The sequence below is a fragment of the Mustela erminea genome, chromosome 6, assembly GCF_009829155.1.
Source record: "Mustela erminea isolate mMusErm1 chromosome 6, mMusErm1.Pri, whole genome shotgun sequence".
Taxonomy (NCBI): Eukaryota; Metazoa; Chordata; class Mammalia; order Carnivora; family Mustelidae; genus Mustela; species Mustela erminea.
This window is the reverse complement of record NC_045619.1, coordinates 28,697,249-28,841,427: the sequence shown is the minus strand read 5'-3', so window position 1 is coordinate 28,841,427 and position 144,179 is coordinate 28,697,249. Positions and strand designations below refer to the sequence as shown.

General features: G+C 38.1%; 2 protein-coding genes, 1 long non-coding RNA gene and 1 pseudogene across 8 annotated transcripts; 1 reads left to right on the top strand and 3 right to left on the bottom strand.

Moving 5' to 3' along the window:
- Positions 1 to 34,084: 34,084 nt before the first annotated feature.
- Positions 34,085 to 115,665, top strand: LOC116593033. Of its 4 annotated transcripts, none has more exons than XR_004286713.1 (4): positions 34,085 to 34,211; positions 36,154 to 36,294; positions 114,898 to 115,028; positions 115,251 to 115,665. It is a non-coding gene; the product is annotated as an uncharacterized LOC116593033 (long non-coding RNA). The 4 variants fall into 4 exon arrangements; XR_004286715.1 differs by having other exon boundaries at positions 34,109 to 34,211; positions 36,157 to 36,294; XR_004286714.1 differs by lacking the exons at positions 114,898 to 115,028; positions 115,251 to 115,665 and adding an exon at positions 55,598 to 57,249.
- Positions 87,598 to 90,831, bottom strand: CCER1 (coiled-coil glutamate rich protein 1). Of its 2 annotated transcripts, XM_032346791.1 has the most exons (3): positions 88,902 to 90,831; positions 88,252 to 88,393; positions 87,598 to 87,614 (listed from the first exon to the last, which is right to left on the bottom strand). In XM_032346791.1, exon 1 carries the CDS (start codon positions 90,304 to 90,306, stop codon positions 88,984 to 88,986), a length of 1,323 nt encoding a protein of 440 aa, XP_032202682.1. In that variant the 5' UTR covers positions 90,307 to 90,831; the 3' UTR covers positions 87,598 to 87,614; positions 88,252 to 88,393; positions 88,902 to 88,983. The 2 variants fall into 2 exon arrangements, with proteins under 2 accessions (XP_032202682.1, XP_032202681.1); XM_032346790.1 differs by lacking the exon at positions 87,598 to 87,614 and having other exon boundaries at positions 87,696 to 88,393.
- EPYC (epiphycan) lies at positions 93,945 to 132,947 on the bottom strand. Of its 2 annotated transcripts, XM_032346792.1 has the most exons (7): positions 132,874 to 132,947; positions 130,246 to 130,423; positions 108,973 to 109,144; positions 103,435 to 103,593; positions 102,399 to 102,601; positions 101,026 to 101,121; positions 93,945 to 96,417 (listed from the first exon to the last, which is right to left on the bottom strand). In XM_032346792.1, the coding sequence occupies exons 2-7, from the start codon at positions 130,408 to 130,410 to the stop codon at positions 96,247 to 96,249; spliced, it is 966 nt and encodes a 321-aa protein (XP_032202683.1). In that variant the 5' UTR covers positions 130,411 to 130,423; positions 132,874 to 132,947; the 3' UTR covers positions 93,945 to 96,246. The 2 variants fall into 2 exon arrangements, with proteins under 2 accessions (XP_032202683.1, XP_032202684.1); XM_032346793.1 differs by lacking the exons at positions 130,246 to 130,423; positions 132,874 to 132,947 and adding an exon at positions 116,364 to 116,482.
- On the bottom strand, positions 94,490 to 94,716 carry LOC116594662 (annotated as a pseudogene).
- Positions 132,948 to 144,179: the final 11,232 nt, after the last annotated feature.

Genomic DNA, 144,179 nt, shown 5'->3' with positions numbered 1-144,179 from the left:
CAGTGTTCACAGGTCTGACTCAATCTGGGACCCATTCGTATGGGTCCGGTGGATAGGATGGGAAAAGGGGGGGTTCAATTCAGTAAGTGACATAAAATATCAGATTCGGGTATGAGCAACATGGATCTGTGGTGATCAACATGTATATAGGTTAGAGTATCATCAGTAGGGAAAATGTTTACCTCTATGGTAGCCTTCTTTCTCCAAATTATAAATATAATCTTCCAGAACTAAAGTATCAATAACTTCTGAAGACTAGAATGGTTATCTTGGATCTTCTGAATTTGGGTGAAACATAATCATCTACTAGGATAAGGCTGATTCTTTAAAATGAAACTTGCTTTCTTCACTGACTTTCTTCAGCATCCGGGTCTAGTCTCACCAGTGATCATTCAGCAGACAACACCACCACTGGAATCCATTTGCTTTTTATCAGCAGTTTTCAACATCTTACAGCAGAAAGGATTTGTTTCCAAGTCACCTGAGTTCCTATTGACAGGCTCTGAGCCCAGTAAATACTCAAGCCATCTGTACTTCCCCTACTTTCTCTGCATATTTCTCAAGGTTTCCACCGATGACTAAGACCATTGTCATTTCCCCCTCTTAGCCGTCACCATCAAAGTGACCTTGTGAAGTATTCTAGCAACTCTTTAATAACAGAAAAATATTCTGCAAATACCAAAACAATCCTATAAGTACATATCCGCTGATGCAAAGAGCTGTTGGCTCAAATGTCTCACAGAACCTTGGGAATGTGGTTGCATGGAAAGTCTGGACTCCTGGTTCTTAACCTTTCAGGTGACTCGGAATAGGTCTTGGTTCCCTAGAGTCACTGCTCACTCATCATGAAGGACACAGGAAGTAGGCTGCACTCTTTCTCTTTTTTTTCTGGCTTGCCTTTTGTTTGTTTGCTTGTTTTGTTTGTTTTGTTTTGTTGTTTTTATTAATTAATTAATTAATTAATTTTTTATTTTCTGGCTTTTTGCTGGGGCCAAGAATAATCATGGAGCTTTCTTCTTACTCTGTAACCCCAGAATTGGCCATTTTTAAAAAATCCAGGGGGTTTTTCTGTCAAAATAAAAGATAAATAAAAAGGAGGTTAAAGGCCCCTCCCTGCGCTTTTTTTTCTCATTTTTTTCTACTTAAACCATATAGAAGAAAAGATGAAGGCATATATAGGAAATAGAAATGACACTTAGGGCTTACAAAGAACAAATTAAAATGTGCCTTCTTTATTTCAGAAGAAATCCAGATTTAAGGAAATGATTACGCTAGAAAGACATTTGTTTTTGCTTATTTGCCATACTGTGTTCTCCGTCCACAAAACATAAGTTAATATATTGGTAATAAAAGCCAATTCATATGATACTTTAGTGCTTGAAAGTGATTTCGCACCAATTTTTATTCTTGCAGAACCCTCGAGAAGTGTTCAAGGTGGGTACAGGCAGCTTCGTTTAACAGATGAGAAACCCAGAAGCTTACTGATGGAATGAAGACCAAACCCAGGCCTCTGAACATTAAATTAGCATAACTGTTATAACCCATGCACAATTTTATGTCATTTGGCAATTTTATAATTTTCCTCTGTTTCCATTATAATATTGACTCCTCATCGATCGCCACTGGTTAGTAAAAATATTTCAGTTATCTTTAATGAAGGGCTCAACACTCACTTAAGTAAAGATATAGAAAGATATGAATTATGATTCATCTAAACCAACACAGAAATCCTGTAATCCAATTTCCAGATTTTCTTGCAGCAGAAGTGGCCGTGAAATCCAGTCCTGGCTAGAGCTGAAAGGAAATTCGGGAAATAATTTTGCTGGGTTTTCTCCACATACTTTGTTAGAAATCTAGCCCTGACTTGTTTCAGCAGGAAGGAAGCAATCAGTTGTAGTAAAGATGACATAGGTATTAAGTAAGAAGAGAATGGAATAGTACTTGTAGATTTGGCAACTTGCAGAGTTGGGATCTTAACAGGAGCAATGTTAGTGATGTGGTAGACCAGTAATTAGTGTTTTGAACTTTTGTCCAGGGTGTAAATTGTGGAAGGTTTTTTTTTTTGTTTTTGTTTTTTTTTTTGGTAGAGACATTTACTGATGTCTGTCAAATATAAAAAGCATATATCCTTTAAAGCCAGCAATTCTACTTCTAGGACTTTATTTTTTACAACATTAAAATCATGAAAATTGAAAATGACTTAAATTGGTTAGAAGTGGAAGTGTTTATCTCTGCTATGAAACCAGGCGGTCAAAAAAACACTAGTAGATTTAAAGGTATTGACATGGATAGTTGTCCAAAACATACTGTTAAGAAAACAAATACAAAGGAAATGATAACAGTAGTAAAACAAGAAGTAAAATATGTGTAGTATATACATAATCCAAAGACATATTAGAAAATATATATGTATTGAAGAGAAACTGGAAGAAGGCATTAGAGGATACTTCAACACTGTATCTTTCTATACTGTCTGCATCTTTTACAATGGAAAAACAGCTATATATTATTTGTTTTATTAAAAAGGAAAGAAAACAAGATGAAATAAAGAATGAATGGTAATGGAGAAAGTGAATATAGCCTTGGTGATATTACTTCTGAAAAAAATTATCAATAGAGGTGATAAAAAATTGGCTAATAAGTGAAGGAGATAGAAGTTCAGGTTTATTATTTTTTAAGGTGAAGGGCACTCAATATGTTTTTATGTTAATTGGGTATGATTTTAATATACACATTCCGAATAAATATAAATACCACATTTCTTTAATTCTAAAATACAGGTTTTTATCATAGTTTGATAATTTGGATCACTATCCATTGTAAGTCCATTATATGTTCATTATAAAATGGATTAAAACATCTTATAATCCATTAATTAAAGTATAAAGGATTTGCATTAACATCTATAAGTTACCTTGAGACAATTATGACCAAAATCTTCTTTAGCCTAAAATTTTCCACTTGTGGTCTTTGACTTTCACTGGCAGCTTGAATCCAGACTGGTAACCTTCTTGAGGACTGGCTTGTGTTCAGTTCTTAAGTTAGTGTTTTGTTTTATTGTTTGTCTCCTTCTTGCCATTCTGTGTCAAGGTGGAGATAGGTTCATGCCATTACTGTCTTTTCTACCTAGTGGGCTTTTTTTCTCACTTGTCCATACTTTGAAGATAAAGGCCTTTGATGTCTCAGTATTTGGAGGTTTTCTAATTAGATTTCCTGTCATGGGATATATATTTTTTTCTTTTAAAAAATTACACACAGGCAGTTATTATTTTTTTTTTAAAGAAGAAAACAGCAAGTGTTGGCAAGGATATAGAGAGATTTGAATATCATATATTAGTAGATTTGTAAAATGATGCAGCTAAGGTGGAAAGTGGCATGATGTTTCCTGAAAAAAATTAAACATAAAATTACTATATGGTTTAGTAATTCCACTTCTGGGTATGTTCCCAAAAGAATTGAAAGCAGAGACTTGAAAAGGTATTTGCATATCCATATTCTAGCAGAATTACTTATAGTAATCAGAGGGGGAATCAACCCAAGAATCCTTCAAAAATGAATGGCTAAACAAAATGTGGTCCATACTTGCGATGAAATATTATTCAGTCTTTGAAAAGGAAGGACATTTTGACACGTGCTGCAATGTGGATGAACCTAGAAGACATTACATTAAATGGAACAAGCCAGTCACAACAGGACAGATATTGCATGATTTCACTTAAAGGACATACTTAGCTTGTCAAATCCATAAAGACTGAAGGGAGAATGGTGGTTGCCAGGGCCAACGGGGAGGGAAGAATGTTACTATTTCAGTCTGGAAAGATGAAAGGAGTTCTAAAGATGGGAGCCAGGGGTCATTGCAAAACAGTGTGAATATACATAATAGCCTCTGAATTGTACATTTCATAATGGTTAAAATGGTAAATTTTATGTTCTGTGTATTTTACCACAACTAGAGAAAAAAGGTGTACCTAAAACAATGGCGCAGCCTACAATTAATGGTATTTTCAATTTAATGAGATGTTAATGATTCCAGAGGGAAAAGGGAGTAAAATCTTTGAGAAACTGACAGGGGCCGGGATTCAGCTCAGAAGTGCAGAGTCCAGCCTGTGATAAAAAAGAATAAAGGGTCCATCATTGTCAGGACAGGTTCCGGGAACAGGTACCTCCCCAGATTCACATGAATGAAAATAGGGGAGTTTCCTTTCTGGATGGCATCTTCCTTCTAAATGAGGTTTGAAGTGAAGTGATTAGGTGAGAGAGAAGTGTGGGGAGGGAGGTGTGGGAGATGAAAACAGTTATCTTGCAGAGTGGGAAGTGAGCCCTGAGGACAAACAGAGGGGGCTTGTCATCAGTCTTGATTGATCAGTCTTGAGAAAATGAAGTGAAAGGGAAATCAGTCTGAATAGCTGTATTATTTATTCCAGCAGTGTTCACTTGTTTGGGTATAGTAAGGATACACATGGCTGGATTACTCCAATGTCAGGCGTGTGCACGTGTTGAACAATGGTGAGAGGGAGGTAGGGAAAGGAAGCAGGGATCATTTGCAAACATACACACATGCTTAGTACATACACAGATGCACATAAATGCATTACTTAATTCATTAATAACTTTGGGCTACTTTATTGGTGAAATGGAATAATAATAGACCATATCTTATAAGATTGTGGTGAGTTAAATGTCAAGTATGTAAAAGTGAATAGCGTGCCTGGCCCTCAGAAAGCACTCAGTAAAATTAACTGTCACTGCCATCCTATCACCTTGGGTTGCCAGCGCTTTGCTCGATAGTGCAGAAAGCGAAGACAGGTAGGCACTGACAAGTAGTAACAAAGTAGTGGGTCCATGGATTAAAGCTAAAACTCGAATGAATTGAGGTCCTGGCAAGAGATTGGTAGACAAAGGAATTAGGGGACCGAGTGGGTGATGTGACCCAACAGTACTTGCTTCACAGGAGCAAGGTGTTTGCAGAAGGAAGAGGTTGTTATGTTTGGAAACTGTCAGGGTGGGGCAAGGAGGATGTCCACTTCCCTTACGGGTCGGGTCCTTACTGGAACATGGTATGAGCAAGAAAAGAAAATCAGCCTTGATTCCATTTGAAGAGAAGCGGTTTCCTCAGGGGACAGCTCAGTTTCAATAAAAACACAGATGTGAAGGGAACAATCAGGAAAGAGACTAAGCATTTAAAGAAACTCACTGATTACAGATTTCTTTCGAGTCCAAAAGGATAGAGTGGAATGGGTTTGAGAGAAGGGCTTTTCCTTGTCTTTATGAGAGACTGAGCTCGAATCTAGAGAGGTACCTTGGAGCGGAGGTAAGAGGCAGGATGCCTTGCTTAGACTACTGGAAATGGAAATGTGACAGAGGCACTTAGTTTGATTGCTCAACAAGGTTAAACACTCAGACCTGATTGAAATACTCAGGAGCCTGGGGGCTGCTCATGGGGTCAGAGTAATGATCAATTCAATCATTCACTACTTTGTGCTATGTGTGTTTTACGTATTACATTCTTTTTAATTCTGCGTGAACTTAGGTCTTATCTTCTCCTTGAAATAGATTTGTACTTCCAGAGGGGAGGAGAATGCTTTTCTTTTAAGGTTATCATAGTTCATGAACTAAAAATGCAGTATCTTATAAAGAGTAGATGCTCAATATGTTTTTAGAAATTTATTTTTAATTAGTTGAGCCATAGAGAAGACCACATTATAAATTTTAAAATGATACTTAGTTGTGTATACACAAATAATAGTTTTAGGACAGGAGGCTAACTTTCTCTGTTTTTTGTCTTCATGTGCTAATATTTTTTGTTCAGGAAAAAATACGGGACAGAAGAAAATTTCTACATCAAATTAGGAGATTTTAGTTGAAATGAAATGTGAAGTACATTTTAGTATCTGCTATAGATAGTTGTCTTTCTTTTTCTTGTTTCTTTTTGATATATTATGCAGTCCAGAGAAGTTGCAGAGTTTGAACAAAACTGAGATTACTGGTTCCTTTGAAGATTCTTTTCTTCCCCAGCAAATGGTTTCTATCAGGCTTTTAGCAACTAAGGTACTGCAAACAATTTTGTATAAATGTCTTTGCTACTAGGTTCTCCACAAATCAAACACATTCTTGGAGCTGAACAAAAATAAGAAGGAAGGACAGTGTGGCAAGTTGGAAAAACCATCTGTTTAATCACAGGAATTGAACTTGATACCCAGATCAGAGTTAATTTATTTATGATAATGACTCTTCTCCTAATGTCCCAAGTGACATTTTGTCCCAGTGGTAGCCTCTGGATTATTTCTAATTCAAACCCTTTGGAACTCTATCCCCTTAATGTTTTCTATGCAAAGAAAATAAATATTCAATGAGCATAGCACAGTAAGTGGACAAAAGGAGTAAAATTCCTAATACAAATATTCCTAGAGTGATTTAATTATTTTACATCAGAGTATCCTGTTTCCTCAGACATATTATTGAATAAGATAAATATTAATAAGGAATTTTACAAACAGATTTGATCATCTTATAAACCCTATCTGGAAATCTGGTGTATCATTGACATTTGTCTTCTATTTTTCTCTTTTCTTTGATATTAAAATAGCATATATCAAGTCTTATAATTGACATTTCATTTTTCCCTTTCTTAGAAGAACCTGAATGTAATAATACCCAGCAATCATAATTATGCTTTCACTTTTAAGAACATCCTGCTTTTGATTGCTTGTAGAAGTTTACTTAAATACTATCTATATATATATTATATATATATATATATCCTTATCCTTAGTGAGTATGAAATATATTATTTGATGGAACATTTATGTTTCTCTTTTTAGGGTATAATAACAAATTACTAATATCAACTACTAACCACTTTATATATACAAAAATATCTACAAATGATTGAATTACTATTTTTTAAAAAGTTATCTCAACCCAGGACTGGCAAACTTGACATTTTAAGTAAAATCACAGTGAACTTTAACCCTACTCCTCACTTCCTAAATAGAGTAATTTAAGAAGATGAACTTATAACTTCAACTCTTCCAAGTCTGTGGAATTATTAACACATTGGGACTTTAAGGTTAGCAGTAAACTAAGTAGTTCATATTCTGTGCCTTATAAATAAATAACCCAACTTTTCTGCTAGAAATAATAATGAATAAATACTTCCCCACATTGGCAACTTTGCTGTTTCTTATAACCTAAAATCTATGTTAAGATCTTAGTGCCGGGGCATCTGGATGGCTCAGTGGGTTAAAGCCTCTGCCTTTGGCTCAGGTCATGATCCCAAAGTCCTGGGATCAAGCCCCACATTTGGGCTCTCTGCTCGGCAGAGAGCCTGCTTCCCTTCCTCTCTCTGTGCCTGCCTCTCTGCCGACTTGTGATCTCTGTCTGTCAAATAAATAAATAAAATCCTTAAAAAAAAAAAAAAAGGACCTTAGTGTCAAAATGGCTTTAAATCAACAGTTATCCTGTGAGTTTGATTCTGTAGTATCCTCCTGAAGTGCCATAAGCATTTGATTCTTCTCATTTTGTTTAGTGAACACTTAAATGGATTTTTAAACTACTCAATAGCTTGGAAAGAACTGAGTTTCTTTATTTTCAAAAGCAAAATGCTCTTTCCTCACCTTCACAGACATCTACACAATTAAAAAACAAGCAAAGCCATCAAGATGAGCATTCAGAAGCAAAGGGAAAAAATATTACAAAATTGCTATTTATTAAAATAGGCAATTATGTTTCAGACTGACTTTCTGAAAGGGCTGCTGACACATTTTGTGCGAGACTACAGGGGAGAGAACTTTGGGATATGGAAAAAGAAATGCTTGTTACTTTCTTTCAATAAAGCAGGTGCATGGAGACTAAATCACTTAACCCCAGCCCTGTGAGACCTGTATTGTTCTCATTCTATAGCAGAGAAAGCCATAGATAAAAGGGTTGCAGTAACTTTTCCAAAGCCACACAGCTGGTGGGTAGCAGTGCTAGATCACCAGGTTAGTCTTTATGACCCCTGATGTCCTTGCTTGTCAGTAGGCTGAGTCCCTCATTGGAATCTACCAATGGACGAACCCCGTGGAACATGGAACATTGTGGTAAACAGAGAACCCAGCGAACCCAAGTGTAAAGCTTAGCTTGAGTATTGGGTAATGAGCCTATTGATGCTTCTCTGTGTGTGTTGCAATATGTTTCTTCTTCAGGCCTGTCTACAAGAATGTTATCCTAAGTCAGCAGATCAAGTAATACACAGGACCAGTCAGAGTATCTGCTCCATATCAATGTGCATGCGCCCTAGACTTTCTCTTTGGCAGTATTTACTTGAAAATGACCTCTGCCAGAAACATAACAAGCCTGTTCAATGATTAAAAAAAAAAAAAAAATCCACATTTAACATGGTTCTTCCGTTCATGTCAAAGAAAGTCACAGCAGTGGCCTGATCCCATACAAACACTATCTCCTCAGCGCTTTCAAGTAAAGCAAATTTCTTACTCATGTAAATTGTCCCAGTTGTCTACATATTTATTTTTCCTATCAGGTCTGTAAAACGTGATCTATAATTTAAGAAAAATGAGCTAGACTCAATTCCTACCCTTCATGGAATTCAACATATGTCTTATTACATATCGTTGCATTATACAGTCGCCCGAACCTCAGGGACAGAACAACCACTATCACCATTTTAGTGTATCTTACTCTTTGGGGGCAGGAATTCAATTAGGCCTGGCTGCATTGGCCACAAGACAGTGATTGGGAAACATATCCAGTTAATGTGAGGTCTGGTCTGCAGGGTGCATGACAGTTTCACTAAAGAAATTGTAATACTCACAAAGGCTAAAGGGACTAGTTTAAAGATGGATAGATAGAGATATTCAAAATATCAGATCCTGGACTTCTACCAGGATGTGAGAGAATTAGTGTGGGGTAGAGATGGGAATTAACATTAGACAGTTCAAGTCAAGTGTAAACCCCATAGGCTTTACTTTCTATGCCCCCAACAACTCTCTGCATGGAGATCTCACTGATTTTTGAAGCTTTTTCCCTGGCTGATTGAAAATATAGTAGACTGTCTATATGGGGCACTTAAAAGAGGCTTGGCAAAATCTCAGGCATAGAAAGATGTCCATCTGTTGTATGTTCCCCAAGGTAGTTTTCAGTGGAAGACCCACATTTGAAGGAAGACAGGAAGTGCCCAACAGCCCGTGCAACTTATTCTGGTAATGATACATCTATAGGCTTTGGATTAGCGCCTCTGAGTTTGCAGGCCCAGCCACTCAGAGTAGCACCTCTGAGTTTGCAGGCCCAGCCACTCAGAGTACCAAGTGGTACTGATGATACTCTGCTCCTCTCCACCTGGCCCCCTGCTCTGGCATTCTGTAAACTTGTTTCACCCTTGCTTCTCACTCCAATCCCTAACTTCCTAGCCCAGCAGACCACCTTCCAGGAAGTAAGGAGTGAGGTGGTTACATTTTCCTTCTCATTTCCTTCCAATGGTATTGTTATGATACATAATTCATGTTCTTTCCTCAGACCATCTCTTGATTCTCAAAAGCCTGCTTTAGAAATCAAAGAGTATTGACTCTTTATTTTTTCATTCCTACTAGGATAATTCTACTTCTCTGCTAAGAAATGCAGGTATTTCTGATTGGATAAGAGAAAGGTTTTAGATAAGAAAAGAAGGAGAAGAAAAGCATTACTGTTTGAAGGTACTATCTGGTCCTATGTATACCATCTCTGACACAGTCTGTTAAGTGTAGGCTCTGAATGTTATTTTGTAACCACTGACTGACATCTGCTGAGCAATATTCTGTTAAACTTCCTTAAATTGCTATTAATTTAACAAAACCACACTTGTTTTACTTTTATCAAAAAATACCAGGGTACTTTTTTTTTTTTTTTTTTTTGGTATAAATTATCGAAGTTTGTTTGGAACGGTAAATGCTAATAAAAAGCAGTTCAGTTGCCTATCATTTAAAGGAATGTATCAATTTCTCTTATTCTTTTTCTTCTCTACCTTGTTCTTCTGTTTTCTTCCAGAAAAAAAATGTCTAAAGACATTAAGTGGAACAGAGCATGGTTGATGTCAAAGCTAGTGATGGAAGGGGTATCCTGGGGAGACTCTCAGTGGCCTACAATGGGATATCACAGCACAGGTGACTTCCGAAGGCTTCCACTGATGAGGGTTGCTAGATGTTGAGTGTGAGAGTCTGAGTTTGGTGAGGACAGTATCCATGTGGACTGGAACATCATGGTCTGAGTAGGAATTTGACTATGTCCTCATGGGGCTGTGTGTCAGTGCACAGTGACAGAGCCCAAGCAGAGTTAGGAGGTCATTTGTGCAAAAGAGGAGGTGGAAGTGAAAATAGAAGTTATATGCAGCTGGATTGACTTAGTTAATTAATTAAGTAAGTAAGTAATTAAGGACAATGCTAGTTATGTTATTCACTGTTAGACTGTTAGTCTCTGTTAGAGAAGGAAATAACAAATTCAATAGAGTGAAAACTAGAATAAACCCTGAACTTTTAGGGTAGAATTCCTTTTATATTAGTCAGCTTAGGCTTCCTTAACAAAAGTACCACTGTGGATGGCCTAAACAATAGAAATTTATTTTCACACAATTCCAGAGGCTAGAGGTTCATGATTAAGATGTAAGCAGACTTGTTTCCTTCTGAAGTCCCCTTCCTAGGCTTGCAGATGGCTGCCTTTTCTTTTCCTTTTTTTTTTAAGATTTTATTTATTTATTTGTCATAGAGAGAGAAGTAAGAGCGAGCACAGGCAGACAGAGTGGCAGGCAAAGGCAGAGGGAGAAGCAGGCTCCCTGCCAAGCAAGGAGCCTGATGTGGGACTCGATCCCAGGACGCTGGGATCATGACCTGAGCCGAAGGCAGCTGCTTAACCAACTGAGCCACCCAGGCGTCCCTGATGGCTGCCTTTCATTGTGTCTTCACATCATGGGGATCCCTCAGTTTGTGGGATATTTATGTCTTAATTTCCTCTTCTTTGAAGGACCCCAGTAAATGGAGTTAGGGCCATCCATATGACCTCATTTTACCTTAATTGCCTCTTTAAAAGCCTTATCTCCAAATATAGTCCCATTCCAAAGTATTGGGAAATAGAACTTCAACATATAAATTTGAAAAAAATATACTTCAAACCATACCAGGTATCAAGTATCAAAGTGAAGTCATGATTCTTTCTATATATGTACACATATAATCTATCCCATGATTCTTTGTATATAGGTATATATATATAAAATCTTTGTATGTCCACTGAAAGGGCCTGGGATCAGTGACACTCCAGTAGCCATGAGCACATCTAGCACTCAGATCTTGGCTACTAAATACCATTCTCCCCTTAAAAGAACTACCATGCTTTTGAGAAATGACTGATTTAAGATCTGGGACAGGGAAAGTACAAGACAAGTATGGAACATCTTATCATGGCAGAAACACATGAAATGCTCAAATAGTGGTGGGGACATGTAAAAATGGGGGATGGACTTACATTTCTGGTATGACAGAGTAAGATTCTATTGAATCAGTGGTCTCAAAGATTATTATAAAACTGCAGAAAATGTAAAAATGGGGGATGGACTTACATTTCTGGTATGACAGAGTAAGATTCTATTGAATCAGTGGTCTCAAAGATTATTATAAAACTGCAGAAAAATAGCAAATAAACAAACCAACTATAACAAAAAAATCAAAGGACACCTAGATGGTTTAGTCAGTTAAATGTCTGCCTTTGGCTCAGGTCATGATCTCAGGGTTGTGGGATCTAATCCCATGTTGGGGTCTCTGTTCAGTGGATAGTCTGCTTCTCTCTCTCTCTCTCTCCCTGGGTGTGTGTGTTATCTCTCACTTTTGTGTTCTCTCTCAAGTAAATAAATAAAATCTTTAAAAAATAAATAAAACAAAAAATAAATAAAACAAAAAATCAATATAAAAAGTCCTGACAGAAGATTCTGGGGAGAGTCAAAACTTGGAAGAAAAGTGAATTTCTTGTTCTAGTGGCTTTTAGCTTGAGATTAGTGACTAATCTCACTAAGGTTCCTCAAAAAATTTGGCTTCATGAAATGAGTGCAGCTAAAATTCCAGTCAAAACCATAGTCTTTCTGGATTGAAGGACAGAGTTTGGACAAACTGACCTGTTAGAAAATAAGGGGTAAAGGGATAAGACTTGAAAATTAGATAGGTAGAAAGAGAGAGCCCAGAATTATGTACACAAACTGCAAAAACCTCCAGTTGACTTTTAACAAATATAAGGACAAAATCCAACTTAAGATAAAAGAACTGACTAAAATTTGAGTTCCAAAATAGTTTATAGTTTGAATCATACGAAGTCAATAGCTTACTAAAACAAACAAACAAAAGTAAGTACTCTTTGCAAAAATATAACAGAATCCACATATCCAGACTGCAATCTAAAAGTAGCCAACAACTGGGGTGGCTGGGTGGCACAGTTGGTTAAGCAACCGGCTCTTAGTTTCAGCTCAGGTGGTGATCTCAGGGTTGTGAGATGGGCCTCATGTCTGGCTTCATGCTTGCTGCTCTGGTTTCCCTTCCCCTATGTTCATTTGCTTTGTTTCTTAATTTCCACATATGCATGAACTCTAGGAAACAAGTTGAAGGTTGCTGGAGGGAATGTGGGTAGGGGGAAGGCATAATTGGTTGATGGACATTAAAGAGAGCACTTGATGTAATGAGCATTGAGTGTTATACGCAACTGATGAATCACCAAATTCTACCCCTGAAACTAATAATACACTATATGTAAACTAACTTGAATTTAAATACCCCCCCCCAAAAAAGTCAGCAGAGGACCTAAGTAGATATTTTCCCAAAGACAGACCGATGGTCCAACATTTACATGAAATTATATTCTATCTCACTCATCATCAGGGAAATGAAAATCAAAACCACAATGAGATATCACCTTACATGTGTCCGAATGGCTAAAATAAAAAAGAAAAGAACTAATTGTTGGTGAAGATGTGGAGAAAAAGGAACCCTCATGCACTGTTAACAAGAATGTAAATTGGTACACTACTGTGGAAAATAAGATGGAGGTTTCTCAAAAAAATTTTAAAAAGAGAAATTTTTCAAAGTAACCTAATTGAAAATTGTAACATTATATACAGAGGAACAACAATTTGAATAACTGATGATTCCTTATCAGAAACTTTAGAACTATAGAGACCAAGAATCAGTGAGACATGATTAAAGTGCTGAAGAAAAAAAAAAAAAATTGCCACCCAGAAATTTATATCCAGCAAAATATCCCTTAGAATTATATTAATATACTTGAGATATCATAATATATATGCAGGCTACATAGTTTAAATAATAGCAAATTATTTTATCACAGTTCTAGGAACTGGAAATAACATTATAGCCTTTATCATAATAGGACATAAGATCAGAAGAGACTACTATGAATTATACACTAATTAATTGGATAACTTAGAAGAAATGGAGAAATTCCAACATACAACTTATCAAGACTGAATGATGAAGAGATAGAAAAACTGAACAGATCAATAACGAGTAAGGAGAATGAATTACTAATGAAAATTTTGCACGAAACCAGAGCCTTGGACTGGATAGTTTCACTATCCAGTGAACATTTAAATAATAGTTAATGTCAATCCTTCTCAAACTCTTTCAAAAATCAAAGAAGAATGAGCACCTCCAAACTCATGTTAGCAGGTCAGAATAACCCTGATGCCAAAGCCAGATAAGGACACTATCAGTAAAGAAAATTATAAGCCAATATCCATAATAAACAAAGATGTAAAAATTTTCAATAAAATACTAGCAAACCAAATCAAGAGAATATTGAAAAGTTCATACCACATGATCATGTGAGATTTATCTCTGAGATTCAAGGATGATTCAACATTTTCAAATAATAAACTTGATACACCATATTAATTGAATGAAAAATCATATGATCACCTCTGTAGAAGCAGAAAATGCATTTGACAAAATTCAACATCATTCCATGATAAAAAGCTTTCAACAAATTAGTATGTACCTAAAATATTAAATACCATGTATAAAATCAACAGTTAATATCATACTCAATAGTGACAAGCTGAAAGGTTTTTCTGCAAATCAGGAAGGGACAAAGATGCTGCTTCTATCCATCACAGTACTGGAAGTCCTAGCCAGAGAAATTAGGCAAGAAAAACAAATAGAAGACATACAAATTGGAAAGGAAAAGAAAAATTGTTTGCCCATGACAAAAATATTAGACCTGAAACTGTAAATCTCTTAGAAGAAAATATAGGAAATAAACTTCTCGACATTGATATTGACAAAGATTTTCTTTTTGAACATATTCAAAACCATATTCAACACCAAATGCACAGGCAATGAAGATGAACATTTCAAGTGAGACTCTATAAAACCAAGAAGCTTCCACACAGCCAAAAAATTAAAATTGAAAGGCAACGTATGGAGTAAAAGAAAATATTTTCAAACCATATATCTAATAATATCAAAATATGTAAGGAACTAAATTCAATAACAGCAAAGCAAATAACCTGATTAAACAATGGGCAATTTACCGATAGCCAGTAGGTATATGAAAAGGCACTCAACCTCATTAATCTATTAACCTATTCATTTTATGTCTATTAGAATGATTATTGGCCAAATGAAAAGATAACAAGTGTTGGTGAGGATGTGGAGAAAAGAGAATACTGTTAGAAAAAATGTAAATCAGTACAGCCACTATGGAAAACCGAGTGGAGTTTCCTCAATAAACTAAAAATGCAACAATCAACTGATCCACTAATGACACTTCTGAGTGTATATGTAAAGGAAATGAAGTCAGTATTTCAAAAGTATCCCTACACTCCTGTGTTCATTGAAGTTTTATTCACAATAGCCAAGATGTGGAAAAGAGCTATGAATGACTAGATAAAGAAAATGCAACACTAAATGAACAAGCTAGACACAGAAAGACAGATATTACACAATATTATTTCTATGGGAAATATAAAAAGTTGTACTTCAATGAACAGAGAATAAGAGTAGTTGCTAAGAGCTGTGGGGGCAGGGGAGAGATGCTGACAAAGGGCACTAACTCTGTTATAGAAGGAGTAAGTTCTAAAAAATAATAAAAGAAAGTTCTAGAAAGTGAATGTAAAGCATCCTGACTATAGTTAATAATAATGTATCGTGTACTTAACATTTGCTAAGTCAGTAGATCAATAGATCTTAGGTGTTCTTACCACAAAAAGATTATTAACTATGTGAAGTAATAGATATGTTAATTAGCTTGGTTGTGGTAATCATTACACGAAGTATACTTTTATCAAAACACTACATTGTACACCTTTAATATGCACAATTTTTATTTGTGTACTATATCTCAATAAAGTTGGGAAGAAGATAATTAAACTGTAAATTCTCCCCAGATTTTTAGTTCTCAGACACAGATAACCCTCCTGGTAGACTGGGGAGCTGGGAAGGAGATTATGATAGAATCTGTGAGTCAGCAGTGGTTTTCTTAGTGACATCGCACTATCTATGCCCTCAAATCAGTCTCTACCATCCATTCCCACTCCCAACACAAAAATAGTTTTAGAGCCAAAACAAAAGCAGGATGCACAAGCTCTTTGTCTAAGGAGGACCATTTATTTTAAAACTAGCTGAAATAATTAAACTTTCATCAATGTAATTTTTTTTAAAGAATTTTGTTTATTTATTTGACAGAGAGAGACACAGTGAGAGAGGGAACACAAGCAGAGGGAGTGGGACAGGGAGAAGCAGGCTTCCTGCTGAGCAAGGAGCCCAATGTGGGACTCGATCCAAGAACCCTGGGATCATGACCTGAGCCGAAGGCAAATACCTAACTGACTGAGCCACCCAGGCTGCCCAGTGTAATTTTTTTATTCAAAAATTTGGTGTGGCTTATTTTTGTTAAGGGGCCACAATATACCAGGTGCTGTTCTAGGTCTAAGAAATTCAACTAAAAGTGAAACTGACAGAACCTTTGCTCCATGGAGATTAGAAACTAATAAGGAGAGATAGATAAACAAATTAATAATAATGATAATTTTAAGAGCTTACATGTTATATATTATGAAGTGTAAATGAGATAACACCAAGTAATGTCTGATTAAAACAAAATTCTGAAGGGTTATGTGAGACTAGGTGACCACCCACAGCTAACACTGCCTATAATATTTATAGTCCCAGGTCCTGCTCTCAGCGCGTTATATGTACGTGTGTCTTATAATGTGACTTATGTGATGTAGCAAGTCAAGGCACGTGTTTGCAGAAAAGGCCCCGGATTCAGTGAGAAGCAAGGGCATGGAGCCAAAGGCAAGAAGGGACTTAGTATGACTTAGGAACGGGAGGCGAGGGGGGCAGGTGGTGGATCATGCGGGAACTCGGGAGGTAGAGCGAGGAACCTGGACTGCCTTCTTAGTGCACTGGAAACAACTACAGAGTTTTAGGCAAAGGAGCGATATGATTACATTAACCTTTTTGAGAGAATCAAGCTGAGCACTTGGACCAATGGAGTAAAGGGAAATGGGAGTGCAGTGGGAGTGCTGAATCTGGAGAGGACTGCTTTGGTCCAGTTGACGATGGCTGCTTGGAATAGGAGGGTTGTGGTAGAATTTGGGGCTGACTATGACCCGTTCCTCCTCTGAACTGCCTTAACCTGTTGTTGATACCCAGGCTGTGTACTGTTATAATCCTGTCCTCCAGTTTTAGACTCTTTTAGTAGCAGGGACTAACGCTTACTCATCTCTATTTTTTTTCTCCTGGTTTCTGGGCATATTCTCTATGGCAGACGGTCAACAATTACTTTATTCAATCAAAATAAACACGCTTATAATATTCTTCCAGTGAACCTGGACTTTTACATGAAAATATGCATAGTGTGTTTGGATAACAAAAACTCAGAACAAACTACTTGTTATGTTTGAAGCTTTAGATTGTATAAGTTTTTGTTTTTTTTTTTTTAATTTGGCTTCACTTTTCTTTCCTCTTATAATACTGCCAAGTGTGAAGTTTAAATCTACTTTTGAGTTAAACCAGCACAAATAAAGCTTTGAGCAATTTTTAAGAGGAGGAAGAATATGTTTTTTGCTGTCTCATAACTCAAAAATAACTGAGCCAATTTAATTTACTCGTTCTAAAGTGGGGGTGTTGGGGGAGGAGAGGTAGAGATAGAATGTGGAACAAATAAAAAAATAACATCTCTCATAAGACTAAGCCTGTAAAGTTTCAAATCCAAGTAAATGTCTTGCAATGTTGCAAACCAGCAAAGATGGAAGCTGAAAAGAAAACTCCTTTTACCTTTCAAGGAAACATTCTACGGTTTGACATCAAAGGTCTTAAACCAAGATAAATCATTCGGATTTTTGAAAGGAAGAACATTTCAAGAAAACGCTGCTTGAAGAAGACTTACGAATATATCTAATACATCCTTGGTGAGAAAAGATTGTGAGAACAGATTGTGAAAAGAGAAATATGAGAACAGCAGAGGTTGAATTTAATGATCTATATTTGTCCTCCTTTTTTTCTTCTCTTCTGATGATACCTTCTCATCGTATTTCCTTATCCCCCTTCCAAGAAACCTACCATACACGGTGGGGTTGTTTTGTCGTCTGTGATAAACATCCCTCCATCAGTACACATACACACACACCCAGGAAACAAATCACATGAACTTCATCATATTTAGAAACACTCAACCTTTTTCAGTTTCTGGAGAAGAAGGGAATTGATGAAAGGAGAATACAGAGGAAATACTAAGGAGATAGTAAGCGTTCTGAAGAGGGCTCTGGAGAAAACGCTCTCCATCAGGATGTGAGCAAACACTTGGCCACACTGGAGGAACAGGAAGTGCGTGCTTACTGGAGATTTGTGTGAAGGAATCAGGCCAGCAGCGGCGGAAACAAACCCCAGAAAGGTGTGTAATGCTTTGTTATCAAAGTGGTCTCTGCGTCTCCCATCAAAGTCACCTTATTGTCCTGTAGGATAACATACTGTGTCCACTTTGAGAATCAGCTCCAAATTAAGCAAATGCCTCCTTGTAAACTTAGTTACACCAGAATGTGTCTCTTTCATATTCTTCAGATATTGCTTCAACTGGGGGAGATTTCTTTGTTCCAGGTTTTCTTGGAACCGAGTTCCCATCCATCTGAGGCGATACCTCAGCTTTTTACATTCACTACTGGGACTCTTTGATTAATGCCAGCTTCATTCACCCAGCTAGTGGACAGACATTTTATAAATAGCAGTTGAAGGAAGTGAGTTTGTGACTTGAATTTCTTAGCTAATAACATATGCCATATATACATAAGCATAGGTAGATAGATTTATACCTGTGGTGTGTGTTTATTTTATTTATTTATTCATTCATTTTCCAGGAGTTTTAGTTAATTCTTTTCCTACCACCCAACTACTGAAATTAGAATAAAATAAACTGAGAAATTTTGATAGGATATATTAATGTTTATATTTGTTATATCCAGAGTTGGACTTACACATACACAGGATAGGGAGGTAGGGAGCTTGTCTTTTCAAATGCCTGCGTAATGCACCAAGATAGGCTATATACCGAGCCACGGAACAGTCCTCAACAAACATGAAGAGTTGAAATCTTATCAAAGACATCTTCCAAATACAGTGGAACCAAAGAAATTAATAACAGCAAGAAGATTAGGGAAGCCTCTAAATTTTTTGAAAGTAAGCAACACGGTTCTAATTAATCTATGGATCACAAAGGAGATCTCAACGGAGATGGAAAAACACATGAGTCTCAAAATGGATTATGAACAGCACATTTTCAGTGGGTGTAATAGTTAACCTGTAGTGTTATCTGTACCACAGAAGGCTACTAAATAGTGAAAAATAGCAAGTACTATCAACTACCCAGATCTCCAGGGAATTCCGCTAAATGGAAAAAAAAAAAAAATAATCCCAAAAGGTTACATGCTGCAGGATTTTATTTACATACCATTTTTGACATGAGAAAATTATAGAAATGAAAAACAGTCTAGTTATTGGCAGGGATCAAGAGAGGTGCGTAAGTGGGAGGAAAATGAGTGTGGATATACAAGTAACACAAGGCATCCCAACGAGAATATTCTGTATCTTTGCTGTATCTATATCCCGGTTATGAGAATAGTCCCCCCTAGCCATAGGGGATGGCTGGAACCACAGGTAGAACTGAACTCTGTACGTACTATGTTTTTTCCTATAACTACCTACCTATGATATGATAAAGTTTAATTTATGTGTTAGGCATAGTAAGTAAGGAACAACAAGAACTAATAATGAAATCGAAAGATGATGATACACTGTAATACGAATTAGGTAAATATGCTCTTTCTCAAAATATCTTAGTGTACTGTACAAACTCTTCCTCTTGTGATGATGTAAAATGATAAAGGGCCCAGGGGACAAGATGAAGTGAGAGGTGAATGACACAGGCATTGTGACGCGGCATTAGACTACTACGGACCTTCTAAGGCTATGTCAGAAGGAGGGCCATCCGCTGCCAGACTGAGGTTGCCATGGATAGCTGACACCATGGGAAGTGCAACTGTGGGCAAGGGGGGACTTCTGTACTATATTTTATAAGATGTTACCTTTGGAGAAAACTGAGTTTAGAGTATATGAGATCTCTGTGTATTATTTCTTGCAACTAACTACATCTGAATCCACAATGATCTCAAAGTATAAAAAAGTTTAATAAAGTAACTATGATAGGTATAATTATTATTTTCATTTTTAAATTTAAGGCAATGGAGGCAGACCGAGTTTAAGTAATTTGTTCATTGTGAGAGGAGTCTTAAGTGACAGAGCTGGGATTTGAAGTACCCAGAGTTTTGAGATCAGAATTCTCCCTCTTAACCCTAATGCTTCTCGGTTCTTACTTTTTCCTGGCTGCACGTGTGGCCCCCAAATACGTTGCCTGATTGCCCAAATTACATTTCACAAAATAATCTTGCAACCTTCCAAGATAACCAGCATTGAACAACACACAGCAAGCACTCTGATTTTATGTAACACGTGAAAGGCCAATATTCAAACTCTTGTGCATAATAATTAGGACCATAACAAATATATATGACCTAATTATATGTACAGCATTCAATTCTTTTTATGTGCTAATTTTTTTAATAAAGATTTTATTTATTTATTTGATAGAGATCACAAGTAGGCAGAGAGGCAGGCAGAGAGAGAGAGGAGGAAGCAGGCTCCCTGCTGAGCAGAGAGCCTGATGTGGGGCTCAATCCCAGGACCCTGGGACCATGACCTGAGCTGAAAGCAGAGGCTTTAACCCACTGAGCCACACAGACGCCCCTTTATGTGCTAAATTTAAGTGGGTATTCTAATTCAGATTGTATACAATGGCTTATGAGGGCTATTTGCTTTTTTATCAGAGTGACTCAGAAAGAGCTCATGGTCTCCCAAGAACTAAAAATCAACTTGGAAATCAACTTAGTTTGTACAGGTCTCAATTCTGCTAAAGAAACCTTCTCGATTAAAAACCACCATCATAGAAAATCTATCTTAATTTGTAGACCATTAACAGGATTGATTTTTTTAGTTGTATTGCAACAACAACCCTACATTAAAAATACTACGACCAACATGATAGGAGACTGTGGCCTCTCTGTGAACAAGACTTAAAGATATTGTAAATCTTATTATTTTAACCTGATACCAAATGGTCATAATTATTTGACATTGTTACCTTAGCTTCTCAAGTTTTATTTACTTATTTTTTTCATTTCATTCCCATAGCCTTAAGAAGAGAGAATACACTGAACTCTACACAGTGAATGATGCAACCAAGGCAGAGTGGGGGGGAACCTGATGTGTCCTGCTCTTCAACCAAGTCCAATAATTTTATTTGGGAGAAAGAAAGAATTCTTATACATTGCCATAAAATAGAGTAACAAAGCAATAACTGGATAGAATCTAAGTGAAAAGTTAGTGTATAAAGCTGGTCCAGAAGTCACTGAATGAAGCAGATAAAAAATGAGAAGTTGGAATTAGTGAGAAACTGTGTCTTTCTGGTTTTAGAAACCAGTAGAGGGCAGAGTTTAGGAACACAACAGTCTTCTGTATCATTGCTCTTGAGTTTTAATCCCAATATGATTATTTTCAGTAACTACATTATGTCATCTTATTCTGCCTTACTTTCCCAGAGAATTAAATGGAGAAAATGCTAGCAACCACATGTGGTTACGGTAAAAATGAACTAAGATACTTTACATAAAACCCCTATTGGAGTTTCTGGCTCAATGCAAGTTCTCACACAGTAGTAGAGGCAGCGAATGTTGGAAGTCATCACTGAACAAGAAGAGTTCTATTAATGGAAAACAGAAATGGCTGTCAGTAGGAAGTCTAATTGTGACAGCAGCTTTGTATTCAATCTGTCCCAACTCTAGACAAAGACATACAAACACCTCAAATTTAAAGTTAAATAATGGCCACTTTCCCCTGTTTTAGCAAGATATTAAATGAGTAAAACATGCGTCGAGGGCTTCCAAGAGCTCCTGACACATAGTAGCTCTTCAGTAAGTGTTAGCTCCTGTTAACATCCTATTACTACATCGTGAAGATAAATTGGAACATGTTTTGTGGGACCCAAGAGCATATTATAGGGGCGCCTGGGTGGCTCAGTGGGTTAAAGCCTCTGCCTTCGGCTCAGGTCATGATCCCAGGATCCTGGGATCGAGCCCCACGTCAGGCTCTCTGCTCCGCAGGGAGCCTGCTTCCTCCACTCTCTCTCTCTTCCTGCCTCTCTGCCTACCTGTGGTTTCTCTCTCTCTGTCAAATAAATAAAATCTAAAAAAAAAAAGAGCACATTATACATCGTAAGTTCACTACAAATTAGCAATATTTGGAGGCTTAGGTTATAAACCGTGTGCTAAGCATAATAAACACCTCTACACAAGTGGGCGCTCCTGAGTAAAATGTAAGGCCCTTTAAGTTTTCTTTAGTAATCAGGGTGGAGAAAGGCCGCAAGAGGGACACGTCTGTCTCGCAGCTGGAAACAGACCTGCCGTGCCATTCCTGGGGCTGGTGCGCCAGCACGTGATGGGTAAACGGTCTGCTCTCCATCTGAGAGGGGATATTTCTAGGTGACTTGGAAATGGGCATCCTTTCAGAACACTGGGAGGACAAAGAGTCTATAGCATTAGTCTCAAGTTCGCCATCATTGCAAGAAGTCTAATTAATTTTACCCAGTTAGATGCCATACCCTGGGTGGGTACAGAGATTCAGAAATTAATAACTTACTGTCTTCTCCCTTTAGAAGCTCATGGGACCATAGGAAAACTAGCAGATACACGAATAACCTTCTGCAATGTGCCAATCACCCTGAAACAAGCATTAAGGGTGATGGGATCATATATAATTAATTCTTGCAGAAATCAAAGAAGAAAACTGCAAGGAAAAAATATATACAGCTGTTGATATTTCTTTACTTACTTCATTTATTCACCTTAACCATGTTCACAATTCAAGCTACTATTACTTTACTCGACCCAGGTGTGTGTTTTGTTTGTTTGTTTGTTTTTTGACCCAGGTGTTTAGGTAAAAATTAAACCAAGTGGAATTTGATGCAACCCAGACAGTAATCTGGGTCTCTTATGTCAGAGTCATGTCTGACATATTAGTTATGCTCAAGAAAAAGGAATAATATTTCCCAATATTAAAATACCGAGTTTAATTGCAAAGTTTACATTAGAGAATTATTTATCATTCATCTCATCTCTATGTAGTATTATTAATAACTACTAGTCCACAAAAGCAGAAATGCCATGCTTATATTTTTCAAAGTGAGCTGTATTAGAATTAGAACAGTATAGTAATACATGTTTGAGGACACTGCTAATCACTTTAAGCAGACATTTTGCTGGAGATCTGTTTATATTTGTCTGTATAAAGTTTAAATCATTTTCGTGCCAAGAGAACTTCACCGTATTTCAATTACAGGGATATGCCATAAAAATTACCACATCCCTTACATGGAAAAGAATGTGATGTGACACTAAGCACTGTGACATCAAGCAGGTTTTTCTAGTTTTCCTGTTCAGCTTCACACATCAAATGTCATTATAACAACTATGCTGTAAAATAATTTAAATAGCTCTATGGGAAAATTATGGGTCTTTGGATGGAATAGTCTTCCAATGTAATCATTTTATTTCTGGTCAAAAAGATTCTAATTTAGACCTGACTCAGTGCTTGGGGGGGGGGGGGGAAATGAACATGATGTTTTATGGAATTCCAAAACAATAAATAAAATGACAACGCAAAGAAGTCAAGATATAATTTTAAATAATAAACCCATCCTCACTATGGAAAGATGAAGATGCAAAGTAAATTCGAATGCTTGTTCACTGCTCCCTACCTCCCACCCCATTTTCCAAATTAAGGTGAGTTCCAATGGCCCTCTAGTGGTGATGCCTTAGGGTTAACGATTTTAACACTCCAAGGGTAAAAAAGCTATCTCCTTTCAGAACTACTGAAGTGAAACATGTTCCTGTAAATGCCAAATTCTAGGAATATATTTTTAAATCTCCGTGTGGGATGTAAGTAGAAAATTTTTCCTCAGCCAATGTGGGGTTTCTTCTTGTACCCCTCAATAAAAGATATGTCAAGTGAAGATGACAAATCGGGATACCACATGGTACATCATAATAACGCAGTACTTTTGCCACATTAAATTTTGCAAAAGGTTGCAGATGAGTCATAGTACAAAGTTCTGCAAGAGCCACCACGTATCTCTTTATTGCACCTTAATTTTTTTCAGCAAGCATCCTCTTACTGGAGCCCTGGCATTTTCTTCCAAAGGACTGCCAATTGTCTTAATATTCCCACGACGTGCAGAAATGACTCTGAGGTTTCAGACTGGAAGGCAAGAGCCATCACCTCCCGCCCTGCCTTCTTCCTAGGGAAGCTTCCTGGTTTTTTTCTGGAGAGAAACGTTCCTAAAAAAAGCCCTCTCAACATTAAATGTCTTATGAAGAATACATTGTATTCCATCTGTGGGACACTATTTGATTCTTGGCCATAACCAGAAGTGGTCCTCAAGGGGAATGATGCCACAGTGCCCTTGCCATAAGAAGCCTCTTGAAGAGCTCATTTTTTTTTTTAAGTTAATGCCCAAATGTCCCAAAATGAATCATTGGCATTTAGAAGCTTTGCCCCCATTTGTCTTAAAGGCCAAAGCAAACCAAACCAACAACTTTGCTATGGCAGAAATAATCTGTGATCTTGTAATAACCAACAGCAGTATTTAGTCAATTCAGCTTCCAACTTAGAAGATGACCCCAGAGCTCAAGAAGGAGTGTTGTCAAGGTCGGTACGAAGTTCGAAAACACGTGTCCTTCTTCACGCCACAATGCCCTACTGCCCAAACCATAGCAGTTCTGTGTACACTGTTGGTTCACAACATATAGATTAGTATTATTGAAAGGAATGAAGAGGGTAGGCGAGAGGAAGGAGTCTCTTTTTCCTGTTTACATGAAAACAGCTTCGCAGCACAATAGTCTTTAAAGCGAACAAAGAAAATACAAATCACTTTTCAGTAATTTATTTTGAGGTGCTAAGATTTTTACTTTTTTTCCTTTCCTTTTTTAAGGAGAATATCCAGACTGACAATCAGGGTTAAAATACCATGAGATTCTAAAAGCCAAATATAAAATCAGAGGATTCTTTTGCAACCAAAATTTCCTTATTGTGTGCCCTTACAAGAGGGTTTTTTTGTTTGTTTTCTTCTTTTTTGTTTTTATTATGTCACCATACAATACATCTTTAGTTTTTGATGTAGTGTTCCAAGATTCATTGTTTGCATATAACACCCAGTGCTCCATGCAATCCGTGCCCTCCTTAATACCCATCACCAGGCTAAGCCATCCCCCAACTCCCTCACTTACAAGAGATTTGATAGTTATTCTGTTTCATTATAAACTCAAAGAAGTATCATTTGATATCTGCAGATAGAGACAAATTATGTTTACTTTAAATTAATGATGACATCTTTTAATTTCATCTTTTAGAATTTATTTTCCACTATTTTAATACTTATTTTAATGTAAAGAGTATTGACTTTCTAATTTTTTCTTATGTAATAAGAATTCTTTTCTTTTGTAATATTTAATGCTCTTTTAGTTGAACTATTTCTTAAAGAAATATGATACATGCATACATATGCAACAGATAGGTTCATAAATGTATATGTACATTTTATGCATGCAATATATTTGTGTGTATGTATACATATGCATATGCACACACTCAAACACACATGTGAATCGAACACATCTGAGACACATGTGGTTTCTTTTCCCAGTATAAAGTTTATTTTATATTTTGGAGATGTGATGAAATTCAAAGATAGAAGACTGAAGGAAAAAATGCACTATATCCCAAAGGTAAGACAAAGATTTTTCTTGCTATCCAATGTAATATAATTGTTCAATGAGAAATTATTGTAGAACTTAAAAATATTTAGCAAAATCACCAATGACATGGATACAATTTGGACTACAATTAACCATGCTCATACTGATGATGCATCCAAGTGCCTTGGATAGAAGAAAACCATGCATCTTTCAGGCTGTGAAGTTTGAAGTTAGATATATGATCTAACTTGTTTGGTCCTTTGAGTTCTGAGTCTTCAGGGATGCCTTATAGTTTGATGGTCAGCCCCATGAAAGATGAAACTGACACCCAGGCAGCTGAATCCTTTCTCTGCCATTTAGTTTTTCTGTGCCCTTAATTCAGATTCTCCAAATCTCTGGGAGTTTTCGTAACTGTAAAATATTACCTAACTCCAGTGTTATTCAAAGGATAACAAAACATGCCAAGTGTTTTTGCACAGTAGTGTTTATTATGGTAAAAAGCTTGGTAGATGGCAATGTATTATTATTACACAAGAAGAATGAGTGTGGCGATGAGATAATTTGGTGCAAGGCTGGGAGGCAGGTGGTGGAGGGTCATAAGGCAAGAGGACAGGTTGATTATTGTCTATATATTTAGGGGGATTGAAGTCACCGCATATTTTCCCCACTCCCCATTTCACTTTGCATTTTTGGTCACAGCCTCAGCAATTTTGGGGTTGCTCATGATCTAAGGTTTATTCTCAAAGGACTATCGTAAAAGATACAGGTAAAGTGATTGATTGTACACTCGAAAATTACTTGCAGCCTTATGCCCTCAAACAAGAAAACTATGGAATTCAACTTGGAATGTGATGTACTATATCATTAGTAAGTTTAAGTGTGAAGTGTATATATGAGCAATGAATTATAATTACCACTTTTTAGGATGAAGGAAACTTCGGGCTTTAGGACAATATTCCCCAAATCAATACAAAAGATGAAATACTGTTATCTCTCCCTGTTACTGCATCCCTTTATCAATATCACACTGCGTTTTGGTGCACAGAATCAAATCGACTTCTGAATATGTCTAAATTCCTCTCCTTCTTAGATCAGAGGCACTGCAAAATGAGCACTGTCCAGAGCTGATTTCATTAAGCATAGGGAATCAACTAAACAGAAACTTAAAATCCTGCGACCTTGGGACGGCCCACAATTCTCCTTCCCTGGGTCTTTATTATCATGGCTGTCATCTGAAATTCAGAAATTAAGATGGAACACTCCAGTCTAAACTGAGTAATAATATATGCAATTAGAATTATAAAATGATTTCCAAGATGATACTATTTTACCCTTGAAGTGTTACAGATGTATAGAAGGAAAACCTTGACTTTAGAACTATTAAATTTGGGACAAAGAAAGAAATTCCATGGTATGATTCCACACTGTAAAGGTCAAAGACAGATGAAGTAGATCCTCACAGCCCTGCTTTTCATTGAAATCAGGACGCAAAGATTAACCTGACAATGATTTTCTAGAAATAAAGTTATATTCAAACACATTATCTTTAGTAATACTGTTAATTGATGGCTTACTCAAGTGTTCAGAGACTCGCTGTGTCACATGATGGAACTTTGCAAGTGACTTATTTTTAAGAGTTTAGCAATCTTTTTTTTTTTTAATTGAATTTCAGTGAAAATGTTCTTTTCTAAGCTATTTATTACCTTTTTATTTTTATTTTAAAAAATTTTTAAAGATTTTATTTATTTATTTATCAGAGAAAGCACAAGCAGGAGAAGTGGCAGGCAGAAGGAGAAGTAGGCTTCCTACTGAGCAGGGAGCCCAATGTGGGACTTGATCCCAGGACCCTGGAATCATGACTTGAGCCAAAAGCAGAGGCTTAACTGACTGAACCACCCAGGCATCCCTATTACCTCTTTTTTAAATCATAATTTACATTCTTCTAATCCGTTAATAAATAATGATTTTTCTTTTTGCACAGATACCATGAAAGACTATGTCTGAACAAGACAAGCACAGACCATACCATCTATACACATAAATTTTGCTACATTTGTTTTCTGCCCATGAGCAAACAAAAATATCTCAGAAGAAACTATCAGGGAGGTAGAAGAAGACACAGATAAAATAGTATAAAAGGAGACCCACGGAAGGCACAGATAGAGTAATTATGTGGCAGGCACTATTCTAAACATTTAATCATCACAGCAGCCTTGTGAAATAGGCACAATGGTTATCAGCATTTTACAAACCAGAGAGACTAAGGTACAGGGAGACCAACTATCGTGTCCCAAGTCTCACAATGAAATCAGTGGTGTAGTTGGGATTTGAGATGGAGTTTGTATATACCAACCAGACAAGGGATAAAGGGGCTTGAGAAAAGGGAGTCAATTCCTGTAGATTATATAAAAGAAAGATGCTCACTGGTTTTAGCAACAAGGAAGTCATTAATAACTTTTGTCAGAACCCTTTCAATGGGAAGATGAAGACAGAAAAGCAGGCTTTGGTGTTATCCACTGAGATCTTCCATGCAACTTTTCTGACTTCAGATTCCCCCAGTGTTTTTATCCAGGTAGGGGGTTTCCAGAATGAGACTCTGAGACCATATTTAACATGCAAGATATATACCAAGGGTCCATGTTTGAGGAAAAGAGAAGGAGCCCTATAGGGAGAAGAAAGGAAGTCAAACTTCCAGGCAGACCTGAAACCGTTTTAGCCAATCCAACAGGGTGATCTGGCGGGATTACTGATCATTAATATTGTTTTATGGGGCACCTGGGTGGCTCAGTTGGTTAAACATCTGCCTTCGGCTCAGGTCATGATCCTGGAGTCCCAGGGTCTAGTCCTACATCAGGTTACCTGCTCAGCAGGGAGTCTGCCTCTCCCTCTCCCTCTGCCCCTCCTTCCACTCCTGCTTTTTCTCTCTCTTTCACTCAAATAAATAAATAAAATCTTAAAAAGAATAAATAAAGTTGCTTTGCATTCAGTTCCAATGGCTCAGCTTTATAACCACTCTTGGCCCAGGCATCAGCTGTGGCGGCTCCAGGCTTGGCGTGACCACCGATGGGGGTGGGGTGGGAGGCTCACAAATGAAACAGAACTGGAAAGGAGCTGGCAGCTGCAAGCCTTTCGCTAACCAAGGCATCTGCAGAAGTCCTTTGAAGGGGAGTGTCCTCCCAATAAAATTTTAAGCTTCTATTTCCTTATATTCAATCTTGTAGTTAGATGATGAAAAATGGCTTTTCTCTTCTGGTACATAGACTAGGCAAATTTGCATCATATTTTAAGTATTTTTTTGATATATTTTTTTAATAGATCGGTACCATCTTGAGGTCAAGAACTTCATTCTTTCATCTTGTTTTTTTTTTTTTTTCAACTCTAACAGAGCAATATGACTCATACTAAAATGTGTTGACAATTGAATAGGTGGGGCATTTGAGATAAGTCTTTAAGGATGACTAAGAGTTTGCCAGTCAGAACCGAGAACCAAAGGCTAAACAGCTTGTGTGCTAATTAAACTTGCAGTAATTCTGTTTTCCTTTGTGTTTTTTAAATATATAAATGAATAGTTTACATTTATCCACTGCACTGTAAAAGCTTTCTCGGTGTCCCAAGCAGAAGTCTTTCAAAAAACAATTGGGGGAATAAGTAAAATGCACTTATTTATTTTTAGATAATTTACTTAAATGCAAATGTTTCAGTATGTGAACCATTTTCAGGGAGTTTTTTTTTAAGTTTAAATTGCATTCGTAAATTTCGTTAAGTTTAAATTCAACATAAGATAGGAGGAAAAAGTCAACCATTTCAAAGATGCTTTTTTAAAAAAATCAGGTCATTTTCTACTTGTATTATATGTTATTCATTCTTCTAATTTTCTGTTTTACTCTACACTACATATGGTTTCAGTTCCTCTCTTATAAATGGTTAGTAATTTATAGATTTTTATTAGAATTGAATTAAATAGTATTTAAACTACTTTAGTACCTTGGGTATAATAGATCCTGAAAGATGCCTTATTTTTCGTACCTTAATTATCTCTTTATTTAGCGAAAGGCTGCCTCTCATCTCCTTTTTTCCAGCACCTAGCACCGTGTTTGATCCAGCATATGTGCGAGATAACGGTTTTCTGAATCAACAAAAAAATTAATGAAAACAGGATCAAAATCATGGTAAGAACTAGAAATCAAAGACAAAAACCAGTTCACAAGTAGAGGTAAAGCATTTAAGACTTTATTACACTGCTCTTTCTTCAAACACTAACTCACAAATGATGTTTCTCCATCATTCAAACAGATTTTCCTTTATAAATTTGGAATTATGCTTTAGGAAGGAAATTGGAGATTATCTACTTCTCCTTTTCAGGTGACAGTATCAAGGTTGCACAATGAATTTGTGGTGATCTGAGGACTGGAAAGTCACTCTCTGAGCATATTCGGTAGACTTCCTGCATCCAAGCCTCCCACTGGATGCCTGAAACTGTGGAGAGCACCGAACCCTAGATACATTATGTTTTGTCCTAGACATGCATCCTTATGATAAAGTTTTATTTATCAACTAGGTACAGAGATTAACAATAATAATGCTTAATACACAAATACTAAAATGGAACAGTTATAACAATATACTGGGATAACAGTTACGTGGATGTGGTCTTTCTCTAAAAATATCTTATTGTACTGCACTCACCTTTCTTGTGAGGATGAGATGATGAAACACCTGTGTGAGGAGATTAGGTGGAGGTGAATGATGTAACTGCTGTCAGCCTAGCATTAGGCTAGTATTGACCTTCTGATCTTCTGAGGCAGGGGATCATCTACTTCAGGACCTCACTGACCCAGGTAATTCAACAGCAGAAAGTGAAACCACGGATAAGGTTTGGGGGTGGGGGGCAAGGACAGCTGTAATTCATAATCATCATTTCTCGGTCAAAATTATTGATTGACAGCCTACTAATGTTTCTGTCATCTACTCTTCTAGATCTGTAAAAGACAAAAATATAAAGCAGATTTCTTTGCATGGGTAAATTATCTACATGTTTTTAATCCAGCAGGTATTTATTTGTTGTTAAAGTTATTTGTATATATTATAAATTCTCAAAACCAGTAAAACTACGGCATGATAGCGTCCTTGACATAATACAATATAGTCAGATCCTAAAACTGTTCATTTCATAGTTTATTCAACTGCTTACTAAAAATACTCTTTCCTCTTCTCATCTGAAGCATGCCCAGCCTTCACTGTCAAGGTAAACTTTTGCTTGATACAAAGTGCTTAGGGTGCTGAAATTTGGGATTCCGGCTCTGGCTTCATGCCTAACTAAGTGACACTATAAGTTTGGACTCTCTTTGTACCTTAACAAGGATTTACATAGATAATTTCTAAGTTCCTCCCCTGCTTTAACAGTTGTAAGGTACTACAGAGCACTTTGCACTTTGCCTTACTTTACCCTTTCCTTTCTGATTTCCAGTGGTGCTTCCTAGCTGTTACCCTATAATATGGAGCTTGGAAAATAATGTATATAGCTTTATGTGACTTTCACTTTACCACTGGTATGTCCTAGTTCCTAAAAAATTGCAAATTCTTCAGGAAAAGACAATGTTAAATTTCTTTAGTCTCTCTCTCTCTCACTTACTGATTAGTAATATTAAGAACACACTTGATGGGGCGCCTGGGTGGCTCAGTGGGTTAAGCCGCTGCCTTCGGCTCAGGTCATGATCTCAGGGTCCTGGGATTGAGTCCCACATCGGGCTCTCAGCTCAGCAGGGAGCCTGCTTCCCTCTCCCTCTCTGCCTGCCTTTCTAACTACTTGTGATCTCTGTCAAATAAATAAATAAATAAAACCTTTAAAAAAAAAAAAAAGAACACACTTGATACTTGTTGGTTCATTTAATAAAGCCAATGTTCAAAAAAATTAAGCTTGGGAAGCAACTGCATAACTATCAATGTTAATGTATAAAAGGGAGCTATTGCTCTACCAAGGAACTGATACTTGAGAGGTACAGAGAATTGTCAAAACTTTCCATTTACCAGAAGGACTGCCTACATATGTCAATTACACTTCTCTGCCCCTTCTCTCTTTAAGATCTGCATTTGCCCACACCCACTCTCAAGGAAATGAATAAATGGAGTTTGGACTACCAATGCCAACCTCTGCCAGAAGAAGAACAAAGAAAGCAGTTGCAGAAAATGGCAATTTGATGACGAAGTCTGTGTGAGGATTCTCTCCTCTTTATGTCACTTCTTCTCCTTTCCCTACCAATTAATTCGGAACACATCTCCTCATTCTGAATTTATCTTTCTCTTCCCTCCCTTCTCCCACTCTCACATAAGGCTCGAGAAACGATTTTTCATGTGTAGAATGAGTGGCGCTTTAGAGTTTATGGTCTCATTTGATCTTCCTAAGAACCACGTGAAGTACAGAATTTAGCATCTGAATGCTGCAGAATGAAGAAACTATGAGGTCAGAATCCAGACTTCCTGAAGCAAATCTCTGTAAGATGGTCTATCACACCAGAAGCCAGACAACAGCCGTGTATCCTCCTTCCCTACTTGTGTCCCAACTTTCTTTCTTTTTAAAAATTTTTTGGTCCTTAAATCGCCTTCTGCGGTGGTTTACATGTAAGGTAATAAATGGAACATTAAACACTCTGAAGATAAAAACTGAGACATAGAAATTATGTTCTCCATCTTAGCTAATAAAATGAACATACCTAATATATACTATAATGTGAACAGTACTTACTAAAGGATAATTGTGAATTTCATTGTTACAAGCATTTCCAAGATTGCTAAAATTCAGAGAGAAGGAGCTTATATTTGAAATGCTGGGCCAAGTGTTCTCTCTTGCCTCCATTTTGGTAGGTTTTCACGGGGATTACTCCAGAACTGGTACAGGAGGATGGTGAACTCTCATCTCTTCCATATTCCTGACTTATGCTTCTCATAGTATCAGATTTTCTTTTTAAACATTCTGCAATTAGTCAAGTGTAACCAATTTAATTTTAAAGAGTATATGCCAAATATGTCCCATGACTTGTGATGTTCTCCTTATACCCGGTTGAACTGTGATCTGTGAGCAGATTAACTTTGCCCTTTCTTCTTCTTGTAAAAGCCTGCAGGTAGGTACTGATCCATTCTAATTAATATCTAATGATGATAAACTAAGGACAAAACTCCAGCTAACAGCTTCCATCTGTAGTTATGCATAAAATATCTGCTTCTGGCAAGTGACACTATATGCAAATTTTAAAATTTCAATGCTGCAGGAATTACATAATGAATTCATATACACCAAAAATAGAGATTCCCCCACTTTTCATCACCTTCCCTTTCGTTAATGCTCAGAAACCCTATAAATACAGTTAGAAATACATTTTAATCTTTATATATTTTTCTTAATAAGCTAGTCTTGAATTCTCTTGTCATGGTTGCTAGTACAAAGAATACATTATAGTTTGGTCCCTACATTTAAAAAAATATGTATGGAGGGCATGTATTGCATGGAGCACTGGGTGTGGTGCATAAGCAATGGATCTTGGAACACTAAAAAAAAATTAAATTAAATTAAAGAAAAAGAAGAAGTCTTAAAAGTTGTCACCACAAAAATATGTACATACATACATACATACATAGAAGTAATTATGTGAGGTGATGGGTGGGTTAACTAACCTTATTGTGATAATCATTTTGTAATAATACATGAATTAAGTCATCAATGTACACCTTCAACTTGAACAATGTTTTATGTCAGTTATATCTCAATAAAGCTGGAGGAAAACTGCCAAAAAAAAAAAAAAAGTAAAATTTGCTCAATTTAGCTAGCATTAATTAAAGAAATTGACATTACTTTTGGTATCATTGTACTATTTTTAAGGCTAGTGCCCATATTTAATTATTACTATGTTCCCCTAGTACCTTATATTTAGATTACACTTGTTGTCTTCAGGCCTCTGTATTTGCTGCCAGCAAAGCTGTCCATTCATATGATTCACTGTACTTAGGCTTAAAAATGGATGTAAGTAATATATTCCATGTGCCCCTATACAGATTTTTAAACTTCTGTTATTTCAGAAAGGAAATTGTCTAATACCCACCCCCACTCCTTTATCTTTCCCTCTCCTTCCCTCTTCAGGAAGTGTCTAGTTGGTTTTAAGTTGTTCCAGCTTTAATGAATATATATTTCTGTATTGGCCTACTGTTAGTTTTCAAGAGAGTATCAACCTTAGAAAGCGCTGTCCTTAAAAATAGTCAAATTAATGGGGCTCCTGGGTGGCTCCATGGGTTAAAGCTTCTGCCTTCAGCTCAGGTCATGATCTCAGGGTCCTGGGATCAGGCCCCTCCTGGGGCTCTCTGCTCAGCAGGGAGCCTGCTTCTCTTCCTCTCTGTCTGCCTGCCTCTCTGCCTTCTTGTGATCTCTATCTGTCAAATAAATAAGTAAAACTTTAAAAAAATAAAAATAGTCTAATTAATAAATGAATTGATATTAAATGGACAAGCCTTAGTGGTATCCAAGGGCCCAATGTTAGCAACCTGAAGGCTCAACAATAAAACCTTTTAGAGCCAACATGTTCTTTAAGAATGTATTACTGTGCACTGTGTATCTGCCTTCAAGAAACTGGGCCTTTGTGGTTTAACAATGAAGCTCTGTTGTCTGTTAGTAAGTATGCTGTCTTACTTGACTGGGAACTGGGTAAACTCTAGAAATTAAAGAAAAGGTGGTGAAAAGTGAAGAGATCTCTCTCTCTCTTTTTTTTTTAGGCATATAAGAACACATTATATAACTTCTACAGCACTCCATTCTTTTTTAAGTCAAGTGGGAGATAGGAAGGTAAGTTTCCACTCTTTTGATAGTTTTTTTTTTCTTTTTTTAAATCATTTTGTGGAAAAGTATATGTGTTTCTCACATTTCAGTAACTCTTAAAAAGTGTACTTTAACTTGTAAACCACTCAGGTTAATTCTTCTCTCACTTGAGGGATTCAATTTCAAAACATTGCCTCTAGTGAGAAAAGTAATTCTAAAGCCTATTTGCATAGGTACTGTGCTGTGTCTGTGTTAACCTTTATTTTATTCTTTTTAGATACTTGTTGAGTTCAGCTGGGTTCTCTGAATCTCCCAAGTATTAGAATAGTGGCAATTTTATGATCAGTAAATGTTCTGGGAGTAGAGAATGTGAGCTTTGAGAAGCCTGGGAAGGCTGGGGAGTTTGTCCTTTGGGATAAGGCACATAATGAGGAATCATACTGGGCAATTTTTTAGTTTATGGGAACTCTGAGAGCAACAGTTCTCACTCCCAGATAGATGTTTGGGAATAGCAATTCAGTGACTGTGGAGAGGGTAACTTTGGATATGACTAATCAAGAATAAATGAATTTAGTATTATAGAAATTAAGTAAAAAGGTACTGGACAAAATAATATACCAGAGAAATGGTTCAGGCAATTCGAGCTACTAACCTTCAGAAAATAGAAATCAGCCGATCGTTTTAATTCAGGTAGAAGTGTTACTTTATTGATGAACACAATTACATGTACAATGTCTTATTAAGCTTTGTAGCGGACGCCTTTGGAGATAGTAGTGCCTAGTCACAGCCACCATTTCTTTACCTTAGTTCCTTCACAAGGATCAGCCTTGGCAGCCATGTTGCCCAGTGCACCCCTTTTGCTTATAACCTCAAGGGATTCAATCAGACACCACTCGATTCCTGACTGAGAATGCGCACAAGGAAAAGACTTGTTTTGGATGACTGAACCACTAAAGCGCAAGTACAGGAAGCATAGAATAACCACCTTTTATGCAACATATGAACAAGAGAGGCCAGAGAGAAAAATAAAGAATGTACACAAGGAAGAATAGAGATGTGAGAACAAAAGTCAACATGGCATTGAAGTCCCTCATGTCAGAACTTGCCTGCTTCCTCCCTTGGGTTCCCATGGGACAGCCCTAATCTAAACCACCTCAGCCTTTTGTTTCCCTTAAGCTAGTTTACGTAGGTCACGGCTAGCTAAATCCTAAGGATTGACTCAAGTATTTCTTCTGTGAGGCAGTGAACTGCTCACTTTTATATTTCCTAATGAATTACATTTACTTCTATTAATAAGGAGAGTCTGCAGAGGTGGATAATATCACCTAATTATGTTCAAAATGAGAAATCTATTACTTGTTATTAACAAAAAGAGATGAAATGCAGAAAAAAATTATTATTGTGATTGTTGCTATGGCTATTTACCCCCTTTTATTACTGATTGGTTTCAAAGTTAAAGTTAATGTAGACTACATTTAATTTTAATGCTTAGTATTAAATATTTAAAATACAAAAAAATGCAAAATTATGATCCTTTTAAGAAGACAATTTTTAATCTTATGAAGGAAGAAGGAAGTGTATATAATTAGATTCAGAAATTATTTATTCAATGTGGCTAAAAGCTTGATATGTACAAGAAGCATCTGAGAAGCTTGTTCAGAAAATGTGCGTGGGGGGGTACACATTAACAATTCTGATACTGCTACATATGTTTATTTGAGTTGAACAATTAAATAAATGGATAGTGGATAGTAGGAGCCAGGTTTCTCCCTATTGGAGTGGAAATTTACAGGTAAGCAAGGTGAAGAGACTAGAATGATTCATGTAGTGATGGAATAGAATGAAAAAGAACAGTAAGAACTCATAATTGGCTTAATAGTTTTAAATACATATGGCTGCATACAAAATTATTCATAAATATGTGCATACACACAGGTTCATATAAACATATATTTTCTTGTTCTGTCAGTAGAGTGTACCTAAAAGAAGTGATGCCCCAGAAGCAATGAGCACACCTAGCACAGAGATCTTGGTGTCTGATGCTATTCTCCAATAAAAGGAAACATGGATCCTCAGAGAACTGGCTGCTTCTTCACCTGCGGCACAAAAGGTGAGCCCAGAGCTTCTCATAGTGCCAGAAAGTAAGAAAGTGCTGAAAAAGAACAAACAATAAAACCTAGATTGATGAAAATATCAAAGGTTTAGAAGACAAATGAAAGAACTTTCAGGGACCACACTGAGACACTTTGAACAAACATAATAGAGGAGTATTAGATTATAACCCAAAGTATAAAATAAATACCCATGAATTTATACTGATATAAACAAATGACTGAGTAAGGTATTAAAACAGGAGAAAACAGACAAATCTTCCATGCCTAAGAATTCCAAATAACTTATGTAGATACTCTGGCCTAATGGAGATATGTGTTTAAATTGGTGTGAGCATAGTAACTTCTTTCCAATAAGTACAGTATGGAAAAAGGGGAAAAAGTAATTTTGTGGTGAAGAAACCTGATAAAACTACCTCAGCCAGATGATCAAGGTCAACATCAACAGTCATAAGTCATATTGACAGTATATATCCTTAATATGTGATGTAAATTGAAATCACTCTCTTTCATTGTCATTTCCTAAACCCGTAACCTCAGTCTACTTATGAGAACAACATCAGATAAATTTCAAGTGTGCAATTGTCAGTGCACTGTATATAGTACTTTATATTGTATATAGTTTATAGTACTTTACCAGTGTTCCTCAAAATTGTAAAAGTCATTGAAAGAGAAAATCTGAGGAACATTCATAGCCAAGAAGAAGATAAGGAGATGTAACAATTATGTTTAGTGCAGGATTCTGGAACAGATAAAAGACTTTAGGGAAAAATTAAAGGTATCTAATAAAGCATGCACTTTAAAGTTAATATAATGTATCAGCATTGTTTTGTCTGTTGTAACAAACATATTATATTAATATAAGAGGTTAACAATAGGGGAAAATATATAAGGAGTATAAAGGGATTTTTCTATATGATCTTCCCAATTTTTCTATTAAAAATTTTGATTTTGAGGGAGAAAAAGAAAAGTAGATTATTAGGTCTGCCCAAAAGATCTTTATGAAGAGGACTGAAGTGCAGTATTGATTCTAATTCCTCTCTAATTCTAATTCTAACCACATTTGGGGGGAATATTGCCCTAGTGTGTGAATTTTTTTTGGATAGAAATTGTTTTGTTCACTGTTCACTGAAATATATTTACTAACGACAGATTACTTGTCTGACCTACCCTCCATTCTAATTCTACTTTCCTGGTTGTCTTCACTTCCTGGATTTTTTAAAAGTGGGAGATCATCAGGGTCTTAACACCTTTGTTCTTTCGCTTGTGGTGGATGCTGTCACTTGCTTCCCAAATCCAGCATGATAGCACCCATTCTCCCAGCTGTGAGGGATGCATGGAGAGCCCTGATGTGTTGGAAGAGACTTCATTTAATGACTGGTCAACACAGGACTACGAAGGCCTGAAACCTTCCTAACTTTTGGACAATTCTGAAATTCTGTTCTGGTTTTAACATCCCCGTGATGTGACCTGAGACCTTTTATATTTCATCACAGTCCAACTTCTCACACTGTTCATTCTGGACTCTTTTTCTTTAATACTTTTTTGATCTTAAGAGTTCTCTCTAATAAACTGCCTGTTAATTCTCACTATAGAGCCTGTTTCCTAGGAAACACAAAGTGCAACATCACTGCATACTTCCTCCAGGAGTGAGTTCATCCACATCGGTGGTTTCCTTTTCCCTTTGTATTGTTATCATTAATTTCTATCACTATCCCAGATCTCTTCCAAATGCCAGACTATATATCTCACAGACGTCTCACAATATTCACTTGGATGCCTCACAGTCAGCTAAAAATAAATATGCCAAAAATGGATATCACAACTTCCACTCTGAAAATTTGTCCTCCTTCAGCTCTGCTTAGTGTAGCTGGATATATTCTAAAACAATACCTATGGTCTAGATCTTAGTGTCATGTACAAGGCTGTTAATATGGTCACAACACTGAGTAGTAGAGTAGCAACCAGTTGTAAGTCTAATGTAAGGCATTTTCTTAAGCACTTTACACTTATGACCTCATTTATTTCTCTCAACAACTCCATGAAGAAAGTTTCATTATAGTATTTTTTTACATTTTTTAATGGAAAACAGCCATACAAAGAAGTTTATAAATTGTCAAAGGCCTAATGTCAAAACGGGGATTTGTACATCAATAATAAGTGTCCTAAAATCCATATGCTAATTATTTTCTTATCCTGCCTCACTGACACAAGTGTTGGTTTGAACTTTGAATATATTTGGTTGAGACTGATGGGTAAAAGGAACGCTGGTCATAAATGTTGTGATAGGTAAGAACCACAAAAGGCAGAAACATATTATTTAACTATACTATGATTTTTATATCCTCTTGCACTTGCTGAATGGAATGTCAGCTCCTCGTGACCAGACGAGAAGATTCCCGATCCTAAGCTACAAAGTTCACCTATACAAGCTTATACTATGTTCCCTTCTGCTAGCAAGTTTGGATTAGTACTACCCAAATGCAAAACCTATCTACCTATGTATAATTGAGCTATATATCCTTATGTGTATACAAGAGTCAAAACCCTTATCCATCCATCCATCCATCAGAAGAGCAAGCTAGAAGCCAAAACTTGAGTGTTATCATTGAAATATCCATCTCTCATTCCTTCAATCAATTTTGAATTCAAATTATATCTAAAAGTACAAGTATATCTAAAAGTATATCTAAAAGTCACTCATTTCTCAGCATTCAAAGTATGAATGTTATCACTACCCGATAATTTCACTCAGGATTCCCCTCACCTCTACCCTTCATGCTAGCTCCTGGATCCTGCAAAGACTCATTACTTAGTCTCCCTCTGTCTACTTTTGCCCTTCCAATCAATCTTCTTTCAGTACCGTAGAGTAGCATTTTTAAAATACAAATATGATCACATCTATTTCCTGCTTGAAACTTTTCAGTGACCAAAATGTTAAGAGAAAGACCAAAATGTATCTTGTGCCTTACAAAGATGCATATGTTGATTCTTCTTGCCTATCTTTTCCTGGTCAGCACTGTTATTATTCCTCTGTCCAACTTCTTTCAGACCAATTAGCATGTAACATGCTCCTTCCCACCTCAGGACTATGTCCATGTGGCTTATTCTCTACGGAAACTCCCAACCCTATATAGAAGTTGACTCATATTTCAGATTTCCATTCAATCAACACTTTCTTGAGAGGACTTGTAAAATTCCCAGAAGTAGATCAGTGTTCCCTATTGTAAACTCTCATAACACTATGCCTTCTCCTTTATAGTTAGGTTGCCCAGTGGTTGACCATTACATTCATTTTAAATTATGGCCAACTACATACAACATACAAGAACAACTCAAGAAAACACTCTTAAACATATTTTGGACATTTTGATGTATTATATTCACAAACAACTAAATGCTTTTAAAACTTTTATGGGATTTAATGACCTCCAGTGGTTGAAACATTTTATTTCAAATACTGCACTTGGCTGGGGGCAAAGGCAAAAACTGGGCATCTCGACGAGTTTATAGAGATACCTCTGGATCAAAACTTTCTTCCCATAAAACCAGCCTTATTAAAAGTAAACTGTAAAGCATGTGAGACAAATAGTTCAGGCTTTAAAAATCTAAGGGAAAAAAACCCAACTCATTTGTTGCCAAGATTCCATTTTTCACAGAATTGTAGGACCTTTGGTTTGTAAAGCATTTCATTTGAAATCAATAAAGAGTGGTTGTAAAACTGAGGGAAGGGCACAAGGAATTCAATGCATTTGGGTAAGAAAGAGTCACCTGGTCTAATATCCTAGATGAAGAGTGTGATTTAGAAGTCCAAGGATCAAAAAGTTAGTGGGATAGGAGTTAAAAAAAAAAAAATGGTGAGACTGGCCTTTAAAATGCTTGTGTTAGGGGGAACCTGGTTGGCTCAGTCAGTAGAGCATGTGATTCTTGGCCTCAGGGTCATGGTTCAAACCTCACGCTGACTTAAAAATAAATTTAAAAAAAAGTAAAATGCTTGATGCTTGAGTCAGGACCTTCATTCTAAAATTGGTTATCCCATATCTCCTGCTGAGTGACACACAAAAACCAGGTCACGATGCTCATGTATGGGAGTAGGTTATATTTCAAGTTTCAGTCAGCTCCTCTCCACCTGCCATTTTCCATGTTGCATTTGCATGGAATATCTTGAGCAAAATGTGAAGACTTTTAACTGTGATTACATGGTATTCTTCTCTACTTTCTAAATAATTTGTCCCCTTTTAAGGATAGAACATTTCTGAAGTCCAGGAAAGAAAAAAAAATTTTTTTTTTTCATTGAACACCAAGACTATGCCAGGACAACACTATCACATTTAATCCTTGCGGTACCCCTGATAAGGGTGAAAAAAATCTCCACTTCATAGGATGGGAACCAGAGAGTGCAGAAGAATCAACATCCTTTCTACAGCATAAAATTCCAAAGTAGAACCCATGTCTCTTCCTAATGCCTATTTTTCCCCCTATTTACTAAGTTAGTCATCTGTTGTCTTACAGGTCTCTCTATCAAAATGTAAGCTTATTTTTCTTCATTTCACACAATACACAATCTAACTCATGCTTTGATAGCAGTTGGTCATCCACAGAGAAGACATATTCATTTTAAATAGTTCCCTATCTCTTTGTGGGGTTAAAGAATTTCATTTACCAAAGGAATTTCAGACTTCAGATGAGCTGTGGGGCAATTGGAGAGCTGTATTAGGATCAGTTGGTTGGCTTTGGAGGTAAAGCTCATTTAACCTTTTTTTAGGGTGACTGCAGCCTGAAAGGAGATTCTGCTTCCCATCAGGGCAAGCCACGCCCTCAGTGGAGAATGACCTGAGGGCAGGAGAGGCAGCCCAGCTCTCACGCCTTGTTTCAGGCCACTCCTGGCTATTGGTTAGCCAAAGGTTCTTCACTGGATTCTCCTAAAGGGCTTTTAGAGTAATGTTTCCACAGAGGCAGAACAAACAGGAATCCCTCAGAAAAAGAATAACAATTTTCAGAATTAGGGTCCAGATATCTATTTTTTTATCAAGCCCTAGTGGTCCCCCCCAAAAATCACACTTTGAGAAACGCTAATATAGAGACAGTCCTTTCTGACTATGCACCTGCTAAATGTCCATCCTGCAGATTTTCTTGCATCTCTACCTCTTTTTGCTAAACTTCCTTCGACTTTCCTGTCCCCTATTCTGTCAACCCAATGACATTGTTTTAGTTAATAATCTACTATATATTATTTGTTATTTATTATTTGCTGATGGCTTTCCTTTCTATATATTATAACTTTTTAAAAAATCTCTGATACAGCTCTTAGACAACAATGTAGTAAATACAAGAGTAGATTTTCTTTAATAAAAGAAATATTACTCTATTGGCAAAGCATATCCCAGTACTATTAATACTGAAAGATGTTCTAAAGTTTGTATCAGCTGTCATATTAGTATGGCAAATCAATATTTTTGATCTGCAAGAAAGAGAAAGCAAGTATGTTGGTGAAGAGAACAGAAAAAAAAAATTTTTTTTTTTGGCCGGGCTGCTTGATGTTTATCAAGATGATGGATTGAAATGACCCAAAATGTTGACAGAATGCTTTTGCTGAGCTTTTGCTGAGATGACCAGATACCATAGTCACTGGAGTCATTATAGCTGATTGAAGTTAGGCCATTTGTTTAATAAAGATGGAATAGGGAGGCAAGTTGTTATATTTGTCTTATCTTATATGGATGAGTTTTGGCAGAATGGTTGGATAAGACTTAAATTACAATTTCTCTCTTTTGTTAGCCAGGTTCCCAAATAACAATACCATATATGGCATTTTAAGGACTACCTCTGAACAAAGTTTCTCAAAGCCTTTGGCTATAAACTTTCCGAGGAACATTATCTAATCTCATTGTTTCATGAATCATAATTATAAAATGATTCTTAAATCTCTACCTCAAGTCATTCTTTTCTGGGTTATAGTCCTGAATCCCAAACACAAATTCAATATGCCCCACAAAAATGTGAATCACTTCTCACCATAGTTCCCTCTGTGGGCTTAATTTTCCTTTTGAAAATGTTATGAGTATTTTCTGAGTAACCAACTCTTAAATCTGAGAGGATGCCTTACGTTTTCCAATATTAACCACTCCAAACCAATTTTTCACCGAAGTCCTTAAATTTTTGCCTCAAAATATTTTTTCTAGTTTCCAGAGTCATGACCCTGGACCAAGTCTTAACTCCTTGTGAGCTTCCTTACATATATCTTCCTTTCTTACCTATTCAGCAAATTCTGCACCCTGCCACCAGCTTAATCTTTCCAAATTGCAGCCCTCATCTTGTACCTCAAGTTTTCAATAGATTTCCAAAGTCTATAAAATTATTAACCTTGTGTCCAGTTACTAGAAGCCACTTCTTACTTTTCCAGCTCTATTCTAAAGCTCCCCTGTATACACTTTTAAATTTCTATAAGTGGGTGTATTTGGCTGAATGGCAACCCCTTAAAAGATATGTCTACTCGGAATCTGTGAAAGTAACCTTATTTGGAAAAATGGTCTTTGCAGATGTAATTAAGGATCTCAGGATGAGGTCATCCTGCATTAGAGTGGCCCTAAATCCAATAACAAGTGTCCCTATAAGAAAAGAGACAGGGAGAAAACATGGGAGAAAGCCTTGCGAAGATGGAGGCAGAGGTTGGAATTATCCAAACCAGGAAACATCAGGAGCCACCAGAACCTGGAAGAAGGAAGAAAGGATTTTCCCCTAAAGCCTTTGCATGGAGTGTGACCATACTGACACGTTGATATCAGACTTATGGCCTCCAGGACTATAAAAAATTAAGTGTCTCTCATTGTAGGTCACCCAGTTTGTCTAACGAGTCACAGCAGCCTTAGGAAACTACCACAGTAGGTCAACAGAGTCTTCCTAATGATACCTACTCTTGTGGTTTCTCTTGTTCAGGGTGCTCACCATACCTCATACCTCTCCTCCTGTTAAATGCTGGTTAACATTTTTAAGCACATACAGCAAAGGGAAAATGTTCTAAGATTTTCCATATACAAAATTCTTCAAACTTTCACCAGCCCTCTAAAATAGGTATCGTTATGTCTGCAAATAAGTAGGCACATATTCCAGATGAGCTGATTTGAACAGAAAAAGTCTTACTCTAGAATCCATGCTCCCAATGTTTTCAAACACATTAAGGCCAAAGCTCAAAACATACTTCTTTTGTGAAATTTTTCCTGATCACCTACCTGCAAAAGATCTTTATGATTTCCTATAGTTATTTTAGTAAGTACCACTCATAAAATAAAACATAGACTGCTTTACATATACTTTATTTATCCACTCAACTCTATAATCACTCAGGTTATAAAATGCCTAAATTTGTCATATAAATATATATCATATAAATATAAATATATATCATATAAATATATATCTCTAATTTTCTTCTACAGAGGCATTGAGTTCCTCTAGGCTCAAAATTAATGTCATTGGATGAGTACAGGTGGCAGAAGACAAATCAAATGATCATGTGTAACACAAGTTTGGTGTGTAGAAGTACAGGTGGTAGAAGACAAATCAAATGATCATGTGTAACACAAATGGTGGAACCATTTGTCTGAGGTTGCTTTAAAAAAAAAAAAAAAAAGAGCCTGACCTTCGTATTTCTGACTCACCAATGCATTATTCTTTCACCAGTGGGTCTCCTCTTACTTTATCTAACAAACTTAGCATATGGAAATATGCTTAAAACATTTTGTTTTAGTAACCTTTATTAACAATAATTTCTAAATAGAAGACATATAAAATTAAATTTGATAAAACTGGGAAATTTTTCAAATCTTTAAAAAATAACTTAACAGGTTGGGTCGCCTGGTGGCTCAGTGGATTAAAGCCTCTGCCTTTGGCTCCGGTCATGATCTCAGGGTCCTGGGATCTAGCATCGCATCAGGCTTTCTGTTCAGCAGGGAGCCTGCTTCCCCTCTCTCTCTGCCTGCCTCTCTGCCTACTTGTGATCTCTCTCTGTGTGTCAAATAAATAAGTAAAATCTTAACAAAAAATAATAATAATTTAACAGGTAAAGTGAATATTAATATAATTGGCTATTTGGCTTTATTTTCTAATGTATGTATAGAAAATAATTCCCAATGCTTTGGGAAAACAAATTAGGACGCTAAATTCAGTGACTTATTTATTCTCTGCAGGTATAGAAAGAATGACTCACTTCCTTCTTCCCTTTCAAGACGCAGTCATCTTTCTTGAACAATTTGCGTGAAAACAGAATGATCTCAAGAGACATGAGAAACCCCACCTAAGGCATTACTTCATGAACTCTAGAGAAGGGATTTCCTAACTCTGATTTTATAATCCATAAAATTTTGGAAGATGATAATTTATATGTTTCAGTTCTAAGAGTTAATTAATGTTTCATTTATGAAAAATATCTAAAATAGGTGATTCTTATTTTTTTCTTTGTAGAAATCAATATGAAGAAAGTGTTTCAATAAGTAAAAATTTTAAAACATTGATAACAAAATAGTATTAAGCATCAAACCTGAGTATGCATAAAAAACATAAAGTTAATTTTTTTCTTCAAGAAAAAAATTAGTTCCCCTTCACTAAAGAAGAAATTTTTTTTCATTGAAGTGAGGGCATAGCAAGGAAGAATGAATAGAAGACATCAGGAATATGATTAAAGTCAGAGCACAATACATGCTTGTATCAGTTAGTAATGCCTCAGCTCAAAGTAAGAGAACATGCAAATAATAATAGTTTGAATGAAGATTTATTTACACATAATATGAAATCTGGACATTGATCACTAACGGTGATTGTTCCGCAGCTCAGTAACATCCGGAATCTCCATGATTCACTTGGCTTTTTCTCATGTGCCTCACCTCATAGATATCACTGCAACTGAGCAAAAGCCATTTGCTCAGAAAAACAAAAAGCTTCTAGGAAGTCCCATTCAGTTTTGTTTTTGTTTTTGTTTTTTTATATGCTATTGGCCAGAGCTGTGTCAAATGACCACCTCTGCGGAGGCCACAGAGGGTAGCAATTGGATCAACCAGACATTCAAAATAGTATCTGCTACAAAAACATGGTGGAAAGTGACAGTGATAGGTTTTATGGGGGATTTTGTAATTGTAGCCTGAGGATACATTTTTCTTGAAAGACAGAGCTAAGGTTAAATATGACTGCATCCTTGCTGAAAGAATTTGAAACCAGTCGAAGCTTCCTCAGTGCAATGACACCTATAACTGCATTCTGTATCATTTACTTTTGCCATTTTGAAATCATTCTTTCTGGGAATCATCCATATGACTGAATCCTTTTCAACATTTAGGTCTGAATTCAAGTGTTACCTCCTTACAGAACTTCTCTGACCATATTAACTAAGTAACATCCTTCCCATTCATCATTTTTACATTATTTGTTTATATATTTGTTGTCTTTCTCTATGAGTGGAATAGAAGCTCTGTGGGAATGCGCTTTGTCTTGTTCACAAATACACCCCCTGTACCTTAGAACATCTAGCCTATGGTTGAGTATTCAGAAATGTTGATAGAAAGCCCAAATACATATATGTATATATCTCTGCATACCATCTAGGTCTATATTTAGATTTATCAGTCATCTATATTTAAGAGTTTTGCTAAAAAGTTAAAACAAGCTATAGAAGTTATGTCCTAATGTAATAAACTCTCCTAAAACCAGCATACTGTACCTGATGGTAAAGCCAGTATGCCTATCCAGACAGAGTGACTTTAACATGAAGTTTTATTGGCCTGTCCCTGGAGCCTGACAATCAGAAGTGGAACATCTGAGCTTAACTTTATAGAAATAACGATTTTAAAAGTGATTATGATTTAGTTCCTTCATAATAATGCATACAACTTCTTACAAATTTAATCATTTCATACAACTTCTTTCAAACATACATTTTTCTGTTTTCTTCTTGATAAGCTTACCAATTATAGTAATCAAAATATATTTCCCATGAATTAGTTTTTAAAAAGTTTTAATTAGAATACATATAGAAATGGCCAATATATAAAATAAACCATTTTAATGAGTGTGATTTAATTAGAGTAGCTGCCACTTAAAGATGTCTAACTTCTCTGTTCAGCTTGGTGAGAGCAAAGCACCTTGAAACAAATCTTTGGTTTTGAGAATTTCTTGAATGATTTCTCTAATTATGAGGATATAAAGCAATCAGGCAGCCATTTTTCCTGAAAAAAAAATTAAAGGAAGTATAATGGATACTTCATAAGGTATATACATATTCATAGAAAAATATGAAAGGGGATCCAAACACTTTGGGCCAAAATATGATTAAACTATCCTTGATGGATTGAGGTAACCCTGACCTACAGGAAATGAGGCTCAAGTGCAGATGCCCAGACTTATGAGGCAGTCTTAATCACCTAGGCCTGGATTGTCTTGGGTGGAGTGGAATAGTCCTGAGATATATCTTGGCAGGTGGCTCTGTTGCACTCCTCACAATAGGAAATGGGAATGATAAAGGGCTCTCTGAGGCAATGATAAAGGATAATCTAGTTCTTGGCCAGATGCCTAGAGTGATGTTATTGAAACAGAGTGGGTGACAGCAGTGACCATGCTATGGTGACTCAGTGGAAGCTGAGTTGAACTTACACCAAAATGCACACTTGATGACTAATGTTACCATGGACCTGGAGTGGCCAGGACAAAATCTTTAATATGAACAGCAGTATGTCAGTCCAGAGCAAGAGCAAAAGTCAATGCATCAGCAAAAGGAGGATCTCTGGGTCATTCATCTTGCAACTTGGCTTATGTTTTCTCTAAGTAGGATTGTGATATCTGCTAGCTTCAAGATGATGTATCTGACATCTGGGGCTAATGCTGAGGTGGGATAAGTTAAGATTAAAGTATGCAAGTCTAAACACTGGACCTGTAATTATCTCAGCAAAGTTCCCTAAATGGTATTTAAAAAAAAAAAAAAACAACTGACCCATACTGCATGTTATTAAAATGTTAAATGAGGGCTGCTTTAATTTTTGGTGCAAATGATCTTTAATTCAATCAATAAAAACAACTAGTTGATACAAAATGCCCTTTCAGCAATCACTTACTGAAAGTTCCATAGTTGAGTGACTGTGCTGGGTTCTCAGGACAAGGTGAAGAGCTGAAGAGGTGTTCTTCATTTTACTAATGTACTTATTTTGCTCTGGGCATACAGGTTTCTGCTATTCCTCAAATTCATGAGGGTACTTGTCTCCTAGGTAGATGGCTCACTTCTTCAACTCATTCAAGTCTTTGCTCCTGTGTCACCTTGCAAAAGAGCTGAACCTCCTCCTTGAACCACTTCTACGAACTACCCCTTTTTATTTTATTTTTTTGAACTACCCCTTTTAAAAATTGCTATACCACCCCTCCCGCGACCCCGTATACCCTGGTCCACCCTGCTATTGTGTTATTTTTTCCTCAAACTATGTATTCCATGATGTACTATTTAATTAATATATTTATTGAATGTATCTTCTTATCCTCACCAACAAAAATGTAGTCTCTATTAGAGCAGAGATATTTGTATGTTTTATTTACTGATATATGGCTGACATCTGTCCATAAAGCTCAATAAAAATTGGTGAATGAATAAATGGCTAACTGAACGAATGAAGGTAAGATTGGAGAGAAATAACTGTAGTATGAAACTTGAATTAATGAGATCCAGGAAGAAAATAAGTAATGAGTCATAAGGTTATTGCAGTGATTGTAATGCAGCAGTGAGAGAAAGCATGAAAGGGAAGGAAACTTCCGAACTGGACTACGTAACAGGAAGTGTTAAAGCTAAGTAGAATTTTACATGTGTAGAAGCTAGGATTGGAGAAATAGTTGAGCAAAAGCAAAGATGAACAGGTAGCTGGACAGTTGGAATCTTAACGTATCTGAAGAGTCAGGTGTACGGAACCCTGTTGTAGGAAGGGCTAGAAGACATACATGGACCAGCCAGATTGCTCTTGGTTGTGAGGAATGAAATCATGAACGAAATAATATTCTTAAGAATAATGGCATAAGCAATTACGCAGTTACACACCCCTAGAAGGGATGGATGGCTTCAATAGAGCTTAGTCCGCAATTCACTGAGATCACTAAGGACCCAACTTCTTTTTACTTATTCACATCCTTCAGTCTTTACATAGGTTCCGTCCTCGGGTTGATTCAAAGTTAGCTGAGGCAAGTCTCAGCCTCATGTTTTCAACCACATCCAGAGGAAGAAAAGAATCTTGTCTCTTCCTATGGGTCTATCATAGGAATGATGAACCTTCCTCAGAAGACACATAATATATTTCCCCTCACATGTCATTGACCAAATTTGAACCACTTGCTGAACAGCTTATTTCCTTATCAAATACTCAGGGAACCCATCAAAAGTAATCAACCACTGTTCTAGGTGTTTTGAAATACCATAGCATTAAACTAAATGAAGTCCTTCTCTTCACAGAGTTTATATTCCAGTTGGGGAAACCAAAAGTACACAAATTATCAAAACATATAACGTCAGATTATGGCAACTTCTATGAACAAAAACACAGTAGAGTCAGAGAGAAGGAAGAACGGGTACATTTTAAAGGAGGAATTTCAGGTTGGGTGGGCAAAGAGGGAATCTCTGAGGACACGACTTTTAGGCAGACACCTGACTGAACTGAGGGAGGGAACCATGTGAATATCTGAGGAAATCTGTTTCTGTACAGAGAGAACAACAAATCCAAAGCTCTGAGCCAGGAATGAGCTTGGCATGCTCAAGAAACTCTGTGGAAGGCAAAGTGGCTAGAACAGAATAAGAAAAAGAGTATGTAAGGAACTGAATTAGAAAGTTAGTGAGTAAAGCAGGTCATGAAATGTCTTACAAGCTCTGGTAAGGATGCTGGGTTTTGTTCTAAGGGAGGCACAGAATGGTTTTGAAGAGAAGAGTGGTGGGATCTGATATACATTTTGAAAAAAGATCACTCTGCTTGCAGATAATCAATTATAGGGGCAAATGCAGAAGTAGAGATAAGAGGCTAGGGCAGAATTACAGATAAAAGAACTGTGGCTTAGAGAAGGAAGATAGTGGTGAAGATCAGAAGGGATTGGATTCAGAATACATTGTGAAGGCAGTGAAAGCGCTGGCCCCTGGTTAGCCCAGGGGACTAGCCCTGATTGCTTAACCTGATCTGGGAGAAATGCATATTGAGGAGTAGAGCACAATGCTCAGTACAGAGCATGCTGGCATCATATTACGAAGGAACTTTAGCTATGCGCATGTCAACAATGTTGGTTGAGTAGCTAGAATATATGTAACAGGTTGGTTTGTCTGGGAGGTAGACACTGGGAGTTTGGGTACATGATGATTATTAGCGCATCCCATGGGCTCCGTACACAGGGAAGCTGGAGCTTCAGCAGTGCCTTCCACAGGATTTTCCAGCGCTCTAAGAGGCTCACTCCTACTTTTTAACCTAAAGTGTATCACCCTGCTCTGATTTAATGATACGTGGAAACTTGTGCTAGTTACTTATCAAACAATTTACTAGCTTTTGGCTGAGGCTCTGAGGCCACCATTTGCCTAAAGATACATTATTTTTTTTTAAATTTACAGTCTTGGAGAGGGGAAATTTCAGAGGGTTCTCCTAGGCCTTTCCCACTATGATAGTTCCTACCCCAAAGGCCCAGGACTTGCTGTGAGAATCATCCTAATTACCAAGTACATCTATCCCAATTACACATTCGGAGAGTGAGAAAATAACCACTTATGTGTCTATGGACTCAGTGGACCCACCGTGGGCTGGATCTTGGCCAGAACTCCATTTATGCCCTGACCATATATGCCCACACTCAACTAGGGGGACCATGATTGCCATGTTCAATAGTCCTCCAAGTGTATGCACATTGCCCTTTCCCCAGTACACAGTTTACTGGAGTAAATAGCCATATTTATTGGAGTAAATAGCCATAGTTACCTTTGGGGCCAGATGCGAAAATCTTTACTGTGTTCATTTATCAAGGTACTGCAAGATGTTTCCTCCTGGGAACCACCTCTTCTTCAATCAATAGGGTTGGTTCTGAAAATTGTTTTAGATACAGAAATTGGGCAAGTGTGAAAAATAGAATGAACCCACCAGGTTCCACTCCTGGAACTTGTGAACATGTTATATTCAATGGAAAAGAAACATTACCAATGTAATTGAGTTATGGAGCTGGCCTTTAAAATCATGAGGTTATCTTGGATTATCTGGGCAGTCTCAGTGTAATCACACAAGCAGAGAACATTCTCAGACAGAGTCACAGAGATGTGCATGAAGAAGGAAAGAAAGATGCAGACAAAGGGGAGTGTAAGAGATTCCAAATGGAATAAGGATTCAGTGAACTGCTCCTTTCACTGAGGTGCAGGACCTCACGTGAAGGAACAAGAGAATGGCTGTTAGGAGCTAAGAGTGACATCCAGCTGACAGCCAGCAAACCAATGAAACCTCATTTCCATAACCATGAAGGACTGGATTTGGCCAAAAATCTGAATGAATCTGGAAACAGATTCCTCCCTGGAGCCTCTAGAAAGGGAAATCCTGTCAACCTCTTGATTTGAGTCTTTTGAGACTCTAAGCAAAAGACCTAGCGGAGCTTCACTGTACCCAGAGTTCAGACCTACAGAACTATGAAATAAAGAATTTGTGTTGTTTTAAACTCCTAAGTTTGTGTTAATTCTTTACATCAGCAATAAAAACACAATACAGCAAGAGGTTATTACTGCCACTGGAACAGCAACCCTTCACCTCCTGATTATGCATGAATTGAGTAGTAGTACCAGCTGTTTCTCTCTTAGGAACTCCATATTCTATTGACCTTTTCCGCAACTCTCTGTAGGTCAGGCCCTGTCTCTGACGCTCTGATCTTGTCACTCATTATAATAATTGTATCTCCTGGGGCTTCCGGTGCTACCACCTGGTTTCTTTGTTTGGTATTTTATCATTCCCATTTCTGAAAGTGAGCCTGGCTGTGTATCTGGTTTTCTTACAGTCAGGAGAGAATGACCACTAAACTTCTGTGTCATTCTGATTCCTTTGTTACTAGATTATTGTATATGAGCATGGTAAAATGTCTATCCTCTGGGCATTGGTAATCATCTGTAGTGTCTTGAAGCCGTGCATTGTATTTCCATCCTTCCATACCTGTAATGGTCCCACAGAACAACATACTGCTTAAAATATAACCTATGAGAAATCATACTACTTACCAAGCATGCTTAGATATAGCTTTAGTAAAAACATGAACTGGCAACAGGCTTCTGAGGGAGAAGACGGTATATGTCCTTGAAGCCAAGCAGCTAGGGATACCCGGCTGGCTCAGGGCAGAACGCCGCCTGCTTTATTTTTCCATTTTCTCCCCTTGCCTGGAGAGCATCAGCAGTTAGTCAGACAATCCTTTCATTGGGACTTGCTCACTATGGGGTCATGTATTACGTGACCAGACATATTTTGCCTTTCTTCTTACGTATCTACAGGACTCATGGTCAATGTGTAATCTACTCCAGTTTCTTTTTTGGTTGTTGGGGCAACAGTGTTTTCTACTGTCAACCCCTGCTCCCTTTCTGTTATAGCTGACTTGTTTGTGCCTCATTCTTCCTTTCCTTGTGCCCATTTCCCTGAACATTTCAAACCTTCTTATACCATCTGCTATGGCAAGTCTAGCACTCAACTTCACTTAGTATAACACTTTGGTCATGTGTCCAGGAGCCATCATAATAAGAAATTTGCACCATCTCTCTGCGGTTTTCTTCATAGTATAAATGCAATATCTTGGGCATTGTTCCCAAATCATAAACTCTCTCTTACCAGTTATCATCTTCTAGCTCCTGTGATCAACCAGCCCCCAAACCCACGTCCCACACATACTCTCTAGCTTCTAGGTCTTGAAGCTTCTTTAGGAAGCTTCTTTTCTTGGGCTCAAAAGGTCCCATTCTGGGATATTCTGTTACTTAACACTAGTAACAGACTTAGTAGCTAAAGGGAAGGTGGGGATATAGTGAGAAGAAAAGGAAAATGTCTATTGTAGAAGAAACTCTACATTGTCTTCAAGAAAGTGGGGAGATCTAGCTTTTGTTAGGGAGTGGTGGGTCACTTATATTGGCTCCAAGATACTAGGTGAATGTAGGGATTCAATATTTCATCAGAGCATCAAGGCAGATGTCCCTCTCCCAGTGTTATGGTACCATTATTTCCTAATAAGGGCCCTGAACTTCATGGCAGACTTGCCCTGTCTCAGAGTTGAAACTTTCTTTTAGCTCAGTTATTCTAATGATTAAGTCTCTAGTCTGGCTTTCAGTGTCTTCTGGCTTTCTCTGTCTTCCTTCTACAGGAAATGAGAGCTTTTATGTATGCCACCAAGATGGCCCTCTGACTTTCATATTAGCTTTCAGTTGGTGATTAATCACTCTCAGCTTGTTATCATTTTCTAGAGAGTCAATTTAACTTAGAAAGAGTCACTCAGTTTCACAGACCTTATAATTAACTGTTTTCCCCATATTTCTCAAACTATTGACAAAATGCACCAGCTAATACACTTATTCCCTTCTACTACTATACTAGTATACCACTCTAATTCACACCAGTGGAAGTTTTAAAAGATGTTAGACTATCACTTTGGGCCAGAGGCTATCTGTGCCCAAGAAATACCAATGTTAGGGTGCAAAACTCCTAGGTATCTCCTGCTTCCTTGGATCACTCTTGATACCAGTTACAGGTTGAGTGCCTCAGTAAGTAGAGTCTGAGATGAAAGGTTTCATGTAGATGATTAAGCAGTGCCTTGATATCAACACCTGAGAAAGGGAGGGCAAGGAAGAAGGATAAGGTTGAAAGAAAACTCAAGGAGCATTGGGCATCCAGCAACAAGCCTAGGCAATTCTACAGGAACCTCTAAAGCCAGACTGGCCTTTCAAGTTGTCCCAAATTGAAGAAAATAGCCAGACTTCTATGTCCTTTATTAAATATTCATTGAATGAGGAACCCTGAAAGGGGCATGACTTTGGCCAAGGTGGCTTTCTGCAGCGGAGTTAATCCCCAAAAGGGCTGACAGCTAAACACTCTCTTTTCTCTCTGTCTCCAGCACAAGTCCTGCAGTGAAGCATATAATACGCTGGACACAAAGCTCTGCTGGTGACACAAAGATAAGAAATTTCAAAATTTCAAAAAAAAAAAAAAGAAATTTCAAAATTTCTGTTTTGGGGAGGAAGACACACATCATTTTGCCACATGTGTATAAAGTAATAAAGAAAGAAGTAATAAAGTAATAATAAGTAATTTTGCCACATGTGTATAAAGTAATAAAGAAATAAGTAATAAAGAAAACATAGTGTGGAGTCATCCTCAGCTAGGTATTGAGGAATGAAAAGAAATTATCCAACGAGAAAAAGAAGAATATTCCAGATAAAGGATCACTATGAAAAGCTTCTTTGTTAGGTGACCCTCTGGCAGTTTAGGTTGGGAACAGTTACGCATATTGGTCTCAGCTTCACCACTCAGCAGGTGCTGGCAGTCACCAAAGGGTTAACTTAGGTCGGTAGTCTAAGGTGGGGTTTGCATTTTTAAAAGAGTGGGTGGACACCATCTAGAGGGTAGATCAATCTAGACTGTTAAATGGCCTTGGATGTGTGTGATAGTCTTGCTTAATAATGGAAAGCCCCCACAAGTTTCTGAAAACAGAACTGACTCAATCAGCTTTGTATTTTGGTAAAAAACAGCACATCACGGTGGTAAGTGGATCATGTGGCAAGAAAGTGAATGCAAAAAATTGGTTAAAGAGCTATTAAAATAGGACAGGTAGCATTCTTTTTAGAATAATCTGTTACTAAAGAAGGAAATCCCATACTATAAATTTGCAGATGGTCCAAAGATCATTTGCTTCTCTAAATTCAAATTAATTTATTTCAAATTACTGGTCCCTTCTCAATTGACCCCTGACTAGAAGCTCTGCTTATCATGTAAACTATTCTGTATCTCAATATGAGCTTCCTCATTTTTTTTTACCCTGGCACACTCTAGAAATTAGAGACCTATTTTTCATCTTATACCACTGATACTATAAGGCATCCAAATAAAAGGGACCAAATACACAACATATGGCTCTATCTCAGTTCAACGAAAGGAATCCTAAAAGGCAGATACGATGGATACAATATGATCAGGGCCAAGAAGAATCTAATTGTGTGGTGACTTGCAATGATATTTCACTTTAAGATCTCTATTCATTGAGGAAGATTGACTTTTGTAGGCCAGTCTCCTAGGATAAAGGATATAGAGAAGCTATGACATACATCTGGGTACAGACTATGGTTTCTCCTTATTGGAGGTCAAAGTATTTTGAAGGGCACAGGGGAATGTCCAGGGGATGAATCCATCCTGAACTTTGCTAGTATATTCAAAGTTAAAAGAAGTAAGTATACAGTGTTAATCTTGAACCTTTAGGAACAAGTAAGTTAATCTCTTTTCCTCTGGAAATAAGTTAAGTGAAACAAGAGCCCGAAACACTTGGACCAGTTCAGGATAGACCTGAGAAGACAGTTAGAATGCTGATGGACTTCTCAGAGGAAGCCAACCTTAAAGAGAAGACTGCTAGAACTTAATTATTCCAATCACTAAAAACACATTATAATTATGTGATACAATAGAAGTATAAATTGTCACTACAATGGCAGACATATTATAAAATATAAAGGCATCAGATAGACATGTTGTATACCTTACATTTGCACAATGTTTTATGCCAAATATATTTCAATTAAAACAATTTCAAAATTAGAAAGGAGAGAAAGAGAGAGAAAGACTAGTCTAGGAGCCAGAAACAAGAGAAAAAGGAGCTAAGAGAGTCCCAGTAGGGGAATCACCAGTTAAGGGGATCATCTTAGAATAAATCAACCAAATTCTCTATCTCCCTGATTAAAAAAAAAAAAAAAAAGTGTCTTTCAGACTTCTACAGAAAGACCATTTGGCAAGCCCATCCATCATCAGAGTAATACTGTTGGAAGCATTAAGAAAGGATACTTCAAAATTTTAGCTCTAATTATTGAGGGAAGGGCTTTGGCAGGATAAGATTGAGAAAACTATGAGGAACAAGAGGAACCTGGCATAGAATAACCCAAAAAGGATCAAATGACTATTTAAAATATATCAAAAAGATGCTGAGTCCTTAAAATCAAATTTGGTTGAGAGTACATGTCTTATTATGTAAAGATACACATACCTGGTAAGTGGAAACCCATGAGAAGCTCCCATCACTTAAGTCTCCTGTTTTCTCCTCCCTCCCCAGGTTGCATTTGCTTCTCAACACCACATCAGCTGCCCCCCATCTTCCACTTCCTGGGAACGTCTGTTGGCCCATAATGGCTTCCCTAGGCCTTTTCTCTGTATCATAAATTTCACCTTAAACTCTGATGAGTAACTGGAAAACAATTCATGTATTTCTTATTCCAAATTTAAGTTTACAGAAGCAGGAATCAGACAGGCCTGGTCATCTCTTCAAGTCAGGCCACGGAGGTCACCGTTGCCTGGTCAGCCTGGAGTCAAGGGACTGTGGTCCCTGGAGTCAAGGGACCACACCACCTGGTGTGGTGACAGAGTTTCTTTTAGAGGAGACTGTGGTCAGAGAGGGTGCTCCAGCCAAATCTAAGTAGCACCGGGTTGAAGTTTTCATACGGTGCTCTCAGAATCCTTTGATAGCATACCCAGGCCATCCATAGCTTCCTTTGTTCACACTGTTTGCAGGTAAAAAAGTCCATTGGCTAGATTTCAGGAACAAAGTGTTTCTTCAAATAAAATGGAAGTTTATGCTGCATCTGATTCCTACTCCTGAATACCCTCTTCCTCACCTATTTTAAAACTCAAGACATCTGATTAAAGTCACCAGACAGCCCCAGGACTCTCCGCAGGATACTGAACAATGGTCTTTAGGAAGACTAAGCTTTCACTGCCCTCTAGTGGAGCGGAGGAGGCAGTTTTGTTGTTAATAATAGTTATGGTTCAAGTTTGAATAGATAAACTGGATCCACTTTATTGTCCAAAAAGAGGCAAAAGAACAGAAGAGAGATTTTGTATGAAGGGATTAAAAAAAGGAGTTTGTATAAGATGCCAAAACTGTCTGGGAAGAAAGGAAGAGCCTTCAGGAAAGCCTGAATGCTGGGAGCCCAAGCTTAGAGAACACAGATGAGTATAGCTGAGGCCCAGAAGTTTCCAAGGAATGAAGAAGCATCGTCTGAATGACAGGAGCTGTGTGGGAGTGAAGTCCTCATGAGAAGACTGCCTACATGGTGTTCACTTGATAGGAACGCCATAAACAGCACTCACCCACTGTTAGCATTGTGAGACTTCAAAGCGCCTGCACCCAAGTGTGTGTCTGGTATACTGCCAAACCCATCCCACCTCCAAGTTTTCCCATGGGATGCTTCCTTACGGCATTCCTTCAGCTCTGCAATCATTACCCAGAAAACAATTCAGTGCTCAAAAGCTGGTTTCATGAACAGTATATCAACAGGGGTTTCTAGACCCCAAGTTCACAACTGAAAGGAACTTTGGCACATGTTTTTGAATGAGACAATAAAAACACTGTGACATCTAGATAAGACATTGGAAAATGAAGTCCTATGTTCTACTTCAAAGTTTTCTTGGAGAGACTCAGCTGAGTATTATTTGCAATCCAAATAACTGGATGTAGGTAGACCTTGTCATATAGACCTAATGTAAGTATGAGGCTGATGTTTGTTCTTTACAGCAGAAAACTATACATTGTTGAACTACTTATCTGCAAATTGTCAGGCTACTAAGCTACTTACATGAGTAAGTATGGATTCACTCTAAAAAGTAGAGAGTAAATGCATAATGATGCATAACTTCAATGATTATAACAAAACTATCCCTACCTGAAATAACAAAGCTTGCAGGTCTACCATGGGGCTTTGTGGTATATTGAGTCTAAGCTGAGTACCCTGTATCAATAGAAAGGTATACACTAGTTTTTATGAGTGATGATCCAACTGGTTGGTACAAAAACATGGCATCTCATATCATCTACTAAAAGATTTCCAGCCTACAAGTCAATCAAATATTTAAGAATTATACAGTAGAGACATATTGTCAGAAAACAATGAATAGCACCTTCACAGGGCATTCTTGAAAACTGCCCAGAGTAGTCACCAAAAATGTCCCTTAATAACTTATTCTGCTATTTTAGTGTTCATATTTTACATGGGCAGTGCAAGGACAAACTCTAGGAGCTCCACCCAATAAGAAATCAAACTGTGAAAAGAATACCCTTGAATTTACAAATCAGCCACTGAAGTAGACCATAGCAGTTCTCAAAGGGATAAGCACCTTATACCACAAGCAAGATGCAGGGAACATAGTACTGATATCACTGATGTCAAATCAGAGTGTCGTTGGCAAGCCAAAATATCTAAGCCAAGAAATAGTTCCTCAGTTACGTTGAAGAGCTGATGATCCTTTCTGTGTTTGAGAAGAGAATCGTATGGGATTGATTGTTAACTCTCTGGTGTATTTCTGTTTGATACTAATTAGTAAAGAATGCCATCCTTTATCACTAAGGCCAGGTAAGGAGGCCCTGCAAAAGGGAGAGAAAAAGTCTCTCTGTAGTGTTTTTTAAGGTCAATATATATGGGCATCACCTGGGGGGTCTGTTAAAAGTTACTGGGGTCCCACCTCCCCAGAGTTTCTGATTCAGTTAGTTGGTCTGGGGGTCAGGCCCCAGAATTTGCATTTCTGAGTGCCCAGGTAAGGGTAATGATGCTAATCTGAGAAACCATATTTTGTAAACCACTGACCTTGCCATCATGTTGGACTTACTGTTTTTGAAAACTTGGGAAACAAGTATGTGGAGATGACATACATCAAATTAGAAATTGGAAAGGAATTCTGATGACTGATCCTTTTGCTATCCATTTCTAATCTTACAGGAAAGAAAAGGACCTATAATGATGTTTTTCTTATGTTCTAAGTTCTTTACATAATTATCTCATTTCATAAGCACAGAATTCTTAAGCAAAGAGAATTCAGTAAACTGTATAATATATAAATAATAAAATGTGTAAGACCTAAGCATCCTGTGATAAAAATCTGTCTTTTTATCATTTTCCACTTAAGGAAACATTAATCTGATGTCTAAGGAAATTGGGGAAAATATAACTTCACTGAGTTTTTATCCTGGAAACATCAGAAGGTGAAAAACACTTATAAGGCATACCAAAACTCTTTCCTTCCCCTCTCTCTCAATATATTTAGAGGCATGCACAGTATACTAACCTTATTCTTTAAGGTCATGAAATATTTGAGGCTGTAAGAACTCCTGGGGCCAGATCAAAGAGCTGTTGTCAACTGAATTAACTGAGAACTCAAGGAACCTGTTTGGGTCTCTCTTTGGCTCTCAAAATTTGGGTTTGAGAGACACTCCCCAAAAACAAACAAATAAAACAAAACAGAAACAAGAGAATGGAGTAAGGTCATTTCTCAGAGTTCTCAATTCTCATTAGCCCACTCTAAGATCTACCTTGATCTACCTTGATACCAAGAATGCTATTTTTAAAATTAATACCTATTTTGAGGTGGCATTTACCAGGCAGTGACAGATCACTGCCTGGTAAAGGCTTGTCATGTGACTGAAACCTAGCCATTCATATTCACATTTTCTTGGCCACGGAGATCAAGCTAGCCTGACTACTGGAACTTTCTATCTGGAAATAAGGGAAAGTTGGTATCTTCCCATCAGAATCATAGATGGCCATCTTGCTGAAACGAGAGAGACATCACACTCATCAAACGAAAAAGAGACAAACAAAGCTGGGAGATTAACAGAGAAGAGGATCCTGACATGAGATAGAAGAAAGCACCCTTAGACGAAAAAGGTGGCCCACACCACCTGTATTTGAATTCGAAATTTCCCACACATCTCAGTAAGATACTTTATTTCCTTGAACCCCTGTTGTCTCTAAAATAGGGATCTCCCAGAGTTGTTGTGAAGACTAAATAAGTTGATATATTAAAAATATATACATATATTCATTCATATATATATATATATAGAGAGAGAGAGAGAGAGAGAGAGAGACACTGACCGAACACATAGTAAGTGTTGTGTACATGTTGGATATTTTTTACTTTCTTTGATTCTCTGTTCTACCCAGTTAAGAAGTAAGTACATCAAAATACCTTATGCTTGCTGCTATCGTAATTGATGTGTACAGTACATGCCCACATTTCTCAAACTGAAGTTTTAGTGCAACAATTACTAGGTGTATTAAATGCCAAATGCCTTAAAAAAAGTATAATATTGATAGAACGGTAAGATACTATATATATTTACAGAATTATGTTTCATTTTCTTAAAAATAGTGGCTACTGATCCTATTTATTTTCTCATGTATTACATATTGGTGTTATGAATTGAGAAATATAAATTAATGAGATAAAATATTGTTCAATCACATACTATATCCTAAACAATAATTAATTTCTCTTTTATAAAATCAGAAGTTTAACCAACTTATCTCTTATGTAGATTTTCAGTTATAAAAATTTCTAGAATTGCAAGTCTTTAAAAACATACTTTTAAAATTAAAGACCTTTAAGATTTATTAGCCCACCTCTTTTATATTAAAGATAGAGGTTGAAATGACTTAGTATGATTTCTTCAAGATTGTCTACAAATGACAAATACTTATGTGACCTAAAAGTTGCCAGGAAAGAGGAAGGAGAGAGTTAAAATGGAAGCACAGTCAAGTAAACAAAGAAACAACAAACAGACTTTAATTTAATTTTTTTTTAGAAAGGCAGAGACTAGAGGAAATTGAAGGCAGAAAGTCAGGAACCCATATGCTGCTAGAAACAGCACTGAAGAAAGTAGAAAGGTGTGGTTTATAATCCAGGTGGATGTTACCTTTATTTTTCTTAATAAAATCTTGTGGGTTTTACAAATAAAAGATTAGTTGACTGGTTTTTTGCAGCCTTAGTTGCTAGAGACACAGGGACATCCTATAATTTTGATTTTTTCTTTTTTTTTTTTTGGCTATCCGTGACCTTCCAATAAGCCTCTTTAGTTATGCAGAGAGATTTTGATAGTCTAATTTAAGTGAATATCAAGTATTAGAAGTCAAACACAAAGAGGAACTCACGAGTTCTCTCAGGATAAGGGCTATTCCATGAATCTAAATTGAGACCATCTTTCATCCTACATCAGTAAAATGACTATATCATAGTACCATGTCTTCTTCTTGGTCACATGACCCTTAAAATACTCTATGCATGGATAACTGAAATCATAATGAGTCCACACGGGTATAAGACACAGCTCTTAAACAGAGAAAATTAAAATATTTCAGGAAATCCTCTATGAACTCTTCAAGATCAAATGCCTTGTCTGAAAAACCAACCAACCAAACCAAAGAGTTTTATTTGAAAGAATTTTCTCTTGTGAATCTGAAGAACATTTTTAAAAAGATACAAATACATGTTGATGCAAAGATATGGGTGGAAAGGAATAAAAGAATCCATGCCAAAATGCTACTGACTTGATTTTCTTCACTTCTTCAATCTTATTACCATTCCTATTGGCTCCCACCACAGGATTATTTCTATCTTATTGTGGACCTAGTTCACCCTCTGTGTCCTGGGAGTGGTTTAGATCTAGACTCCTGACCTCAGAAGACATTATTTGGCATCAAGATCATTCTAGCTTCAGAGCCCTATGTCTCGGGCTATGCTTAGTAACACATTCACTTTCTTTGGAGCTGAGTTCTGCAGCCTCGTTTTTCTATTCCCAAGATTTTACTTCAGATCCCTTTTCTAAGGCTTTCAGATTCTTGCCAGGTCCCTCAAGGTGGATCTATTTGACCTTACTGAATCTCCTTCCTTGTACTGATGACCTAGAATACTTCTATTCCCTTACTCTTAGACCGGAAATTTTTCAAGCTCTTTGAGAAGAGCATGGACTGCACTGGTTGTAACTTTTTTGTCCAACTCTTGCATGTATTAGAATCTTCTGGTGTGGATTGTTTTTCAGCCCCAGCTTCCTCCAGTTTCATACAGTGTTAGCGTCTCAGGGCTTAGTGTTGATTGCTTATGAAAATAGACTCATCTCTATAAAATAAATCTAAATGCCAGTTATGTGGATTGAAGGAATCATGGGATTGAGGACTTCCCGTAAATCTTTAGCAGACATAGACTAGGAAGTATGGAAAATGCACTGGGGAATTAATTACACATGAATAATCAGAACACCAGACAGTGGCAAAGGCCAGCCAAAAATGGAAAGCAAGACTCTGTAATTGTTTAGTTCCCCATGGTTCTGTATCTTTCCTAAGGATTACTCTGTGGGCTTGTTAGGGGAACTTAGGCAGTGGCTCCTAGGAAGGAATCCTGATTGGGAATTGACACGTTTCAGGAAGATGAGGGCCTTGATTGTGTTAGTACTGAAGTAATTGAGCCAAAAGCTTAGTAAGAGAGGAAAAAGGTTACTGCTATTGAAACCACTGTTATTATAGAATTCTAAATGCTTTAATTATATTTTTGCTTATTAGGCTGCAGAGCAGGTGAGTGGGAGTATTAAACTGAAAGTAACCTATGGAAGTAACGTACGGCTGAAAAGAGAAGGTACAGAGTTAGAGATCTCAGAGGAGATATGGCACCTTCTAATGGTTACTTCTAGCATGATGAGCCATGAGACAATAATTCTGCATGGGGTAAGTCGTCTTAAGGAAATTGGGTGCTTGGGCAGATAAGAGTAATGCCATGAACAAGCTGAAGGAGAAACACAGAAGTGAAGGGACAGCGCCAAGAGTGATTCTAAAAAAGAGTGATACAGAAAAATGAGATGTATTTTTTCTGATAAGTATATACTGTTTAACATGATACTTTAAAATTTCCTTAAAAGTAGCAGTCTGAAGTAAAGAGAGAGTTGACTGTGCCATACCTTCCAGTTTGGCATTAGGAAAAAAATAAAGGCATGGCAGACTCAAAAGTATTTATCTTCTGCAAGACAGGTAAAGGGGATAAAGGGTTCCAAACAGTTTGAGGAGAAAGATTTATTTCCTTACTTATCAATTTATTTATTTACTTACTTACCCATCATGCACTGGGGAGAAAAGGAATAAGGTGGGGATGAGTCCATGCGGAATGGGTTCGTTATGTGGCAAAAGTACGACTGGAGTCGCTTATCTACATAACGGAAGTGACAAAGGAATTGAGATGGACAAACAGTATGAAACAAAAGCAACTGTTGTGATGGAGTTGACTGGAAACACTTTCCGACAGGGCAGAGGATGGGTGGGTCTGAAGGAAAGACGAAGCAGAATTTCCATTAAGGTCAGCAGTTGTGAATTTTTCTAATGCAGAAATAATGCATCTACCAAGATTTCTTCAAGACTCGGCAATATTTTAATTACCTTGCTTTTTGGAAAGTTTATTTCCTCAAGCCATCAAATTATTTAATTTTGCCTAGTTCTGTAACAAGAACAAAACTATCTTGGAAAAATTCTTAGAAAGTAGAAAATATAAATTGTCCTCAGTAACTCAACAATTTTTAATGCATATTTGCATTATAATTTGCCGAGAGCATAAAACTCTTGCTTGGTGGAAAAGCCTGGAGAGTTGTGTTGACTCTGCTATGGGATGGTAGATGCTGGATCTCACAGAAATTTTTAAAAGGAAAAAGTAAGGGGTGCCTGGGTGGCTCAGACAGTCAAGCCTTTTGGCTCAGGTCATGGTCTCAGGGTCCTAGGATAGGGAACCCATATCTGGCTCCCTGCTAAGTGGGGAGCCCCTCTCCCTCTCCCCCTCCCCGACCATGTTCTCTCTCTCTCTTTCTCTCTCTTCCTCAAATAAGTAAGTAAAATCTTAAACATAAATAAATAAAAGGATAACAGTGAAATGTAACTTTAAAGGCTTGAAGCTCTCAAAGTTTCCTTGCCTGTGCTGTGTCTTCATAAGTAAACCCTTTTATCGGTTTAGAGAATTCAGTTGAAAGACAGCCAACTGGCTTTAAGATCACACCCACTGAGTAATAACTGAAAGTTCAATTTGTGCTTCTGAAAGTGCATATTGAGTCGTGCCCCAAAAGGAATCAAACTAAACGCTGTTATTATTTTTATAAATTCATATCCATGTAGTTGTCATTGAAATTCAAATATACCTTATGGACACTGTTTATCATCTGGTGGTGTATATGTAATAAGGAAGGGCTGACTGAAAGGCCATTCTTTGTCATCTTTGTCACAATAGACATATATTAAAGCAGACCCTTGTCTGCAGCAAATATTTGTTGAAGCTTCTATTCCTCATGACCTACTTCATGTCTGTGCTGATCTAGGGGGAACGAAATGCAAAAAATGCTAGTTACAATTCACTAGATTTCATATACACTCAAGGCAGGTTTCCATTAAATTTACTTTGATATTAACAAAGATAGGGCTTCAAATTTATAAGCGTCCTCATATTTTCGCTCAAAGCACACCAACGAACCTACCTAGAATTAGTCCATGTTTGGTTGCTTAATTTTAAGTAATACCTTCAAAGGAATCAGTCCTGGCAGGCTCCCAGGAGCACAAAGAGCTGAAATTATTAATCCAACATCACTCTGGGCTGGCTGCTGGGGCAACATGGGACTGAACATTTTCTTGGAATATTGGAAATCAGAGAAGCATCTGATCTGGAATTGTAGGCTGAAGAAAATTTTGCTAGGAGCCTTTGGGAGGCTTGTTGGCAGACATAACAATGCCAGAAAAGTTTCACGGATCTGAACGCACAGTGCTGGGTCTGAAAAATGCCAAGAGCCCCAGACTGAGCTTGGAGCCAAAGGTGGTAGGAATGAGGCTTCAGGGGGCTTTAGTGTGGGGATAAGGAAGGAGGGGCCTCTGGAGGTGTTTAAGCAGAGGAACAAAACATTATAACTAACATGGTCATGATCGCTTCAGCAGAAGAAAGGAACATGAAGAAAGGCCGGAAAACTGGGGAGAATCCTAGTCTAACAATCTAGATCAGAAATAAATAATAGGCATCTGGATTTAGGCAAAGCAAGGAAAGAGACTTTGAAATCTCAGAGTCCTTTCCACAACACTGCAGAGTCATTTTCTTCCTTGACTCCTTTTTTTTTTTTTGGTGTGGGGAGGTATTTTTTCATAGTTTTCTCTTCCTGATTTTATTTAAATTTTTGTTTTGTTTTGTTTTAATTTATATGACACACAGAGAGAGAGAGCAACAGGGGAAATATCAGGCAGAGGGAGAGGAGAAGCAGGCTCTCTCCCTGAGCAGGGAGCCTGATGCAGGGCTCCATCCCAGGACCCTGGGATCACGAATGAGCTGAAGCAGACACTTAACGGCTGAGCTGTCCAGGTGCCCCTCCTTCCTGATTTTTAAATAAAAGAGTTTTTCCCCTTTTTTCACCCCAAAACAAACCAACCCACAGAACAACAGTGAGACTTTGGTGAAACAGCGTATGTAAACACATGTTTATATGCTATATATTTTTATGTATACATCTCTGTATTTTAACCTATATTTTTTATTGTTTTCCTTTTATCGTGAAAGGATTTTCACTTTATAGGATTTAGGATTTTTTTTTAAGCCGATGCCTTTCAAATAATCCTATTGCCATTACTCTCATGACCCATACCAGTGTGTCTACTACCCCCTTGTGTATTTGCACTGAGTTATCTGTTGATCTTCAACAGATAATAAGAATAAACTCAACTTTATAAAATTCAATACACCCCCTTGTGTATTTGCACTGTTATCTGTTGATCTTCAACAGATAATAAGAATAAACTCAACTTTATAAAATTCAATACACCCCCTTGTGTATTTGCACTGTTATCTGTTGATCTTCAACAGATAATAAGAATAAACTCAACTTTATAAAATTCAATTCAGTGGGTTGCTTCTCCTGATTTCCTATGACCGTGAATGACTCATGCGTTTGGCCAGTACAACTCAGTCTGTAGGACTCCGCTTCCTATGTACGCAAGCTTGGCAAAACTTGCCATGTCGGCCCCCTTCCCACTTCTCCCGCCGCCACCTTCCCGTGGGCCTCAAAATCTCTCTCAGGAACTGCATCCAGAATCATTGAACTGTTCCTGTGTCTCCTCCAGCTCAATGCCAGAAGATAAAACTTCCTCAAGTGGAGTGCTCCTCCTATAATTCCTCGGCTCAAAACCCTCGACTGCCTTTGAGTGCAGCCTTGCTTTTCTAGTTACATTGCCTGCTTCCTACCTTCACAGAGTCTGTACTCCAAAGTCAGCTGAATGTTTTCTTCCTTGAATGCCTCTCCTGACTTTGGACATGTTCTTTCCAAGGTTACCTCAAAGCTTTTCTTAGATATTCTTTTCCCCACTACCAGGTATGCTGTCGATCACCATCAAAACTCTGTTAACACTTTAATCCCTTCTCTTTATGTCTCTTCAGTACACATTTTTTAAAGATTTTCTTTATTTGTCAGGGAGAGAGAGAGAGCACAACCAGGGGAAGCTGCAGGCGGAAGGAGAAGCAGGCTCCCCGCTGAGCAAGGAGTAGGATGTGGGACTCGATCCCAGGACTCATGATCCTAGGATCATGACTTGAGCTGAAGGCACGCACTTAACCGATTGAGCCACCCAGATGTCCCTTTAATATACATTATAGCTGGGGTGCCTGGGTGGCTCAGTGGGTTAAAGCCTCTGCCTTCGGCTCAGGTCATGGTCTCAGGGTCCTGGGATCGAACCCCTCATTGAGCTCTCTGCTCAGTGGGGAGCTTGCTTCCCCTCCTCTCTCTGCCTGCTTCTCTGCCTACTTGTGATGTCTGTCTGTCAAATAAACAGATAAAATCTTTAAAAAATATATAAATTACAGCTGTTTACTATATATAATTGTTGTACCCTCAAAAATTCGCTGGATTGTAAACTTCCTGTGGACAGAGGCTGTGTTGTCCATAACTGATCCTAGTACAGAGCCATGGGTGAAGAAGTTGGTGGCTAAGCATCAGATTAATTTCACTGTGTAGAACATGCCCTCATAGCATGTACTCTTCCTAGCCTGGGGGCAGCCACTCCAGGGTGTGGTGAATGTGCAACATTTTCTCACGCTTTTGTTCATCAGCAGCACCGCCATGATGTGTGTCATCAATAAAGACTCACTGAATGTCTACCAGTGCAGTCAGTGCCCACTCTGGGAAAATTACATGTGGTAGGCACGTGTTCACATAAAGACTACCCCTTGGGTCCATTTTATTTATTTATTTCATTTTCTTTTCAAGTTGGTATTTTAATTCTAGTTAGTTAACATATACGGTAAAATTGGTTTCAGGTGTAGAGTTTAGTGATTCATCACTTACATACAATACCTAGTGATCATCACAACAAATGCCCTCCTCTATACCCATCCCCCCCCATCCACCTCCCTCCAGCACCCCTCAGTTTGTTTTCCATCTCTAAGAGTCTCTTATGGTTTGTTTCTACCTTTCTCTTTTCTTTTTCCTTCATCTGTTTTGTATCTTAAATTCCACGTATGAGTGAAATCATATGGTATTTGTCTTCCTCTGATTATTTCTCTTAGCCTCATACACTTTAGCTTCATTCATGTCCTTGCCAATGGCAGGATTTCATTCTTTTTGATGGCTGAGTAATATTTCATTGTGTTACTATACCACATCTTCTTTATCCACTCATCAGTTGATGGACTTTTGGACTCTTTCCGTAGTTTGGCTACTGTTGATAAAGCTGCTGTAAATATCAGGACCATAAGAGACTCTTAATTTCAGGAACCAACTGAGGGTTGCTGAGAGTCAGTGGGGAGGGATAAGGTGGCTGGGTGATGGATGTTGGGGAGAGTATGTGCTAAGGTAGTGCTGTGAATTGTGAAAGATGATTCACAGACCTGTACTCCTGAAATAAATAATACATTATGTGTTAATTTTAAAAATAAATAAATAAAGAGCAAAACAAACACTTTGGGATATTTAAAAAAAAGAAAAAAATCAGGGCCCATTTTTAAACAGCAAAATCACCAAAACACAAAATACAAAAGTACATGGCACTAAGTAGGCCTCAAAAAAGATACTTGCTTAGAGCATGAGAGCCGAGATAAGAAAGCAAAGGAGTCATCTTGTTTGGCCTCAGCTAGGAATGCGCAGGTTGGCCGAATTAACTTTTTTACTACGCTGCACGTGTTTGTGAATATGCACAAAAGCACTTGAATATTGATTTTGGGCTTACAGGTAAGTTTTAGCATGTAGGCAAATTCATAAACATGCCCTCTGCAAATAATGAGGACCAATGTTTAGGGTGATTAACCACTAGACAGACAAAGATTGTATAATGTTTTATTTGTTCCTTAGGTTGAAATGACGTTTATTACATTTCTCACCATTCCTCAGCTTGTATTTTGTACTGGTGATGAGAAGCTATTTATAATCCCCACATACATTTACTATTTTAAATCTCTAAACTTCACCTTGGATGCTGGGCTATCTTCTTCATTACTTAATACTCATTTAATCATTACAGTTTCAGTCAGTGTTACTTCCCCCGAGTGACCTCCCTCTGAATGCATGCATTTCCCCATTTCGCACCTGGAATCTTCTGTCATCTCTATACTGAGAACTTCTTAATAAGGCCCATGTTTAACCATTTTATGGCCATAATATCTATCTAGCACAATCCCTGTCACATAATAGGTGCCAAATATTGAGTTGAATTGACGTAAACAAGGAAGAGTATAGGAAGAACCAATTTTTGGAAAAAAAAAAATAAGAATTTAACTTCAATGTGTAGAAAAAACAACTTTAAGAAACTAGGATTGCATTCAAAAGGTTAAGTGAAAGATAATAAGTGAGAAAAAAATAAATTCAATTGCTTGAAGAAAGACTTTGTGTACTCAAGTACAGAGGGGAAAATAGCTTAAAACTCATCATACAACAACGAATCGGATGATTCAGCAGCCTAAAGCAATTATTTAAAAAGCTAACATTATGCTGGGGTATATTAATAGGAGTATGACAAGCTTATCAAGAGTAGTAATCTTTCTCCCATATTTGGCAATAATCAAGCCTTTCCTGAAGTATTTATGAGAGTTGTAGGGAAATTGGAGCTCATTCAAAGAAGATCTACAAAAATGAAAATAAGACAATTAGAAAAGATGAAAGGGACTCTGGGCCTCCAAAGAGGTCAGAGAACAGCAAGGAGGAACATGAATTAGAACTTGTCACGAAGCCCAGCCCAGTATTTGGCTGGGCTCAGGGAATAATTCATAGACTAATTAAAGTACTGTATTTGAGACTCAAAAGACTGATATCAGGGGTCCAGTATTTGTGTAGTGGCCAAAACCGGATGCAATAGATTACAATTTTAAAACAGATTAAAAGTTATTTGAAGGAGAATCTGATGGTACCAAGGGATTGAACACTTGGAACATACGTGAGCGAGAGAGCTTGAAATTGTCCTTCATACACGTCTGTTAGAATCATTTAGACGACAGACGGCTTTCACTGGCTTAACTAAGTCCAGTCTAGAAACAGAGGCCAGACTAATTGCCCTTTTCACCACTCTAACAGAATTATAATATGTACTGGTAAATTCCATTATGTTTCTGATCAAGAAACTGTGACTACTGTTTTGTTTAATCTTTTTAACCTGTGTCCACATGACTATTTTCATATTTCTCACCTTCACTTTCACATAAATTTCCCTCGGGATGACGAAGAAAAGTGTCTTCGTTTATGTCCTTATTCTCACCTGGTGATAGATTTGAATCAAGCTGTAAAAAGAAACAACTCTTAACATAAGAAGTTGACTCCATTTCCTGTAGAAATAGTAACAGTAATAATTATTTTTAAAGCATCTATTGAGAATTCAAATGTTCCACATACCAGGATGGGAGCCTTATATACTTTCTCTCACCTAATCCTGACAAAAAAGTTTCTGAGAAAGGTACTATTATCATCTCTTCTATCGATGAGGAGCATTAATTGTTAGGTAAATAATTCTAAGTCACAGGAACTAAGAGGCTGAGTGGGGATTTCAATGCAAATCTTTCTGACTCCAGAATATAGAATACCGACTCTTAACCATTATCTTAGTTCCTTCCTTCCTCCCTTCATTCATTCATTCACCTATTTACTGAAATGTGTTTATTGAAGCACCGACTGTACAGTGTGATTTTTGTTGGTGTGGGTCATAGATTGTGTTCTCAAGGAAACAAAATCCAAGATGGAGATTTGCTTGCAGGAGGTTATTGGGGGTGTGCTCTCAGGAAAACCTTCTGAAAAAAGTGAAAGCAGCAGCATGGGCAGAGAGAGAGAGGAAGAATTGTAAATACGCAGTTCTGCAGAAGGCCTCAGCCTGTCTCCTGAGAACTCCTGAGCTACCCATTCCTTCCTCACTGCCCCGGACCGTGGAGAGGGATCTGGTTCTTCACACGCTCGTTCACTAGTCCCTGGGTGGAGGCTTCCCCAGGAAGGTATTTACTTTGGTGAGGCAGCTCTCCTTCATCCAAGAGCCATTACAAGAAAGGAACTCAACTTCAGGACATTGGGGGATGGGATACAACAGGGAAAACACTGAAGAGTACCTACCTGCGCGGGGTTTATTAGTGGAGGAATGGGAGAAGCTGTCAAAGTAGTTCCCTCCCCGACCCTCACCACCCCGCCTTCCCCGTGGCAGATGGTGGTATGCTGCAAGGAGAAAATAAGGGCAGGGAGAGGAAGCTCCAGGGTGGGGGCTGGGCATGAGGCAGCTGAGGTAGCTCTTCATTAAGAAAGTGACATTTGAGCAAATGTTTGGAGAAGATGAGGAGGAGACACAAGTGGCCAGCTTGGGATAGCGAATTTTTTGTGGGAGAGAATAGTCCCATGTCAAAGCCCAAGAAGGAGCACTGACTGCAGTGTTTGAGGAACAGAGTGAGGTAAGGGGAAGTGTGTGTTCCGGTGTGGCTGGTTCACGGCAGGTAAGAACAGAGGAAGACATCACAGCCGAAGAAATAATGGGAGATAGGATCCCAGATAATGCATAGGGGTTTATGACTCATTAAGGACTTTAGCATTTATTCTGAATGAGTTAGGAAGTTATTTGAGGGTTCTGAACAGAGGTGTGAATGATCTGACAAATTTTAAAAGGCTCCCTCTTATGTGTTAGGAACAGATTGTAGGGAGACAAAGGCAAAAATAGAATAAGAGGGAAGCTTCTGCAGTGGTCTAGGCAAGCACAGGCAGGCGGTAGTTCATGCCAGGGTAGTAATGGGGGGGGTGGTGAGAAGAGGTTTCGCTCTTGATACTCGTGGAAGATGGAACCAAGGCAAATTGCTCCTCAAGGCTCCATGACTTACTCTTTGGCCTTAAGCAAATTACTTAAATTCTTACATCCTTCCTATCCTGTCCTTAAAATATGGAATAACATGTCTGCTCTATGCAAGAGACTGTGACGTTTAAATGAAAAAAAAAAAAAAAAATATATATATATATATATGTGATGTGCTTGGCCTCGTGCCTGACACAAAATGAATGACCAATAAACACTCTTTCTCCCCTCGCTTGCCTCCCTTTATCAATATTCTTTTACTTTCATTATCTCCAATTTATATACCCTAAAGGTAACAAGGCAAACATTATCAACTTTGATTGACAAATGAAGATGTCCACTGCCATTAATTTAAATGATTTATATGAAACTGCACCAAAAATTAATGAAAACATCTCTGGGCTTAATTCCTATAACAGTGTACCTTCAAGCATAGGGGAAGGCTTCTGACATGTTGGCGTCAACATTTCTTAAGACGCCTCATAAATCTCAGAAGAAGCAAAACTCACCCTACTTTTTTGGTGGATTGACAAAGTGTGTTCTTCAACTTTTAAATTTTAAAGGTTTCTTTTAAAGAAACATATGCCATCCCAGCTGTCTTTATCTAATAAAGCAGCCACTGACAGAAGGGGAAAAAAATGGAATATAACATTTCAGAGGTTCTTCAGATACGCTGAATACTATGAATACAGTTAAATCAGGTTTACGTGCAAGTGTAGGAATTATGGGAAGGCGAAACATCGTGTGTAAATTTCAGACTTTCAAAGGCAATACTGTTTATAATATAGAGATTATTAACTAGTCAGGTTATGAAACAAAGAAAAAATGAACAAAATGCTGGCTGTTTCTGCTATTCATGTATTTAAAAATCACATGTTTAATTGTAAGATTTTTTATAACATTTCATGGTAACAAGATTTATAATGTTGTTTCTCTCCCTCATAATCTCTATGTGAATAATTACACAAAGAAGTCAGTACATGTTTCCCTGTGCTTTACTTTCTCATGGTCAGAAGTAGAAATATTTTAGCGGTTGATAGACCGTTGAAGAATTCTCTTAAAAGTCACAATGGTCACAATCAGTTTAAAAAAAAAAAAAAGAATCAATACAAAAAGAAACCATGAGACTTGCTAACAACTAATGCTGTACTTTCAAGTTGAATCAATAACTTAAATAAGACTATCTTCCCTATAATTGACGGAGAAAACTGATATTTGATATGACTCCTTATATGATTTATGTTTAAAAGCCAATTTGGTTTCAGACACAGATCTTTCTAATCTCGCTTTGCTTGCAAGAGAGCAACAATAACAGAGCTGTCAGGACCCAAAAGGAAGAGCAGGGGCTTCCCAGGCTGCCTTCCCCTCCACATGGTCTCTCCTCTTCCACGGGAGGTTCAAATAACAACCTGCGGAAAGGACAATCATGCGAGCCTCCGCTGAGACTTGCAGAGTCATCTGGGAAGCTTGTTAAATATGTGCGTTCTTTTTTTTTTTTTTTTTTTATAAACATATATTTTTATCCGCAGGGGTACAGGTCTGTGAATCGCCAGGTTTACACACTTCACAGCACTCACCAAAGCACATACCCTCCCCAATGTCCATAACCCCATCTCCCTTCTCCCAACCCCCTCCCCCCAAATATGTGTGTTCTTATACCACTTGCAAAATCTCCCAAATCGGAATCTCTAGGAGGGGACCCAGAAATCTTACCCAGAAATCTCAGATCTCTGGATATTTTCACACACTAAAGTTTGGGAACTGTACATTCTAACTTCAGAAATAACAGGAACAGTGACGCCTGGGTGGCTCAGTTGGTTGGACGACTGTCTTCGGCTCGGGTCATGATCCCAGAGTCCCGGGACTATCGGGCTCCCAGCTTCATGGGGAGTCTGCTTCTCCCTCTGACCTTCTCCTCGCTCATGCTCTCTCTCACTGTCTCTCTCTCAAATAAATAAATAAAATCTTTTAAAAAAAATAAATAAATAAATAAATAAATAAAAAGAAAAAGAAGTAACACGAACAACAACGTATGGAGCCTCCCCGATCCTCGGTTTCCTTCTTTGTTTTGTAAATTGGAGATAATTATATTCACCTCGTAAGATCATTGTAAAGATTCAATTAGATAAAACCCAGATGATACATAGGAAGCTTGCAATGCTTAGTGCTATTTTTAATCGTTGCTAGTGACCCTGAGTTCCTGGTTTTCTGGGCTTATTCAGTGGAAAAACAAAGGATTTGAGGACATTTTTAAGAAAGCAGGTCAAGGAATAGATCATGAAATTTAGACATATCACTGATTAAAATGAAGCCAGAAAGGATTTGGCAAAGTGAAAGAAAAATGAGTGTTGGAGGGTCTGAGCGTCTCCGTGAAATGAAAGAAAAATGTATAGTGAACCTCCATGGAGAGCTGGCAGGATGGAGAGGAGAGAAGAAAGCGTGTTTTCTTTCCTCACATTTCTAGAATGGAAATTGTGCGTGCGTGTATCTGGGTGTCCGTGTGTATGTGTACAAAACAGTTGGAAATGTGATAACACTATGAAAAGCACATGACATCAGCTTCAAAAGTTGTGAAACGTGAAACATGAGACCTTTTGAGATGGGACAATTTAAAACCCTCCAGCCCCAAAATCAAAGCCTCATTTCTACTCCATCCAAAGAATCTGTTCCTCTTCCCTAAAAACTTGTGCTTCTCTCTCTGAGAGCAAGGGGTTAGAGAACAAAATAAGAGAAGAAAGTTGCCAAAGAATGGGGAGTTAGAATTTACAATTTCATTGGTCTTACGGCTCCCGATGGTGGCAAGACCGAGATAAGACAGCAAAATCGACAAGGTACATGTGAAGGCCAGCGGCGTTGAGGCCAAGGGCCTGTAAAATGGCTATTGTGGTGTGGGTTTCCAACAGAACTAGGGGATGGCAGGGTTTCTAGGTGAGTGGAAGACTGGGCTCTGGAGGCAATAAAGTGATCACTGAAGCTGAATCGAGCTCAGGTTCCTGGTAAACGGAGAGTAGGAGAAGGGTAGAAGGAATTTGGTTGTGGTCATGAGAGGCACCCTGCTCACGCTAGGCTAAAGAATCAAGGTTTATAAGTGGGCAGCACTGTAGAGCAGGAATTATGCCCCCCACCCTGACTCCGGTCCCCAGGAACATGAGAGAATAAGCTGTGTATGCTCAGGCAGCTTCGAGGGAAGGCAAGTGCCTTAGAGGAGCCCCAGATTTCAGAAACACAGAAGGCTCCCTCTGCAAAAAGGCTGAGATGCTGGGAAAGCTGTTTACCCTGATGGGGCAGGCAGGCTTCCAGAATGTGCTCTCAGTGCCCTCAAACAGAGCCTTGCGTTCAGGAGGGGACTCTGCTATCAGGGCTCATACTCTGTGGACATGGCTTTGAAATTCTTACCAGTCTTTGAAATTTGCTTTCTCAACGGAAGCTGATGGGATGATGGAGAATGTGTGCGAACTTAGAACCTCAGCTCACCTACTGGCCTGCCTCCCCACTGTCTCCCTGCCTCCCTGGACAAGGCCTCAGCCACCTGACTCCCCCACCCTGCTACCCCACTGCTCAGGGATGGCTGCTGCCCCCATTACTAGGTAAGGGGCTTGGGGATGACTAGGGGGTCTGGAATGCAAGGCCCACATTGAAAGTGATAGGGCAGGGCCCGGTCTTTTGGGAGGGTCGGTTCTGGTACCTCACCCAGGAGAGCATGATATTCAATAATTTTTTTAAAAACCACCATGACGGGTTTGAAAGGAGACCACAGAAGAAAGGAAAAAGCTTTTTCCTTTGCTTTCTCTCACAAGGGGCCCTATGTTTATATTTTGCCCTGAACCCTACACTTTATGTAGCTGGCCCTGACTGGAGGTTTCCAGAGCTAACAAAGGAAGACCACAGACGAAGGGCAATGAGAGAGGACTACAAAGAGGGGACATCAGTGGGACTCTAGGCGAGGGCAGGAAGGGCGGGGAGGATGGATGGATTGACAGCAGGGGATGATGGGCTTTGCATTTGGAGCGGTGGCCAAGGAGAAGATTGTGAGAGAGATGGAAATTGCCCTGTCAAAGATCCAGATGGAACGCTGACAGAAGTTCGAGCGAGAGTGCACTGAACTCGAGCGCTTACCTTTATTGCTTATGGCCTTTGCTCAGGACGCCAATCAGAACGTTAGGAGGGTTTCACAAGTTGGTTCAATAAATCCTTTCCCAGCGGCTACCGACACAAACCACTTCAAATCTGAAAGAGCTCCTCTTGCTGAATACAGCGGTACACCGTGGGGGCAGGTGGAGGCCAAGGGAAAGCAGGAGGGGCAGGATTTGAGTCTCACTGCACAGAGGTGGATGTAGCCCAAACCTATTGAGTTTACAAAGGAAAAATGAAAGGTTTGGAGACCTGGCTTTTTCAGTTGCCAATTTTTACCCCGATCATAGACCCTAATTTCTTCCAGCTTTACCTGTAAAATGGGGATGGTGATCATTCTTGCTTTCAAACTCCCTGAGTTTGTTAAAAGTGTCAAAATATATTTTTAAAAATATGAAATTCCCTTGCAAGCAGCTATATAAATATTAATTGGTACTTTAAGTCTATATTCTTTTTTTTTTTTTTTAAGGTGGATTATTGTTTCCTCCAAATTACTCTGTGACAGCATTTAGGAGAGAGACACCAGAGTCCTGCTTCATTGTTGTCAGCCCCACATCTCTGGAAGGTTCAAGTCTTAGGGTGGAGCTCTGAAGATTGTAAGTACAAACAAAGCTAAAGTAAAAGGGGAGGTTCCAAACCAGTGGAAAGCAAAGTCCATGTGTGGATGGATGAAAGTCTTAGAAGGTATATATTAGATTAAAAAGGTGGGAAGAAAAAGAAAAGAAAGAATTTAGGATACTTTTTACTCTATACCATTTATCTACATCAAGGAAGTCTCTTTTTCTGAATTATTGTCTCTTTTTCTTTTCCATATATTATGGAAGGGTCTAAAATGTAAGTGGGCATAGCCCCACTTACCCACTTTTCCTTATTTATCAGTGAAATAGCCACAAAAGAGCAATTGTGGGCAGTGTAGAAGAAACCCATTAACAATCTAAAGAGATCCACGAACCATCGCATTCAATAATAATGTCAGGGTTTTAGGAAAGGACTTAAAGATGGTCCGGAAATTAACACTTCAGTAAAATGTTCCAGTCACCTCTTAATAAATCAACATCTTAGCTTAATTCAAACAAATGTTTGTGAAACCTCTTTTCTCAAACACTTATTTAAAAATTTAAAGTAGATAATGTCCATCTCTTCAATTTTGTTAGATTTTGGAGACAGAATTTAAAATCATAATGTGTCCCAAACTGCATTTTTTTTCCCCTCCTGGGAAGATTAAAATAGTGAGTAAGGTGTAAACATTGGGCGCTGACACTAGTTCATATCTCAGGTGGTGGTTCTGGCATCGCTTCTTTGGAAAGATCGCCACCTAGGGGAAATTATGAGTCAAAGCAACATCTGCAATGCACCACACAAGCCGCATAATACCTAATGACATATATAAGAGGAAAAACATGTATTTCAGTGAATGAGGTGCGCCGCCTAGGGAACACAGATAAAGTCGTGTTCCTAGTATGTATGTTTTTGCATGATTTATTTAATTTTGTTCCTAAGTACCATTAAAACTGCATATACCTCTTTTTTTATGCATTAGGGCTTGACTTCTAATTTTTTTCCTCCATATCTGGAAATACTTTTAGAAAATAGAGATCCTGATATTTGACCTTTGTGGAAAATTTGTCAATTTAAAATAATCAGTCATTTCATAAGTACCCCGAAAATGTTTGAAAGCCCCACATACTAAGGAATTCCCTCTCAATTAAGTCTTAGAAATTAACAAAAAACAAGGTTCCTTAAAGCCCTTTGTTTCTGAGCATTTTTGACTAGGTTCTCAATCACAGCAAGTAGGGTAGGAGATAGTGTAGTTGGTTGATTTGGATAGAAATGGGCTAATTTTCTTTGCTTCAGTTTCTCGATGGTTTTCAATCACAGAAATTTCCAAAAGCATATTGAACATGAAATATGATCCAAGCAGTAATCTTGCTGTGCTATGTAACAAATATGCAAACTTGAAAGAAAGCAACAGATTTTTTTTTAAGATTTTATTTATTTGACAGACAGAGATCACAAGTAGGCAGAGAGGCAGGCAGAGAGAGAGAGAGAGGAGTAAGCAGGCTCCCTGCTGAGCAGAGAGCCCGAGGGGTTCGATCCCGGGACTCAATCCCAGGCCCCCATTCCAGGCCCCTGGGATCATGACCTGAGCCGAAGGCAGAGGTTTTAACCCACTGAGCCACCCAGGCGCCCCGAAAGCAACAGATCTTTAAGTTAGGCTTAAATGGATAATTTAGCAGCTATGAGAAACATATATCCTGTGTGGGTTTTTTTTTTTTTTAAAGGAAAAGCTGCCAACCTCAAAAGTTAACTCTTAAAAAAGTCCCTAAAAATGATTTTACATTAGATAATGTTCCAAAGATAACTTTTGGTTGATTGGATTCTTCCAGGTTATCAATTTTCAATGTGTCTAGACTTACGGCATAGGTAAGAGTCTAAATAGATAAAAGACAACTCGTGGGTTATTTGAAGAAGTTTTATTGCCCTGTGTTTACCCTCATTAGATCTATTTTCATACTGTTTGGTGACTGCCTATTAAATCATCAGTCTTCCTCAAGAAATGGTAAGCCCCTTGCAGGCAGAGACTATCTTTTACCTGCAGTCATTTCTAGAGTGACATTTGTTTAGTGTCTGTTCTGATTAATACCCATAGTACCTACAGGTGGTTAAATATTTTGGATACAACCCTTAGCTTTACCTATAGCTCTAGAGTAGTCCCTAATATTTTAGGAAGTGCACAAAACACAATGGGTGAGTGAATGAATGAATGGCTTCCCAAAATGGACCTACCCTCTGTTTTAAGTATACGTTAAGTGGATGTATCACTCTCTCCTACATGCAAATACTCCTTGATTAAGTCCACCTACTGTAAAGGTATGATTAATATTTGTAAGGCAAAGGCAGACATAAATTATTCTTATCCTTTTTTAGATGATCACTAGCCTCTATAGCCTGCTATAAAGCATTTTTATAGGTAATCAATCAGTAATGGCACACCAAAAGGAAAGTGTCATATGAAATTATAAATGTGTATATATGAATTTATATATATAAGTATATATATTTGTACATGTGCATATAAATATAGTCTTCGGAGTAAGTAGCATATTTGGAATTGGAATAGAAAAAAATTCTTGGGGAGCTCAGGTGGCTCAGTCAGGTAAGCATCTGACTCTTGGTCGCAGCTCAAGGTTTGATCTCAAGAGTTATGGGTTCAAACCTCACACTGAGCTCCACGCTGGGCGTGGAGCCTACTTAAAAAAAAAAAAATTCTTAGGTGCATTAATAGGAATAATAAGTTAATCTACATGGGTAAGTAAACTGGATATCTGTTCATTACTTAATGAAATTATTTAAGTGACCTGACAGCCCACGTGTAAGATATGTAATATATGTTCAATTTAGTGGTTCTGATTCTCTTCTGCTTGCATAGTAGCTGTGTTCTAAACTTTAGTGTCCTATAGTTTTCGTATAAAAATGGCTAAGAATAATGAACCTAAATGATGAAAATGCTGCATTCTAAAATATACTTGACCTCAAGGACTTCAGTAAAATCCTTGTGAATCTGTCTGGTGTATGTAATCTAGACCTATCAGCTTTCTCCCTCCAGCCCCCATCAGCAATGCACCACCACGTATAATCCCCCTCAAATCTTACCTCTCTTCTGTTTGCACAGGCCGTCTCTTTTCTTCTAAGTCAACAGCTTTGCTAAGCGGGACAAACTAATCCATGCTAATATATTCATTCCGTATTATTCATTGTCAACTCTCTCCTGATAAGTGCAGAGTGTAAAAGTTGATTTATAAAGAAAAAAAAAATCGTCTCAAACTCAAAGAGTGGTGAGGTTTAAGGAAGGGTGTTTAAGTTAGAGAAAACATAAATATGACATTGACTGATAGAAACTATTTTGGAAAAAGAATTCTGAAGCACAGTCAAATTGAAATTCCTTGTCTGTTGCCTTACTTAGGGCCGGGTCTGATGGTAATGAGTAGCAGAGGAGCTGTGACACTTCACATAGTATTATTCCTAGCTAAGTCCTTATTTTCTGTGACGTTTCACCCACATTTCCCATTTAAATTCCCACCTCCTCTAATTCCTGATACTCTCCTTATGGTGAACATTTCTCAGCTTTTACACCTGGACTCTTCATTATATGCAAAGCTTTCAACTGACCTCCCGATATTGGCTACGGCTTTTATTTTTTATACCGTATTTTATATTTCCCCCCTACCAGTGACAGCCCTCACATTCTACCCCGCCAACAGCTGACAACTTTCCATTCCCACCCACTTCCATTAGTGACAGCTGATTCCTCATTTAGAGAATTAAGAATTCTGCCGTCAGAATGTGCTTTCCACATTCACCTTAGAAGAAAGGAAAAAGGGGCCAGGAAACTGCTCTAATGATGTGAATATTCCAGCACGGTTTGGCACTCTGCTGCTTGTCTCTCTTTAAAAATGTCTCATCCCATAAATAATTTATCACAGAACCTCTGGACATCAATTACGGAGACTCAGCGTTTTTTCAGGGCAGGATTACAATATTGCAGCGTGGCTGCCGGAGTTTGACTTTGGATGTTTACTCCGAGGGATGTCCTTGAATCATCGGAACTGAAATTGAAATTTCATCATACTCAACCCCCTCCCCCTTCCTCATTTCATGGAGCAGAGCAATGACACAAGAAAAACAGTGCGGGGCTTCCAACTTCAGTCGTCTGTTAGCTTTGCACCCTGGACTACGATGGTTCCCCGCTCAGGAGCCCGTCAGCTTCAGCTTCCTCGCTGTGCTAAACTAATTGGGTCTGTGGTCCTGACACCAGATAAGGACTAGGCCAGCGCTACTTTAAACGTGGCATAGAATTAGTGTTTGTTTGTTTTATAAAGATTTTATTTATTTATTTGATAGACCAAGATCGTAATTGGGCAGAGAGGCAGCAGAGAGAGGAAAGGAAGCAGGCTTCCCGCTGAGCAGAGAGCCCGATGCAGGGCTCCATCCCAGGACCCTTGGATTACGACCTGAGCGGAAGGCAGAGGCTTTAACCCACTGAGCCATCCAGGCACCCCTAATATTTATTTATTTGAGAGAAACAGACCGAGATAGCAAGGAAACATGAAGGGGGAAGAAAGGGAGAAGCAAGCTTCCTGGCAAGCAGGAAGCCTGATGTGGGGCTTGATCTCAGGACCCCAGGATCCTGACCTGAGCAGATGTATAACTGTTTTGAGCCACCCAGGCTGCCCTAAATGAAGTGTTGAAATTTCCAAACCAGGTACTTGAAATTGCAGAATTATGAGACGCTTCAAATGTAGTTGCAGGTGCACTTTAAGAGAATTGTTGCTGTGAATATTATCAAGGTGGTTCCCATTCATGATTCTGTGGCCTGTCAAGCTAGAGCCATGAGCTTCCTTGTTACATTAAAGGACTTTGTGTTCAGTTCCTATAAGGATCTGTCTGTCCATAAGGACCTGCCCATCGGATGACGCAGAGTTCTGGGTACAAGAGATGATCTCCAGGCTTCCTGCTGAAAATGGTTTTATTACACACATCATGAATAAGTCGCTATGCTTCTCTATGAAGAACTACCTAATCACCAGAGATCATTTCATAGATTCATTTTATTTTTTTCATAGTATTAAAAACATGCCTGGAGGGCTTCCTATATGCAAGAGTCTGCACTGAAAATAGAAAATCAGTTCTTTGCCCTGGTGGGGAAGGGGATTCCCTAGGCAGAAGAGAACTATAGAAAAACAACTATAACTTTAAGATGGTAATAGAAGGAAGTAGAAAGCAGGAGTACCTGCCCTTCGTGGAGGTGCTCTGGGCATTACATAATGAATGCATTACTAAGGAAGCTGCGATTGCGGAAACGACTTCTCAGGCTAAGGCAGAGCCAATCCTTAACACTGAGCTATGCTCCCAGTACAAGTGGTGAAGCAGCTGAAAAGAGCTGGAAATGGGACAATAATAAAAATATTAATTGTACTCTGGATGCTGGAAAAAAAAGCAGGTTTGTCTCTTTCCCTCATAAGTTGTACTCTAATTATTGTCTGTGATCATTAATAAATTAAGTGATGCTCAAGTCCCAGGACGTAACTATCACAAGTCTTTCACTTATAACTAGGCCAAAATAACACTGTATGTCAGCTAATAGAACTTAAAACTTTAAACTTCTTATATATACAAATATAAAACTAGGCCAATGGACACATACGCTGATTTTTATTTCTCGGGATTAAGGTATTAAGATTCTTTACTTCAGCTATTTGGATTTATAATTTAAGCATAAAGATAAATTCCAGGGGCACCTACATGGCTCAGTTGGTTAAGCAACTGCCTTCAGCTCAGGTCATGATCCCAGGATCCTGGGATAGAGCCTTGTGTCAGGCTCCTGGCTCAGCAGGGAGTCGCCTTCCCCCTCTTCCTCTGCCTGCTACTCCACCTGCTTGTGCTCTCTCTCTGTCAAATAAATAAATAAAATAAAATAACCTAAAAAAAAAGAAAAAAATAAAGTTCAATTCCAAATTTGTCTTTTTTGCTATTGATATTAAAATAAAAACAAATTACTGTATAAAATAGTGTTATAAATGCCAAAAGGAGGGCGCCTGGATGGCTCAGTCAGTTAAGTGTCTGCCTTCAGCTCAGGCTATGATCCCAGGGTCCTGGGATCAAGCCCCACATCGGGCTCCCTGCTCACTGGGGAGCCTGCCTCTCCCTTTCTCTCTGCCTGCCACTTGCCTGCTTGTGCTCTCTCTCTCTGTGTCAAATAAATAATCTTTAAAAAAGTGTCAAAAGGAATTCAAAATAGATTGTAATAATACATTTAGATAAAATTTTTTTATCACTATCAGATAATAATCCATGGAAATCCAAAAGTCTTCTGGGTCTGTTTTCCTTCTTTTACAAATTTCAGGAGTCAAAAAGACCCATTTTACTATCATTAAACACCGAGATGCTTTGTGACATATTCAATTAAGTTATACAAATATCTTTATATGGTGCTTCATGCCAACATCTCTTCTCTATGTATTAATATATACGTGTCCCCCCAAAATGCATCTGTAAACACAACAGAAACACCCTGATCATTAGTTCACATCTAAAAGTATTTCCCTTGCCGCTAGGTGGCGGCAACATATTAATAGTAGGAAGAACATATGTTCTGAAAGAGGGCAAAACTGAGAGTAAAGAAAAGAAAGTTTAACTTTGTTTTTGTATTTAAATATTTATACATTTATTTATTTATACATTTATATTTATATATTTATATATTTATTTATTTGATATATTTAAATATTTATATACTTTGAGGTGATGAGTTTATTGCAGGGAATAGTGTGGAATTCACCAATTTTTTAAGAAAAGAAAGCATGCTTTATTTTTATTTTTTAAAAAAGACTTATTTTTAGTTATTTTAGAGAGAAAGAGAGCACAAGCAAGGGGAGGGGCAGTGGGAGAAGGAATTTTTTTTTTTAAGATTTTATTTATTTATTTGACAGAGATCACAAGTAGGCAGAGAGGCAGGCAGAGAGAGAGGAGGAAGCAGGCTCCCTGCCGAGCAGAAAGCCCCATGTGGGGGGCTCAATCCCAGGACCCTGGGATCATGACCTGAGCCCAAGGCAGAGGCTTTAACCCACTGAGCCACCCAGGCACCCCGGGAGAGGGAATTTCAAGCAGACTCCCCAGGGAGAGTGGAGCCCGATGTGGGGCTTGATTTCATGACCCTGAGATCATGATCTGAGCCCAAATGAAGAGTTGGTCACCTAAACTGCTGAGCCACCCAGGGGGCCCTGATATATATATATATATATTTTAATTTTAAGGAATAAATAAAAGATGAGCATTGACTTTGGAAAGTCCATGGGGGTGAGAGAATGTAGATCCACTCAGTCCTGACCTCAGCTTGCCGTTTTTTATTATCTCTCAGGGAATGTTCCAATCGAAAGAAAGTTACAATAGCAAAAAAATACAATTATATTTAGTAGCATTATAATTTCACTTTTGGTAGTGTTTTTAATGGTAAGTATTATATAAAGTCTAATAGTGGTTTTGGTGAGAACTCGTAAATTAACCCCAGTAAAAAGCCTTGAATTACTAGAACTAAAAGTAACATGCTAAAAAATCTAAATCTATTCATAGGAGAGAATCCCCAAATATTTCATGATAACAGAAGTATCAAGCATTATAAAAAGTTCAAATGCCACAGGAAAACAACAGAAGATGCTAATATTAATAGCTAAAGACAGAACCTTCAATAATGTTGTAGCACGACGAATGATACCCAGGGATCTTACAGCCCTACAAAATTACTCACCATTCTTGTGAGTATTTTCCTAACATAAAAACTTGATTGTAATTTAATTATAGGTGAGAAGCAGCACAACATCTAAAACTATAAATTATCCCAATCAGGTGTTTTGTTTCTCATCAAATATGTGTATATTGACACATATATAAAATTATTAACAGTTTCTAAGATTGTCATCATATGACTTACATAAACTATTAAAGTACCACTACGAATTATAATTGAGACAGAGTATCGGTATCGATATCTCTTCCTTAGGTAGATACCATTATTACCAACCCTGCACTGAAGAGACTCTAATTCTTTCTCCTATCCTTCGAATTCAGGTCAAGCTTATAAAAGGAAATTTTTTCCCACACACACCGTCTTAAATAAGACAAGGGGGAGAGATGTTCCAGTAATACAATGGGCCCATAACTTTAAACTCAGAACGGAGGACTTGGGTCCTGAAACAACTACTTCTTTGAATTTCAGGTCCTTCGTCTGTATTAGGAAAATTAAGCATTAGTCCCCAGTGTGGCTATATGCTTAAATGCGATAATGCATGTTAAGAATCTTGCATATGCTTACATGGTTTTTGAAGTATTAAGATTTCTGTTCTGAATAGTTGATGTATTCCACGCAGGTATTTAATATTTATTGGAATCTTCAGTGTCTTTAGGCTTAGCGTAAGATAGAACCTTCTTCTTTAAGCATTACATCAAAACCCATGTTAAAAAGACGCATTGGCTGTATGAAAAAGAATGAGCCTGACTTGAGTGGATAATTCTTGGGACTAGCTATTAAAGTATTAATGTCAGCCATAAGAAAGAAAGAGACATCACTGAGCTGGCATGAGGGGGCGATGATAAAGAACAGAAGTTCTAGCTGCGGAGATTTAACTGATTTTCATAGCCCCGCCCAATGGTAAGTGCAGCTCAAAGAAATGTATCTGATTAGTTATCCACGGGGGAAATGAGACAGTTAATGTGTGACTTTGGTATTTATCTTGTGAGGGTTTACATTTATAGTTGCTCCGATTACTTAACAAGTGACTTCTAGACAACCCATAATATGTCAGTGGTCTCTGAACCTGAACGTTTATTCTGATAACCAGTAGTATCGCGGTCCTGAGTGTTTGAGTATTGACCCACGTCGTCTTCAAAATCTCATTTAATCTCATGAGGGGGAAGAAAACAAGAAGCCAGAATTTCAGGAACATGCCTAAGGCCACACAAGTAGGAAATGATAGATGTTTCGGAGCTCCAGACTGTGATCTTGATCATTGGCTTCCCACGAGGGCTCTGTGATGGCACAAACGCCTCCACTGCAGAACTTCTAGGTCCCTCATGAGCATGCATAGCACTTAAAGGTCTTGCTATGGAGCAGATTTCAACTCAGTAGGTGTGGGTGGAGGCTGGTTGGTGGAGGTTAGCTCTAACAAGATCTCAGGTGATTCCAATACCCTATGGTCCGTGGACTACACTTTCAACATCCAGGCACCAGACCACTACATCTGCACACTGCTTTAGCAGGAGCCCAAACCGAATGTCTCGGGCAAGCTGGTTCATGCTTAGTTTAGTGCTCACAACTAGAATATCTAGATATCTTAGTCCAACAGAATTGCCATGAGATGACGTTTCCTGAGCCTCATTAATGAACCTGAGATGATCTAATGTTCAGAAATTGACATGATTTTGATTATAGGGTGAGCTTTAGCATATAATGATTAACAGTGATAGACAGTCTATACTTCACTTATTTATTTATTTTTAAGATTTTATTTGTCAGAGAGAGAAAGAGAGAGCACAAGCAGAGGGAGCAGAAAGCAGTAGGAGAAGTAGACTCCCCGCTGAAAAAGGGGACTGATGTGGGACTCCATCCCAGAACACTGGGATCATGACCTGAGCCGAAGGCAATTACTTAACCCACCAAGCCCCCAGTCTCTATACTGCACTTCTTAAATATTGGGTTATTTGGTCTTCAAGGTAGGTCTGAGTGGTAATGGAGTATGACAAGTATTTTTGAGGAAAGAGACCCAAGACAAGTGATGACTGCCGTGAGTCGCTTTTGCAGCTATGACCACACAAAGATGCCCAAATTCTTCTCTTCTGTCAGCTGATCTTGATGTTTGGCTATGTTCCATTTACTGATTAAAAGTAAATAGATGCAAAAATAAATAAAAAGCAAATAGACACAAAGTGATAGTACTGAAACAGGTAAGATGTGGCCACATCCTTATTTTGCTTTAAATACACAGATAACCAAGGCCGAAGTTGGAAGCATTAAGGGTATTTTTCTATGGTTATTACATTAATAAAAACCTATCTCATACAAACAACAAAGCTGCATATATAATTTTATTATGCTGCTAAAATCAAAACTTATTTACTTATTTATTCTTATTTACTCCCAGGCCCTGAGTCTTATTTACTCCCAGGTAAATTTTACTTATTTAATCCCAGGCCCTGAGACCACCTGTGAGATAGCTGTACCATTTTCCTCCGAGACCCTCCGTGTTTGGTGTGGCAGAGCAGGAAACTGGTTATTTCACCTCTTGTGTCTATTTTAATGAAACTAAATATGTGGGAATTCCTTTTTTTCATATGCAGATGTTAAAAGTTTTATGAAACCATACTCAGAATTCAGAGTTGATCTCTAAATGTCAAATGGTAAACTATCCTTAGAAGACTAATATTTTCACAGAAAAAAAAAAATCATTTTGAGTTACTGTGGAGACTAAAGATAAATCAAGAAATGCTGTCAGTCACTAGGAAAGGAAAATTACCAAAGTCTCTATATTTAAAAACACTTGAGGATAGACAGCAAAACTTCTTATCAAGCCTGGGCTTTCCAAACATATTTGTGATTTATAATGTTATTTTTCTCCTCATTGACAAAGAATACCTCCGTTCTTGACAGAAATGGCTGCACGGCCCCTCTTTATCACACTGTGTTCACTCATCAAGCTTGAACTGACTTTAAGAATAGGCTTACGGGGTGCCTGGGTGGCTCAGTGGGTTAAGCCTCTGCCTTCAGCTCAGGTCATGATCTGAGGGTCCTGGGATCGAGCCCTGCATCGGGCTTTCTGCTTGGTGGGAGTCTGCTTCTCCTTCCCCTCCCCATCCATGCTCTCTTTCACTATCTCTCTCTTAAATAACTAAAATCTTTTTTTAAAAATTTAAAAAAAGAATAATGAGCTTACTTTGAAAAACCGTGTTTTCTTCAAGTGTACACTTATGGCTCAAACTAAAGACTGGGTTTATTCTGAGTTTATACCGATACCCCTGAATGATCCACTTGTACTGAACGTCCTGTGCAGAGATTCTCCATGGGAATGCTCCAAGCGTGCTAAGCAACAATCCCTAGGACTCTGTCATTAGACGGTCATGGGTGGGGAGGTGTCTGAAAGTGTTACTGATGGGTGTACCGGGATGACTAGCCTCCCCCCAACCCCAACATTATTTATTTCATATGGAAGGGACCATCACAATATCTGGCTAATAAAACCATAGAAAATTACCCTTAATGCTTCCAAATTCCTTTGGCCTTGGTTATCTGTGTATTTAAAGCAAAATAAGGATGTGGCCACATCTTACCTGTTTCAGTACTATCATTTTGAGTTCAGACAGAATTATCAGGGACTAATTTTCTTCATTAAGTTTTGCCGGTGTCTTTCAGAAGATAGAGGTAGCACAGAAATGAACAGATAATAGAACTTTGGCCTACCTGCGTCACTTTCATCGGCTGTTCCTCTGGGACACTGGTAGTTCCCTCCTCAGTTCCTTAAAGACACCAAGCTCTTCCCAGCTCTCGGCCTTCAGATTCGTGCACGTTCCCTCTGCCCACAGTTAATATCCCCAGCTTTACTCTTGGGTTTCTTTGTGATTTATGCTTTCATAGTGATACATTTCCTTGGCATTGCTTGCCCCTAATTTGTCTACCTCATTTAACGTGTCTTTTCTACTAAACTGTAAGCAACGTGAGAGTAGGAATTTTGTATTTTCACCCCTGTATCCTTATCACAATTCACATTGCTTGGCCCCTAGTAGTGCAGTAACTATTTGTTGAAGAATGGGGTTTGGGAAGTAGAGGAAATTGCTGAGGCACTGCTCATGTTTATATCCTTTACAAGGGCTAGTGAAGAATGCCTTGTGCCTGTGGAGGCAATTAATGTGTTAAATTTTTTGAAGGCAAAAGTAGAATCTTTCGTAATAAAAGAATTGTCTGATGTGATTACGAAGAAATTAAATCCTAAATGAAAGCCTAAATCCTTAATGAGAACACACTTACGATGAATATTTGAATGTCTTGGATGAAGTATTTATGAGCTATGATTTGCTGGGATTTGTGGACCAGTCCCAGGAGCGGGCCTCTTGGCTCTCCCCTACTTACATACACTAGAATAGTGAGAGTACTATGGAAACCTAACTGAAATTGCCTCTCGTAGAAAGTCATGATCTTTTAGAGTATTATTAAATATTTGGTTATCCACTGCTGTAGTTTGGAGTGTACAGCACCATTTTAAAATTCCTACAATGTGTTAGTTGTTGCTTCTGTCCATCCTGTTGACCACGGAAGTATTGCTGAAGAGATTTCTGGTGTTTAAATAATAAGAAGTGAAAAACAGAGTACTTTAACACTTTAATTTTTTTTTTTTTAATTTTCCAAGAGCTTAAGCTTATTCCCCTCAATGCTGCAGTACCCTGGGCTATATGAGTAAAAAGCAACATCCAGGTAAGATACCACCATATGGTCTCCACCAAATAAATACTAAAATGTGGCTCAAACTATACTTAGAAGTACAGTTGGTCAAAAAAGGTAATTTCTGAGAAATGAGGCTCAAATTCTTCATCTAGGGATATTCTGGAAATATGCTATGGATGGAACTTATTAAGTTATGAGAATTAAAGGCCCAGGAGGAAATGTAGTATTACTTCCTAAAAATGTCCGAATAAAAGCTATTACTTCGAATAATGTGTTCATAGATAATTGTTTAGACATTAGAAACAAGCTCACACAGGCTTGCACTTACACATCTTTGTTTTACTCTCCTTTATGAAGGAAGACAAACTGGGAAAGAAATAAGATATTCCACCCCCAAAGGCCAGTAATCCTTAAAAAAAAAATCCATTGCGCAAAAACTATTTTTATGGTTCCTGTGAACTTATGACAAGGAATATATCCGGGAACAAGGCTTCGAAATCTAAGCTATGTTCCATTGTTTGCAGTTACCTTGGATTTTAACTAGATGTACAAGTTGACTTCTGACCATGGGGAATCCTCTCCATGCATGGATTTATGGATTGTTGAGGCCATGGCAGATAACCAGTTCCACAGAAGCAACTTCATGCTCTTCTGAGGAAGATCCATAGCACTGTGGAACAAGGAATATAAGTGAGCGATGCCACAAGAGACTGCAAATGGGGTTATCAAAATACAACCCGCAAAAATGAACTCTGAAGGTGGAGAATCTACAAGGAAAAATACTTAGTGGTTTCACTGTTATGTGAAGAGCACTGAAATTCAGTAGCCATGGCATGTGCTTCTTAAGCATGTAAACAGCCAACCTATCTGTGGATTCCAAGCTCATTAAGTAGACAGTTGAATAAATTTGTAAAAAAAATCAGCATTGCCAGAATTAAAAAAAAAAAAAAGTCAGGTGCCAGAATTAAAAAAAAAAAAAAAGTCAGAGGGGGAAAACACCAAATGAAACTATTCAAACTGCAGTAATAAAATATTTGGCCTTTAATCATGTCCAATTAAATTGCATTTGAAAGCTCCCCCTCCCCCACCCGTAGTCATAAAGAAACACACCAATTTTTCAACATTTTATAATGGCCAAAGAAGGGGTTTACATAGGTATGTTTATTAGTGGAACTCACTTTTTAATTAGTTTTTAATAGGTTGCTAGTCCATTTTAGCCTTAAATCAGTTCCATCCCATTCTCAATCCCTTTCCTGAGGTCTAACAGTTAATGTCGTCTACCATGAGGAGCGCTTCCTGGGGCACTTTGGGAATCATCTGCTTGGGGCTTAAATAGGGGCAGTTGATAAAGTTCTCTCTCTCTTCCTCAGCCCCCACTAGGAACGATAAAGGCATTTCTAGAGGTAAAGGATTCTCTTCCTCTCTCGGCTCCTCTTCCTCCATCCCCTCCTCCTCCTCTTCTATATCGTCCTCTTCCTCTTCCTCCTCCTCGTCCTCCTCGTCCTCCTCCGCGCAGTCAGCGTCTTCCACCTCCTCTTCATCTCTGGCCTCTGCCTCCTCCTCCTCCTCTTCGCTCTCCTCTTCTTCCTCCTCCTCCTCCTCCTCCTCGCTCTCCTCCTCCTCCTCCTCCTCCTCCTCCTCCTCGCTCTCCTCCCTCCCGTCACACTCCTCGTCACACTCCTCCTCGTCACACTCCTCCTCCTCCCTCCTCTCGTCGTCGTCCTCCTCCTCCTCCTCCCCAGACTGCGCGGCGGGAAACCCGTGCTCCTCGTCGGGAAACCCGTGCTCCTCGTCGGGGTCGGGACTGAAGCCCAGAGAGGGATTCTGCGCAAAGGGGTACAAGGTCTCCCGCGGCTCCGTCTCTTCCTCGCCGCCGCTGGGGGGCGCGTCGTTCCCGGAGGAGCCCCCGGGCGAGGCCGCGCCGCGCGCCTGCGCCTGCTGCGCCCGCAGCGCCTCCTGCTGGCGCTCCAGCTTCTCCTGCTGCCGCATGTCCTCGTAGATCTGGTTCATGATGAACTGGGTGGTGTTGCGCGGCGCCCGCATGCCCGGGGCCCGCCACCCGTACAGGTTGACCGGCCTCAGCAGGGTGCTCAGATCCACGGGCGGGCTCCTCGGGAAGGAGCGGCGAGGGTGGCGGCGCAGGCCGCGGCCCCTGCGGCCCCAGCGCTTCTTCCTGCCGGGGGGCCTCGCCCAGCCGGGGTTCCAGGGCCCGCGACAGCAGGAGCAGCAGCAGAGGCAGAGCGGGTGCACACCAAACACCCGGATCACTTGCACTTGGCCGGGAGGCTTCCAGAATCCGGCCGGAGGTGGGCGCCAGGGCTCTCCCCAGCGCCCCCAGTTGGAGTACACGGCCCAGTAGGGCCGTCGGGGTGGTTGGAACCAAGGGCCCGGACCGTGCTGTTGCTTCGGCTGTTTCCTGGGGGGCTCATACTCCGACTTGGGACCATAGCGGTGGCGCCGCTGGTTTATGGGAGCGCCTCTGCGCCTTCGGTGGCAGGTAGACCAGGTACCCAAGGGGGCGGAGGACGCCCAGCCGCCGCCCAGGTTGAGAGGGTCCTCCCTGTTGTCCAGGGTCTGGGTCATCGTCCAAGGGGCTCCCCCGGAGGGCTAAACAGAAGCGTCCTAGAAGCTGTCGTCGGTTGGCCTGATCTGAAGGTCTGCAGAGCCTCGTCCGTCTGGGCAGCACCACGTGCCTGCTACTGGGAGGGCAACTTTCTCTCCAAAAGGACCCCCTTCTCCCTCTTCTCTGCTTGCTGGATCGCTCTTCCTTCGTAATCTCTTGTCTTTCGCACCCAAGTTGTCTCGCCCAGGTGGGTTGGGCGGGACTGGGGCTGGGTAAGGATGGTGGGGGAGGAAGGTGTTGGTGGGCGACGCACGGTGAGACCCGCTCCCGGGTCCCACACACACCCGCCTCGGCGGAGGCGCGGGCTGGGAACCGGGGAGGCAGGGGCTGCGCGTTACCTTGCTGCTCCCTCCCAACCCAGGTGCTACACCGTCGCTGTCCTGGCGGGACTGAGCCGGCGCGGGTGGCTCCGGCCTTTAAATACCGGCCGGAGGCCCCCGCGTGCCCACCGCGTCCTCGGTTGCCCAGGGCGATAGCCAATTGGGGTCGAGGTCGTTCTCGCTGTGCGAGGAGGGGGTTCCGGGTGGAACGAGGTGCCCCGTGAATGTTCGCAGGGGGCTTGTGACGCAGGTTTTGAAAGCGGGAAAGAGGACCCTAGGCTGGGGTTGTGCTTCCCAACTCAGACAACGTTTGGGGCAGTTAATTTGAACCTTTTGTACCACCCGGAGGTGCGGGGATAAAGATGGACCTTGAACTGAACCCCTTGGAAGGGGGAAATCTTGTATCTCGGAAAACTCATGTCTTACACCTTTGGAAGTCAAGGGGATAGAGGGAAAGTGCCTAGAGTTAGAAAACGGGACCCCACTCCTTACCTTAGGGCCTGTACACACTCTTCTGACTTCTAGGGGGTTCTAGTGCATCACACGTAATACACGACCACCACCATTTATTGCGTGTGCTTGCAGCAAGCATGAGCTCACCACATGTAGTCCTCACACCTGTAGGCTCTGTGTAGTGGGTATTGTTACGGCGCCTCACAGATCAGGAAATTGAGAGGTTAAGTTACTCAAGCTTGTGGGCATGAGGAGCTTTGGGGCTAGTATTTAAATCTAAGCCGGGTTGGCCCCCAAACCAAAGTCTTAACCACATGGCTGCGCTCTACTGCCCATCCACCTTAAGTAGGACTCTTTCAAGGAGTACACGAAATCCTTCGGGGAAATGCTTTGCTAATTGTCATACAGCATGCGGTTGTCCACTAATGAAATCAATAGTACCAGGATATATATAGTGGGTTTACTCTTGAGAATAGAAATATGCCAGTTATGTCTTTTGGTAAGTCCCTTTGTCTACCAAACAACACATACATTGGGAGTCTTTATAACATTATGGTTGAGAATATGGGCTTTGATTTAAATTAGCACGAACCTACTCTGAGGGATACTGTAACAGTGGATATAGGTCATGGTCCTTAGGCATTCATCCAAATCCATAGAACATACAATATCAAGACTGAACCCTAATGTGATCTATAGACTTTGGGTGATGATCATGTGTCAGTGCAGATTCCTCAGCTGAAAGGCACCTACCCTTCTGATGAGCGATGTTGGGCATGGGGGAAGCTCTGCATGAGGGGGGAGAGGGAGTATATAGGAAATCTCTTTATATGGGAAAGTATATGGGAAACCTACTGCATTTTTAATATGAACTTAAAACGGCTTAAAAAATGAAATCTATTAAAGAAAATGTGCTTCAACTTCGATTCAGCAATGACGAACCTCTGTGAACCTCAGGCTCCTAACCCATATGGAGAGTAGAGTTATAATGCCTATTCCACGGAGCTGTGTTAAAGGTTAAGGTACTTCCTTAACGCAGCCAATGCAAGTACCCCAGGAGCGTGCAGTCGCTGTTAGCTATCATCATTGCCATACTTAAATAGGACTTTAAAAGAAGTTGATACAGTGTATGTAAAGATAACCAACCCTGTGCATGAATGCCTAAATCGGCACCCCTGCCCTTGTGCCCTTTTCTTGTCCCATTTATTAGAAACATCAAGGACTAGCTACCACGATCGATCCTAGAGAAAACCATCCCAGAGTGTATTTTTTTATTGCTTTCCTGTGGTGAGTGGAATTATGGAAAATGGAACATTGCCCAGTGGGAATCCGAGTCCATGCAAGCCTCCAGTAAATGATGGAGAAGTAAATGTGGGAAAGCCCCTGAAGCCTGCAAAGGTCATTTATGCCTTTCTGGTTGAAAATGGAGAACAGGGCGGGGGATCTTGGATCAGGACTCCAACCACTGCCGTGGGACCTGTAGACTCCACAGGCTTCATCCAATTTGGTTTTCTCTGTGGTTTGCTGGAGAATGGCCTGCTTGACTTCAAGTGCAGAATGCTGACACTTCTAACCCCCAGTGTCCCTTTCTGGATATAGAACCACACATCTGGCTATTACTCTACCCTTACTCTGCTTAATTCAAATTGGAATGCTGATATTCCAGATTTATTTTTCTGGGGACCTATGTGGTTATACCTATTGGGTTTTAATTGGGAACTTTAGAAATTGACCATGTTGCTGTAGTGGATTTCTCATCAATTTCTTCTTTGTTTAAAAGAGATTAACTCACAGAAAATAAAAGCATTGTTCCTGTATAGTTTCTTCCATGGTGACATGCATTTCATATTAATTCTTCTTATTAAAGAACGTTAGCATGGTATTGTTCTTGCTCCTTCCTTACTCTTCTTAAGAGAAACAGAAAATTATGGTTTATGATTTGTAGTTTTTTTCAGTAGACTGGCATTGTAATTCAAATTGTTCATGTACTGGCAAATCACCCAAGAAAATTACCACCAGAGCATGTTAAACGTAACTTTAAGAAATGCAATTAAGGAATTTTAAAAGACCTCTTTTAATTGGCCCATATTCCTTAAATACTATAAAATAAAGTGTTTTAATATGTAGTATTAGTTTTCTACTGCTGTGTAACAAATTCTCACAAACTTACTTAAAATAACATACATTTGTTATCTTGAGTTTTCAGGTGTTGGGGGCCCAGGAATAGCTTAGTTGGGAGTTTAGTTGGGTCCTCTGCTCAGGATCTCACCAGACTACAGTCAAGGCACCTGGCTGGCTTGGGTTCTCATGTGGGGTGCTCCATTTGGGAAAATGTTATGGCAGAATTTATTTCCATGTGACTGTGTAAGTGAGGGCCTTCCCTTTTAGCTGTCTGTTGGCTAGAGGATGCCTTCAGGTTGGAGGCCACCCACAGGTCCTGGAGGTTAACAGCCATTCCTAGAGATTATTCTCACTTCCTTGCCATGGGCTTTCTCAGTAGGCCAGCTCATTCCTTCAAGTCAGCAAAGCAGATCTCCCTAGTGCTTCCTAGCACAACGAAAACACACACACACACACACACACACACACACATGCATGTGTATCATAGTATGAGCTTGATATTGACATTAATGACATCTGCCATCTTTGTCATATTCTGTTGGTTAGAAGCAAGACCCAAGGTCTTACCAGCATTCAAGGGGAGAAGGTTACACAAAGACATGAATAGCAAGAAATGGAAGGTTCACTAGGGGATTACCTTAGAGGATTCACCACACAGACCAAGTAAACTGAGTAAAATACGTCCTTCATATCAACTAGTATGACTTTATTTGGGAGACTTGAATAGCATGCAGCATTCTGAAATTCCATTAAATGCTGTATGACAGCATAAGTTACGCTATGCTTTATGTTATGCAGGACGTTACATTGTTACATTGAAAACACACTGCTATCTTGGTGTTATTTTTTGTGCATTTGTGTGAATTGAAAAGGATGAATGCTAACACTTGATGGCAGTAGTAACTCATTCAAAATCCAGTCAGTGAGAGCCCCCCCACCCCGCCCCCCGTATACAAAACAAACTATAAGAAGATAGGTACTTCATTTTTATATTTATCACGAATGGCATATTTAAATAATTCCAGGTTGCCAATATTTACTATCCTTTATTCTGGTGCAGTGTAATTGGGTATATTCATTAGATTTTAGCATTTTTCAATTGGCTTTTGGAAAGCAAGCCTCTGCTAATTAAACTTATAAATTAAAATTTTTTAGAGAGAATTTGGATATGCCTGAGAAATTTGGTCAGATAAGTAAAACTCAACAAATATTTTTTTTAGATCCATCTTTGTCACCTATTAAGTTCTACGGGCTATAAGAGAAAATAAATGGAATGCATTTTATACACTCTCAAAAACTTGCCTTTTGCAACCCTGAAGAGATCCAAGCAGTCATTTCAAACCAAAAAAGTAAGCGCCATCTGTTGGTCATAAAAGCTAACTACAAGGTATTAAGTCTTCCAACCTTTCAAAAAGTGAGATGAACTGATAAGAACAGATACTACACTTGATCTTAGCCAAAAGGCCGAGAATGAATTCATTAGCGTAGTGGACTGATATGTGCTTTTCAGAATCAGTAGTGCTATATGTGCTGATATGGAAAAATTGTCAAGAAATATTTTTAAGTGAAAGAAGCAAAATTTAGAATAGTGATTACCTCTGGTATTTAAAAATCCATGTTTACATGTTAGATGCGTACATAATGGTGATGTGTGTGTGTAGACCTGCACATGTATTTTTGTATAAAAAAGGGAAATTGTTCAGGGCATTTGGATGGCTCAGACAGGTGAGTGACAAACACTTGGATTTTTAACTCAGATCATGATCTCAGGGTCATGATCTCAAGGGTCATTGAACCCCGTGTTGAGCCCTGCTGAGCCCCATGGGTTGGGCTCCTTACTCAGTACAGAGTCTGCTCCAGATTCTTTCCCCTTTTTTCTTCCTTACACAGTACTCTCCCCTTGCACTTCCCTTCAACAGAAAACTTCCCATTCCCTCTCTCTCTCAAATAAATAAATCTTAAAAAGTTTTTGTTTTTCATGAAACAAGTACAAGTTTTTGTTTCTCATGAAAACTTTTACAAAAGCACTCAAGAAACCATCGCCTAGTTATTTCTTGGGAGTAGAACTTGAGGTTTGCAGAAGGAAAGAAAATCACTTTTCACTGTATATTCCTCTGTCATTTTTTGTTTTTTAACCATGTCCCTGTGTTATGATCATACATTTCAGAAAGAACAACTTTCCTTAGCTTCTTCCCTAGTGTGGTGATCATATCATCATCTCTTTTCCATTTTCTAAATTTTATTTTGTTCACAGGCACAGAAATATACCAATAGGATGATTTGATTGTTATCCAGTTGTGTTAGAGTGATAAGACAAGCCTAGGGTCCTCTACAGCACCATCATCTTATGAGATATAGCAATAAACTGCCATTTAAGCAAGGGTCTAAAATGAGTTCTCAGATCCTTAAGGTGAAAAAATTATTTTTTTGAAGTTCATAATTTAATATTTTTTCAAAAACTGAAGATATGTGATATTGTCGAATATGATTATTTGCATGTTGTGATTATAATGGATATTTTCCCACAAGGCCATTGCAAATTTTGAATTATTTTATTGTCTCCTTCATTCTCATGAATAAACGTGGAAACAGAAACACGCTTTAGTTAAAAAAACAAAGGAATAGAAAAGTTTAAAAAACATCTAAATCTTGGCAATGCACCTAAAGTGTTAATTTTGTTTTTTTTTTCTTTATTATAGACTTAACTTGAAATTATATGGGAAATAAATCCTTAAAACTTGCAAGTTATATGGGATATACAAGAGTATCTATGAAATCAAAACTGAAGTCATTTAGTTTTGCTCTTACTGTACATCATTTGGTTTTATTCCTGACTCACCTGGTGTTTGCTTAACATGCTAAATGTCATGATACCTTAAAACTTTTAGTCGTACACCATGTTTTAAAACACAATTTGAAAGTATCATGCTGAGCTTCTGTTTTTGAAGAGAGCAGTAAGAATTGTTCCATTATAGTGAGTGTCATAATGCTAACCATGATCTGAAATTAGACAAGACTTCCAATAGGCAGACGAGGTAGGCACAGGTAGGCTTGAGGAGTTTTGCTGAGATTGATAGGGTTTCCATCCAATCGAATATCCTCCAGCGCCTTACGAATATAAGTTAAATTTTTAACATTGCAGAAGGTGTCTTCATGCATCTCCAAGATGTTGTTATTCTAAAAGAAATGACAATAAATGATAACACAAAATATAACATATGCTTATTATTGATTAATAACACAGTCCATTTGGCTTCACCCCATTTTAATTCTTTTGTTCCTTCTCTTATCCAAAAATGCATGTTATGCGATCATTATGCCTTGAGCACTTTCTAGGCTGTGGGGATTAAATCACTGACGATTAAATCACTTGCACTTGAGTACTAGGAATGTTAAGTTAAGAAAGTGAGAAAACAGAGGTAAAGAAAAAGCTATTTCTAAAACTGATGGGTCTTGTGAAGGAAGAATGGTAACTGAGGAAAGTTATCTTAAAGAGATAGCAGTGGAGCAGAGAATGGACTAACACACTGGCATGGAAAGAGCCAAGATAAGAGCATTGCAGGGAGAGAGAAGACCACGGTTCAATTTGAGTAATTACCTTGGAATGTTCAAGAATGGGAAGAGAGTCAACATGGCTGAAGCAGAGTGAGGGAGAAAGTGAGCAACTTTCAAGAAGATAAGCAGGGCCCAGAAAGACATATTTAAAAATAACTTTGTTGGGTATATTTCACACACCATAAAATTCCTTCATTTTAAGTATACAGTTCAGTGGTTTTTAAGATAGTCAGAGAGTTAATTGTACAGCCATCATCATAATTTAATTATTTTTAAAATTTTTAATTAATATTTTAGCCATACTTTAATTTAAGAACACGTTAAACCCTCTACATATTAGCAGTTATCCCCTCTGCCCATTTTCCCCTATCTTTAGCCCACGGTGACTTCAAATCTATTTTCTGTTTTTATGGATTTTCCTATTTTAGATATTTTCTATAAATGGAATCATAGTTCATCTTCTGTGACTGGGTCTTTTCACTTAGAACTGCATTTTCAAGGTTTATATATTTTGTATCATGTATCAGTACTTTGTATTTTATTGCCTGATAATATTCCATTGTGTGGATATGCCACATTTTTATCCATTCATCTGTCAATAGAAATTTGGATTTTTTTCTGCTTTTGGCTTTTATGAATAATGCTTCTATGAACATTTGCAAACAAGTTTTGTGTTCACACGTTTTCAGTTCTCCTGGGAGTTGAACTGTGGGTTTATATTAACTCTATGTTTAACACTTCAAGGAAGTGTCAAACTTCTCCAAAGTAGCCGCACCATTTTAGATTCTTATGACAATGTATGTGTTTCAATTTTCTCTGAATCCTAACCAACATTTGTAATTATCCGTCTTTTTTATTTTAGCCGACCAAGCGGGTGTAAGGTGGTATCTCATTGTGGTTTAGTTCATGGCTAGTGTATTTAATACAACTGACATTTAGTATCAGTTTTATAACCTGCCACATTGCTGAACTCATTTATTAGTTCAAATGATTTAGTGGATTTCTTGTGACTTTCTATATAAAAAAATCTGTAGATCAATTTGGGGCCCATTTCCATCTTAATATTAAACCTTCCAAACCATTAATATGGACTATCTTTCCTTTATTTAGATCCCTTTCTCCCCAGATAAAATTATATACATTTAAGGAGTACAGAATAATGTTTTGATATATGTATACATTGTGAAATGATTACCACAATCAAGCTAATTAACACTTCCATCACCTCCCATGGTTTCCTTTTGCATGTGTTTCTGGTAAGAACACTTAAGATCAAAATTGAAAATAAAAGGAACACTTAAGATCTACTCCCAACAAATTTCAAGACCACAATAGGTATTCTTAACTATAGTCACCGTGCTGTATTACATCTCCAGAACTTATTCACCTTAAATAATTAAAACCTTATATTCTTTGACTAACGTGTTCCCATATCCCCCAGTCCCCACGTCCTGGCAACTGCCATTCTACTCTCTCCTTCTTTGAGTTTGACTTTTTTAGATTCCACATATAAGTGAGATCTTACAATACGTGTCCATCTGTGTCTGGCTTATTTCACTTAGCATAATGTTCTCACCCATCTTGTTGCAAATAGCAGAACTTCTTTTTCTTTTAAGATTGTTTTTCTTTTTTAAAGAATGAAAAATATCCCATTGTATACATATACCACAATTTCTTTATCCAGTCACCCATTGATAGACCCATGGTTTGCTTCCATATCTCGGCAACTGTGAATAATGCTGCAGTGAACATGAGAGTGCAGATGTCTCTTTGAGATACTGACACTGATAAGTGTTATTCATTTCACTTGGGTATATATTCGGAAGTAGGATGGCTGGATCATCTGGTGGTTCTGTTGACCTTTTTGAAGACCCTCCATACCATTTCCTTTAATGACTATACCCCTTACATTCCCACCAATGCTACAAAGGGTTCCACAACCTTGTCAACCTTGTTATCTTTGGTCTTTTTGATAATAGCTATGTAGTGAGATGACATCTCATTTTGGTTTTGATTTGCATTTGCCTTATGATTAGTGACACTGAACATCTTTTCATATACTGGTTGGCTACTTCTATGCTTTCTTTTAAGAAATGTCTACGTAGGTCCTTCGCCAATATTTTAATTGATTTTTTCGTTGAGTTATTTGAGTTCTGTATATATTTCTGCTATTAACCCCTTACCAAATGTATGGTTTGTATATCTCCCACTTATAGGTTATCTCTTCTCTCTGTTGATTGTTTCCTTTGCTGTGCGGGAAGCTTTCAACAATATTGTAACATTCAGTCTACAAGTCTTGTACGTTTTTTTGTTTTTTTTGTTTTTTTTTTTTTTTTTTTAAATTTTTTTATTTTATTATTATTTTTTTTATTTCCAGCATAACAGTATTCATTATTTTTGCACCGTTTTTTGTTAAAATTATTCCTAGGTGATTTATTATTTTGTGATTAATATGAATAGAATTGTTTTCTTAATTTCATTTTCAGATTGTTCATTTGTAGTGTATACATACACAATATTTGTATATTAATTTTATTACCTACGACACTGCCTCAATCATTTATTAGATTTCTTTTTTTGACTCATTGCTTATTAGGGAAAGTGTTGTTTAATATCTTCATATTTGTGACTTTTCCAAATTTTCTTTGTAGCTAATTTCTATTTTAGTTCCATTGTAATCAGAAAAGTACTTTGCCTGATTTCAGTTCTTTTCAATTTGTTGTGGCTAGTTTTGTGGCCTAGTATATTCCTGGGAAATGTTCACTTGAGAACCATATATGTTTTGTTATTATTGGGAGGAATGTTCTATAGATGACTGTTAAGTCTAGTTAATTTTTTTGTGTGTTTTTAAGGTGTTCTTGAACTATTTCCTAGTTGAGCTTATGATTGGTTGTTCTATCCATTATTGAAAGTGGAGTATTGGAAGCCCCAACTTATTGTTAAATGATTTATCTCTCCTTTCAATTCTGACAGTTTATGCTTCACACATTTTGAGGCATATTGTTTATAATCATTAATATAATAATGCAATAATGGTTAATGAGTGTATAATTATATATTGTTAGGTAAATATATGTTTATAATCATTGACTCTTTCTGATGGCTTAACCGTCTTCTCATTACAAAGTGTCTATAAGGAATAAAAGGTTTTTAGTGCCTATGTGCTGTACTACTCCTTTTGATGCACCATTAATAATAACTATGCCTTACATGTAAGTCCTTATCATGTTCCCATCACTGTACCATTCACTTTGTAAACTAAAACTGTGGTACAAGGAGGCTCAGATATTTTGTCTATCTTTAGAGAGGATTAGAAGTAGAATTTAAGTCTAGGGAATCTGCTTTTGCCAGAGCATTCATTCTTAATTACTGTACTGTATTTTGACAAACTTTTTGAAATGAATCAAAACTGGGGATTTTTATATAAACATTAAAAATAAATATGGAGGACAACATAAGTTAAAAACAGCTAATACTGGATATTGATGAAGTGATCATGAGAAGAGATGTTTAAAGGTACACTTAATGCCGTTTTAAGCCTTAAAATAGGGAATATGAAGCCAATTACTTCTAGTTAAATGTTGTATTATATACACAAGCCCATTGTGTTTGAATACAACATCAGAGACACATTTACTTTGTAGGGTCAATATTATCACAGACAACAGTAATAAAATTTAATTCAGAATTACAAAAACACATTGGAAACACATTTTCTTAACCCAGAGAGATGGAAGTCTGTCATCTCTCAGCAGATAGGAATGCCCTAGGATTGAGTTTAATTCATTACATGAAACTTAAAATTAAAAGCTAAAGTTGACATTTTTTTCTCTCCTGAAAGCTAGAAAATAAATTAGATTTCTCTTTCTCCCATTTTCTCTTCCACTTCCAAATCTTACACATTTCTTCAAGAAATGAAACTTCCAGTTTTGTTTGTATTTTTTTTTCCCAAAAGTAATTTTGGGTGCCAGAAAGATGCATTATGATTTGACAAAGACTGAACATCTTTAAAGACTGAAGTCATTATCAAAAAATCAGTATAGACAGAGGCATGAATGTACAAAGACCTTGCGCTCCAATTGAGAGAGAGAGAGAGAGAGAGGAGAAAAAGAAGAAAAATGGTGACAGTGTGTCAACAGACCATTATAAAGACTTTCTGTGTCCGACTTTTTCATCTTTACTTTTGTTTTCCATGGAGCTGTTGGGCATTCGTTACTGGTGAAAACCTACCTGGAGGTGAAGGGCCCGTAGGTTTTCCGGGAGTGGCAGAGGGATGTGGTCCAAATTGTTATCAGTGAGGTAGAGGTGATGGAGATCAGACATATCCTGTAAACATACCAAATGTAAGGACTTAGTGGAAATTAGCGGCACCGCAGTTGTGTTTTCCATTCCCTGTTCATGCAACTATTTGTAAAATAACACATGCCTGTCAAGGTCTTGTTTTGCAAAGACGAAGCAGATCAGTTCCCCAGGTGACTAGACATAAGTCAAATGAGTTTTGGAAAAATTAACTGTAAGTGAATATTTCTGGATGAAAATGTAAAGAGCTTCTCAAGATCTTCAAAGAACCTTGCTTTGCTCACTCTCACTTTCTCTGTTTAAGCAAGGCAGTGTCTTCCCATGGGAGACATTTTGCTGAGGGGTTTTGAGGATCTGGGTGAGGCAGAGGAAGAATGGCCTTTGTGTTACAGGGACAGATAAAAGAGAGTTTCTCTCCAACAAAATCCTGTTCTCTCTAGTACAAGTACTAGGAAAAGGACAGCCTAGCAAGAAAAAACAAACAAACAAACAAACAAACAAAATTTAGACAATAATAGGTCTACTCTAGACAAACACCACAGAACAAACCATGACTCACCACCACCCATGCCAACAAAAGCTGAATGGGGAGACTGAACTTTGACCCTTGGCCGGCTACAGTGAGGTGTCCTAGCTCCCTCGCCAACCAGGGTTACAGGACAGCTGGTGGAGAAACAGGACTTCGGCCCTTGCTCCGCAATAATGGGTCCACATCGCCCCCTGCACTCTCCCCGTGTCCCTTCAAAAAGGATTTTAAATTTGTTTATTGGAGTTAGAAGAGCAGCTTGAATACAGTAAGAGTGGATAAAAGAGCTGGCTGGTGAGTGTTCTCAGGCCCTGTGCTGTTACTACTCTAAGCAAGACCCTCTGGCCCCAAACGTGCTTTCTTCACTTAGAAAACAAAATTTCTAAAATTAACCAAATCCATCCTTTTTGCAAGGTCATGTAATGGACTTCTACCTCAAGGCATCACCCACACCCTGCACAGGTAGTCATCCTTTAGGCCACACAAAATATTGGTCTTGAGTGGAGTTCTTAGAAAGTCCAAATGGCCTGGCTGACACCGTTTTCAGGGGCTCCAGAGTTCGTGCAAGCTCTGCTCTCCGTCCCTCTTGTTCCGTCAGCCTCAGAACTTAGCAAAACGCAGTATTTCCCAAAAGCTTGGTAAATAGTATGGTGTAGTTTATTTTAGGAGGTAAAAATCTCATCAAATTGAATCTGCTTACGGCAATAAAAATGCTAGTCATTGGATGGCAAATGGGCTAGAAGGATGAGAAACTTCCATATCCAGACTTAAAACTCACTTTAAATGCTTCTTGCTTTATTCCTTTCCTTCCCAGCCTATTGCTGCTGATATCGATAAATGTCAAAGTGTTTGGCAGTTCGGGGAGCTGCCTTATTTTATTGTCACGCAGGACAAGCTCCCGGAGGCGGGGTAGCTTTCTGAATGCATCCTCATCAATTTCAGATATTAGATTTGAAGTCAAATCGATCCTTCTTAAATCATCTAGAAGGAAAAATGAGGGAGGTGGTTAAACACTCTTAAATATGTTTTGTTCACATAAAAGTACGACGATAAATTTTCCCACATGACAGCAAATAGAAATATGAAGTGAACTAGCAATAGACAACTAATGAAATAATTGTTCCTAACTACTTTATATGAAAATGTAATTGTTTCCTCCCGATACTCTACGTATTTATGTACTTGTAAGAAAGCATAATTTTAACAACAGTATTGACACATATTTATCTGGTCTTTTCCCTGAAGTCTTCATAAGCTTTGTCTAGATTTTACTATTTAAAAGGTTTTCCTCAGTAATGACAGATTGCTATATTTTCTCATCGTTATAGATACATTAGCATTAAAATACAAAGGCGTTCAAAAGAGATTTTCAAATGATTGAAACAGTTTATAAAGACAAGTTCCAAAATTCTTCGAAGTTGGCAACAATTATAAAGTCAGAATGTAGGCTTGTAGGCATCAATCATAAAGCAGTTGTGCCTTAATGGAAGTTATTCAAACAACCCAAATCCTAGTAATTATATGACCACAACATTTCACTCAATGTCATGACATGATAATGAGATCTAGTCTATAAAATATATGTATTTATGATTCTATTTCTTGAAAATTTTATTTGAAAATATATAGTTTCTTATGACCTTTCACTCTTCCTCATTTTTCCCCACATAATTAAAGCAAACCTTCAAATATTTAAATAAGGAAAAAATAGTTGATTTATGAGCCATATTTTCAAATTCAAGTTTCATTTTGTAGTGCAATAATTTTAAGAAAGTCTGTAAAGAAGACAAGGAAATTAGTGCTGTTGTCCATACTTAGGCTTGCAAAATCATTTTTGTTGATCTTTTTAATTCTGTTGAAGCGGGAATAGAAATAAGCAGTGTTCCTGGGCAGCGGAGGGATAGCATCAAGTTCACGGTCATCACAGTATACAGTGGTACTTATACACGTACACAGAAGGCAGGTTGGAAAGTCTAAAAGGTAGAGGCAAATAATTACATGTAAGTAACAAAAACAGCTGCTAAGAGATAATGTGATTAGATGTTTGTTAAATAAGTTTACAGTCTCATACAGACCATCCTGGTATATTTCATATTTTCTTATATAGTTTTCTATAAATGGAGATTAAAATCAAATGTACCAATTAAAGCAGCCATAATAACTAGTACATTCTTTGTACTGTTTTAAATTTTCTTTTAAATGACCCAGTGGCTATAGTGTTGTTGTTGCTCTTATACTCATTAGAAATTCTCTTTTCAAATATAAATATTAAGACTGGTTTTTGTAAAGTTAAAACATCGCACATAATATTTTTATTAGGTCTTTGGTTCAATATTTAAACACCCCACTGAAACAATCTGCTTCAAGAAAAAGGGTAATAATCCTTTATATAAATTCACTCAATATGTAAGTATTGAATCCTTTCTAGGGAGACGCAATTCTATTTTATGACCTTCTATGAAAGATAAATGTGAGTCACACAATAAAATGATAAATCTGCAAAATGTCATGAAATAATGAGCATAAAATAGGAGAATTTGACTCAGTCTGACAGCCATGGTTCTCTGAGGCGGTGATAACTGAGTTGGGATCTGCAGGAACAGCAGCTGACCATGTACCTCCCATTGGGAGTGAAGAGTGCACAGGTAGAGGAAACAGCATGGGCCAAGGCCCTTCCCTTTGGAAGGACTAAAAGATGGTCCATGCGGCTATAGCACAGAGAACATTGAGATGTGTGGGACACACCATCCAGAGGCCTTATCGGCTGTTATTACAGAGGTCGCATCTTATCCTCAGGATGGGCAGGGTATTTTGTGATCAGATTTGCGTATTAGGAAATCACTGTGCTTGAAGGTGTGGTAGAGGGAGAGCCAGTGCACAGAGTGGACAGACCGAGGGAGAGCCAGTGGACAGAGTGGACAGACCGAGGGAAGGCCAGTGGACAGAGTGGACAGACCGAGGGAGAGCCAGTGGACAGAGTGGACAGACCGAGGGAAGGCCAGTGGACAGAGTGGACAGACCGAGGGAGAGCCAGTGGACAGAGTGGACAGACCGAGGGAAGGCCAGTGGACAGAGTGGACAGACCGAGGGAGAGCCAGTGTACAGAGTGGACAGACCGAGGGAGAGCCAGTGGACAGAGTGGACAGACCGAGGGAAGGCCAGTGCACAGAGTGGACAGACCGAGGGAGAGCCAGTGCACAGAGTGGACAGACCGAGGGAAGGCCAGTGGACAGAGTGGACAGACCGAGGGAAGGCCAGTGGACAGAGTGGACAGACCGAGGGAAGGCCAGTGGACAGAGTGGACAGACCGAGGGAGAGCCAGTGGACAGAGTGGACAGACCGAGGGAAGGCCAGTGGACAGAGTGGACAGACCGAGGGACAGCCAGTGGACAGAGTGGACAGAGTGGAGAGGAGTTGTTACCTGGATCAAAGATGACGGCTGCTTGGCTGCGCTCATGATGACATAGCGAAAAGGCAAGAGATCAAAGATATTTGTAAGGCTGGGTTATATCTTAACATCTCGGTCAGTCTCTACCGCACTCACCTGCACGCACATGCACTCTCCTTCAGTCTCCTTCAGCGGTCCTGCAGAGGACAGTGAGCTTCGAAGGAAGATAGAAAAGCAATGACCAGAAGGAAAGGAAGAAAAGAGAATGGGAAGATGTATCGGAGGCCAGATGCAGAGGGAGAAGGAAAAGGGAATAGAAAACCTTCTAACGGCTGCTGAGATGTCCGGTAAGTTAAGGACTGTTAGGTAAATTAAGAGATTAGAATGACTAATCTCTTGGATTAGTCGTTGGGGTGGCTATAGGCAACTTCTGTAAGAGCTGCGGAGTGAGGGGGCTGGAAGCCAGATTAACCGCCAGTTGAAGAGGGGAGTAGGGGTTGCAGAGATAGTTACGGCAAATGTAGACAATGCTGTTGAGATGTTTGTGAAGGAAGAGAGGGCGATGGTGATAGGCATAAGCAGATATGTTGGCAGTGTGTAAATTGAGTGAACAGGATCCACTTGTGGTTTGTGATCAAGAACCAGTAATGTGCTTACGAAGGTCTTTTTGCTGTCATTAAGTAGGAAAGTTAATTACAATAATAGCTTCAGGAATGAAAACTATTTTAAGACTGGAAATCTGAGAAAGACAATTTAAGGGGAAGCTATAAAGTATTTAACACTTGCTGATTTTTCAAATGATTATAAATTAATAGTTGCCACTTACAAAATTTTAAAAAGTAAGGCATTTGAGTCTTCTATGTATTCATGGCTTTGCTTTAGCAATAATTGCTTAGGATAATTCATACTATATATGTATATGCTATATACATATATATGTGTATATATTCACACCAGTTATAATTTAATTCTCTTTTCTTCCACTCATAACCTAAGTCTACTTTATATGGCTTCAGAATATTGTTTTTAGAAATCTATATTAATCATAAAAAATGATATTTTGATTACTAATGATTTAATATTTCTTTCCAAGCTATTTAACTTTGTTGAGTATATAAGACTTAAATTTAAGGGCACCTGGTTGGCTTAGTAGGTTAAGCATCTGCCTTTGGCTCAGGTCCTGATCTCAGGGTCCTGGGATTGAGAGCGCCACATCTGGCTCCCTGCTCAGTGAGGAATCTGCTTATTGCTCTCCCCCTACTCATGCTCTCTTGCTCTCTCTTGGTGCTCATTCTCTCTCTCAAGTGAATAAAGAAAATCTTTATTAAAAAGATTTAAATTTGGGACACCTGGTTGGCTCAGTGGGTTAAAGCCTCTGCCTTCGGCTCGGGTGATGATCTCAGGGTCCTGGGATCGAGACCCGCATCGGGCTCTCTGTTCAGCAGGGAGCCTGCTTCCTCCTCTCTCTCTGTCTGCCTACCTCTCTGCCTACTTATGATCTTGATCTGTCAAATAAATAAATAAAATCTTTTAAAAAAAGATTTAAATTTAATTTTAAAGTTTAGAATTTCTGGTGATGCTTAGCCTGTGGAAATTAAAATGTTAATTAAAGTTTTAACTTCATTACTCACCCTCGCTCTACTCCGGAGATAACTCCCCACCCCCCCCCCCAAAGTCATAGATGTTTTATATAGTTTCAAAGCTGACATTCTTGAGCCATAATTTTGACAAAAGTTTTTGAAAAGATTAGGCATTATGTTTTTCTGTTGTGCTTGGCTTGGCTGACAGAGCTGAGTATATAGGTAATGATACCAGATAGTCAACTTTTGAAGGATCTGAAATTACTTAAAAGTAAATCATGTTCTAGATATTTTTACTTTCCCTACTGGAAACTTTCTTCTGGGTACTCCTTCTATTGTGTGTGCATCTCCTGGGGTTTATTTGGAGAGTGTTCTACTACTCCCTAGAATAGTAACTATGTGGAAAGAATATGATGTATTCTTCAGAGATACTGGCTTAGAGTTCTGTGGTCTCTCTTCACATTTCAACACCACTATGTACCAACTCAATGATCTTCGACAACTTTTACACTATGTTAGGGTTTTAGTTTTCTATTGTAAAGTGGAAACGACAATACCTAATACATAGTATCATTCCGGCTCTTCAAAGAGTTCATATACATAAAACACTTTAGTGGTTGGCATATCCACAGCCTTTTACAAAAGCCAACTTTTACATTACTTATTGGTGAACAGTTAAAGACTGGTAGATGCAGAGAGTAGATGGGGGTTACCAGGGGCTGGGTGGGGAGCAACGAGGTGTTGTTGGTCAACAACTGTAAAGTTTCAGTTATGCAAAACGATTAGGTTCTGGAGATCTGCTGTCCAACATAATGCCTGGAGTTAACAAAACTGTATTGTACACTGAAACATTTGTTGAGAGTAGAAAAATAAACTCTTCTCTCAATAACAGAGTTAGGAGAATAACTAACATTTATTATGTTCACGATGGGTCCGGCACAAGATTCATTCATTTAATTCTTACAACAATTCTATGAAGTAAGATCTATTATTTATCATCCCATATTTTAAATAAGTAAACCAAGACAAACAGTATTGAATGGCTTGATCCAGACTGCATATCCAGGAAGTCCCAAAGCTGGCATTTGAGTGACTTCCCTCTCTTGTTCTCTCAGTATGCTCTGTACAGAGTTTTGTTGTATGACTTGGAACACATTATTGCTTCTACATTTGTTTGCAAGTCTGTGTCCCTGTACTACACAAAAATATCCATGATAACAGTAGTCGTTTTAAGATAAGTGTTATGTCTCCAGAACTTAGAGGTATAGAGATGCTCCAACTCTATACTCATATACTTTTGCAATGGGAATTCTACTCATTTTTCTACACCCCCTCGTTCTGCCGTTCTCCATGTGGGAAAGCCTTCTGGTGTGAGTCCGTCTGAGTGCCCCCAAGGATGACATGGACACATTCTAACAAGAAATAGAGACAGATCATAGAATTGTATTTAGCAACAGGAACGCTTCCTCATTAACTAGAAGGCTCTGGTTTAGATCACCTTCAGGCGGTACAAGATACAGTCCAGTGTTACAGAATGCTTTCCACTCGGCTTCTCCCAAGGACTGAATGAGAAGAAGCCCATGTTCCAATAAGTACACAGACAAGAATCAGAACAGGCTCGCTTGAGGGGCGTCTGGGTGGCTCAGTGGGTTAAAGCCTCTGCCTTCAGCCTTTAGGGTCCTGGGATCAAGCCCCACATTGGGTTTTCTCCTCAGCAAGGAGTCTGCTTCCCCCTCTTTTTCTGCCTGCCTCTCTGCCTACTTGTGATCTCTGTCTGTCAAATAAATAAATAAAATCTTAAAAAAAAAAAAAATCCAGGGTGTGCAATAACAGCTATGAGATCTCTTGACAAGTTCCTACCATTTTTTGGAGCTCGTTTCCTCAATAAGGAAGACCTATGACCTTTACACGGAGGTTGTAGTAGTCAAATGAGAGAATGTGAGGCAAGCATTGTGACCCACAGATCGCCTGCGCCCAGTCAGTGTAAAATATTATTACTATTGCCGTCATCACCATCAGCCACCACCACCTTATCCCCCTAAACTGCTGTGGCCTGTTCTGTCAGACCTGGATTCCCATCTTGCTCTAACATGTAGTGGATTCTTTGTTCTAGAAATGCATTCTACCACAACGGTTTAGAGTAATGATGTTAAATCAATAGTTTTGTCCCAAATCTTTGGTTATTTGATAATTTCCATCATGCCAAAGCTGAATTCTTAAATGTTTAATATTTGAATATAAAATATATGTGTATCTCCTGCTTCAAACCGAGCCTATGGCAAAACTTTCCCTGTGGTTCATGTGGGTTGCCTGTGGCATTGGAGTTGGCAGCTTTGAGGTGTGACCAAGTGGACTTAATTCAGATCACCCATGATGGACCTGACCTTCATTGGTGTGTGGGCCCAGGACCCCGGTGAATTCAGGCTCCTGTGGAGAGGAGCCATCGATCAGTCTGGGGGTGGACTCCTCTTCTTCCTCCTCTTCAGCCTCATCCGGCGGTGGGGGTGGGGTGAGGAGCTCTCTGTTCCCAGAAGGCATCACTGTGGCTGTTTCAAACTGAAAAAGAAACAGAATTTCATCAGGCAACCTTCTTAATCACCCACACTATGTATGGGGCACGACACAAATTTTACACATATCCATTTTTGCCACAAGAGGTCGCTGGTGTTCTGAAATTCGACGCTGCAGGGCTGTCTCGCCTGGCTGAGCACATGTGGTTCTAGTTACTGTTGGTTTTAATTAATTTTGCTTTTCAAATCGTAGTAATAATTTCCAATGCCCATGGTTTTTTGGTTTTTGGTTTTTGGTGGGTTTTTTTTTGGTCATCCTGCTCTTTCAAACGTTTTCACATGTTTATTCATTTTTTAAAAGCCTCATTTATTGTTTTCTAAATACATAGCATTGCAAGAATGCATTATTGCTGGGGAAGATTCAAATTAATCCAGAAGTGTGCAGAATAAAATCCCAAACTCCCCTTCACCCTGAAGTCCAGATTCCATTCCCTTTGAAGATAATAACCATTAAGAAATTAAGGTGTATGCTCCAGTCGTTTTAATCCTTGTTTTCCTAGATTCAAATATTCTGGGCTTGTTTGTTTGTCTGTTTGTTTTACAGTTTACACTTCTCCAATTGTTTTACTGTAAAGTATCATTTCTACCAAAAGAAAAATATATATGGAGTTATGAAAACTATAGATTTGATTATGATATGAGTAACAGGTATTACCGACAATACCTGAGTTTGTTACATTGACCTTTTCGAGAGCTTTGACAAAAGAGGGAACTTACTAAAATGGAAAAAAAAATGCTCAAATATTTTTCTTAGATAATACTTGGTTTTCTCTTGCATATTTTGGGTGATGAGTAACAGCTCTTAGCAGCACCGTTTGCATTTAGAATAACTCCTTACTCTCAAATCTCTTCCCATGCCTCAATGTCTGTTCCTCTGTATTACTTGGTAAATGTCTACCTCCCTGACAACTTTGTCACTTTAAGCAGAAAATCTGTTCAAGATAGTTGGCAATAGGCAGCGCCCACTGTTGGGCACATACTTTCTTCATGGAAGCCCCAGAAATCTCAGATTCTCCTTTTTCAGCCCTGATAGGGCTGCTTGATTCTTTCTACCCTTCTTTATTTGCATGTATTAAACAAGCAAAAACAAACATACACACACAAATTACCTTCTAACTTTAATGTCAAAATGACATGCACAGTATTACTTTTATGTGTAAAATAAATACAGAACTAGGGCAGATATTTTCTGAGTATTCTAGATAGATATTTTAGATAATCACAATATTTTAAAGAAACGTTTATTACTTAGTATTTTTTTTCATAAATTTGAATACATTGCTTCACAAATGAAAATCATCCCTTTAAAGGAACACTAAACTATTTTGTCAGTTCACACTTTTGAATTGTGTCTCTTTCTGTGTTTCTGTAGGGTCTCCCCACTTCTGCCTTTCCTACACTGTATTGAAATGACGCCATCAGTTTTCTGCCTATTCAAGCCCACTAGTTGGTACACTCTAAGTTACATGTTTTATCTTTGTAACTCAAACCTGTAGCATGATAGATGATCAACAAGTACTTCTTAAATATAATTTTTAAATTGTTTGTACAGAATATATCTATTTCACAGCTCTACATTTAATTTTAGAGATTTTATTGATAAGAATCACGAATGTGTTCATGTTCACTTTAAATGTACTTAAAACATGAATCAAACAAAAACAACTCATACTGTCTTTGGTGCATTAGGAAGCCATACACAAAGATTTTGTAAAACTTGGCCAAGAATCTCCACTTGAGAAGATTGAGCATACTTCCTTAAACAAGGAGACATACGGTTTCCATCTGCAGGATCAGAATGAAGCAGATTTAGAAGGAATAGACCTGCAGAGACCAAAAGGAGGCTCCAGGAAGAGCGGAAATTGAGACAGATGTTTCATGGAAGGGAGGGAGCCTAACGGGAGAAACACATTCCAGACACGTTGCCTTGAATCTTTAGCTTTGCAGGAAAAATGTTTGCACATACTTTCTACAGATAATTGTTTTTCCACTCATCTGACGTGAAGCTCTAAGCTCTCACTTGTCATCCAGTATAATGAGGCAAAAACAGCTTTTGTGTCTATCGGAACCTGTTTTGTTCATGCTTCCTTGCTAATAAAATGTGAATGTTGAACAATTTTGAAGACCTAGGGAAAGGAGCGCTTTTGCAGCTCAGCAAAATCCCAGAACTATACACTCAAAATGCTGTTCCTGGGAAGCTTTTGCATTGCAGACACGTTTATTCTCACTACTGAATAGACATGGTTTAGGCTTCTGTCATTTTTTTTCTTCTTCTTTTAACAATTTCCATACTGTGATACAAAGTTGTGAGGCAATGCATGCAGAGAAAGGAAGCCAGGGAAGCATGAGCACCTGGCTGTCCATGTGGCTGACTTTTATGCTTACGCTACTGAAACCTAAATTTGGGAATAAACACAAATGGCCAGACAACATCCCTGCCCCTTTTCCTCAAGCTACCACAGGCAACCCTCAAATGCAAATATAATCGAGGCTCCGACATAAATATTCTTCCTTTCTGTACTTTCCTCCATTATTTTTCCTCGTTTTACTCTGAACTGTTCCCTACTAAACTGTTTTAACCTCTTAATTATATTTACCTGAATTTTACGAACACAGTAAATACAGAGGATCACTCCTGCCTACGGCCTTGGACTTAGCCATCCCTGTGCTTGCATAGTCTTCCCGGTGTGGGACCAGCAGTGCACATCTCTGCGTGGACTGATTTGTAGTAAGTTGTCAATTTCTACCCCCTTTTCGCTGGGCTTTAGAGCTAGAGATAGTTTATGTCATGGTGGACTGTATTTAGGCATACTTTCCATGCTTATGAAAGAGGATGTCTGTACCAGAGATGACAGTTGCTTAGCCAACCGACAGTGACCTGGGTAGAGGGAAGTTTCAGCAGATGTCAGGTTGGAGCGTAACAGTGCCAGGAAGGGTCCCAAGGGCTGCGTCGGCCTCTGCACCCACACAGCCTTGACTCCATGTAAGTAATCCAGCACCCCAACACAATCTCAGGGAAAAGGGAGTTGACATGGCCCTCAGGTGTGTTAGATTAAGTCTCTGCTCCCTGGAGACGTCAAGACTCTAAGTAGAAAAATGACTCAGTTTCCTTCCTCGTAGCAGATGATGTGTCCCGAGATTTACCAGCAATATTTATATCGTTAAGAATACCGCAAAAGATTTGAGACTTTCGTTCTCCAATCATCAGAGGAGTTATCCACAGAAAAGCCTTTCTACAAAAGCCTTTCTACTCAGCACCATTTTAAGTGGTAACATTTGGTTATAAATAATTTTAATCAAATCCATTTGTCTCTTAGCAAAAAAGCGCATCTAAATGACCTGTAGGACTATATTGCTCCCACGGGGTCTACTTAATATGTTTGTCTTAATTTCAGAGTAAAACTATGAAAAAAAAAAACCAGTGCGTTTGGAAACAACAGTCATACTTCTTCCCGACTGCCTTCCCTTGCCAGGGAACCCTGTCAGTCCTGAGTTCTTATTGAACATGTTACTTATACCTGTTGAGGATGGTCACAAGCCATTCGCTGTGGTGAAGAAAGTGTTCCGACTAATAAAACATACTGTGTGTGTTTTTTCCTAATATTTTGATACCTTTTGATCTCAGCACTTAATCGGCAGCTGAATTTCCAATGAGGAACTTTATGAAAATATCACATAGGCATGATAGAAAGAAAGTTACAAAAGAGTTCAGGATACTCCGATTTGATAACTACCTTCGTGAATGAATGCAAAGATCACTGAATGAAAGAGTGAAATTGTAAATGATGTAAATGGAAGGTTTGCCAGTCTTTATAATGATCTAATCGACCAGAAAGAATGTGCCAAGCATTACACTTCAATTAGGATCATTATGTCCACTTTACCTGTCAGTATTATTTTCAAACATCTATCAATACTTTTTTTTTTTCTCTCTCTGTGTCCACCACCGTTACCATAATGTAAGTCACTATCCTGGGAATACAACAATAGTTGACTTACAGGAAGTTGTCGTCTCCTCCGCTATATATTCACTCTGTAATGAGAATAAACTCTTAAAAAGACAAAGCTGACCATGCCAAACTCTGCTTAAAATCCTTAAATGAGGGGCACCTGGGTGGCTCAGTGGGTTAAAGCCTCTGCCTTCGGCTCAGGTCATGATCCCGGGGTCCTGGGATCGAGCCCCGAGTTGGGCTCTCTGCTCAGCAGGGAGCCTGCTTCCTTTCCTCTCTCTCTGCCTGCCTCTCTGCCTACCTGTGATTTCTGTCTGTCAAAAGAAATAAAATCTTAAAAAAAAAAAATCCTTAAATGAATGTTTACTCTTAATAGTCACAAGAACAGTGCCATGCAGGTGCACAGAAACTTACTGGTTAAGTGGAGCCTCAGTTACTCTATCTATAGAATTCTGGTACGCATAGTAGATAGTACAGCTGTGTTAGGACGAAAATGTTTATATAGTAAGTACCATGGAAATTTACTATTATTTGCTCTTTTTATTTTTGCTATTTTTTAATTTTATGTTTGCTATGATTACTAAAATACATTCAAAACTCTTTGACTTACAAGGTCTTGCATGGCTTGACCTGACTAGTGTCCCCTTTCCTCCATTCCATGTCAGTTTGCTCTTCTGCTGTACTGGCCATCTTGAATTTGTTATGCTCCTTGTTCTATAAGACATTTCCATGTACGAGTTGTTCTGCTTAGAATTCATCCCATACCTCATCTTTTTCCCCAATCTTGTTTTACTTTTTAACAGCTTTATTGACAATACAGTAAATCCATGAAGAAAAAGAAAGTAAAACATGTATACACTGAGATCCTTGTTGACTCCTTGATATTCACTTAAGGATGAAGATATAATTGTTCCTATTAGCATATAAAAAAATAAAGCAGATTTTAGTATAAATACTAATAGGGTCTGGGATAGAGTCACAGTGAGGTCTCCATACCAAGAAACTGAAGTGACTTTAGCTTGTTCTCATGATATAAAACTGACCTTAAAAATGCACACACACACACACACACACACACACTCCCATTCCTCCCAAGCTTTTGGGAGCAGTTTCCTGACTCTTGACTTACTTGTGATAATAGTACGGCTAAAGAAATAAAAAAGTAAAATGAAGAAGGTGGCAGCCTAAAAAAAAAAAAGTTCAGGATAGAATGGTTTATTTTTATGATCAGCATTGTTTGGAGATAGAAATATGAAATTTGTTGAATATACACAAAAGTCTCTAAAGAGATCATCTCTGGTATCAAAAGAAGTTTTACTGGATCTCCTCAGGGCCTAGATGAAAATAACTAGCACGGATTGACTATTCACTATGTGAGCATCTGTTATGTTCTTTCCAGTGATTTGCATGTAATTATCAGAATCACTCTTTGTAGAAAGTGCAATAATTGTGCGCATTTAATAGATTTGTAAACTGAGACCGGGGATGGGAAGATCAAGTAAATTGTCAGAGGTTACATGATTTCTAAATACTAAGTCCAGGATTTAAATCTAATTAATGCTGCCACAAGACTGCTTAGTTTACTTAATTGTGATTCTGTATCCAGTCAAATCAATTTCTGCTGAATTATCTAGCTTCTTAGGTACTTGCACTCTGAAAAAGAGGGGTTCCGATCATGGAATTGAGCCTTATCATCACGGGGAAATGCCTTCACATTATAAATTTGTAAATGGACTTTCTTGTACAGATTTTAAGCCTCATATAATTTTTGCTTGGCATCATTCATCAGCCTACAGTCCGATTTGATCATCACTGATTATGTTAGCCAGTCGCTGATCCTGAAGGCTGAAGACCATACCAAGGCCATGTTGCCCTGTGGGAGCACTTGACAGTCATTCAGTCTTCCCCTGATATTGACAGGTATGAAAAGTATCATATAACATCCATGTAGGTGGATTATAACATTTGAGTAGCATTTATTATAATTCTCACTTTTGTGGGAAATAAATATTATGTCAGAATGAAACTTTAGTCTGGTTAAACATGATGGCTAAGACAACTCCCAAGTATTCACCACAGTTTCATTTTCCTCCTGGGCATTCAGCTCAAGTACATTTTCTACTTTCTTTGACGCCGGCTTAGGTCATGTGGCCAGTTTTAGCCAACGGAATGGGAAAGGAAGTAACGCAGCACATCTGGTCCAAATAAGTGAGGAGAAAGGATACTTTCTCAGTCTGTCAACAGAAGATACCAGTGTGACCTTGAAGTCCCAAGGTGAAGATGGTGAAGTTCTAGCATGAAAGAAGTTTGAATCCCTGAATAACTACCTGAACTCTATTGGACAGTCACGTCAGCAAGATACGAATTTTTATTGTGTAAAGCCATGGGGATTTTGAAATTGTTTGTTACAGCTGCTAATATAACTTGCCCTAATATACATCTTTTCAATTTTTGTTTTCTTATCCATTTCTTAGTCACACTGATGGAACAATTTTTAATACTTTAATACTAGGTTGATTTACCTAGCATGTATTATTGACACTAGAAAAAAAAAATAAATGCCTATTTTTTTGTCACTCTGTTCTCTGATTTCCCTTTTTTTTTTTTTTTTACAAACAACTCTTCTTTGATCTTGCTTATTTGGTGGAGTACTTACTGAAAGAGTATAACCCCACATTTGAGTGAATTTACCATTATTTCAATTTACTTTTTTTTAAAAAGATTTTATTTATTTATTTGACAGAGAGAGAGGGATCACAAGTAGGCAGAGAGGCAGGCGGAGAGAGAGGGGGAATCAGACTCCCCGCTGAGCAGAGAGTCCCATGTGGGGCTCGATCCCAGGACCCTGAGATCATGACCTGAGCCAAAGGCAGAGACCCAACCCACTGAGCCACCCAGGTGCCCCCAATTTACTTATTTTTAAAGCTCAGTATTTTATTAACTAGATTAAATCAGAGTTAATAAATATGTATAAAAAGCAAATGTCAAATATCAGAATTAGTTAATGGATTTCTATTTACTTCAAAAATCATAAAATCATAATATTTGATATTGCTAGGAGGTATTTATGAAAACGTGAATTCTTTTATGTTTTTAAAAATTTATCCTAATAGATGGTGATTCATCATAAATTTATAAATCTAATTGGCAATGCTTCTTTGTATTTAATGCAATGAAATGAAATAAAGCAATAAAATGAAAAATTTTAATGCAAAAGAAAAAAGCTGATGATTTGAAGATTTCATTTAATCCTACCTTCTCTAGTCCGTGTCCCTTCTGGGACCACAGTATTTTGTTGTTCACATGTTTATTTTCTCATTTCCTTTCCTTTTTGTCAGAAAGCGGCAATATTCCAGTTTCAGTTGCCAGGAAAAATTCGACTTCAGTCACTTTTATCCCAGTTTATTGAGGTCTCCATTCACCATCATCCTGTTAGGCTCCAGAAACTTAATAGATTTTCAATATCTTAGTTCTCGCAAAATGTATCATCTAGTTCTAATTGAATGTCTCCAAATAATATTGGTAGAGAACTTTGGCAAAGGCTTTAGAAACCTTATCTAATAGCAAAGCCAGTTCACATTCCTTTTCCCCTTACTGCCCTTGTTCCCCAAGTAAGGATGCCAGAAAGATAATTTAGTGTAGGCTGAAATCAGTAATCTCATGAGGATAGGGGTAGGGAGAGAGTCAATCGCAGTAATTGAAACAAGAAGTTGGACTGAAAACCAAGAGATTTGGAACCTTATAACCTCTAATTTTTTTTTTTAATGATGGAGTAATTTGGTATTCTTTTTTTTGTTTCAATCTTTCCTATTCCAACACAAAATAAACTGTTCCTCCTAATACATACTTTATTGGTCCATGAAGCATAACAAGCCATGTCTTTTAGTATCTAAAAATTTTATGCATAAAATTGCTATCACTCATGGTGATGATGATGAGGAGGAGGATGTATATATTATCAGATGGTAATAATGACATTTAAAATAGGGAAACATGCATTTTTTAGAGGATCCCAGGGAGGACCAGCTAAAGTCAAATGCCTGTGAAAGAGATAATTAGCATGTTAATTCAGTGGTAAAGCCACTGTCCAATTTCAGTGGTAAAGCCTTACAAAACTTTACAAATTTAGAAACCTGACTTGATCTTTTAGGGGCAGAATTACCCCAAAACTGTACTAAATCCAAAATCTAACCTGAATCCTTCTACGGTCACCAATATTTTATCTGTAGCCTCTGTAGACTCACTTGGGAAGCTAATTATGATCAAAAGAATATTGATAACCGAAGACCCAGAGCAAAGGACTCAAGTAAGTCTGCTCTTTAATAGCATAAGGCAAAGGAAGAGCTGTTTCTAAAGGGATCAGAATCTTTAAATTTGTTGACGACCATAAGTTTTTGCTATTACTAAGGCTGAATCATCTTGCCAGTAGAAGGCTGCTGAATGGTAGTTAATTGGCCTTGAAATATTTGATTTTATGATCTACTTTTTTCTCTCAATACCAAAATGTACCAATTCCCTTCAACTTCCTTTATGTCTTTATATATGTTAGAGAGTCAATATAGTTTTAGTGGAAAGATTTTTATCTTAATTGTGCTGGATTTGATTTCTTTCATATTTATGTCTTTGATTAAATCAGTTTTGATATTATAACTCCAAAGAGAACACACTCATGAGAAAATTTGATCCAGCCTCAATATTTTTCATATATTTTTTTGTCCTTTTCATATATGTTAATGTGAGTCATAATACATATTATGTATTATGGAGTCATAATACATATTTTCAACCATACCCTATACTTCGTTAAAGCCCACATTGAATGTGAGCAGAGAGATTGGCGTGATGTCATGGTGATTATCCTTTAGTGCTCATCTAGACGCATCTCATATTGGCTGCATTGACATCAAAAGCCAGTGATTGTACAACTTGATGGGTGACATTACCAAGCAATAACCCTTGCACTATTTCCATGCCTGTGTGTGTGGACGTTAACAAACACAAGTTAAGTCTGTCTATTCCTGGCAGACTCAAGACAAGATTAACCAGAACTTGTCACTGGAAGATCCAGTGAAAGGCTTATTAAAGGAGAGTTAGGCAGGAAAATAACAGGTCAATTTCAATCTTGAGTTAGATATTATTAGTGTGATGGGAGAACATGTCCAGGATAGGATTACCCAACTCAAAACTACAAAGAGTTCTAAAAGATTTTTGAACAATGTTACTTCTGGAAGATTTATAATTTACTAGCCTTTTTTTTTTTTTTTTAAGATTTTGTTTATTTATTTATTTTAGAGAGGGGGGAGGGGCGGGGAGAGAGGGAGAGTGAGAATCCCAAGCAGATTTGTGCCGAGTGAAGAGGTTCAGTCCCAGGACCCTGAGATCATGAACTGAGCTGAAATTAAGAGTTGGATGCTTAACAGACTGAGCCACCCAGGTGTACTTAGTTTACTAGTTTTTTAAAAGATTGATTTATTTATCTGAGAGAGAGTGAGTGTGAGTGGGGAAAGCCTCAGAGAGGAAGAATCTCAAGCAGACTCCTTGCTGAGCAAGGAGACATTTCAGGCTTGATCTCATCATTGATGAGGTTGTGACTGAGCAGAAATCAGGAGTCAGCCACTTAACCAACTGAACCACCCTGATGTCCTTATTATTATTATTTTTAATCTATTCCTGTGTTAGATGCCACAAGACAAAATCTACAGGACTATGTTAGAAAAAAAAAAAAGTCTACACCAGAAAGAAATGAGAAGGCATATATCTAGCACACAGTCTTGGGCACTAAGTATGTTGACCAAATTAAATGCAGATTAAAATAATTCAGAAAAAAATAGCAACTAAAAGAAGAACTGAGGGATGTCAAACACCTGATCTGGGCCCATCCCGAGAAATTCTGATCTCAATAGTTTGAGGTGTGGCCAAGGCATTAGGATTTCTAAAAACTCTAGAGATGATTCAGATATGCGGGCAAAGCTGAGAACCACCACACTAGAGAGGAAATGTACTCCCTTGAGTAGGATGTAGAAGACAGAAATGCTAATTAAGCCCTGGAACTTTGAAAGGTTAGTAAAGTCTTGATGACAATGTGGTAGGATTGTTTTACACTAGGCTTCCAGGGGCCAAAGCTTCACAAACATTCATGACAGCTTCGGTTTAAGAATCTGCTGAAGTTGATGCTTTTGCTGGGGGAAAAAAAATGGGGAAGAAAGGAAAGGTCCCTGGGAGGTAGATTTCTTGGATTCCAGAGCAGGAAACCAAGGAGAAGCCACTGGCATAGCTTTCAGACTGAAGAACCCCATGGGCTGAAAATTCTTGCTTACAAGATCTTCTGTCACCTCAGAGAATACACAGGGAGCATCAGGTGCCAAAAACCCAGGGTTTCCAGGAAAACAGGCATTCAAAGGCTTTGTGTTGAGTATGCAAGAAGAGGAGGAAACTTCTGATTGACCTGGTGACCAGGCTGGCTGCCCTCATATGTTTTAAAAACATTCTGAAAACAGGACTATCCCATATGCTACTCTAAGAGTCCTTATACTAGGGGATGTTTCCTAGTTCAGTGCTGCTCAAACCACTGAAGGGAACTACACGTGTATCTCAAAGAATCCACTCATGTCGTCGTAACTGAGAGAGTCCAGTCTTACCCAGGCAAGATGAAGAGAAAGCAAGAGGAATTAGGAAAAGGAGGTTTTGGACTGTCTATTCTTTGGGTTTTTAAATCAAAGTCAAGCAATTCTGATTTTGTACTATAATCTCTTTAAATTTAAACAAGTTCAGATTTTAACATGCAGGAGAGGTTAATCTGTAGTCTTTTATTTTTCCTCAAGAACCTCATAGAAGTAGGGAAATTTATGTGTTATCTTTATGTTATCTTTGTGTTATCTTTTTTTTTTTTTAAAGATTTTATTTATTTATTTGACAGAGAGAAATCACAAGTAGATGGAGAGGCAGGCAGAGAGAGAGAGAGGGAAGCAGGCTCCCTGCTGAGCAGAGAGCCCGACGCGGGACTCGATCCCAAGACCTGAGATCATGACCTGAGCCGAAGGCAGCGGCTTAACCCACTGAGCCACCCAGGCGCCCCCTTTGTGTTATCTTTATGTTTCTGTATGTTTTTATCTTTATGTTTACGTCATCTTTATGTGTGTTTTTTTTTAGTATATTTACTTAGCATTTATTTTCCTTTCAGAGTCTTTCCTAAGCTCTATTATTAATGTGGCTTGATATAATTTGAGGTAGAATACAGAACTGAGGGTAAAATGTCAATCTCAGGTATAGGAAGGCCTTTGAGATAAATTTATTGACGACCTGAAATCTATTTAGAGCTTCTAAAAGCAAAATCTACATTCTGTCAGAGGATGCCTAAGAGTGTTGGTTGGCATGGGGGTATGTCTCATAAAGGTGGGAGCATAATTGTCCTAAAACTGGGATGTTTTCTGTTGAAGGGAAGAGCTATATTGAACTTCATAGTTAAGCTTAACAGATTAAAAGTCGCCATCTTAGAGGGGGGTGCGTTCTCTGTTGATCCCTTTACTCACTCTTCCTAAGGAAGAACGACTGAGCTAATTGGTGGGTAGGAGAAGATACTAGGCTTGAGTGGTTCAACCTCTTTTTTTTGGGGGGGGGGATTTCCTGCCTGTCAAGAAATCTGATTTTATCCCTCCATGCACTAAGATTTACTGGATCAGACACTCATCTGAGAACTGTGGTTAACCTCCGTTGCCTCAGACGGATGGCATATTTACTTCTGGAATTTTATATTAGGATGCCCATAATCACTTCATATCTAAATTGTAAATTTCAACCAGTAGTAAAGGAGATATTTTGAACTCTATTTGTCTGAGTCTCGTTTCTGTTACTCAACTGGGTCTGAAGTTAGGCAGTGCATTAGGACGAGTTTTTATGGGGTCCCTTGAAATCTAACACCTACTGCCCAGAAAAAATTCAGTATTATATGTATCTATATGTGTTATAAGACAAAATAATATGCATTTTTATATACATACCTGCCTCCTGGTTTCATATTATGTTCACAATTCTTGTTTTCTGTATTTGCTTCACCTTCTTTATTTATATTTTTATGCCATAATGTAAAATAATACATAATTAACAATATATAATATAGGATGTGATATTGTGGAGAACACAACACAATATACCCTGTATTATATAATTTTAGAAATTATTTTATGAGGTGATACTGATGCGTACAGATTACATTTTATCTATATCTACATTTATATTTACTGTATGTGTATGTATATATATATATATATATATATTGCTGTACACATTGTAACTTTTGTTCATGTAAGCAGCCTTAAATACTGCTGGTGTGGTAGATAAACACACAAGTAAAGTAACATGTCTCAGATTTGCTGTCAGGGCTGAAACTGAGAACAGATTTGGAGAAACAATTTCTCAGCATGTATATTTTGTGACAGAATTCATAGAAGCCTTAAGTCTTGCTAGATAACTACAGATCTTTATGTATGTATATGTGTGTGTGTATATATGTGTGTGTGTGTGTGTGTGTGTGTGTGTATGATATCTATTTTCACTTCCTCTATTGTGTTGAAGACACATATTTATAAGATGAGTAGACTGGGAGGTACTGAAGGAGAGAGAAGAGCTGGTGTGATCTACTTGGCCCAATTCTTGGCTCTCAGCAAAAGACTGGGAGGCAGATCTGAAGTGAACTCATGCCTGGTGCAGTGAGCCTTAGTTCCAGCTGAAATCCTGTCCCTTCCATGAAGGGTTCCCTGACCACTATATGGTGGATCAGCTTTTGTCGATATTGACTGAAGGAGTCATTTGATGATAGAGCTACTCACATTTATGAAACACTTACCATGGACCAAGCTCTAAGGTAAGCAGTTAACAAGTGTATCTTACCTCATACTCATAAAGTAGCGTATAAACAGGAGTCTGAAGCTCAGAAGGGTTGTATGATTTTCCAAGGCTGTACAGTTGGCGTTCAGGCCTGGGACTCACACGCAGGGAGTCTGACTCCAGAACCCAGTCACTCAAACTGACTCTTAAGGGTGAAACAGGTGTATACATGAGAAACACCCGAAGTCAGTGGTTTCCTTCATTATGCTTTGTAGTGGGTGGTTTCATAGTTTAAATGCCCCGGCAAAGTCAGGGTGGGAAACAGGTCCTCACCGATATATTCACTTGGATTGGATGCTCACTGTGTCAGTCACTTCCTAACCAGGAACCCCACGCCTTCAGCAGATAATATTTAAATTATGGGTCTGTGTCTTCTTAAAAAAAAAAAAATCGAAATCCAGAATGTTATTTGGATTTTCACTGTAACCCAGACTAAGGTGTTTGTTAAACAGAATAGAATTTTAAATTTCTCTTTTTCCAAAATTGTCCCACACAGTTGATAATAAATCTTGAAGCTATTCCTTGTCGTTACCATCATGTCAACATTTGGCTTCTGAAGGTGTTAAAAGGCTCTGAGAAATATTCAGCCTGGTTACTAAAGATATATTCTTAAGGGTTTCATAGACTGGGATGTGGATATCTTAAGTGCAATGGAATTTCGCTCTAAACATGAGCCTAGTGCTCAAATTGATTTAAGCGATCCATATAATTATCTCAAAGAATGTGACCACGAAGACTGGCAATGAAAGCTGTTTCTTATTTTCTATTTTATCTTGAAAATGGGTAAGGAAGAAATGTGTTCGGCAAAGATTGTCCAATCCCCATACTTCTCACAAGGTAGCTTTCAGTTTGGAAGGATTGTCTTACCTCTCGCTCCCTTAAATACTTTGACAGCCAAGACAGATGCTTAGATACTGTGTTAATTATCATCACTTGAAAATTCTTGCATTTCTGATTCCTAACAATCAAATTTCTTAATTTCAGAGGAAAGAAAGCTCAATATTGGGCACAGCTAAAAGAAGTGAAGATTAAAGAGAAGGAAAATAATGGAATATTTTAATGCCAAAGTCTCTCTGGTTTGGCATTAAAACAATCTGGTTTAAATTTTACTCTGAAACTTACCAGCTGAATAACCTTGGGCAAAATTCTGATCCTTAGTTGATCTTAATAATAATAATAATAATAATAGGATAATTTATCATTTCAAGGGGAAGTTATGAGAATTAACTTATGTTTGTGTTCTCATAAATAAAGTATAATACAAATACAAACAAGTCACTGATAAAGACCACCAATGTTCTTTTGTTTCCTGATGCGCCTATATGAGTGTCTATGTTTGTTGCTACATTTTTCAGAAATTTCCAATAGTTTTAAAATAACATTCAAACAGTTTAACACTGTTTTTAAAAGAAGCATATGGTAAATCAATCAGACAACTATATTAAAAGCTCATAGTAAAATTCTTCCCTCCCTTCCTCCAGAGTGTCTTTGGTGAAGAGGGAGAGTGAAGAGGAAGATAAGTTTTTATTTGTTGCCAAGTTCTGAAAAGAACATTCAACTCGGGTCGAGTTTAAGTTACTTCTTCCAATAAAAAGTGTTTTATATGCAAACCATAAGTTTGAAACTTTAAAATGTAAAACTGGTCAAAGCGAGACATCACTTCGAATAAGGATAAAAGTATCCCATGCCTTCATCACCAGAAGAAATAAATAGTAGAACTATTACTAATCTGACTTTTTGTTCAGAAAATACAGAGATGGTTTTTAAATTAGCTACATGTCAGCATGACCAAAGTGCTATGACAATTTATCATACTTAGATAACCTAATTAAAAATACTTTTTATATATCATTATGTACAGTGGACATTCATTCTATAAGTGGCCCCAAATTAACTTGATTCTCCTTAAGCACTTTCTAGTGTTACAGGACATCAACATTTATTCTAAAACTATTTACATGGCACCATATTACCATGATGGAAACTGTAAAGAAACCATTGTTCAACTGTTACTGGATGAACTCCCTTCATTGAGTTTTTGTCCATTTCTACAACCTCACTAAATTTAATTTTCATTCCTTTGATGAATCTTACCTGTTCTTCATCTCTGAAAGCTATTTTTGAAGCTTAATGAATTTGTTTCAATAGAGTTATTCCTCATAAAGATGATTTAAAACAACTTAGCTACTTGTTCTCTTAATGAAAGAGCAAAAAAAAAAAAATGAGCTAATTTTAAGATCAACGGAGAGTAAGAGCAAGGAAACCATCTCTTATTAAAAAAACTTCCTATTGGTCAATTACTACTGATATCCATTTGTTACTTGTTATTGTTATTTATTTATGAAAGTATACAGCAGTTCTAAAAGCATTGTGGTAATGCTTCAATCTCTACGAGGGCATTAGGATGATTAGAAAGTAAAAGTGAAGAAAGTAATATAAAAAAGAGGAGTGGTGCCTGGGTGGCTCAGTCGGGTAAGCAACCAACTCTTGGTTTCAGCTCAGGTCATGATCTCCTGGGTCCTGAGATAGAAGCCTGCCTCCAGCTCCTGGCTCAGTGGGGAGTCTGCTTGAAGATTCTCTCCCTCCACCCCTTCCCCCACTCATTCTTTCTCTCTCTTTCAAATCAATAAATCTAAATAAATAAATAAATAAATAAATAAATAAATAAATAAAATGAGGTAAGAGTAAGGTAAAAAGTTTGCCCAGATTTCTGAGCAAAATGGCAAGCATAATTAGTTATAAGATGTAGAGCCCCCAGAATAAACAACTTCCTCAAAATTTACAATCCACTTGGACACTGAGGCTTGAGAGAAATTTCTACTGTACCTCCTCCTGAAGAGCATTGTATGCCATCATTGTAAATGCCCTTTGTACTGTCCCACATTAAACAAAATGAAGTCTCCACAGGGCTCTGTTTATATATAACATTCCTGGCATCTATTGAAGATTAAGTGAAAGTAATTATATAAAGCTAAAGTAAGGTAGTATAAGACAGGATCAGTCTGGGGGCACCTGGGTGGCTCAGTGGGTTAAGCCTCTGTCTTCAGCTCAGGTCATGATCTCAGGGTCCTGAGTTTGAGCCCCACATCGGGCTCTCTGCTCAGCAGGGAGCCTGCTTCTCTCTCTCTCCCCCACTGCCTGCTTGTGAGCTCTTTCAAATAAATAAATAAATATCTTAAAAAAAAAAAAAGGATCATCTGATTAGATCGAGCCAAAGAGAACTTACTGCAGGAATGGTAGTTCCTATCCTCCATAAATATTAATATAGCTACTGGGTACTTTTCTGGGCAAAAGAAACAACTCTTGGGCAGGGCCAGTGTTTATCTTAGACCTAAGAGAAATGAAAAAATCAGTAACTGCAAGACTCTATGATGGAAATGGAAGCACCAAATGCCCGCTTTAGTCAAAAACACAGTCTCAATTTAAGTCAATCAGAGAATACCAAATTTTGAACTGTGTTCAGATGAAATCTATAAGGCAAATAGTTAAATGTTTCCCTGAATTCCAAGCCACCAAATATTTTTATATCCACATCTACATAGAGATTAGATAGGGTAGATAGAGAGCTGGCACCCACAACATAGATATAATATGTTGGAGGATGCGTATCTACAGTTATTCTTTGAAATAGTTAGGCATAAGCCATTCTCTCTTACAATAATTACATAAGGAAACTGTCTATACAGGGGACTTCTAGTTTACATTATTCACCCATAGAACAATGCTTTCTCTCTCTTTTAGCAATGTGGGAACACAAGCATTCAGTTCAACTAAAACAAATATCAGGTTAAAAGGACAATTTGGAAAATGGTAGAAAACAGAGGGAGGATAATGTAGTTTTTTATTAACCTGCTAGGAATTATTTTTTGATATGAGAAGATAATGCAATTATATGTTATTAATAACTATAATCTTAGGCAAGTTACCTGCTCTTTTTCTCAATATTCTCATCTGTTCAATGAAAATAACAGTAGCACTTCCAAGTTTTGTTGACAAAAATGAGATACTGTACATGATAGACCTAAAATAGTACTCAGCATGTAATAAGTGCTCAACCAAGCATAACTAATATTCATCAGAAAGCAAAAAGTTCATATTTTGGTCTTAAGGCTTATATCCAGTTCTTACTAATACCATTAAAGTAAAATAAAAGCTAAGTAAAAAAAAACTGCAAAAATGTTATGTTGTACTAGCAAATGCATTCATTATCTGCTGGGTAGCATAAAGCAATATGATGGATTTGCCAGGCCTACAATCTGCTCCTAACCTAGAATCCAGCCGATCCTGGGTATTCTAAATAATCAGAAATCACCTAAGTCAGCAGTCTGGAGTACTATTACTGCCTAAGATCTTCAAAACCAGAAATTCTTCCACGATGCTTTCCTATCACCAGGGAGGATATGAATATTCTATCACCAGTAGAAATCAACAAAGCTCTATTGAGATACTGACTCTGGGGGAGGGTGACTGGGCTCGCTGCTAGCTAAATCACTGGATTCATAAATGCAAACCTTGCAGCAGTATAAGTCAAATTTGGTTTTCAGAAAAAAAATTACATTATTGCATATCGTATTAGTTTTCTTTCTTATTTTTTTTTTTAAGATTTTATTTATTTATTTGACAGACAGAGATCACAAGTAGGCTGAGACGCAGTCAGAGAGAGAGGAAGGGAATCAGGTTCCCTGCTGAGCAGAGAGCCTGATGCAGGGCTCTATCCCAGGACCCTGGGATCATGACCTGAGTTGAAGGCAGAGGCTTAACCCACTGAGCCACCCAGGCGCCCTACTTATCTATAGCAGCATGACAAATTGTCACACATTTAGCAGCTTAAAACTTGACTCATTTTTAACTGACAGTGTCTGTGGGTCCAGGGATGGCCTGACTGAGTTCTCTGCTCAGAGTCTCACAAGGCCAAAATCAAGGTTAATGGCCAGGGCTGTGATCTCATATGGAGCTTTGAGTTCTTGGTATCTACAGTGCTGTGGTTTCTATATACTCACTGGCTATCAGCTTCTCTCAAAATTTAGAGACTTCCTGCATTCTTTGTTATGTGGACCCATCCATTTTTATTTTTATTTTAATATTTTAATTTATTTTTATTTTTATTTATTTTTTAAATTTCTTTTCAGTGTCCCAGAATTCATTGTTTATCCACCACACCCAGTGCTCCATGCAATACGTGCCCTCCATAATACCCACCACCAGGCTCACCCAACCTCCCACTGCCCTCTCCTCCAAAACCGTCAAAGCCAACAACAGATCGTTTCCCTTGCCTTGAATTTCTCTCATGCTTCATAATTTGGCCCCGACCTCAAGATACTGTTTTAAAGAAAGTAGAAGTGTAGGTCAAGACAACCAAGATAATTTCCCTTTTAAAATTTCAGTTGTGCCATATAAAATAACCTAACTATAGAAGTGATATCCCAATATATCGATGATGTTAAGAATTACAGAGGCCATGAAAAGACCAGCGGATGGGTCATTTAGGGTAGATCTTAGAATTCTACTTGCCTCATAGTCATACACACACACACACACACACACACACACACACAGAGAGAGAGAGTTTAAGGATTAATCATTTAAATTCTAGAGGGTCTACTATATTGACTTATGATGCCAAGTCTTACAATTTGGAAGAAAGAAACTGGCATATATTTCAGAAGCAATATTCAGTTATTCTATAAATTTGCAATTTTAAAATACAAGGTTACCTTTTCTATAGATGATAAATAAATTCTAGGCTAAGATAGGCAGACCCATACTTGGCATTAAGGACAAAAACTAAAGAACCTGATCCCACTACTCTCCATGTGCTTTGTTTACCATGAATTTTTTCATCAACTGAACCCTAGATGGTTGTGTTACCAACATTCATACAAAGAATATCACATAGGAACAAGAGCATATAGAACAATTGATCTTAATTTATAAAGATGAAACAAATAAGGTTGTGGGGAGTTGCCAGAATCTGAACGTCCAAAACTAAATTGAAGAAACTCCTATCATGAGTAACTGTATTCTAGAATCCACTCACCTGACTAGGTCTATTGGCTTTATTTCACATCTTTCTATAAAGAATTGCATATTCTTTTTTTGTAAAGCAGTTTACATGAATGATTTGTTAAGATCTGAGCTGATGTTCTGAATTTTGTTTTTCATCTCTTTTTATGTATTATCTTGTTTTTGTTTCTGTGGTTTTTTTTTTATTGTTTCATAGGCAGTGGATGAGTGGGTTGGCTGATTGACTTTTGGTACTGGATCAACTGGGTAAAATTAAAAAATATGCGTAGTTTGCTTTCACATGTATTATGTTTTCATTATAGAACAGGTATATATATAAGTACACATGTATATCATGTGTCTATAAACTGGTTTTCTGATGATGACTCCTCACAACAGATGATTAAATCAGGGATGGCTTACCTATTTCCATCAGCAACAAGAGATTATTTAGTAGCACTCTGGAGCCCTCAGTTGTTAAGGATGCTGAGTTTGCCTAGGCTAATATGAAAATTAAGGATGTTTGAATGAGGTAAGGGGATACAATGCAACATATTTGGTACCTTACAAAAAGGGTTGCTCTTTCAGAATAAGCAAATACCGAGGAAGGGTTATATACCAAATCATCTTTATATGGATTAAAATTTTTAGCTTAAATTTTTTGATGTCAGAAGGAACTTCAGAATCTTATGAGAATATGCAGTAAAAAGGGGTTCTGACAGCAAGGGATGGCTTTAAAGAAGTCTGCATATAAAGCACCTCTCCTTCAAGATATTGTCTAGGGCAGCCTTGAGCTCTCCCTAGAGTCTTCTCCCCAGGCCTGCTAAAAACAGGATTTACTTTCGGTACTCACCAAAGCTCTTGATCCCATAAAATATCTTTTGGAAGCATGACAAGTAAATTTAAATTACAATATTTAGTTCAGTAGATAATGGCATATACATATGCAGTCTTTCTTTTTTTATTAATATTTATGGCAGATGAGTTAAACACTGAAAAAGCTTCTCCTTATACTCTCCACTGATGATTAGATTGGAGATGCAGAGACCACGTACAGCAAGACTGGTGTTAATGGCCATAAACTCCCCAGAAAATGCTTTTAACATAACCGAAGACAGCAAACTGAATCAAACAGTGAATATGGAATTGGAAAATAAAGTCAAAATTTTGAAGAAGAAAAATGGTCTTCTGACAACCTAAAACTTGACTAAAACGAGGGAAAGAGAAAGAGGGAGAAAGAGAAGAGAAGGAGACAGAGAAGGGGGGGATGGGAAGTGGGGGAAGATGGAAGCCCAAAGAGAGGGAGATGGAAAGGAAAAGGGAGTTGTGGAGAAGATGTGCAAACTATTGTATTGTACAGATTTGATTCTTGAATTTCATCAGGCAACATAAACAATAATGAGAGCATTTATCTCTTAAGAAAGATATAGCTCAGTACCATTAAATACATGCTTTTGTCTAAATATTTTCTTTTCCTAGTTATCAAAAGTAATTATTCTAAGAAGATTTACACTTGAGTGACTGGCCAAAATATGTTATGATCCTGTATAGCTGATGTAATTTCCCTTTTGGTTGATTTCTTCTTAATTAGTTTTTGTCAGTGTGGTACATTAATTACACTCCAACATTTCAAGGTCTGTTTGTTTTCTGATTCAGAAAAATTAGTCTGTATCCTTTAGTTATGTAAAAAGTCTAACATTTAATTAGAAACATGTCATATCAGATTTATGTAAAGGGCTGTAACCTTGCCAATGCCTACATTACTGCTGAGAGATAATCAGTCATTTCGGAAAGCACAGTCACTCTTGGAATACAGTGGTCCAAATCATTGTCCGTTCTTTGCATTCTTTTAATTTTCTTCCAACTTATTTTAACCTTACATCTTTTTCCTTTGCCCCAAACTTTCCCAACTTCCTCATCATTGCATGTGTATTATTTCCACTCTTCCTTACTGACTCCTTTTTCCTTCTATTTTCTCTTGTCCTAACATGATAGAAACTCTTCCATTGTCGTTGCTTTAATTTTGTGAGAAGATATAAAGGAAATGAAGTGAACTGTGAGAAAGAAAAAGTGTGTCCCCATGTTAACCTCCAGCAGACTGGACACATTTCAAAGGAAAGGTTCATATGAAATTATTAAGATAGAACATATCTACTGATACATAACCAAGAATCTCTTTGAAAGGAACGCATCTCAGTAATTCCCCATACTCGTGCTTCTAGGAGTCTCAAGAATGAGAGGAATTCGTTACCTCAGCTTGACCAATAGGTATGTTTTCATAGTTGTATAAATTATCCAGGTCCTCCAAGACAGTGTCATATGTTTCTGAGTCATAGTTGATGGGTTCCAGAGTTGGAGCGGTCCCAGCGGCATCAAAGATGACAAGTCCCAGAATGAGTCTTGCCAACATTTTCATTTTTCAAGCTTTCCTAATCAAAAAAGGCCAAAAGGTATAAATATTTAATTGATGATAACGTATGAATACTTATCACTAAAGAGGCATGATAAATCAAAGTCAATGCCGTGGGACTCAAGCCGGTAGCTCTCCTGACACGGATCATTTGTAAACATAACATAGGAAATTGTATGGATTCTGAAGACTATTGATACTGATGTTCAAATTAATTACAAACCCATCCACGTTATTACAGTAGATAGTGTAATTACAGTGAAATTGAATTTACTTCATAGAGAGACACAGAGAAAATGAGATGTGGAAATATTGCCATGCAGTTATTCAGAAAAGCTTCTGCATCAGAGTTTTACCTTTTACTAAGCATACATTTCTTTCATCAACTCTGGGAGTAGGAAGGAGGAGGAGGAGGAGAAGGAAGAGGAGGAGGACTATAACTGTTACTCCATTTTACAGAAGAGGAAACCAAAACAGGGTTGGCTAGTGACCTAACTAGGACTCGTAACTGTTTCTTGCACATTCAAGCTTATGGATTTTTCCAGACAAAATAATGAAAGAGTTCCCCCCCCCTTTTACTTCCTTGTTGCGTCTGGGTATCATTTATATATATATATATATATATATATATATATATATATATATATATATATATATATATACACACACATAATTTAATATATGTACACATTAACATTTCATGCAATACTTTTCAAAAGTTATTCTTAACTAAATGGAGCAGAAAAGAAAACTATTTTTCCTTTAGTCCTTAGTGTTTTCTTTCAATTCTTAGTAGCCATCTAAGCTTTAAACTCAGAATCAATAAGAATCCATGTCTAAAAGATATCATTTGGCAAGTTTTCGTTAGAGGGAGATTTCCACACACATAAGATTAAGAAGTTTCTTGTTTTGTAATTCTTTGTTAAGCATGATTCGTATTTTCCATGATCACATCCTGCTTTTGGGGAGGATTCAATCAAAATATTATTATTTTAATAATATTTATAACATGTAGGATATGTTATACATGTGTATATATATGTATAATAGATGTTTAACATTTATAATTTTAACTATTTTTGTTCTGTATATACTCCTTTGAATACATTTTACTTTAGAAAAAAAAAACTCTCCTATTTAATTTTAAACATATAAGTTGGGTCTATCAAAAATGTTACTTGGGGGTCATTTATTGAGGAAGCAAAGTCTTTGTAAAACTTTTTATCAAATATGTCTAATTTTAAAGGTTTTGTATTTTGGATACACTTCTTAAGTCTACTTCAAGAACAGAACCACTGCTGTTTGTACCTATGCACACACGTAAAAGGGAATTCATGATAAATATTACTTTTAAACTTGAAAGCACTGACAGACAAACCGACCTTCAGTGACTTGAAAGAAAGTCTTTATGAAGCAGGTTTAGGCAGAGGGATATGAAATCCCTCTGAGAATGAGAAGCAGGACAAGGAGCTCCTTTTTATTCCCTCCTATGCTTTCTTCGAATCATTTTTTTTCTTTTTTTATTCACACTGGATAAACGAAGCCTCTATTTTACCTGCCTTTGCAAGGATCTTTGCAGGATTGGGGATTTGGAACTGCTGGACGCAGTCACCAACAAAGTCCTGTTTAATCAAATGGTGTGATTTACAAATATTTCAGGAACGATTCTTCCCTTTTCAAGTGGGAGGCATTCAGAAGGACCAGTACTAACCTTGAAAGAATATTTTCCTTCTCCATTTCTGGCCACTGTAATTGTTCAGAGCAATTAGGCACTGGCTGGTTATTTTTCTCACTTCATACTCTGTATTTGATTAGAAGTGTCTACGTTCTTCGAGTTTACTTGCATGGTGCAGAACACCTAGAGCTATCAGCAGTAAGAAAGTCTCTATGTTCAGTTTTAAAAGGATGTTTCTTCCATCAAGTAACTATACTAGTATGTAACGTAGAGTCTTTGTTGAGACTGTTGAATTTGTTGTGCACTTCACACCATGTCATGAGATTTTGCAAATTATGCTTATATAAAACCTTAAAATATAGACCTTAAAAAGACACTCCAAATGCCCAATTCCCATATGCTCATCAGTATATATTTAAACACCTGAAATCTCCCCCTTTTCTTCTTTTGCCTAATATGTCAATCAATACTGATCAATAGTGCCTGGTTATCCTGGCAAGAAACATGATCTAAGTCAGGGCACTTGCTTTAAGGAATATATTGGAAACTACTGTAATTTTATTGGCATCTCTCCTATTAAGATCAACTATTTTACTGTCAGCTGTTAATTCCTGAGCTAATTCAAAATTTTGGATTGTCCAAGAATCACATAAATATAAAAGAGTAAACTTAAACCCAATCCATTGCATCAATGTTCACCATGAGATATTAAAGCAAACTGAATTATTTTTTAAAAGGTTATTATAGTAGAAAAAAGTCTCTGATCCAAGAAGAAAGCAAGTGTAAAAACTTACCTTTGGCTCCTACTTGGTGAAATGGCACGGAGTGACTGGAGACGCAGAGCTGGTAGTATTTGCCCTTGACCAATGGTTGTGAATTCTGGTCTGTGGGAGGTGGAATTTATAACACTCAATTTTCTGTTTGGGAAAGCTAACCTTGAGAAATGCTTCTCAGTCTTTAGAAACCCCAAATTACTTTAGAGTCCCTCGAAATAATCAGTAGAATCCAAATGACAAAGCATACAGAGCTCTTGAAATTATGTTAAGGGAGTTATCATTGCCAATGTGTCCCCCTAAACATTTTAAATGGAAAAAGTAGCTTTTACTATATTTCATCTCTAACAAGTTCACCAGTTAAAAAAAAGTTAATGTATACAGTAATACTATAGGTGAATATTTTAGAATTGTTCTAATAAGAAATAATTTTCCTTGCATGTCTTAAATGGCTTTCTTCCCTTTTCACTAATGTTAACTGAAATTCAGTAAATGTTGCAAAAGTCTTACCTGTTTAATGTTGGGTAAGTTTAAAAAAATCCAAATTATTTTGATTGTTTGGAATGCTCTGAGAGCAATGAAACAATAAAGCCTCTGCATGCCCACTAAAAAAAAAAAATCCTGAAACAATGCATAAATATGATTTGAGCATTTTGGAAAAAAAAAAAAGGCTCTTTTTTTTCTCTCTTTTATCTATCAGAGCCAAACAAATCAAATTACATAAAAACACTTTCCCCCAGCATACAAGATTTGTTGTAGGCTCCTAGTATCTGATATGGTTTGTGAAACTCAGCTTTGTTACAGGTTTGGAGAGAAAATATGTTTGTATTAAACTCGTATTCTTTGCCTCCATTCACACTGCAAAAGTTCGAGAGGAAGATGAAACTTGTGTCATGTATTCTGGCTTCTGGTGTGCTTTCCATAAATCCCGGAGTCTGGTTCTAACCTGTGCATCAGGATTCCTTTTTCCTTGACCAGAAGTGAGCAGCCATATTAGATTTTGAAGTGCATTAGGGCACACTGATCGAGGAGAAAGCCTGTCTTGAGGACGCTGACGCCTCCTTCTGCCTTCCCTGCTGTCCTCCCTCCCCACCCCAAACTCCTTTGCTTATGGACTCAGGGCTCCCTCAGCCCTTAGCCTCATCACCCACACCTGCTTCTGCACTTCTACGTGATCTGAGCTCGACATGCATTATTTTTCTTGGGACCAGTTTTATCTGTAATGGAAGTAGTGATTCTGGGGGAAGTACAGAATCTATCAAGCCCTCTCCAACAGCAGAGAAGCCATCCTGGGGGGTAGGGATGCCCTCCCTGCCTCCTTGCTGTGCCACGTGATATGGGCGCTACTTTCAGAAGCACTTCTGGAAAGAGGACTGAATCCGAGTTCCCACACTGGCGCTGTCACAGCAATGGCCCCCACAGTGTGTTAGAGGAGTTTATATATGTCTCTCAACACATTCTCCATCAGAGAAGTTCCCCATTCACAGATGGGCAACACAAAAACATTAAGTTATCCAGTGTCCCATGTGACACAAACAAAGAGAAAACCAAATTGGGTCAAGTTCCCCGATGTTAGTGAGGTCATCTGAGGGATGCTGGTGACGGTAGAAATGCAGTGGCATCTCAGTTTTTTAGATTCTGAGGCTGTTTGCCTGTCACTAGGTGTTAGGGTCTTTTAAATGCTTTAGGATAAATAGAGATGGATAGGATATCCATGAAAATACCTAATATTTCTTCTTCTTTCTCCATGATTTAATCTAATACTCTGCACACATTGTCAGGTGACAAAGGTGGCATCTATGTAGTCCCTTCTATTCTCGAAGGCTCTGGCTGAACCTGTAAGATTCTATTTGCAGAAATAACGTTTTCACACTCTCCTTTAGTGACCTGTTGGTTTACATGACACTGTTCTTAGGCTTTAGAACGTTGTCTACTAATGCAGTTGTTTCATGACAATTTAATAACTAAATTCTTTGTCCTAATACAGAATTGAAAGCAGAAATGATCATTCCTGAGTCTTTTCTTTTTCCAAATAGATGAACCTTTCACTGTTCCTTATAAAATATGGAGAATTTTTAAGTCATTTCTCTTGGTCTTATCTGGACTTTCTCCAATATTTTCAAAATCCAGGTTGAACTGTGGGAGCTCAAATTTGTAACAATCTCATGAGGCCCTAATCTCTATATAGTAGGGAAAAGGATTAATTACCGGGTCCAGCCTCTCTTATCCTTGGTAAATATCTTTTAGTTTCTTGATAATTTTCTTAATAGAGCCTGAGCTTGGTTATCCGAAACCCTCAGGGGATCAGTTATTAAGACTAGTTGCATTATCTAGTAGTAGCTGAGGCTTTCTGGCTTTATCTCTTTAAGCCCCCAAATGGTTTACAAATCCTTATGGCTACAATTCTTAGCAAAATTAATTAAACATCATCCTGCTTGCTTAAATGGAATGAATTTTAAACAAGATGGCCTTCTCTCAGTGATGATCTTTGTTCTGTAGAGAACAGAGAGCAGCCCTCTGATGATCACATATGGCAGTCCGTCCTTGTCCTCTGCCCCAAAAGGTCACATTGGTAAGAGCGACAGGAGGGTGTAGATATCCCACCCCACCAATTATAAAGAATAAAACCGTCCCCTGAAATGATTAGCTGCCTTCCTATAAAGAATCCCCATGTTGCCTTACAGACTTTGTACTCATCAGTAGGAGTCCTGTAGTTTTGGACCATAAACCCATATACACTCTTCTGCCTGTTTACCCTAATCTGATCCTATCACCCCCTCCAGAATCTTTCAAGGCTGATCTGCAATCTGCAAATTCTCCGTTGCCTTCAGTCTCTTTTTGGAAAACGTCCCTTTGCTCCTTCGATCTTAAAAGAATATGGCTCTCTCCTGACAAAGTTTTCTGCTGCTGTGGTGGGTTTGATTTTTTTTTTTTTTTCCTTCTTCACTCACATAACACAAAGACGGAGCAATTTTTCTTGTTTTACACTTTCTCTTCCAAATGATTCGTCCTCTTTACTCCTTCAGAATTTTTGCCCATTCCGAAACGCATGGCATTCGGCTGAACTACCTGTCATCTCTCCCGGTCATCAAATCTTTGATCTCCCAGCCAAACCTCTTGTTGCTAACTTTAGCTCGTGGCTCACTCATAACGTCTATTCAGACCTTGTCCTTGTTTCCAGGGATGCCAGCCTCCGTGTACATGACCCATCTATCGTGGTGGCTCCTTTAGCTTCACAGGTACAGTCAAGCTACCGCGTTCCTACCCAGCCACTCGCCATCACTCTCATGCCGTCTAGCTCCATCATCACCTAATGGGGCACTATTATCATTTTCTTTTTGCCTAATGAGACCCTCTTGCCATAGCCACCACCACTTTTCCACAATTCATCACATCTCTTATTTTTACATCTCTCTTTATCTTTAGATAGGAAGCAACATTATCATATTTACACCTTTTCAACAGATCGACTATTCTCATAGGTCTATTTTATAACATTTTTTTCTCCTCTCAAACCTCCCATGGTCCTTTTGTATTCACTGGAAGTCATTAGAATGATGGTAGAAGTCATCAGAAAAATACTTTTAAACATTTGCCCTCCAGTTCACTGCACTTATACACATCCTCTGTGTTTTCTCCTTCTGGGACAGAGATCCGTGTTTCTCTAAATATCTCCTCCCTCCCAGCATCTCCGTTTCAGTAGGTCATTTTTACATACGGACACATATCACATATGCTCTGGCCAAAACTCAGCCAGGAATTCCCTCTAACACTAGTGAACTGAATGAAGGTAAAAAAAAAATGGCAGCTACAGAACGGAAAGGGGTGGGGGAACGAGGTAACCAAGAAATGGGTATTAAGGAGGGCACGTGTTGTGATGAGCATTGGGTGTTATATGCAACTAATGAATCATTGAGTACTACATCAAAAACTGCTGATGTACTCTATGTCGGCTAACTGAACATAATAAAAAAATATATAAATGCAAAAAAAAATGGTGGCTACAGCTATGTCTTTGAGAACATGTGTTAAGTCTAAAGACATACAGAGTCAAATTATTTTAAAACACCGCAGTCTTAATTCATTCTGTATCTGAAATTATGCTTCAGTTTTATAAAATACATTTTCATCTTACCACTGTCCTATTTTAATGACCCCTTTTACAGAAAAAAAAAAAATTCTCAAACAAAGGGTGTTTATTGGCTGTTTCCCTTTGCTCTGTTCTCATTCACTCTCCATTCCCCTGCAGTTTGGGCTCTATATGGGTAATTTTCTGGCTTTGTTTTAACTGCTGTCCTAGCTGCCAACTTTGGTTTTACTGTGGTTTTCCTCTCACCCCACTGGCTATGCCTGGTCTCTCCAGCCTTTAGATTTTGGAGAGCCTCTGGTTTTAGTTCAATGATTCATCTTTTCTCAATTTATCCTTTTCCCTTGAGGACCCTCCACTATTTTCATGCTATAATTACAACAGAACAAGAATAACGTCAATACTAACTGACATGTTCAAGGTTCATTCTGCACCTGGCATTGTTGATCATGCTCACTTGCTGAGGTCCGGGGAGGTTAAATGACTTCAACCAGTGAGAGGCGAAACCAAAATCAAAGCTGAAGCCATCCGGCAGCCAAGTCCAAGTTCTTCACCGCGACACGGAACCACCACCTTCTGCTTGAATCCTCCAGCGTCCCATCCCCGGTCCTCCCTGGTCTCTCTGAGCTGCCGATCCTTGTGTGCCATTGACTACTTTGAACTTGACATCTGCATTTGGGTCAGTCGTCGGGCCAGGGCCATCGTGGTGTGCCTGACTGAGATAACGGCTCTGGACCCACCCTTGACTTCGCTCCTTTGTTCTTTGTGTTTAATTAAATGATATCATGTCCCTCTCAGTTGGCTCCAGTCCAGAGCCTTGAAGCTATTGTAGATTTCCCTACTTTCCCGCATCTAAGCTATCAGAAGAAGATGGTTCTACTTCCTGTGTATTTTGTTCCACCATCCTCTCTCATCTGGACCATCACAAAAGCCTGTTACCAAGCTTCCCTGCTTCCTTTTTTGTTCTTCTATCCTTTGCTCTCCAAACCCCTGTCAGAGGCCATCTAAAATATAAATATGTGAAACTCCATGTTTTTTTTCATTGAAACATTCAGTAGCTTCCTATTTCTCTTTGAATAAAATTAAAACTCTCATCCCATGTCCCCCAGAGCTCCCTATCAACTACAGCCTACCTACTTCTCCAAGCTTGGATCAAGCACCACTCCCTCTGTCAATTTCTACAGCCATATGAATGGCCTTTCTGTTCTTAAATCAGGCCTGATGATGGCTTCCTCAAAGGGTTGCACTTAATGTCACCCCTTATGTTAGAATGGCTAGATAGTTTTTTAAACTGTTCATGTTTTTGCATAAATAACACTTGAAAGGAGCTTTCCTGCTTCAGCCCCTCCCCATCAGAGTGGACCACCTTCCTTTCCATCACACTCTAATGAGATGCTACCTCTAATGTCTATGCTAAAATTGTGGGTTTTTTTCATAGCACTTGCCACAACTTGTTATTATATTTTTCTGTTATATATATAATATATGTATATATTATATATAAAATATAGATAGGTAGATAGATAGATAGATCTTCTCCCAGGTTAATAGATAGATAGATAGATACATAGATACATCTTCCCCAAGGTTAATATAAGCACTGTGATGCATAAAATTTACCAGTCATATTCACAATGATATCCTTAGTGTCTAAAATAGTTCTTGGCCCCACAATTCATGCTGAGTATTATTTGAATGAATCAATCAATTAATGATTGCCTGCGTGAATCAAATGCATAGCAATTCAAAGCAACAAATAATTACTTAATAAACTACTGTAGGGGTGCCTGAGTGGCTCAGGTCATGTTAAGGGTCTGTTAAGGGTCTGCCTTTGGCTCAGATCATGATCCCAGGGCCCTGGAATAGAGTCCTACATGAGGCTCCCTGCTCAGCAGGGACTCTGCATCTCGCTCTGCCCCTAATTCCACTCATGTTTGTGCTCAATCTCTCTCTCAAATAAACAAACAAACAAACAAATAAATAAAATCTTTTAAAAAATAAACTACTATAATTTGCTTGGCCTATTCTAAAATATATAGGATTACTTGCATTTATGATAAATGGTTTTTAGCTTTCCCCTTTCTTTCTTTCTTTCTTTCTTTTTTTTTTTGAATTGCATCTTTCTGTTTGGCTAACCGTCAAGCTGTCTCTTAACACTTTCTAAGCCACTGCCCATAGGCTTCATGGAGCAAGTTTTGCATTTGCTTTCTTCTAAGACTTTCTTGTGTCACATACAAAAATATAAGGTACAGACTTTTGATGAGAATCTGAGAGTTTCCATACCAGTTAGGATTCCCTCCAAAAATAAGTATAGAAAACCCCAAATCACACTCATTTAGGAAACATGGAATTCACTGATCCAACTACCTGAAAAGTACAAATTTCTCTCTTCTTCTATTTGTTGACATCATTCTCAAGTAGGTCCAAACAAAGGCATTGATTATGTCTGTTCCATATCTTACATCCTTCTGGGTTAAAATCCAGGGGAAAAGAGGGGAGGTCTCTGTTTTAGTAGCCTAAATTGCATGCCCAAAATTAATAATAATTATTAATTAATCAATTTTTAAAGAAGATATTATTTATTCATTTGAGAAAGAGAGAGACAGAGCAGAAGCAGAGGGAGAGAGAGAGGGAGAGGGAGAAGCATACTCCCCGCCAAGCTAGGAGCCCGATGCAGGGCTAGATCCCAGGATCTAGAGATCATGTCCTGAGCCAAAGGGAGACACCCAACCATCTGAGCCACCCAAGAGCCCCAATTAATCAATCACTTTAAAAAACGGAATTGAGAGAATTTAGTGTCTGTTCCGCTGAGTCCTCACCTCATTTGAGCCTCTGCTCAAATGTCACTTCTTCAGTCCCTGCTGGCCGCTCCATGTAAAAGAGAACCAGCTTCCTTATAACCCTTATAACTATTTGACATTCCCATAAATAGTGCTATCTTCTTTATTTTCTTTGCCAGAATGTGATGGTCACAACAACATGATATATCTGTTTTGTTTGTGACTGCATTTCTAGTCTATAAACACATAGAAAGTAGTCAGTAAATATTTGTCGAATAAATTAATGAACCAACTTAGATCTTTGGCCAAATGCTTTACCCCTGAGCCTGCAGTGAACTGAGAAAGGAGTGGTTTCCTGCAGGAACTAGTGAAAGAAGAGCAAATGAATCATGAGTGGTGAAAGTCTTTGAACGTTAGTGTGGGACCTCCTGAAATCATTTTTGTATGAGATAAGGGGTTTCCCCAAATTTACTATTTTTATCTGTCTTCCCAAAGAATCAACATAAGGTATCAACAAGTTATTGACAAACAGCATGTTAAAATAGTACCATTAAATCTCTGATTCATGTATAGTTTATGGAATACTATGTTTTCCGTATCGTTTTCACATTACTCATGCTTAATCAATAATAATTATAAAAACATTCATAGACACTGTTAATGCTTTTTAATTATAATTTGAACTGAATTATTACATTTTATTTGTCTTTTTTATGTTGAATCTTTTTTAAAAAACATCATTTTGTCATAAACTAACCATTTTCATCATTATAAAAATTCAAGGACTAATTACATTTTGAGAAAAAGGGAAAATAACTATCCAAATGCTCACCACCCAAAATGCTATTATCTCTGTGTATCTGCAGATAACATTTCTTTTAGCTAATCTGTTTTCAGATTTTTTTTCCCCCAAAACATTTCATATGTGTCAAATTCCCTGAGGCCTTGCATGTTTGAAAATGTCTGTGAACTTTTTACTCTGAGGACAAATTGTTTGGTAGGATATTCTTAGGTCACATTTTTCTTAGGACATTGAGACATTGCTTCATTGTCTTCTGGCTCTAAAGGTTCCAGTGGAAAAGTCTGAAGCCAGCCTAATTATTTTCCACTGTTTAGGTCATTTTCTTTTCTCCTCTGGAGGCTTATAAGATGTTTTCCTCACCTTGAGCCTCGGTAACATCACCAATTATGGCTTGGCATTTATGGTTCTGTATCAGTCTTCTAAGAGAAGAATGCGTTTTCACAAGCAGATTAGTTACTATTCTTAATTTCGGCACCAATATCTTCTAGCCTACCCTTGCATTTTGATTTCTATTTAATTCATTGTACTCATTTTTCTAAAATAACAATTATATCATACTGAACCTCATTTTGTTTTTTTCTATCACCAGCTCTTTTCACTCTAGTCAATGCTCTTATTTTTCCCTTTCCTGTGTATGTCCTTAAAATGACCACTCTTCTATTGTTTTTAGTAAGTATTTTGAAATATGCCCAAAGGAATATTAACAAAGCCCTGTTCTCCATGGGAAGCTACTTTTCCAGAGGCCTCTCTGACGGAAGGGCAATCAGCCAACTCCAGCTCCTGCTAGCCTTTTTGTCCCACATAGAGAGAAACAAAAAGCACTAACGGCATAATTCCCAGGGATTAAGGTCTACTAAAAGTCTGAGATTTAACTACAAAAATAAACACATAATGTTTACCCTCCCCAATAACTTACCAGCACATCAACAGAGCTTCAACATAAAAACAGGTTAAAACTGAAATGATTCAAGAGACTGATTCTACATAAGAACGAGTTCTTAGGGAAAACCCAAGGGCTATAGGGGCTGGGGGATACATTCAACAAGGAAACTAGAGAAAATTAGAGCTTCCCGCACCTATTGCTATGGCCAAGATTGAGTACAACCCAACTCTTGACCAGATTCACAGAAAACCTCACATTACAAGCCTAAACCTCAGTGCCTATTACCCCATACATCATGCCCAGCTTTCAATGAAAAATTACAAGGTATGCTAAAAATCAAGAAAAATATAGTCTGAAGAGACAAAGCAAGTATCAGAACATGAACCAGATATGACACAGATTTTGAAATGATTAGATGGGGAATCTAAAATAAATATAGTTAATATGTTAAGGACTCTATTGGAAAAAGCAGACAATGTGCATGGACAATGGGTAATATAGTGTATAGAAAAGTAAAATGAGGGGCGCCTGGGTGGCTCAGTGGCTTAAGCTTCTGCCTTCAGCTCAGGTCATGATCTCAGGATCCTGGGATCGAGCCCCACATTGGGCTCTCTGCTTGGCAGGGAGCCTGCTTCCCTTCCCCTCTCTCTGCCTGCCTCTCTGCCTACTTGTGATCTCTGTCTGTCAAATAAATAAATAAAAATCTTTAAAAAAAAAAAAAGGAAAAGGAAAATGAATGACAGCATGCTGGAAGGGATGGGAGGAAAGAGTTGGGAGCACTATGTTTATTGCATATTCATATTCATATATTTATATATTCATACTCTCCCAAAACTGGAAGCATTCAAAATATCCTTCGAAGATGAGTGGGTAAACTGTGGTACACCCATGCAAGGAATATTATTCAAATATGTATTTTTTAAAAAATGAATTATCAAGTCATAAAAAAAACTTGGATTAAAATTGAACATGCTAAATGAAAAAAGCAAATCTTTAAAGTTGACATATGGTATGACTCCAACCATATGACATTCTACAAAAATAGAGTAGTTTTGTAGCAAAAGTACAAAAACAGTAAAAAGATCAGTGGTGGGTCGCATGCTTAGAGGGTATGTGCAGGGGTTAGTAAGTGAAACACAGGAGATTTTTGGGGGCAGGGAAACTATTCTGTATGCTGTAATGATCAATACGTAACATTACGCATCTGTCAATTCCATAGACTGTACAGCACCAATTGCAAACCTTACTGTCAGCTATGGACTTTAGTTAATAACAAGTGTATAGATACTGGTTCATTAATTATAATAAAGGTCCCATATTAATGCAAGGTATTATAATAAAGGAGTACAAGGTTGATAATCTGACAATCTCTGCTCTATCTGCTCAATTTTCCTATGTCTAGTCTAAGTATTCTTCAAAAATTCAGCCTTTAAAAAAAATGCAGCCTTTTCATTTCACATACACAAAAAAATTAATATATTAATTTGTTCACTAATTTCACTTATTTTTGGAGTACCTACTGCAGACATACCTCATAATATTGCAAGGTTGGTTTCAGACCTCTGCAATAAAGCAAGGCAAAGAACTATGTTCCCCAGTGCATGTGAAAGTTATGTTTTCCACTATACTACAGTCTACCAAGTGTGCAATAGCATTATGTTTAAAAAACAATGGCATGCCTTAATCAAAAAAATACTTTATTACTAAAAACTGTTAGCCATTATCTGAGGTTTCAGTGACTAGTCATTGCTGATCACAGATCACCACAGCAAATACAACAAGGAAGAAGTTTGAGATATTATGAGAATTACCAAAAGTGTGATGCAGAGACAGTAAGTGAGAAAATATGTGGCTGGAAAAAATGATGCCAATAGAGTCATTCAGGGCAGGGTAGCCACAGACGTTTAATTTGAGGGGGGAAAAAAAAGGCAGTGAAGCTCAACAAAGCAAAGAGCGATAAAACGAGGTGTGCCTGTGTATCTCAGGCACTGTACTTGAGGCATGCACTTTAATGGAATTCTCCTAATGTAGTGAGAACCTAAATGAAAAATATGGTATCATACTGGATTAAGGATGGACCATATTTTAAAATGAGGTAAATCTTAAAACTTTGACCTCAACTGCTCGTACTGCTACTGCCTTTAGTTATGGATGGGTCCTTGCATCAATCTGTAGGGATAACCCACACACTATGTACATTATATTATTTATATGTGTGTGTGTGTATGCATAGAAGTATGTGTTTATATATTTTATGTATGTATATACAATATATATATATATTCTATATATTTGAGAAATTTTGTCTCCTTCAGCAAATATTTTCTTCTAAAGAAAAACATTTGAAATCAAAGAGGCTTTTATCAGAGCTGAGAAGTGTAACACACAGTACATTTATGGTGTTCTTACTACAGAATATTGCCTCACTTCTAACTGTGTCTACACATGGATATAGATGCCAGCAGTCTTAACACTTTGCTCCCTCGTTTTCCAACTCTGATGTTTGTTGGCTCTGTTACAGTTCACATCTAGTCTTCTCTTGGCTGAGGTTATTTGATGTTGTCTAATTTGGTTAAATCACTCGTCCCCAGTTGAATAAGTTAATTCATGTGCTTGTTTACAAGAGGATGCATTTTTCATCTTGGCCTTTACAGCTGGTGTGGGTGAATTGCCTTTTTGCTCCAAACTTGATCCTCATCCCAGAACATCATCCAATTTTCACTCTTTCCATGCCTCAAACATTCATTTGACTCTGATCTTTGCAGTTTGAGATAA

Bases quoted from the DNA above. Each gene is read 5' to 3' on its own strand.
- CCER1 (XM_032346791.1), bottom strand. From the start codon at position 90,306: ATGACCCAGACCCTGGACAACAGGGAGGACCCTCTCAACCTGGGCGGC.
- EPYC (XM_032346792.1), bottom strand. From the start codon at position 130,410: ATGAAAATGTTGGCAAGACTCATTCTGGGACTTGTCATCTTTGATGCC. The intron at 102,602-103,434 runs GTATGGACAACA...TTTTCCTTCTAG, and splicing joins AAATGATTTTGCAAGCCTAA to ATGATTTAAGAAGGATCGAT. The intron at 101,122-102,398 runs GTGAGTTTTAAG...GTATGTTTACAG, and splicing joins TAAAGCAAGAAGCATTTAAA to GATATGTCTGATCTCCATCA.